Source organism: Malaclemys terrapin, chromosome 4 (assembly GCF_027887155.1).
Source record: "Malaclemys terrapin pileata isolate rMalTer1 chromosome 4, rMalTer1.hap1, whole genome shotgun sequence".
NCBI lineage: Eukaryota > Metazoa > Chordata > Testudines > Emydidae > Malaclemys > Malaclemys terrapin.
In genome coordinates, this window is record NC_071508.1 from 126,346,740 (window position 1) to 126,490,918 (window position 144,179).

General features: G+C 43.7%; 1 protein-coding gene across 1 annotated transcript; it reads left to right on the forward strand.

The window, feature by feature from the left end:
- The first annotated feature begins 18,568 nt into the window (after positions 1-18,568).
- Positions 18,569-81,225, forward strand: C4H14orf132 (chromosome 4 C14orf132 homolog). The gene is made up of 2 exons (XM_054026465.1): positions 18,569-18,902; positions 69,224-81,225. The coding sequence occupies exons 1-2, from the start codon at positions 18,876-18,878 to the stop codon at positions 69,446-69,448; spliced, it is 252 nt and encodes an 83-aa protein (XP_053882440.1). The 5' UTR covers positions 18,569-18,875; the 3' UTR covers positions 69,449-81,225.
- Positions 81,226-144,179: the final 62,954 nt, after the last annotated feature.

Below are 144,179 nucleotides of genomic sequence, written 5' to 3' on the forward strand. Positions count from 1 at the left end.
ATATAACTGACAGGTGAAATACAGATTAAAATACCCACCACAGATTTTCAGAAACATGATAGGAAGCTGCTAGGCAGCTTGCCATAGTGATACATTGTAAAGGCTGACACTGTTAGGTTTTGGTTTGATACTCAGCATTTCAAACAGCAATCTGGGTTTGAGCTGTGTCGTTCTAAGATATAACCACCTGCTCCTCTGCTTAGAAAACAGAAGAATATGGGTGAAATCCTGACTCCAGTGAACTCAATGGCAAAACTACCATTAACTTTAATAGGTCAGGATTTCATTCTTTGACTTCAAAACAGAATTTAAAGTAGCAGTCAGGGGCAGCTCCAGGCACCAGTGCAGCAAGCGCGTGCCTGGGGCGGCAAGCCGCGGGGGGGCGGCCTGCCAGTCGCTGTGAGGGTGGCAGTCAGGTGGCCTTCGGCGGCATGCCTGCGGGAGGTCCTCCGGTCCCGCGGTTTCGGTGGCAATTCGGCAGTGGGTACTCCGAACCCACGGGACCAGCAGATCACCCACAGAAACGCCACCAAATCCGCGTGATCGTGGACCGCCCGCAAGCGTGCCGCTGAAGGCCGCCTGACTGCCATGCTTGGGATAGCAAAAAAACATAGAGCCGCCCCTGGTGGCAGTGTACAGCCCTTTTAAGTGAGGTTACAGTCAGAGTGACTATTGGCTTCAGCCAACACTTGTTGAAGTCGATGGGATTCTCTCCATTTACTTTCACAGACACTGGATCAGGCTCTGTGTAAAAATGCCCTCTCTTTGCTCAACAGATTTGCTTCCTGTGTACATTTCAAGTCCTGTCTGCTTACGTTTCTGACTAACATAATATTAGTGAGACAAGATGGGTGAGGTTAGATCTTTTATTGGTCCAGTTTCTGTTGGTGAGAGAGACGAGCTTTTGAGCTTTCACCAAGCTCTCCTTCAGGTCTGGAGAGATCTGTGCAAGCTCAAAAGCTTGTCTCACTCACCCACCTTGTCTCTCTGCTATCCTGGGACCAACATGACTACAACCGCAGTGCAAACATATTTGACTCTTTTTACTTCTCTTAGAACTAGAGAGCCAATACAGTCCTGGGAGACTGAGCTGGATTCTGTTCCGACTCACAAATCATCATAGGACTTCTTATGCAGAATCTTTATTAGTGATGATAAAAGAGCCAGAAAGAACCCAGCTTGACAGCCAGAACCTATTTTGAGATTGCAGGACAAGTACTTAAAAAAAAAACCCTCTCTTTTACTTGTTAACTGAGGAAATTACATATGGAAATGTAGACACAGTAAAGATGGAAACCCATGATGATACTCTTTTCAGGGTATAACCACATTGTAGGAAATACTTCATGTTTTGGAAACCTTAATGCCGTCTTTTTTGTCCTTCACAGGTGAAATACACCCCTATATTTACTGTTGCAGAGTGTGGCAATGGTGGTGGGAGGGATCTATGTTATCCTATGACCCTAGCATACTGTGCAAGTGATATGGAGGATAGTAACTGTGCAAATCCAGGTCCAGGGCTGAGTGATGGGCCTTATGTATGAGCTACTTACAATCTGATTACATGCTATAATGCTGCTGTAGTCTGAAATGTAATGAGGACATGACCATATACTTACATGTAGTAACAGAAGAGAAAAGGAAAACCCAATGTCCATCAATCCCCAGTTTCTGCCTTCCTCCTGCAATCACCAGAAATTGATCACAAGGGATATGTCATCATAGGCTCTGAAGGAAAGGAAACATTCCCAGCCTACTCTCCACAAATAGGCCTGGACCATTCACCTGAGGAGGGGGATTTCTTTCAAACCTCAGGTCATGTTCATAAGTTAGAGCTGACTAAGAAACTAACATTGAATTATGTGCCCTAGAAAGGAGTGTTTTAAGCTGGTAATTTTATCACAAAAATTACCAAGAATTTACAGTGTTGTGGTATCTGTGTTGGTCCCAGGCTAGTAGAGATACAAGGTGGGTGAGGTAATATATTTTATTGGACCAACTTCTGTTGGTGAGAGAGACAAGCTTTTGAACATACAAAGAGCTCTTGCAAGCTTGTCTCTCTCACCAACAGAAGTGGGTGGCATGGATCAGCGTTCATGTCGCATTCCCAGTCAATACCCAGCCCAGGCTGGGGAAGCTAATGATCCAACCAACGGACCAAATTTGGTGATGAATCCTGGTCACGTGCCACTCGAGGCACGTTGTGCATACACTAAGAAGACGACCAACAGAAATTGGTCCAATAAAAGATATTACCTCACCGACCACGTCTCTTAAAAAAATTATAGTCTAGAGAAACAACAAATAGTCTGCCAAATCTAATCATTATTTCTTTTAATGCCAATTCAAGGATATTACTCCCTCTATTTTAGTCATATAGGTTCTTGGCGTGGCTTAGGGGACACCATGATTAAAAAGTGCCCCAGCCACTAGGCTATTAGCTATTCTCGTGTGTCTCTCTGGTTTCATTAGAAATTCCATCCTGGACCAGAGAAACTTTCCCAGCAAAAGTGTCATCAAAATTTTGGTTTTAATGAATCACCATTTTCCAACAAGCAATTCTGTTGAAAAATTCCTGACCAGCTCGAAGAAACTGTCAATTTTTTCTAAAATCTTAGTTCAGTTCTACAAATATATCCAATGGACACAGTTCATGAGAATTACAGCCATTGTTTACACCTTCAATCCCTTTGCAAAAAGACTGCTGAATGAAATGAAATGGAAATGAAAGGTTCTACACATGCTTCTGCATCTCAAAAGAATTGATGCTTCAGTAAGGACTCACAGGACACCATGCACGAAATTACAAAATCTAAATGGTTATATTTCATGGCATCAGAGGGTCACTACTCTAATGAGCTAGTGCACCATAGCAACAATTGTCAAGAATGGCTAGTTAGTTCAGGTGACTGAATTTTGGGTGCCCAACAAGAAGTATCTTAGAAGGTCCTGAGTTCAGAGGACAGGTGCTGAGCACTTTCTGAAAATCAAGCCCTTTTGAGATGCCTCAGGTTGGGCACCCAAAATCACCAGTCACTTTTTTGAAAATCTTGGCCAAGGCTCTTTGAGGACTAGGTATAATTTTTTCCTATCGAGAACACACATGTTCTTGGATGTATTTTGAGTATGTCTTTCAGTAGGTTATCATCTCCTGTATCCATTCATCAATACAGGCTAGTATGGGGCCGGGGGGGGGGGAGGAATCAAAGCCTATTAATTTTGGCTACATGATACGTCTTCTCTTGTGCCAGCAAATGATGAATGTGCACTAACTGGTTATTGGCTGGGAGAAGGTGGCAGAGTGAGTTGTGAACAACTCTCTAATTGACCATAAAGTAGCAGAGCTGTTGCTGGGGTGACAGGCAAAAGGGGAACAGTTTTCTTTTTTCTTGTGCATGGACTGCTCCCTGTCCCTTAAGAAGCTGCACATCAATATACAGGATACCAGGATTTTCTGACCACTTGTGCTCCCTCTTCAGCCAGAGTGAATACAATAGCAACGGAGTGGCAGCGAAGATAAGACAGAGAGTATGTCTGGTAAGCTCTCTAAAATGACAATCTCACATCCTCTTAGGGTTGAAGCTTCTGTTAAGCCTTGCAAAGTCAACTCAAAAGAAAGAAAAGTGCCCTTTTGTGAAGGGGAAAAGTAAGCAGACGCCTTTCCCTCTTTAGTAGAGATGGGAAGAGCATTAGCAGGGAGCAAAACGGTCTTTTCCTTCTTCTGAAGCCTGCAACTGGAAATGATGTGAAAGGTGCTCATTAAACCAGAAGCTCCTTTCCAGATTCTCTCCTGCCTTCTCTCTGTTCTCTGCTTTAATAAGAATTCTGGAGGATGTGTTGTGAAAATACATTCATTTGTTCTCTTGCTTTTCAGGATTAATTACCTAATGTCAGAGAGGCTGGAGGGGAGAGAGTTCCCAAACAATCTCCTTTCTTCAGTTCATATTTTAGTTGCCACACATCCCCGGGGCTGACACTGCCATTCAGGCTGAAGAGGGGTGCTTAGGGACAGTATAATACTGGGGACAGCAAACAAAGTTTAATGCCTGTTCATTGGATGAGTGACTTTGGGCTCCGAGGAGGTAGACGTGTTGCAGTTTGCTTAAAGTGGAACAAATTATAGAGTCAATGTTGTATATCCCCTCAGGAGGCCCTGCAGTCCTATAATTTCTCTTTGATTGCATTAAAGTGTTTTAATTAAAAAAGTGAATGAATTTGGCCATGCAAAACACTGTTAACTGAGAGGAAGAAAATTGGCTTCTTTGGTAAATGGAGGCCGTTTGATACTTTTTGGACTAAATAGTACTGATGTTTCTTGATGGTAAAAAACAGTGGGAAGTACTAATGTGACTTACCTGGTTCTTCAGGAAACCGAAGTATTTGTTGCATTTACATTTATGTTTCAGCTAGATGTTTTTTTTTCTGTCCTGAAAGCTTGCTGGGGTGCATTCTGTCACAGAGCTCACTGGAAGGTGATACAGTACCACTGTGATGGCTGTGGTATAAAGACCTAGATTGATCCACAGGGCAGGATTTGAGCCACTTCAGGAAATGCTAGACAAATGGGAATGTTTCTTTTTAAAAAAAAATTACAAACACTTTCTATCCTTTTTAGTATTCACTAATGGAGCAGGATATCCTCTACCCTGTGACAGTGCAAGCAGAGGCAGTGCAAGATTTCCCCATGCTGCTCTTCCATTGTAGCTCATCCATGACTAGGAGGGATCACCTTTAGCACAGAGGATCTCGTGTTTTGACACCATATAATGATTTTTCTTTGTGTGCGTATGTCCTTTAGGCAGTAGCTCTGCACCCAAGAGATGATCCAATCAGAGATTCAGGAAGAGAGGACAAATCTTACTGTTGATAGGCACAACTTCTAAAAGGAACTGCCAGACAGCTCTTGCAGCACCGGTAACTGTTAACTCTGTTGATACATCAAATAAAAAGAACATATTGTATAAGACCGTCTGTAATAACACCATCTGATCACTTCTATAAGAACTTTATAGGGGTGAGGAGATGCTATAGTATTCATTCTTTATTTAGAACTTGGGCTCTCTACTGAGATTGCCAACTGGTGGTGAATTTTGTGACCTGAGGGCCTCTTCGGGGGGTGAGATGGATGGAGACCCTCAGACTCCTCTCACATAAAGAGGTGGCGCTCCAAATGTTGCCATTTATTTAAGATATATGTAGCCACCTACAATTATTTGAAGGTTGCAACCATCATTGAGACAGGAATAAAATGGTGTACACAGCAGAGGAATGGGATGAAACGGCGAAAAAGAAAACTTAGGTTCAATGTCAGGAAATAAGTCTGGAAATAAGCCAGACATTTTTAACAGTGAGTAACTACTGGAACAATTTACCAAGGGTTGTGGTGGATTCTCCATCGAAAGCAATTTTTAAATCAAGATTACATGTCTTTCTAAAAGATCTGCTCTAGTACCAGCTCCATGACTCTTGTTTCCCCAACTTTAAAATGGGGATGATGATACTGACCTTCATAAAGCGTTCTGCGACTTACCCATGGACAGTGCTACATAGGCACTACAGTAACACAAATAATAATACACCTCTACCCCGATATAACGCAACCCGATATAACACAAATTCGGATATAACGCGGTAAAGCGGTGCTCTGGGGGTGGGGGGGGGGGGAGGGAGAGGGGTGGCTGTGCACTCCAGCGGATCAAAGCAAGTTCGATATAACGTGGTTTCACCTATAATGTGATAAGATTTTTTGGCTCCCGAGGACAGCGTTATATCGAGGTAGAGGTGTATATGGGCTATGAACTATTATTATTACGCTGGCAATTGGTTTAGAAGTAGTCAGTGGAATACAGCAGGGATGAATTTGGCCCTGTACGTGTTTTCCCATCTCTTTTTACTTTTGTATATATCATGTAATCTAAAGATAGAAGAAGCTGTTTCTTTGATGTAGCTATTTTGTCTTTCAGTGTTAGGAGAAAATGAAATCTCATTATTTTCCTTCTATTTGTATTTTTTTAATGTAGAAGCCTCAGACTCGCCCAATGTACACTCCTTTGAAGTTTCTATGTCACTTTTCTATCAACAGTATCCAATTATAGATCCCAGACAAGTTGCATATTAAGGTGACATTCTTTGCTTGCAGAATATCTTGCCATATCATGCTTCTATGATTTTAAAGTTTTTAATGGGCTTTTGCAAAACACAGTATAGCTTTGTGTCTAATTCTCTTCTCTTTTATTGTGATTCCCTCCTTTATAATATCCATTAGGTTTCTTTTAAGGATGGAAATTCTATTCCAATAAAGCACTGACATATGAAACATGCTGTTCATTGTATGGAAACAGGTCTGCATAAGTTTTGCTCATTGGTAAAGAAAATGGAAGGTTTGGTGATGAACAAATTCAGTTAGCGTCTGAACACCAAAGGCTAGATCATCTCCCATTTTGGAAAATTAACATGCAGGTAATAGGAAACTTGATGAGATTCCCTTTGACTTTCACTAGATAGCTCCCTTGGGGGAGAAAGGAAACAGGATTTACCCCCTATGGAATCACCATTGAGTTTGCTCCTGCCCACAACAAACCTTGTAAAGCTAAACAATTCCATTCCCCACTATTTTTATGTGAATGTGGGACTTAGCGGTTTGAGTCCAATACTAAACCAGAAATTCCTGTGTTCTAATCCTGCTGAGCGAGTTCTGATACAGACTTGTGATAAGGCCTTGGTAAGCTCCATAACCTCTGTTTCAATTTCCTTGGCTGTGAAAACTGGGCTAGTAACACTGACCTACCTTTAAGGACTGAATCGCTAATGTTGGTACAGTGGTTTAATGATATGAATCATTTTGTAAACCCTGAGGGGAATGAACTGTAAAGCACTCCAACATGTTGCATGCTCACTTCATGATCCGTGGAACTGGAGGCAGAGGGCTCATGTGTCCTGAAAGACTATTATTATGTGGATACCAGGGAATGGCAGGTAGTTAGGGACAGAGCAGTCTAAAGGGTGTAAAGTTGCATTTGTTCAACTTAACCTGCAAGCATCTCTCTTTGCAAATGAAAGCTGGCATGCACTGAAAGTTGCCTAGGGCACATTAACGTAGTACTGTTAAAAAGTACTTTTGTTAACATGCACTAGGGAATGTTTCCTGTGCGCCAGCAGGGTCTGCATGAGCCAGTTAGTGCGCAACATGTTGGTGCACTTTAGAATTCACACCCCTCCAGTTCATGTTGCCACAGCACATAGACCAGCCCTAAATATTCCTTTAATATCCATGTAGGGTTATCTGACCAGACACACAGCCTTCTGTGCTCTCCTTCACTGTGTGGTGTGGAAGAGAGGAAATAAAAATGAAAAGGGACAGTATGCTCCCCTGCTCTTTGAGAGCACGTGGAAGCCCCCTAGAGCCTGCCCTGAGGTAGGCACTCACAGTTGTGAGGCACTCCAGACATAAGGTTGCCAGGTGTCCGGTTTTTCGACCGGAAAGCCCGGTCAAAAAGGGCCCCCTCTCGGCTCCGGTCAGTGCTGCTGACTGGGCCATGAAAAGTCCAGTTGGCTGTCCGCAGCGGGACAGGCAGGGTGCCTGCTCAGTTCTGCGCGGCTCCCGGGAAGCTGCTGGCATCTCCCTCTGGCTCCTAGGCGTAGGGGCTGCCATGGGAGCTCTGCACGCTGCCCCTGCCCCGAGTGCTGGCTCTGCAGCTCTCATTGTCCAGGAACCATGGCCAATGGGAGCTGCAGGGCTGGCGCCTGCAGGCAGGGACAGCGTGCAGAGCCACACCTCCACCTAGGAGCCAGAAGGAGATGTCACTGTTTCTGGGAGCCACCTTAGGTAAGCACCACCTGGAGCCCACATCCGAAACCCCCTCCCATGCCCCAACCCCATGTCCCAGCCTTGAGCCCCCTCACACACCCGAACTCCCTCCCAGAGCCCACACCCCCTCACACACCTCAACCACCTGCCCAGCTGAGAGCCCTCTCCTGCACCCTGGACCCCTCATTTCTGGCCCCACTCTGGAGCCTGCACCCCCAGCCCATAGCCCGTACCCCCAGCCCATAGCCCGTACCCCGTCCCACATCCCAACCTCCTGCACAGCCTGAAGTCCTCTCCCATACTCCAAACCCCTTGGTCCCAGCCTGGAGCCTCTTCCTGCATCCCAAACCCCTCATTTCCGGCCCCATGCCAGAGCCCCAGCCAGAGCTCTCACCCCCTCCCACAGCCCAAGCCCCTGCCCCAGCCCGGTGAAAATGAGTGAGCGAGGATGGGGAGAGTGATTGACAGAGGGAAGGGGGATGCAGTGAATGGGGTGGTGGACCTTGAAGAAGGGACTGGGCAGGGGCAATGCCTGGGGATGGGGTGGGGCAGAGGCAGAGGCAGGGCAAGGGTGTTCGGTTTTCTGCAAATAGAAAGCTGGCAACCCTATCCAGACAGCCTGACACTGGTAACCCAAGGAAATATATGTGATATTTGTTTGGGTTTCGTGGGCATTATTGCTTGTAGTACTAAATTCTTAAGGATGCTCAACAGCCCTGCACTGTTAAGAATTCTCAGGCTGTCACTGCTGACATTTATGATATTATTGTTTTCAAGAGGGACTTGAATCCATCCCTCTTCTGGAAGGAATATTTTGCCAGCCCTGATTTGAAGATAGCCCCTAGTATTATAATTCTTAAATGAGTAACTGGCTGAACTTGTGGAAATGTAGGTGTCTTGTAAAATATTGCAAACTGTTTTTTCCCCCCAACTAGTTGCAATTAATTTATTTTACCAGCTAGTTATGTATGGATGAATGGCTGTGAGGGTACGTCTATACAGCAATTGAACACCCACAGGAGGCCAAGGCCAACTGGCTTGGGCTGCAAAATTGCTGTGTAGACGTATGGTCTTGGGCTGGAGGCTGAGCTCTGGTACCCCATGATGGGGGAAGGTCCGAGAGCCCAGGCTCCAGCCTGAGCCCAAATTTCTACACAGCATGTTTTAGCCCTGCAGCACAAGCCCCGCAAGCCTGAGCCAGCTGACCATGGCCTGGCTGTGGTTGGCCTGGGTCTTTATTCCAGTGTAGATGTACCTTGATAAACTTGTGCCCATTAAGTATGCTTGATACTGTAAATTTGAAGCAAGTTATGGATGCTGATGAAACCTACATCAACTCAACGTGACACTCTGTTTCCCCTCTGTTGGTGATTAGGACACACAGAAGTTGACAAACCAGTTACAGTTTTGGTTAACAGAAAGTTTCTTTTAGTTCAGGCAATAGAGGCTCATGGTTTGGATTCTGAGGTAATGGGTTTGATCCCCACTGTTGACTCAGCCAGGAACATGGCCGTGTACTGATAACAAACCAAATAACAGTTGTGGTATGGAAGTTTTTAAAATTTCAAAATATAGGTTTATGTGGTGCCTTTTCAATGATTGGAATGTGAAAATTCAGGATGACATGAGAGCATACTGATTTATGCCACAAGCAAGTTTATTGATGTCAAGAAGGTATATGTTACTGCGAGGAAGCATGAGCCAAATTTTAATGAACTCCTTCATGAATATTGCTCGAGGTAGGGACAGTCCAACCAGATATATACAAGTATCTTTTATTTCCAGCTGGATATTTCGATGTTCACTTTATCTTAGTTGCTTTCTGTTAAGCTGAAATAGGCTAAAAAACTCATTCCCCAGAAGCTTTTGTAAAACACATATAGCTAACCGGAAGTGGTATGTTTGCAAGACATATTTTGAGATGGCAAAAAAACCAATAATTCAGGACATCAATTGTAATGTATCGTAAGCAAGAGTAAAGGAAGTGACTCATACAAAAAAGCCTTATGTATATTGATATCCATCTATAAAAGCGCCAAAGAAGCAATAATGAATCAACCTGATCCTGGGTTGTATTTACAAGGAAGATCAAGTTTTTATGCCGAGAAAAGAGAAAGAGGGGACCTGGGTTCTGTTCTAGCCACTGCCACAGAGAGTTGGCATGTCACTGAGCAAGTCATAACTCTGTCCCCCTGTTTCCTGTAACATGGGTATAAAAAGTCTTATCTCGGTGTCATGAGGCTAAATTTCTTCATATTAGTAAAGCATTCTAAAATCCTTGCTTTGCATTTCTGTAGCACTTCTGATGTATTAATTGGGGAATATAGTGCAAAATACTTACATTTTAAGCCAAAATCTTCAAATTTAGGCATTGAAGGGCTTGTCTCCAGGAACACTTAATTCGTGGCAAGTTGGGGTGTAAATCTTCCCCAACACTAGCCTGCCGCACACTGATTTTCCATGAGGACTCTGCTGCCGTGCATTAAAAGTTCCCTAGTGCACTTAGATCTACTCTGCTTTGAAACAGGAGTAGATAAAAGTGCACTAGGGAATATTTAGTGAGTGGCCATAGGGTCCACATAGACACTTAGTGCATAGCAGGCCAGTGCAAAGTAGACTTACACCCCAACTTGTTACTAACAAATTGTTCATACAGACAAGTCCCAAACTTCTGTTTTGAGCTATAGCATATCTTTTAGAAACATTAAGACGAAGTAGTGTTCGTGGCCTACAAATACCTACAGGAAGAAAAGATTTATGAGAAGAGAGAGTTCTTAGATCTTGCAGAAAAAGGCATGATGAGATCCTGTGGTTGGAAGCTGAAGCAAGACAAATTCCAACTAGAAATAGGGTGAGTTTCGTTGGATAACACTGAGTTTCTGTAACAAGAAAGGCGGTATTTTAAGGCTCCTGGATTTAACTAATATCAAAGGCCTGGACTCTGGAAAAATTAAAAAAATATGGGCTAGATCGTCAGCTAGTGTAAACTGGAATAACTCAGTTGACTTCCATTACTTCAGTGGAGCTCTGCTGACTTACACCAGCAGAGGATCTGGCCTTGTGTTTTCAAGATAATGCCAAGGAAGAGGATAATGCTTCTGGGTGGGTTGTGATGGCAAGATGGAGGAAGACAGCCGACTGACCGAATAAGTCAGCTTCATTATAGTGGATCATTGGCACCACTATATAGGTCTGCCAACTATGCTTGTCCTTTTGGCTCAAACTCTTAAGGGATTTGGGACAAATACCATCCTTGCCAGCAGCTTTTCCCACTGCTATTGGCCATAAGGGCCTTGTTTATTTCTTTTGTAGTATATGGAGATGATATCGGTGGAGTAGCAGGGCTCTGTCAGATGTTTATAACGAGCTCTTTCTGAGCCTTCTATCTAACCAGCTTGTCACTTTTGGTCTTAGAATTATGGAGAGGGTGTGAGGCAATAGCCTTCACTGACACTTTCAGCTGACTGCGTTATACTGAGTCAGCAGCTCCCAGCTTACGGAGGAGTGCCCAGGCTTTGCAACTGGAATGAGCGAAGTCAAGATAAGGGCTAGTAAATGTCTGTAAAAACTTTGAGACCCTCCTATGAAAGGTGCTACAGGGGTGAAGGCTAAGAGGTGACTTACAGTTCAATAAGTCTCTGCACAGGAAGAAGATTTCTGATAGTAGAGCATTCTTTAATCTAGCAGACAAAGCCATAACAAGATCTAATAGCTGGGAAGTGAAGCTAGACAAATTCAGACTGGAAATAAGGCATACATTTTTAACAGTGAGGGTAATTATCCATTAGAATAACTTCCTAGGGATATGGCAGATTCTCTATCACTTGAAGTCTTTAAATCAAGATTGAATGTTTTTCTAAAAGATACAAACTCTTGCTCAACCATAAGTTACCAGCTTGATTCAGGAAGTATTGGGTGAAATTGTATGGCCTGTGTTATGAAGGAGGTCAGTATAGAATATCATAATGGTACCTACTGGACTTATAATGCATTAATTTATAAATGCAAAGTGTTACCAAACAACATTATTCTCCTTACTGATTAAGCATTCAGTTCCCTGAATGGCACCAAAAAGAATGATAAAGGGAAAATATTTCTAAGTGAATTATCCTTTGGTAATTCAGTCCAATCAGGCTCTGTATTAAAAATTCAGAATCCCTCTGCTTAAATTATGATGTATTGTAACAACAGGGGTCTGTCAGAAACGATGCACTCAGTCTCCAGGTAGGGTTCCAAACATCACTTTGAATGATTCCTCCTGAAGAGAACTAACTGTCAGCTGCAGCTGTGAATGAACCAGGCTTGGTACAGTGAAGAGAGTAGGTTAAAACTGAGGTTCAGAAGAGCATAGCATTTGTTTAATTATATCACAAATTCACCAAAACCTCAGATTCACCTTCTCTCCAACATGGAGAAATATTATCTATATAAATATAAAATTTGAGATCAAAGGGAGGCAGAATTGGGAATGCTACAGCACTGCTTTGGTAGTAAAATACAACATTACAATAAATATGACTGTACAGATACAAGCACACTAAAAATCCTTTTCAGTGGCAAGACTCAATTGTCAAGTTTTGTTAAGTCTGCGTTGTGAAGCAAAAACAGAGCTGATGTATGCATTCAGTGCAACAAAGGATTTCCTACTATGCCCCAGGAAATCTAACAAACCAAACTATTCTTTAATTGACTTATGTTCCACTGCACTGAAAAATGTGGTCTTTTTAATGAACATCTCTAAGCAAATTAAGAAGCACATTAGGCAATTGTAGCTTGTTTTTGGAATGCAATAATGTTACACAACTGTATTTGCATGTTAAGCTAGGTGCTTCTATGCTGAATTTGTCAAAGGCACTAATAAATCATAACTCTATTTAAATGTTCTCAATCTACTTCATGAGACCCATGGTTGGCATGCTAGCTACTGGACCTCTATTCACACCTTCCACCATCATTAATAGAAGACAGAAGCAGCCCACAGATTTATTTTACAGCAGAATTTAAAGAATTTGAATGATACTATAGAGTAGTTTAGATGAAAAATTTAGTTTTGCATAAGGAAAAAGTGTTTATAAATTCTCTTCTAGTAAATTAATGAAAGCAGTTCATTTTTCATGGCATAGTGTTTGCAATTAAAACTTTTCTGCATTGTGCTGTTGCAGGAGCCAAGAAGAGAAATTGACAATGAATAGAAGTGAAAATTGACTAGTCTATTTCCATCAGGCAAGCAGAGTGAAATGCAAAAAGTAAACAAACAGCGTAAATCATATAAAAAAAATTATCTGTCAAATTCTTTTACTTAAATCACCTAAGGCCTTGTTAATAAGGGAGTTGAGGACATTTTGTTTTTAAAATGTGGAGCTTATGACTTCCGTTTAGAACAAAACATGACCAAATATCATACCCATTATAAACAAAAACAGTAAATTTACCTCTTTCGAAAAAGAAGGACATCTGAAACAGTAACCTCCATTGTGGTGAAGAAGGAAGCTGGAAGTTATAAAGTTCTCTTAGGCAGTTTTTCCCAGGCAACACTGGCAAATTCTGCCCAGGTATTATTCCCATAAAGCAGACTGCCTAAACAGTGTTGACAGGGAAAGGGCCCCAGTAGACAAAGTTCTAGCTCTGGTCAAGCCATTCAGGAAGTAATTCTCAATGGTAACCTCAATGGTAATTCTCATTGGACTTCACTGCTGCTTATAGCTAGATCCCATACTGGAGTACATCTTGAACCTGCAATAATCCATTACTTTATTATTCCTCTACCATCTGCCACTTCAGTCAAACTTCTAGAGTGCTTAGCAAATAAAAGATATAATTTACCTTCTGTATATCCAATGAATGGATATACTGCAAAGTATAATACTGGCACCATATTCCAATGGCACCAGATGTAATGAGACCCTTCTTCTTCTCAGATAGTAGAAGAGCATGTAAGAAATCAAATGTAAGCAAAGTTCTACATAACCCAAACTGTGGAAGTGAAGAAGAAGAAGAAGAAATGAAGCTAAGCATTTGGGGTTCAGAGTAGGAACAGACTGAGGGTGAGTTGCTGTCTTCTGTGCTAAGCGCCACAATGTTAAAAAATTGTTTATATTAAGTAGTTTTTCTACTAAGTCCAAACTATGCTCTCACCTACAAGGGTGTCATTCCACAAGGCATATGCACCATGGAAGTGAAAATTTTGAAACTTGATTCCAAATGGAAGACCAGTCTAGGGTCTGGGCCATTGGCCCAGTAGACTGTCTCATCAGTACTGCACAAAACCGGACACTGTCACCTTGATTTCCTTTTGCTTGAGTTTGAGCCTTTCTCTGTTGTATGACATTCCTTCATAGGCCTTTGGCCTTTGAACTATTGTAACTGTTGATTAATGTGTTGCGTATTGTGCTATTCCAGCTGTATTCTCCCTGACCTTAAGTTACGTAGGTCTGCAGTGGAATTCAGGAGTTGGACACGTTTCTTGTGACTCAAGACTACAACGAATAAGAGAATATCAGCGGTTTGATGCTCGAGCTAAATCACAAACTTGGCTCTAATATGCTAGTCCTACACCACTGGGGGGGGGGGTGAGGGGGAGCACGGGGACCAAAAAACCCCAACCCCTCAGACCTTAATGAGCAGATTGAACGACTGCCTGTTAACCACCTAAGCATCATTTGATTGTCCAATAAACCTGCAGGAAATTCACTGCACCTTTCCAAAATCAAAACTGGAGAGAAAACCACAGGTTAAGCTATATTCCTTCCTTCCTGCATATTTCTGGCCATCTTTCACAGGATTAATGCAGAGATAGGCCGTATGTCAGTGCCAGAGCCATGCCCCTGCAAAGCTCTTAATACACAGATCAAATAATATCCTCCTTTAGGCCCCAATTCTGAAGAGACTTAAGCACATGCCTAATCTTATGCACTGTGAGTAGCTTATTGACTTCAATTAGATTGCTGAAAGTGCATAAAGGTAAGCAAGTGTGTAAGTAATTGCAGTATCAGGGCCCTTGCTACTTTATTTTCCTACTGAAGTGATACTGCTATAGCTTTTATTGTGGAGGGAGCCAAATGACCCTATTACACTCACAGGGATGGCTATAAATGCATGCAAAGTTCATCTCTAGACAATTAATTATTGCAACTGCTTTGAAATTACCTTATGGCTTGTGATGCATGTGTCAATAACCTTTTAAACCTTTTAAGACTTTGGAGGATTTCCCAAAGTGAGACAATTCCATTATTCATAAAATCTAATTTAAAATCTTAAAATGAGAGAGCCTCATTTAGATTCTGTTGTGGGTTTTGTTTTGTTTTTTCCTTCAGTTAATGGGAATCTTGACATGTAGGAGAATGTTTGGCAGGGACACAAACCAAGTCATTCAAGTAACTGAGAATTGATTTTTTTAATACATCATCATCTTTCCTTTGTCACCCTCTGCAAAACTATACATAATTATATAGAAAAAAATTGTATAAGATGTGTCTACTGATTGCAGGGACGGGAAACATAGTTTAAAACCCTAGTGGATAGGATCAGGGTAAAGCTGATTCTCTAGATACTGCTGCCATTAATATGCTCTTACTTTATTATTTGTATCATACTAGCATCTAGAAGCCATGATCAGGGCCACATTGTGTTAGGCTCTGTACAAACATGAAGCAATAAAAACCCAGCTCCGGCCCCAAATAGCTTAAAATCTTGAAGCTGTTGCAACATGGATGAAACAACCAGATGTGTGGCAGGGGCAGGATGAGGTAACAGCAATACAAATAAGTCTAGCATAGTGAGCAGTAGTTGCAGCTTTCTACCACAGTTGCCAACTTTCATGCGGTAAATAAGCATCCCGACTTTCACAATAAGCCAAAAATCAAGCTAATCTCATTTCAAAACAAGGCCAAAACAAGCCAATCCCTAAGAACCCCAACACTCTATGTGACTAGATCCCCACCAGGCGTACAGTCTGGGACCATAGTGGGCCCGCTGTGCACCCATGACTCTCTCCTCCCCTTGCCCCCACTTGCTGGGAGCTGATCAAAAAAAAAAAAAAAAAAAAAAAGCTAAAAGCTACAAGCCAAACAAGCAACAAGCTACAAGCCAAAAACTACCCAACAAGCAACTCACAAGCCAATTAAGCCAAAAACAAGCCTAATTTCTGCATTTTTTTCGTGGGTTTGGCATGTCTGCTTTCTACCCATCTAATGATGGCCAATGGGCAAGGTTTTTAAGGCATCTCAGCAGAGGTGAGACTTCAGGAGGGATCTAAAAGTGGATAAAATAGCAGCTGTACGGGTGATTTTTTTCCCATGTGTAAGGGACAGCATAAGAAAAGGTGTGAAGATGTTTGAGGATGAAGCTGCCTATTGAGTGGGAAAGGCTGGTAATGCGGGGGGAGTGAGGGCACCAGTAAATGTCATGATGAATAAGAGTGGCTAGGTAAGGTGGGGCTAAGTCATGGAGGGGCTTAAAGATGTGATGTGGTGGAGCAGAGGGAACCAATGCAGTGATGCAAAGGGAGGGTTATGTGGCCAGAGTGAGGAGCCAGGAAGATAACCTCAGCAGCATTTTGGATAGACTTGAGGAAGGCAAGTTTACAGCAGTCAAGTACCTCCGTGAACCGGGAAGGATTGGTACAATGTAATATAAGGCTCTGTGAATGAAATGCAGGCAAACTGGAAACTCTTATTCCTTATTCTGTTAATTGGTCTGGCCCTGTCTTACTGGGAGTTCTACAGAACCCAGCACACACCCCCACACTCAGTACCATCATAATGCATACACACAAGGAGGCTGAATTAAGGTAGCACAGGCAAGTTTAATTTTTGGCACTCAAACCTTAACCTAACTTTTCTTACCCAGCCAGTCCTTACCCATCTGGGCTCACTGTCCAAGCTCCAGTCCTCCACTGTCCTTGCTTCCAAATCACTCCCCGCCCCAATCTCAGTCTCTTTGCCCAGCCAGTCCCAGTTCCCCCCTGAAATGTTTTCCCCAACCCCTCTAGTTCCCACTCATTCTCCCTTCACACTCCTCTTCCAGTCTGTCTCCTCTCTTTCCCCTCCCTACTTACTTACCCCAGTTTCTTCACTAGCCAGTCCCACTTCTCTACCTGCATCCCAGCTCCTTGTCAGTTTTGTCTTTCCTTGTCGTCTTCTCCTTCTCCAGCCAGTCCCAGTCTCCTTCCTCCTCCCAGCTCCTCATCCCAATCTGTGTCCACCTTCAATTGACTGGTGCCCAGTCATCCCCCATTCCCTTGCCAGCTCCCACTCCCAGTCTCCTTGTCTAATTAGCCCTTGCCTCCCCTCCCACCCAGCTCCAAGTTCCAGTCTCTCCACCCAACCAGTTCCAGCCTCTCTTCCACAATTGCCAGTCTCCCCAGACATAGTTTTGTCTGGTATCAGACAGGAGTTTGTGATTTTTTTTTTTTTACGAGGTCATGCCAGTGGGGGTGGGGTAGCATGTTCTTAAAAATGGCGCCCTGTTGCAATGTGACTTCATACACACCAGCATGACCTTGCATGTATGGTGGGGACTCATGCCAGTCTCATAAGTACTGGAATGTCTTATATTAGAGGAATGTGTGAATGGCCTAGTCCTCGTGCCCAGCTCAATCTCGCTGGGTACAGATATAACAGGGATAGTTCTTCTGACTGCCTGTACTTTTGGGCTGAAATATGCTTAATCGCTCTGTGGGGATCAGGCAGGCACAATCTGGAAACTTCTGAGATTTTAGTTGTTAGGCTCCAGAACGTCTCTACCAAGCATGTGCAAATTGTGATTTTTTTTCAAAGGCTTATATCTCAGCCAAATTTGGGTGGATTTTCATGGAGATGAAAATTATCCTTGACACTAAACTATCCACCTGCCCAATTTCAAGTCTCCGCTCCAAAGCAAGGGGGGTATTAGAGCATTTCAGAGGCAAGGTCTCAATTTTTTAATATTTTTTCCCTAGCCTCCTTCTTAGAAACAGCTGGAACATTTGGGCTGAAATTTTCCACTAATATTTCAGCCCGAGGCAGAATCCAGCATGGACATTTTTAGGCCAAATAAGTGTGGCAAAGTTATAAGCAACTGAAAACAGGGTCTTATGATGGGAAGTATCAGGCAACCTTATGGTCTACCAAACCTGCCTCTAATATCATAACTAATTGTATTAGCACTCAAACACTTGCAGAAAAGCAAGCTTGCGCCCTGATAGTTATCACCATTACCCTACAGTACAACACAGGGGAGTGATGGGTAGTTTTTAATCAATGTAACCTTCAGGGGTTGATTGTTCCTGGATAGGGAAAGAGAGGGATGCCACTTCAAGCAAAGTTAAGGTCTTGGTCTCCCCCAAGCCAGAGGCCTTGCCCTTCCTTTCAGGCCTAAAAGTGTTAGGCTTTGCATGCACTAGTAGTCTTCTCTGGGAGTGGTCTTTTTGGGGGGGGGGGGGAAATCCCCTCAGAGGCCAGTACATCCCCTGGCCCCAGGTTTGAAGGCTTGCCTGTGCCTGACACAGTGAGCCTGGTTCCCGCTGCCCTGGCAGGAGTAAGTGGGGTGAAGCCAGTGGCAATGCGCTGGTGGCGCAGCGGGGCCAGGGAAGGCGCAATGCCTGGCCAAGGGCGGCAGTGGATTGGAGCGGGGAAGGCCCGAAGAGCAGGCGCCGCACGCAGCTAATCGCTCTGACAGGCTCAGCCAGGCTTGCGCGGCCCCGCTGCGGCTGGCAGCAGAGCGGGCTTGTCCCCCGGGCAGGCGAGGGAGAGCCCGGGCAGGGCTGCGGGGCTTTGCCCGAGCAGCAGGTGGGGCGCGGGAGGGGTGGGGGGATCACATGACAGCATGGGCTGGCTCGGCGGCTGCTGCGCTGGGAGCTGCCGCTGCCTGAGCCGCTGCCCGCGCAGACCATGAGAGGAGGCTGCGGGGAGCCGGGCTGCTGCCGGGGCGCCGCGATCGCACTGAGCTGGAACTGCTAACGCGCCCGCGGCTGCTGCTGGGGGAGGACCAGCTCCCTCCTCCTCCTCCTCCGCAGCGCCACAGGGACCTGCCGACCCCGGGCAGCAGCAGCAGCCTCTCCAGCAGCAGCACCACGAGCAGCAGCAGCACCATGGACCTTTCCTTCATGGCTGCACAGGTAAGTGGCCAGTCCCGCCAGAGGCACCAGATTTCAGTGCCTGGTTAGCCCCCGCCTCTCCCTTCCCCACAGGATCTGAGTCCCCTTCCTCCCCAGAAACTCCACCCTCTCCCGCCCCCAGGAGCTGCCCGGCCTTAGCCTCCAGTCCGGAGGGCTTGGCAGGTGCGCGGGGTGACACGGGAAGATGCTGCTTTCTCCCCGCTGCTCCTGCCTGAGGCTCCGGGGTGGCCCGTGCCCGGCAGGGGCTGATGTATTGCCATAGCTAGCCAGAGGCTGCGAGAGGGAGCGGGGCACGTGGATCAGAGCGGATGCATTGTGATAACCGATCTTCCCCCACTCCCTGCCCAGCAGGGAGGGTCCTTTTCCTAGTGACTCTGAAGCTCTGTTTAGAACAGAGCGAAAGGCGAGCACGGACCCAAACAGCTGGCAATAGAGGGAGTGTTTTGTGTACAGTCAATCCTGCTCGTTTTCTTTAAAGGGCACTTAATGATCATTTAAATTGTACATTGTCATTATTTGGCAAAGGGGAGAAGGGATTCTCCTTGTGCTCACTGGGGAAAGAAAACCAGCAAGATTTCAATGCCAGCCACCACCCTTTCACATAAATAAAAAATTGTATTGACTTGATTACAGAAACTGTTAATCACAATTAGTTTCATAACAATCATTAAAAAATACCCAGTACAGTCGCTTTATTTTCTCAAAGACCTTCCAGGAAATCAGTAGGCACCATATTAATTAGAGTTCCTATGCACAAATCAGCATACAGCACAACAGCTGTTTACATTGAACAGAGCTGCACTTCTGAAAATGGAGCTGCTGTTCTCTATAAATAGTTTCACAGTTGCCTCTCTACTGCTAGGTTTATATTCTTACAGGGGCACAACAGCAGCAACATTAGAAGCAAAATCTTATTTTTTAGTTGCCTATTGGTACTCAGCTGGCTGCCAGACCATTCGTTTATATTACGTTACGCTTCAAGTTTATGCTGGGTGATTTCATGTTAAATTGGATTATGTTGTATTCAGGGAGGAGGAAACATGAAATATTTCCAGTGCTAATGTCTGCTGGGTGCCTCCAAGGCTGAAATATGGTTGTATAAAATCAATGGTCATCTTCTTATGTAGCCCTGCTTTATATTATATTTATTTTGTTTTCAAATTGGAGTGAGAACAGTATTTTTCCCACCAGAGCCAGAGATTATTTTATCCCCTGAAATATTAAGGGAGTACAGTGGACAATTTGTTTTTCTCTCTTTAAGTGTGCGTTTGTGCATGTCTGTGTGTTTATATATATTATTTTCTGGTCCTGAAAACTGTTTCTGCATATGTCATGTGTATGTGCAAACGTATGACAAGCTGCCAACTAAGTTCTGTGGGGTAGTCCTATAAATATATAATGAAATAAACATTTGCTATGGGGAGAGCGACTCAGTGGTTCCAGATATCAAGGCCAGGAAAAGTCTGTGACCTGTGTGATACAGACATATTTTTTTTTGTATTGTTTTGTTTTGAAGAGAGAAGCTGTAGCTAAGATATGCTATGAAAACACAGGTTTTTATGCCAATAGGGCATCTTCAATAGACTACTTTTAGGAGACTTTAAGGTCATTTTTAGCATTTTTAGGGTTTTGTTGGTTTGTTTGTTTTGGTTTTTACAGAGAGGTGGGTATGATCTGCAAAATTTGGAACTTTGCCAAAGGATTCAGCCCATCTCTCTTTAGAAATATACTAAGGGCCAATTTCTTGTCTCAGTTTACATCAGTGTAATGGCCTGGACACTGCCTACAAGTGCATTTTATGAGTGTAACTGAGAGCAAAATTTGGTCCCAAGTGTGCTGTATTTCATTAATGAGATGGTAGTGTTCTCTTCTATGCAGTCCTCTCCTCTCCACAGCCTACATTTTCTTGGTGTGGGTATTGGGCTATGTCCTCCTGAAGGAGGGCTGACCCCATTGCCCAAAAGTGAAGTAGTCTTTTGTGTTTAGTGGAAATGTCCATAATAAGAATATTCTCTAAACAATGTCATACTGGGGGGGAGGGGGGAGGCAGACGGGTGGTGGTGGGAATCAGTGGTTCATCTAATCTGCTCTCGTTCCTTCAACAGAGTTCCATGCTGGATTATTCAAAGAAAATTGCCATGCATGCCAAGTGTCCCTTTAAGAGAGAATATACTTCTTTAGTTATAGGGTTTTCTATGGTTCCCATTACCATAGTCTCTGGGTGAGTGGACTTAGACAGGGACAAATGATTGTCCCAGTGGATTGTAGGAGGAAAAGGTTAAACAACCTGGAGCGGTATTATCTTTTCAACATGCCCCTCCCCCCCCCCGTGGTCCCGGGAATTGCCATGGCCAAAGGAGTCCCTGGGAGTGCAGCTCCAAAGCCATGCTGCCAGAGGCCAGAGCCAGTGTAGCGGCAGAGGGCCCCTATGGGCCTTCTGTGCTATTCCCAGGAGCCAAATGAATTCCAAGGGATCTGCCCATTGGGGGAAAAGGGGGAACTCCATGAGGAGATCCTTGTGCAGATTTCCCTCCATAAAACTCTGTTGCATAGGAGGTGATGATCTGGGGTCTTATGTGCATACTATGTAAATTCATGTTAAGAGTTGCTATGTTTAGTAGAGATGTCCAACTAGCCTTCACTAGACTTTTACCACAGCACCACTTACTCTGTCTTCTTTCTGAACGAAACAATCCTTTCCTCAAGTGGAATTTCGTACAGACAGACACACATCTCAAATTTTTGTTGCCCTTCTTTTTCTGGCCTCCTTTTCCTGCTGTTTTTGTAATTCAAAGTCAAGACGTATGGTCTGTTTGACATAACGGCATTATCCTAAGGGTTCCAATGCTTAGTGTTGTCATCATGTCGCCTACTGTATTTACGCAACTCTTCATCTTTCAAACTACCCCTTGGCTTTCAATCTGCTCGATGTGGCTGGAGCCATCTGTGTCCATAGCGTCTGTGGTGACATGGTGCACTGAGTTGGCCCTGCTTGACAAGGAAAGTGAGGAGTTGGTGGTTAAAGGAGAGGATGTGTGAGGACAGCAGATGAGATGGGGGCAGGAGGAGATCCAGTAGGATTGTGTTTGCCATTTTACTGCATAAATGCCCGATGCATAAATATTATACCTGATTTTTATGACAAGGTAGGCAGTGCTTATGAGCGAAGAGCATAGTTGGCAAGGGTTAAATCTTAATTGAATTTCCTTGCTCTTGTGAGTTCATCAGGCTATTAATATTTCTGTGAGAGAGGCTTTGTATATTGATCTTTAAGTAGTGCATTCACACAATACATCAGGGATGAGCAACTTTAAGGTAGCAGAGGACCACTAAAACCCTTTGTTTTTAGGCTGCATATTGCATAACTCAGAAATGTTTGCTACATATAGCATGTTGACCATACAAATAACTATGTACTAAGAGTGTAAAAACGGAAGTATTTTTAAATATAAAAGCCCCTTATAGCTCAACCTTTAATTAACTACAAAAAAGTTTAAACAAATCTTTCATGAATCTTTTTTTTCAGTGTGCAGAAGAGCAGGGGATTAGAGGTTGTCCATTAATTATGTAACACATTAAGGGTGGATCCTTAATTTTCATGTTTGTTTCAGTGTTACAAGAGTCAAAGGAAGGTCTCGAAAAATGACTAGAAAAGATGTTATGTCATTTATGGACAGCCCCTTAGTAAAAGAAAATAACAAAAAATAACTATGAAAGATGTTTTTGTCTTTGTTGCTCTTAGTCTGCCTCCACTCTGCTTCCCTATTAGGGTGACCAGATAACAAGTGTGAAAAATCGGGACAGAGGGTGGGAGGTAAAAGGCACCTATGTAAGAGAAAGCCCCAAATATCTGGACTGTCCCTATAAAATTGGGACATCTGGTCACCCTATTCCCCATGGACTCGGGCTCCACCCTGGGAGCAGGAGCCCATGCGCTGGATCAAAAAAGACATTCAAATTTGACCCAGCCCCACCCCTTCATCATGCCAGCAGGGAAGAGAATCTGATATTACCCAACTCTGGTTATTGCCTCCCCATTGAACCCACCCATGACTGAGGGAGGTGTGTGTGGGGGGGGAGGCAAACTGGGGCTGGCCATAGTCAGATTGTCTGTGGCAGATGAGATCCAATGGGAAGGCAGTAACCAAAGTCGGGAGGCATGGGACAGAGCCCCTCCCCTGTGTAAGTGATGGAGAGGTGATTGGGCCAACGAGTGCCATTGTGACCTGGCACATGGGCACCTATGCCTAGTCCTGGGCTGTGCTCTGTTCCCCATCAACACCGGCTCCAGCTTCATCTCATGCCACTCAGCTCTGGGTATTTCCTCCCTACTGGCAGAGGTGTGCCCTGCCCTAGCCCTTTGTTAAGGGAGCCTGGCCAGAATCTGATTAGCTCTCAGTTCCCAAGCAATTAGACAATGGGGGACAGTAAGTGGAGCAGGGTGGTGTGGGGTGGCACTGGAGTCTGCGTTGATTGGTAAATGGAGCCAAACAGAGGCACCAGCAGTTTTATTAAAAGATTGCACCTCTCAGCAACCTGACTCAATCTTAAATTCTGAGGCTGCAACCCTGCTATGGGTGGGACAAATACAATGATCTGGTGTACTGGATACGGCCAGTTGCCCACCTGTACCATATATCATGAGCCAAAGCCTGAATGGGTGAAGCCCTGTGAAACACCATGAAACAATATTATATATCTCAGAGCTTCTTTGAGCTACACACTTTGGTGGCTGGTATAAAATGGGTTAGCTCAAGTGACCTCAGTGGTACTAGGCTGACTTACACTGACATAAGATCTGGCCTCATTTAATTTACACAAAGTCTCTTTCTCTTCATGTCTCAGTGAAGATGTAATGCTGGTAGTGAAGTTCCCTCTTAGACTCCAGTGTATCTACTAAAAATGAGCTGTTGGTCAAAATTCGCAAACTTGTACATCTTTAAAATTAGGCACTTACATTCCCATTTAGGCATCTGTATAAAAGTCGCCTGGTTTTCAGAAGTGCTGAGCACCCAGAACTATTGAAATCAATAGGAGCTTTGAATGCTCAGCACCTCTGAAAATCTGACTACTTTTGTTTAGGTTCCTAAATATGGAGTTAGTTGCTTAACTTTGGATACCCATAGTTAGAAAATCTTGGTTCGAGTGCATTTATTCCTATGTTCTGAAGTACTATACTTGATCACAACAACTAAGTCACAGTTGTCAAAAAAACACAATTTGCGAGGCTGTGTCCGTGCTTTCTTACTGTGTGTGTTCACTTATGGCCCAATCTCGCAGACCTGAACAATCATTACTCTTGCAAACGCTCCCATTGATTTCAGTGGGGTGACTCATGCTAATAAGGTTTTGCATTTTAATACAGACTTTGAAGAGTATAGTTATGTACTACCGAAAAACAGTACACGAGATATGTTGGAATGTAAGTTTTGAGCTATATTGTAGTATATATATTTTACTTTTGTGTGCTGTGTGTTCACCTGGGAGCACATTTGTACTGTAAATAATCTTAGAAATAAAATTGGCTTCTCTTTATTTAACATAGCGATTCAGTCTTTCAAAATAAAGGCCCAATTCTGTGAGGTGCTGAACACCCTCAGTGCCCAATGGGAGCTGAGGGCATGCAGGACTTTGCAGGACTGAGCCCTGAATTCTGACTGCATATCAGAAGGCTGTGCTGGTTAAAAAACTGACCTAGTTTAGGGGGGGGGGGAGTGAAAGCAGCTATACAAATAAAAAACGAATAGAAGAAAGAGGAAATTGATAATAATGACTATAAATCATAAGTTAGAAACTGTAGAAAATCGATAAGGGAAGCAAAAGAACACAAGGAGACCTCTATGGCCAGCAGAGTTAAGAACAATAAGGAGTTTTAAAAATATATTAGGAACAAAAAGAATCATGACAGTGGTATTGGTCCATTACTAAATGGAAATGGTAAAATTATCAATAATAATGTAGAAAAGGCAGAAGTATTCAATAGATATTTCTGTTCTGTATTTGGGGGAAAACAGATGATATAGTCTCACTATATAGTGTTGATAACACTCTTTTCATTCCACTAGTATCTCTGGAGGATATTAAACAGAAGCTACTGAAGTTAAACATTTTTACATCAGTAGGTCCAGATAGCTCGCATCCAAACATTTTTAAAAGAGCTGGTTGAGGAGCTCACAGGACAGTTTAATGTTGATTTTTCAAAAAGTTCTGGAGCACTGGGCAAATTCAAAAAGACTGAAAGAAGGTGACTGTTGTGCCAATTTGGGGTAAATGAGATGACATGGGTAGGCTTGTCAGCCTGACATTGATCCCGGGTAAGATATTGGAGCGGCTGTTCTGGAACTTGATTAATACAAAATTAAAGAAGGATAATGTTGTTAATGGAAATCAACATGGGTTTATAGAAAACAGATCCTGTCACACTAAGTGGATATTTTTTTTAAATGATATTACAAATTTGGGTGATAAAGGTAATAGTGTTAGATTTCTGTAAGTCATTTGACTTGGTACTGCATGACATTTTGATTTAAAAAACTAGAACTATATAAAATGAACATGGTACACATGAAACAGATTAAAAACTGGCTGATAAATCTCAACATGTAGTTGTAAATGGGGAACTGTCATCAAGCAGGTGTGTTTCCAGTGGGATCCTCCAGAAATCAGTTATTGGCCCTAGGTTATTAGAAATTTTATCAATGACCCGGAAGAAAACGTAACTCATCACTGATAAAGTTTGCAGATGAGAGAAATTGCGGGAGAGGTAAACAATGACGAGGACAAGTCACTGATTCAGAGCAATCTGGATTGCTTGGTAAACAACATGTGTTTCAATACAGCTAAATGTACATATATACAGCGAGGAACCAAGAATGTAGGCCATACTTACATGATGAGGGACACTATCCTGGACACTATCCTCTGACAAAGATTGGGAGGGGGGTTCATGGTGGATAATCAGCTGAACATGAGCTCCCGGTGTGATGCTGTGACCCAAACAGCGAATGTAATTCTGGGATGTGTAAACAGGGGACTCTTGAGTAGGGAGTAGAGAGGTTATTTTACTTCTGTATTTGGCACTAGTGCAACCACTGCTGGAAGATTGTGGCCAGTTCTGGTGCCTTCAGTTCAAAAAGGATGTTGATAAATTGTAAAGGGTTCAGACAAGAGCCATGAGAATGATTAAAAGATTAGAAAACGTTCCTTAAAATAATAGACTCAAGGAGCTCAATCTATTTTGCTTAACAAAGAGAAGGTTAAGGGGTGATTTGATTACAGTCTAAGTACCTATATGGAGAACAAATATTTAATAATGGGTGCTTCAGACTAACAGATAAAGATGTAATGCAATCCAATGGCTGGAAGCTAAAGCTAGACAAATTCGGACTGCAAAAAAGGTGTAAATTTTTGATTGTGAGGGAATTAACCCCAACAGTTGTGATTCTCCATCACTGACGATTTTAAAATCAAAGTTAGATATTTTTCTAAAAGGTATTTTCTTGGAATTATTTTAGGGAAGTTCCATCGCCTGTGTCATACAGAAGATCTGACTAGATCACAATGGTCCCTTCTGGCCTTGGGATCTATTAATTATTTTGTCAGTGAACACAACTCAGTACCAGGCAAAGATGTGTTTTCTGTTTCTGTTTCTGTTTTTGTTTTGTTTTTTGTTTTTAAAAACTCTGTAATTAGACAACAACTTAAAGTGATTAAAAAAATGTGGTGAAAAAGAATGGTTATATGGTCTTCAGTGTAATACATATCATTGCTATGGTACATGCCAATTGTATAACTAGTTCCAGTGAGTTATGTTTTAGGATTTACATTTGCAATATTCCCTACCCCCACAATGATTAAAAGAATAGAAAAGATAGGAGTAATTTTTGCTCCATAGTGAAAATGAAAATTGAGGAATCCTGCTTTCCTTTCTTTGTATTTTTATTGCCCTACGTGCTATGTAAACTACTACTATTTTCTGAACCCCATCAATGTCCTTTGCATTGTACCAACAAAAAGAGTACCTGGTAAGGAAAAAACTAAGCCATTTAAGACTCTAGAGAATGTGGTCAAGGTTCTAAATGAGTTCATTGACACAAGTGTAAATTACAAAATTAAATGATCTTTGTGTTCTGCCTGGTTCAAAAGATATTTTTGTACAACTTCTGAGAATCCAAGATCAAGTTAAGGTTAACTCTTAGGGCTGCAATTTGAGTTTGCTCAGATTAAGTACAAATTCTTGACATTGCTAGAGTGACTTTTCTAACCTTGAATTTATGCTAGGGCTAGGTACATCTTATACCTTGTCCTCCATAGACATTAAAGTTCAGCTCAGCAGTGCACTGTGGAGGTTAAAGAAACACATTTAAAATAATATATAGCAGATTCTATTTTAATTGTTCCCCTATTCTGTGTAGGATGTGAGTCATTCCATTGACTTTAATAGGCATGGATCAGGTCCTTTTCACAGGAATGTGTTCTTTATCCCCAGTGCAACTTAGAGAAACTCCAGGGCTCTAAATTGTGCCAGCTTGTTAATATACTCCATGGACTGTTACACTAGCACAGAACAGCCAGATCATAGTGTGATCTTGCCATGATCCCACCTCCCCAGTCAACCCTACCACATCCTCTACCAGAGGGTCCAGGAAGTGATGCCAGTGTAGAGCTATTATAAAGACTGTATGCTATTTGGAGAACCTCCGACAATGAGGTTATTCTGTAGGGGCCTTTTAAAACCTTTATGGCCCCTTTACACTACTAGAGCAGCATAAAGGGGTCCCAGCATAAGGCAGAATCTTGACTACTGATTCTAGATGAGTGTGTTCAAACCTGGATTCAATATCAGCTTAAAGAGTTAGATCTTGCAGACTTGCTTGGTACCTTGAGTAGGTGTGTCTGATATTCAGGAATGCACTGATCACACTTGGGAACTTGTTCTTTGTCTGGCACAAGTTCAGGAAAATGTTCTGATCTTCAAAACAGTATATCATGTGGAAGAAAACAAATTAGAAAAGGAGATTTAAAGATGCATGAGTATCACATGTCAGCTTTTTAGACTTAAAAGCCAAATCCTCTTTGATCCTTAGAATCCAACATTAATAATCCTACCTAAGTGGATGCAGACCTTCCCTTATATGAAAACTTAATCGTTTCAATACAAACTTGCATAAACACAATATAATAAAGCACCATAAATTCCTCTACCAGCTTTTCTGTTTTCCAAAAGTTAAAGTAATTTTCAAAATTCAGGTCCAGATCCAGGTTTCAAATCCTCAAAGTTCAGGGCATCTTTTAAAATCAGGGGTTTTGATATGGCCCACTTGTGAAATTTAGATACAGATCAAATTCCACCCCATTCCCCTTTACCACAGAAGTCAGTCGTGTTCAGATCTAGGACATTTGTTGGAGCCCATTACTATACAAAAGGCTACCTGCTGCTAGGGGCTCTGGTGTGAGCAGTCTTTGGTTTGGCCTGTTTGTGATTTGATCCCATATGCGATTTATTTCTCTCACCAACAGAAGTTGGTCCAAAGAGAGCAATTACCTTACCCATCTTGTCTCATTGGAAATTACTAAAACTTTTAGGGAAGGAAAGGTGGGTGGGTAGGATTGTGTGTGTGTGTGTATGTGTACTTATTGTGGACACCAGGGTTTCACATTCATTAGTTTGTGTTTGTGTGGGGTTTTGCACATGTGCATGGATACACAGTTTAGTGAGAACAGTGCCCCTCTTTGCTGTCAGTTTTATGTGGCAATCAGCTAATAACTGAATTTTATGAAGCATTACAATTATGATTTTATTTCTGAGTCTGTTATGAATCACCGCATCCCCAGTCACTACATTCTGAATTTTTGACAATTAGTGTCTGAGTCTTTTTTAAAATTTCCTGCTAGTGCAAAAATGAAGTGGATAAAAATTTCCCAGTTTTGTTATGGCAGGAGCTCTGTCGGGGTCCCATTGTAAAGAGGAAATTGCAAGAGATGGAAGTGTGGAGAGGAACCAAGATTGAAGAAGCACCACATGCTGGTTGAATATACTGCTCATGCTTATGTGCGTATTTTGCCCTGCCCTTAGATCCCAGTACTGCAGTGTTCTGGGCACTCTTTAATGGGCTGAGCACTGTCAACTCCTTTGAAATCAATGGGAAGTGAATTCTTGGAGTACTCCCTTCATTCTTATATTATTGGGTTCTAAGTGTACATAAACAGAGTTGCAACCTGTATTCTTTAGAAAATTTGGCCCTGAGTTTTATACAAATCCCCTTTTCATGGACATAGACTGAATCTCACAGTGCAGGAATAAAGTGCAAACAGAAAAGCGTGCTAAATTAGACAGACACTTTATGAAGAATGAATAAACTGACAAACTTTACTGGCAAGTAACATTCTTTGTGGGCTAGAAAGTTATCATTAGTTGTTTTAATTATAATAATCATTACCGTTGTTACAAGGATTTTTTATGGACTGTGTGGCAGGGCCTGCTCGCTCCTGTCCCTGCTCAATTCCACAAACAGCTCAGAGACCTTTATGCTAGTAAAACATTTGGTGCAGTTTATTTACAATGCTGGTTCCCATTACCCTTGTATACTATACAGCCTTATACCTAGGGAGCCCCCCGGCTTAATTAGCCTTTTAGTTCTCCTCAGTCCATCAATTAGGCCCAGCTCTTCTTAATGAGGTGTGCTCTGGAGAAAGTACAGCACTTAGAACTGCAGTGACCAGAGTGCTGACTTAGCTGCTGTTGCTCAGTTCTCTGTTGCAGGCTGATACACTTTCTTGAGAATTTTGTATGGCTGCTATAGATATTGGACAAGATTCTGTGGCCTGTGATTGTTCTCTTTGCACCACTTCTCCACCACAGCATCCCTCCTAAGGCCATTCTGCCAGTGGGAGACACTGCCTGGCAGAATCTTTCAGTTGTGCTGGAGATGCAGTTGAGAATTAGGGAGCCAGTTCCGGCTCTTGATGCACCTGCTCCAATTCCTGTGCCAGGCAACACTCAGTATAGAAGAGTTTAGCCCAATGACACCATTTTTTTTTTTTTTTTTAAAGCAAACTATTTCCCCGCCCCATTCAGAAAACCCCCAAACCAACCAAAACTTGGTAGGAGACTTAGAGCTACAAAATGAGAATCCATTCTACTGCTTGTTTGCTTTAAGTTCCAGAGATCCCAGGTTCGATCCTGCCCACTGACGGCACTAGGCATAAGCAGGCTAAGCAATTGCTTAGGGCAATGGTTCTCAACTAGGGGTAACGTACCACTAGGGGTACGCAGAGGTCTTCCAACGGTACATCAACTCATCTAGATAGTTATCTAATTTTAGGCTACATAAAAAGCACTAGCAAAGTCAATAGACTTTGACTCGTTTATACTGATCTATATACTACACACTGAAACGTAAGTACAGTACTTATATTCCAGTTGATTTATTTTATAATTATATGGTAAAAATTAGAAATACTGAAAAATTGCTTAATAATGTGCTGTGCCACTTTTGTGTGTTTATGTCTGATTTTTGTAAGCAAGTAGTTTTTAAGTGAGGTGAAAGTTGCGGGTACGCAAGACAGATCAGACTGCTGAAAGGGGTACAGTAGTCTGGAATGGTTGGGAGCCACTGGCTTAGGGCCTCAGGCAGCTCAAGGGGCCCCCTATTAATTATTATGCATTTTGGGGGGGATCAAAAATATTCCTACTTAGGACCCTGAATGGGCTAGTGCCGGCACTGCTATGATTTCACATAGTCCCTTGACTAGGTGAGTGTTAGACTATAAAAAGAACCTGCTAAATCAGAGGTCCCCAAACTTTGGGGCATGCCCCCTAGGGGGGCACAGAGGAACGTTCACGGAGGGCGTGGCTGGGCACGGGGAGGAAACACCACACAGCTCTGTTCCTGGCCCCGGCCCTGGCTGCCGGCTCCGTGCCTCGAGCTCCGCTCCCGGCCCACGCCCAGGGCCCCGGCTGCCAGCCCCACACCCAGGGCTCTGCTCCCGGCCCCACTTCTAGGGTCCCGGCTGCCAGCCCCAGCTGTCAGCCCCATGCTTGAGGCCCTGGCTGCTGGCCCCGCAGCCGGTGCCCCAGCTGCTGGCCTCTGGCCAAGGCTCTGTCCCTAGCTATGGGCCCAACCTCGGTCCCTTACCCTGGTCTGTGTCCCCCTGTTCCAGAGCTGCGGCCCCACTCCCGGCTCTGGCTCCTGGGGCGGGGGGGGGAGGGGAGAAGGACAGACAGGGTAAGGGGTGGGCGCGAGATAAAATATTTGGGGACCACTGCCCTAAATGGCTTACACGGACCACCCTGTAAAATGGGTGCCTTAAAATAGAAATGGTAAATCAGTCTTGCTCTTAATAAAGTGCTTTCAACAGACGAGTGCTGTCATCTCACTGGAGGTCCACCCAGGGCAGCAGTAAATCAGCAACATTTGTGCCATCCACTAAGGGCCTGATTCTCCTCTCATACTCAGGGCTGAATCAGGACTAATTCCATCGACATCAATGGAGTAACACCTGTGTGAAACCGGTATAAGTGAAAGGAGAATCTGGCCTGCATGTTGTTCATGCCAGAAGCACAAATAGCTTGCATATCTGGGATGTCTGTAATTCCCATTGTAGGGCCAGGGGCCAGATGCACTCAAGGGTGCATTTTGAAGAGTTAAGTGATGCGCAAACCTTGCACTGCCCTCACCTGTGGAAGAGTAAATTTAACCTACAAATGGTTAATGCCCCTTCCCTCCAACCCCAGCACATGGCCTGAAGATGTCTGGTGCTGAATGTTTGGTGAATGTCCTCTCCACAGCTCTGGGAGAAAACCAGGAGCAGAGGAAAACATTCCCCGTTGTGATACCTCTCTGCGTGCAAATGCTCTGACATGAGTTTCTGGGTGGATGATAGCCATAATTTGGTTTATTACTTGCAGCTACTGTACGCCCACACACACACACAGGCTCACACCCACGCGCAGCTCCTTTTATGTACGACTCCCAGCAAGGCAAGTTTGAAACCACAATTATTCCTGCTCCTCGACTGAACCTTTCGTCGCTCCCATTCAGTGTTGAATTCTGCACTTGTATTAGCTGTCAGGCCCTGAACCTGCCAAGAACCAGCTAACTAGAAAAAATTAGTATTCCAGTCACTTCAAGTGAGCTGGAAGCCTGTTAGGAACAGACGTTGGGAGGCAGAGGCAGACCAAGTGCCAGTTCTTTTGTTATATGACAAGCTGAGTCCTCTGTGCTGAATGATCAAATAGTACATTTTTGACCCCAAAACTGGCTTTTTAGCTGCTACTGCTGCTGTTCTGCTTATTTCTGAGAAGTGGTTATAATGTTATAAAAAGGGGAAACATCTCCGAAATGATGTTTAGCTTTTTAAACAATAATACGTACAACATTATTTATCCTCTGCCAAACCCACCAGTCGAGCATCAGTAAGGCACACGCTCCCCTGCTGGGTATCAGGGTTTGGGCTGCAGGAACCTGGAGCTGGCAGGAGCTGGTCGCACGGTAGAAGCAGCATGTTCAGTCCCGCGGGAGGAGGAAGAACCTAAGAGCCACCCCCCTCTGGAGGGCGCTGCAGCATGCGCATGCTTGGAGCAGAGAGGAGTAACGGGAGAATGAGGCAGATCAAAAAGAGTCTCCCCAAATAAAAGAGTTTCCAAGACAGAGCATCTGATGCTGAAGACTCAGAGGGGCTGGTTCTCTGCAGCCGATCTATGGCTCCAACTGAGCGAGATACTTAAGCATGTGCCTAACTTTGAGCTTGTGAGCAACCCCATGGACTTCTCTTGTGATTAAAGTGAGGCACATGCTTAAGTGCCTTGCTGATTTGGGGTCACTGGCTCACAACTCTGGGGCTACATGTGATTGCTGTGATACAACGGACTCTGCTTCAAGTGGATGTAGGATATCTGGACAATCGGACCAGAGGGAGAAAGGTCATTTTCCAGAGCCAGGCTTCCATTATCACACTGTTAACATTTACTAGGCCTGTCCCATAACCTTCCTTTCTACGCCTGTGTCTTCAGACTGTATGAAAATTTTCTTTGAGGAAGGAGTCCCACAGATCTGCCTGGCACTTCTTGGACTTTCCACTCATTTCCTAACTCAGCTTTTGTGCTCTAGTGCAGGGATTCTCAACCTTTTTCTTTCTGAACCTCCCCTCCCCGCCAACATGCTATAAAACAGAGGTAGGCAAACTATGGCCAGCGGGACCATCCTGCCCAGCCCCTGAGCTCCCGGCAAGGGAGGCTAGCCCCCGGCCCCCCCTGCTGTCTCCCCTCCCCCGCAGCCTCACCTCGCTGCACCGCCAGCGCGTGGCTGGCTCCAGCATGGTAAGGGGGCGGGGAGCGGGTGGTCCTGGGGTGCAGTCAGGGGACAGGGAGCAGGGGGCAGTTGGATAGGGTGGAGGTTCTGGGGGGGGGGGCAGTCAGGGGATGAGGAACGGGGGGGTTGGATAGGCGTAGGAGTCCCGGGGGGGCATGTCAGGGGTGGGGGTGTGGATAGGGGTCGGGGCAGTCAGGGAGCAGGGGAGGTTGGATAGGGGCAGGGAGTCCCAGGAGGGGGCGGTCAAGGGAGAAGGAGCAGGAGGGGTTTGGATGGGTCAGGGCTTCTGAGGGGGGCAGTCAGGCGGTGGGAAGTGGGAGGGGGCCAGGCTGTTTGGGGAGGCACAGCCTTCCCTACCCGGCCCTCCATACAGTTTTGAAACCCCGATCTGGCCCTCGGGCCAAAAAGTTTGCCCACCCCTGCTATAAAAGCTCCACAGCTCACCTGTGCCACAATAACTGGTTTTCTGCATATAAAGGCCAGGGCTGGTGTTACGGGATAGCAAGCAGAACAATTGCCTGGGGTCCTATGTCACAGGGGTCCCTGCGAAGCTACATTGCTCAGGCTTCAGCTTTGGCCAGGGTGCCGGGGCTCAGGGCCCTGGGCTTCAGCCCTATGTGGTGGGGCTTTGGCTTTCTGCTCTGGGCCCCAGCAAATCTAATGCTTGGCGGCGCCCATGAAACCTGCTCCCGGACCCCTAGGGGTCCCCGGACCCCTGGTTGAGAACCATTGCTCTAGTGCAGGGGTAGGCAACCTATGGCACGAGTGCCGAAGGCGACACGCGAGCTGATTTTCAGTGGCACTCACAGTGCCCGGGTCCTGGCCACTGGTCCAGGGAGCTCTGCATTTTAATTTAATTTTTAATGAAGCTTCTTAAACATTTTAAAAACCTTATTTATTTTACATACAACAACAGTTTAGTTACATATTATAGACTTATAGAAAGAGACCTTCTATAAACATTAAAATGTATTACTGGCACGCGAAACCTTAAATGAGAGTGAATAAATTAAGACTCGGCACACCACTTCTAAAAGGTTGCCGATCCCTGCTATAGTGCACTCAACAAACTAAAGCCCCGATCTTCAAGTCTTACATTCATAGCCATGTTTGGGTCTTTGTAAGATTTGGGCCAAAAGATGAAATTCGTTCTTGTGGAGAAGGCCACCATAAAACAGGGATTAAGTGGGTGTGCTGGCCCGCTGCTTAAAGGGACCCCAAACTTGCAAATGTCTGCATTATTGCCACTACTACAATTGTCTGTAGCCAGTTCTCTCACGTTTTAGCACAGCCCTTTTGGAAGGACTAACAAGAGCCATTGCTTTGTGGCAGAGCTGCAAAGTTCAGGTTGGCCAAGGCGACCAGTAGCACAGATTAGGAGGGCATCTTTATTGGCCTATGGGACTCAGAGCCAACAGACATGAATTCTTGTCCTGATAGTGACACTGGTTCAGCGTGTGAACTTGAGCAAATAACTTCATCTCCCCATGCCTCAATTTCCCCATCTGTAAAATAGGGTAATAAACACTACCTTGCAAAGCACTTTGAATTAAGTGTGCTATATGTTATTATTTAGGTGGAGGATTTTTATAATATTTGTACATAGTTTGTGAAAAGTGCTGGATTAGCAGCCCAGCAGACTGAACTCCTGTCTTCACTGAATACGCAGAATACAGGCAGCAGCAGCATAAGCTTTCCCATGCTGCTCTGTACCAGTTTGCCTTTGATTTTTATAGGAGAAAAGGTACTTCTGTCTTTGTTCATTCTTCTCTTGGCTTCTCTGCCGAGTCTCCCAACCAGAGTGCCAGTTAGTGTCAATTGTGATATAGAATCTAATGCACCTGGCGTGAAAACAACCACACTCATTTCATAGAGGTCATCAAAATATCAGAGGGTAAAATCTTGTGGTCATTCTTAATCTGGGCTGATTGATCCAGCAACCCAGATCTGAACGGCTCTGAATCCCATTTTCAGTACATGGCGACACCTAATCACTTGGAGAAAAATGTTTAAAATGTAAAAATAAAACAATTGAGGGGAAGGGAGTGAGTTCAGACACCTCCTTTTTTTTTCCTCAAAAAGAAGAACAGGAGTACTTGTGGCACCTTAGAGACTAACAAATTTATTAGAGCATAAGCTTTCGTGGACTACAGCCCACTTCTTCGGATGCATCTATTTAAAATGCATTTATTTAAAAATAAATTTGTTAGTCTCTAAGGTGCCACAAGTACTCCTGTTCTTCTTTTTGCGGATACAGACTAACACGGCTGCTACTCTGAAACCTTTTTTTTTCCTGTTCACCTGTCCTCAAATTTCCTCCCTTGCTTACCAACATTGTGGGTGGACTTTATTAACATAAAAATGCTTGTTATTTGTCATGTCCTAACTTTAATGAGCATCATTTGGTATTACTGGCAACCCCTTCTGTGCTAGTCTTTGCCAAATGTGCTACCTTTTCACAATTCTAGGCCTCGCACCACTTGACCAGGCATGCTGTGAAAATGCACAGATGGCTACGTCAGTGAAATCCTGAACTGATTCATTGTCCAAGTGTGACAGTTGGTTTATTCGCCTGGTGTGTTCTTTGGCACTCAACATGTAGAAGGGATAGAAAGAGCAGAAAATCAGTTTTTTTTCTCCCAGATGCCTTGCCTTCCTGTGTAGCTTTGCAAATCATTATCTATGTAATGTCATAGAGAATGAATAGAACCAGGCCTCCTTTGAAAACTTTCTTTTACAACTGTGCTTTACGCTTTCCACGTGGCCCTCATCTTTACCCAGACATCCCTGATTTAGCATGCAGAGAGGATTTAGAATAGAATACACTTTGTTTTGATAGTATCTTCCTTACTCAGCATGAAGGGGTATGATGTATTCTTAACAAAATTTGAAATGCAAGTATTTTTCAAATGTTGTTAATACATAATTAATCCCATTTCCATAATATTTGCCTGGTGATATCTGTTCCCTGGAATATGCAACAGCCATAAAAAGAGAATTTAGTGATCTGTCAGCAAAAGGTAATATGCTAAAGAAGCTGCCATTGAGGGCCCCAATTCAACAAACCATTTCTGTTCAGCAAAGCAAAGGGTGTCGGGGTGAGGAGAACATGGGAAATGGAAGAAAGGCAGTGGCCAAATTCTGCCATTTGATAGCTGGACCTTTCTGATATCAAGAAAAATAGCTTCAGCTGTGTGTGTGTGTGTGAGAGAGAGAGATCTGTTCCTCTCATAATACATCAGTGCATGCTCTCTGGAATGCTAAGAACTGGATGTGCCTTTTATGATAACATGGCACTGATTACTGTCTGCTTATTGGGTATACAATATAGAATGGTTTGATTTGATTTTGAGTATGTTTGCCATAGTCTGGATGCCAGCTCATTATTTCCAGCAGTGTTGGATTAGGAAACTGCATCTAGGTTATAAAATTTTAATTCAGTGCTAGAGGAGAGGCTATGGATTTATCGAGGTCTCCTGTGAAATTAAATCAGTCCTGTCATGCTGTTTAACCCGTGTTATTTAAGAAATTTAATAAAACAAAAACAATTGAAAATTATATAAATAAAGTATTGTTAATATATTAAGAAACTGTATCAGTGAATAAACAGCAGTCCTGCTTTGTCAGGCCAGACAAGGTGATTTAATTAAATGTTTCTTCCCTCTCTAATTTCCATTTTAACAGCGATACTGTTCTGTATATTGCTCTTGCACAAGAAACGTCATATGAAGGAACCACACTTAAAGCCTAAGTAACTATATTTACTAAACATATATAACATGCGAGGCCTAGCTACAGAGATACACTGCTGCTCTCTCATAGGTCTGGTGGCTTCTAAAACAGAAGATGGTTGGGACCACTGGAGGGCTCACACCCTATTTAAAAGGATATTACCCAATTCCTAAACGCTACAGATGCTTGCCATTTTTAGGCCCTGATTTAACTTCAATTATGTGCTTAAGTCCTGTTGATTTCAAGCCACTTTCCAGAGGAAGGTAAGTATCATTTACAGACAGGGCACCTGAGGCATAGAACAGTGGCATGACTCACTTAAGATGTCAAGGAGTAAATTAGTAGCATAATCAGGCCTGGGGGGAGGAATAGCTCAGTGGTTTGAGCATTGGCCTGCTAAACCCAGGGTTGTAAATTCAATCCTTGAGGAGGCCATTTAGGGATCTGGGGCAAAAATCTGTCTGGGGATTGGTCCTGCTTTGAGCAGCGGGTTAGACTAGATAACCTCCAGAGGTTCCTTCCAATCTATGACTCCCAGTTTGGTGGTCTGTCCAGTGGAACATACTGCCTCCTCCAGGTCAAGTTGAGACTAGTCCTTCATGGGGGCAGGAAGGTTTCTCCTACTTCCTGTGTCATGCACAGCGAGCCAGCTGTGGTGATGTGCACATGTGTCCTATTCCACTGTTCACCCCTCTCCCCCTGCCTGGGTTACATGAGGAACTTATACTACTGCATATCCCCATCCAGTATAACCAGTATTTCAAAGCCAACATTCTGATTCTCTTTGAACTTGATGAAGTCTAATCTCCTTCCCCATCTTAAGCAAGTCTTGCCCTTCCACACTGCATACACCGCAATCGAACTCCTACACAATCAGTTATTAGGGCCCCCTTTCATTCGAAGTGACTTCAATAAGTATCATCGCTGTGCTGTGAAAGCAAAAATAATCTTTTCCGGCCCAATCTTGCAAGCTCTCTGAGGGCAAATCTTTCAGTAAAGCCAGGGCAGGCTGGCAGGATCAGGCTCTACATTTACACATCCCAGGCAAAACTCAGTGATTGTTGATTTACTCAGAGGCAACAAATGCAGGGTTGTGGGAGGAGAACCCACTTTCAGCTTACGTAGGGCTATTTATTGAGGGTTATCCCATATTCAGCTCAGTTATGGTAGCTGCAAGTTCCTTACCTTCTCTCAAAGAAGGAACAAGATGGTGACAAAAGAGATAATACTCCAACTGACTGTCATATTTAGACCTTGTTGTTCCATGTCTGCCAGCGTGCACCTGTTTTTGGCACAGAAAGTTCTAAAACACAGGAGTAAATGGATTCAATATTCACTCAGTAGTATGAAAATATTTTCTAATTATTTTTAAAGTAGACCATTAAAAAACTAAATCACAAGTAATAATGTAATATCCCTGCTAGTTGCTCAGACAATATTGACAACATGCCGTATAAGTTGGTAATTGAATTTCTTCTACTTCCTGTACTAAATTAGTAGGCAGTCTAAGAATTTAATGCCAGATCCTTAGCTGTTTTAAGTTGGCAAAGCTCCATTGATTAAATTTATACCAGTTGAGGATCTGGCCCTTAAAGTAAAGATTTTATTCTCGGATTCAGTGGGTGTGTTATCTCAGGCTTACCAAATCTACTAAAATGAAAAAATATTCAGCACATGGCCAAACAATCTTCACTGTAAAAAGGCTGAGAGGATTCATAGTTGTGTGACTATCAAATCAAATTAAAGATTTCTTTTGTTTGTTTTTTGAAAACAGTGGTGGGGGGAAAACATTTGAAACAATTAACGCTTTCTCCCTTATAACCTAAAAACAAACACTTAGCCTCACACCTTCCAACTCATCCTCCCCAAAAACATGGGCACAAGACCAATTTTATAACAGCTCATTTAGTCACTAGATATTTATTAAAGTCAAACCAAATTGTTGATAGTACATTCTTTTCTAAACAATGCAGTAAGTCCCGATTCAGCAAAGCTGACCTGCTTAAAGTTAAACATGTGTTTATGTACTTTGTTGAATCGATGCCTGGTATAGGGGACTCAGTTAAACAAAATATAAGAATATAGCAGAGTTGGTAAAACTTCACCTCCTCAGGAAACAACCAAAGGATCTGATCCTAGGAGGTGGTGAGCACCTGCAACTCCCATTAAAGTCAATGGGACTTGAGTATACCCAGCACCTCAAGATCAAGACCATTTTCTACAATATCTGTTTTCAACACATTGATAAACTTCATTTAGAATAAGACCTTTCTGAGCTCACTTGAACAAGCTCCTTGCCATAGGATCATCAGCCTAGGAGATGTGTGTTTCATGAAAATCCCACCCAGTTTGCAGGACTTCACTCACGCCACCTCCAATAGAATAGACAGATTCATGAAATGAACAGATGCCCACTAATTACTCCTGCCAAAGATCAGGTTAAAAGGGCCGCCTAGTCCACCCCTCTACATTAGATTGAATTAATTATCCCTGACCTATTCCTGATAGATGGGCATCTGATTATCTCCAGTGAAGGTGATTGTCCATTCTTCCTTGTCTGCTGGCTCAGTACTACAGTATACTGGCTAGTGCCTTAAAGTATTATCATAAATCATTAAAACTAAGCTACAGTTGTTAAAATAAATGAAGAGAATACATGGGATGCAATATATTTGCATTTATAATTGTTTGTTTGTGTACTCAGTAAGCCACAATAGCTCACCTAGTTATTAATGTGAATTAAGAGATACGTGACGCAACTAACTATTCCTTTCCCATCCACAACTCAAGCTAGTGTTAAATTAATTCAGCCCATGTCTTTTAGGGTTGTTAAATGCATTCCCCATTAAAGATGTTAAAAGCATAATCCTATGTAGGATTCTGTTTGCCTGTTCCTGAGCCTTCCCTTTAATAACATTTTGAATTCTACCTCTACTCTTGCAAATAGGGCACTTCCCAGAAGGCATCGGGAGTGACTAAGTGGAGCAATCCTTCAACTGACAAAATCAAGGTTCTTGAATATTTTTCAATTTAAATTTCTCTTGCAGTTTTCTAAATGACAGTAAACCAGACTCGTCTACACGGCCCATATCACTGTAACCAACCCTCCTAGCAATACAGTTCCCCATCCTTTCTTAAATTTGGTATTGCCTGGGAGCATTTACTTAATAACCTGTCTTAAGTTATTCCCTTAGGTCCAAATTTTACTCTGTTACAATGCACAAATATAGTGTAACACCATAAAACCCATTAGAATGACTCCAGATTTACACCATGGTAACCTTTTGTTAATTTTCCAAACTCTCCAGACAGCCAGGTTGATGGGCACAGAGATGGGCCAAAGCGTTAGTAATGGCATATGCATATTTCTATATCACAGACCTGTCTACCGATCTCAATGCGATGCAGTGTGTGTGTTCTTACTATCAGAAAACCTCAGAAGTGATAGGATGTCACCTCATATTGTTACCATTTAGGGGCTAGGCTGTACCAGTCTTAATGCCATTGTGCAGGGGAATAAGTCTCCCCCAAACCTTCCACCACCCCTATAGGCCACCATGTTAGGGCTATGGGGATCAAACACTGAAGCTGTTTACCTGATGCTACGCTAAAGGTACATGTACACTGCATGCTCCATACAGCAACGTGTAGAGTATAGACACAACACCCCTCCCCGCCCAGCATGGGTATGAATAGCAGTGTAGACAGTGAGGCGGCTGCTTAGGTGCAAAAAGACATGCCAGACCCTTAGGGTAGGGTTACCGTATTTCAACAATCAAAAAAGAGGACACGGGGTGCCGCCCTAGCCCCGCCCCTCCCACTTCCCGCCCCCCTCAGAATCTCTCTACCCCCTACCTGTCCCCTGACTGCCCTCTCCTGAGACCCCCCAACCCTAACTGCTCCCAGGACCCCACCCCCTATCTAAGTCTCCCTGCTCCCTGTCCCCTGCCTACCCCAACCGCTCTCTACACCCCCTTCTCCTGACAGCCCCCCAGAACCCCCAACCAATCTAACCCCCCCCCGCTCCCTGTCCCTTGCCTGCCCCAACCGCTCTCTACACCCCCTTCTCCCAACAGCCCCCCCGAACCCTTGACCAATCTAACCCCGTTCCCTGTCCCTTGCCTGTCCCAACCGCTCTCTACACCCCCTTCTCCTGACAGCCCCCCCAGAACCCCCAACCAATCTAACCCCCCCCGTTCCCTGTCCCTTGCCTGCCCCAACCGCTCTCTACACCCCCTTCTCCTGACAGCCCCCCCCCAGAACTCCCGACCAATCTAACCCCCCCCGTTCCCTGTCCCCTGCCTGCCCCAACCGCTCTCTACACCCCCTTCTCCCAACAGCCCCCCTGAACCCCCGACCAATCTAACCCCCCGCTCCCTGTCCCTTGCCTGCCCCAACCGCTCTCTACACCCCCTTCTCCTGACAGCCCCCCCAGAACTCCCGACCAATCTAACCCCCCCCCGTTCCCTGTCCCCTGCCTGCCCCCTCCACCAGGCCGAGGGAGAGCTGCGAGCTCCACGTGCAGCCAAACACTGTGATGCTGCTCTGCCGGGGAGGAGGGAGCGGGGGAGGGGGAGGGACTCTGGCTGCTAGAGGACCAAGTGGCTGCAAGCAGCTTTCAATCAGGCCCAGCCGTCCAATCAGCCGCACCGCACTCTGCATGAGGGGAAGGGGGAAATCCCGGACATTTCTACTTTATTAGAAATCCCCCCGGGACGGCCATTTAAAGCTGAAAAAGCCGGACATGTCCGGGGAAACCCAGATGGATGGTAACCCTACCTTAGGGTATGTACTCAAGTACATACTCTGTGTGGCTTTCTACTCACCAAAGAAGTGCCCCTCTATCTACACTGCTGTTTTTAGCAGTGTAGTGTCCTTCAGCTGTCTCCCAGCTGCCAGAGTCTTTCCCCTCACAGGGACCTGCAGGAGAGGTGTAGGACTCCAGCAGCAGGGAAAGGGTCTGGCAGATCCCCACTACCAGGCCTTTCCCTGCTTCCTCCCCCTGCCAGAGCCTTTCACTGACAAAGCTACAGGCTACAGTGTGGATTTAGCCTGCTTTTCACTGTGGCATGTAGCTACACATACCCTACAGATTGCCACAAGAGGTCTGCAGTGTAGACATAGGCTTAAGGTATGTACCCGATACTGTTCTCTACACACCCAAGCAGTGCCTCCCCCACCGGCACAGCTATTTTAGCAGTGTAGTGTCCCACTGCCAGAGCCCTTCCCCACCACAGGGACCTGCCAGAGCCTTTTCCTGCTCTAGGGATTGACTCCGGCAGTGAGGAAAGGTCCGTCAGATCCCTGCAGCGGGGACAGGCTCTGACGGGGGAGGCTCCAGCAGCTCCTGATCTGCCAGAATTTTTCTCGCTGCCTCCCCTCTGCAAAAGCCTTTCACTGCCATCTCTAGCTACACACCGCAGTGCGGATGCAGCCTGTTTTTTGCTGCAGCATATAGCTACACATGGCCTACATGCTGCCATCACTGGTGTGCAGTGCAGACTTACCTTAAGGAGTAAGCAGGCAGTCAGGGATGGATAGTTGGTGGAGCTTTAGCACTGTCTCCCACCACCTCCACATAGCAGCAAACAAAGCTGCACCCTTTCAAAGGGTGAAATAAGTGCCCCCTCTTCCCAAGAGCAATAGGGGAGCACCACAGGAATTCTGCCTCACTGATGCACAGTGCCCCTTAGGCTGCCCCTGGATTTTCCCAGCTCCATGCCACCCCTAACTGCAGGCTAAGTGCTATAAACACAAACTAGCCTTAGGCTTTTAGTGGGAGCAGCCACAGGCACTACCTGCACAGAGCTAGTTACCCATTCCAAAGAAAAAAGAGTCCAGTGAGACATGTTATAATTGTCACATGCATAAAACATACAGCAGGGTTTGTAAAATATGCAGGGGTCATGAGCAGGTATTCTGAACATGCACGTTGCTGCTAATCACAGCTCCGGTCACACACACTTTGCCTTCAGCGCTCAATTATTTTATTTTTTTTGACATTACTGTTTTCCATCTGAATGTAGTATCCTCTCACAGCTCTGCACCTGAATAATCAGTAACTGCAATGAATCATTTGTACACAGAAATTTAAAAAATAGAAGCTTAATAAAGCAAGTAATCAGCACTCAGCAACTAGCATAGCTAGTTATGAATGCTGGATGTTATATGATGAATTGGAAAATTGAAATTATTAAACAAAGGAACTATTGATCATCCTTTTTATTTTTTCCTCATGGATGTAATAGATCCAAATGTCAGACTGCAACACACCAAACTTTGAATTCTGAACATTTCATGCAAACATCTGTTTGCAATGACACATGACACCTTATTGGGACAGCCACCTGTGTGTGCCTTTTTGCAGGCATGAAAAGAAAGGCCACAGCGCTACATATTTTCCCTTAAAAATTCTCTCCTCATTAATTGATGGATCATTTTAGAAACTGCTTATTAGAACTTGTTGGGAATTTTCCATCTGAATGATTTTTCAATGGAGAAAACAATTTTGACAATAGTGAAATTTTCTGTGGAATTTTTTTTTATTTTTGTCAATTTTCTGTTGGGAAAACTAAATGAAATACATCAGTTTGGGTCGGTTTGATCTGAATCAAAATATTTCAGTTTGTGGAACTGATCTGAAATGCTTCTTTTCCAGTCAGTTCAACACTAAACTGCATCTCCCTATAATGCTGCATTTGCCTTATGGGTGTTGTTAATGCAGATGTCTGATGCCCCCATTTTCTCCTATGGGCCAGACCCCCTTAATTGAAATTAGGAAAAGCTCAATACAGTTGTACATTGAAAGAGAAAGAATGGGGAAGGGGAGTGTTAAAAAGGCTGCGAGTGTGCTAACTATGCTCCTTTTCTGAGCCAGAGCCCGACCGCTGTGCCCCGATTGGGCAGGTGGGCAGGCTCCGCGTCCGCTCCTCCCAGCTTGGCTCTGCAGGCAGCAGGTGAGTCCCGGGAGAGCTGGGGTGGGCTGGAGAACAAGTGACGGAGGGAGGAGGGGAGGGGAGTTATTGGGGGAGGCTCGGGGGTGAGGGGGCATCTGGGGAAGAAGCCAGGCAGGGGATAGGGCAAGGGTGTTCAGTTTTCAGCAATGAGAACGTTGGCAACCCTAGATGGAAATTCTGACTTTCACACAGCAATACTGCTTATGTAGTCTCAAGATTAGGGATCTGTTTCTCTTGCATTTGCTATTACTGTTTTGAACTTTGGCCTCATATTTTTTATTGTCAATAATCTTTCAATTTCTTTTTGTTCCTCTTTCCACTTAATAGAGACTGACTCCTTGCGTCCCAAATTTCTTTTGAATCTATTTGTCCAGACAATGCTGTGTCTGTAAGACCACAGTAGTGAGCATTTTGGAGCTCACATGCCAAAATATTAAAAGTTTAATAGGCAGATATCTATTATTTTTTTCCAAAGTGAGACTTTGCAAACTGAGACTATATAGCAAATTTCTCTGAAAATGACATTTGAAAAGGATACATGCAATGCTCGTATCAGTCAGTTTGAAACTGAGGAGGATTAAAGTGTAATCCATAGATATGTAGTGCTCGAGAGGTCATCTAGTCCAGCTCTCCATGCTGATATACCTAGACCATCCGTGACAGGTGTTTATCTAACCTGTCCTTAAAAACCTCCAAAGATGGGGGATTCCACAACCTCCCTTGGAAGCCTATTCCAGGACTTAATTGTCTGTATAGTTACAAACTTTTTCCTATTATCTGACCTAAATCTCCCTTGCTGTAGATTAAGCTGATTACTTCCTGTACTACCTTCAGTGGACATGGAGAACAATTGATCGCTGTCCTCTTTATAGGAGCCAATGTAAAGGCCAATCAAGGCCCAGTGCTCTGAATGGGCATCCACATTTCTAAGTATGAATGAATATCACATTTCCACACAAACACACCCCACTCCGTACATACATATTTCTAGACACCTTATCTCTCCCCTATAACCCCATCTCATGATTCTGTAACCAAGGCCCCAAATTTTACAGATGATCAAGGCCACGGTTCATTTGAATCCACCTCTGGCTTAGATTGTTTAATTTTCTGAATTTTAACTCAGCGAGAACTGTGGTTTGCAATAGTATTTGATATACAAATGAGAAACTAGCCTTGAATGAAATAAATTCTGCTGTCTGCAAAACTAATCATGATTCTGCATTTTAACAAAAATGGAAAAGTGATTGCAGCTCCATTATTTTGATGATTTCTGTGAATAAAAACAAAAAGTGGTTTATTTGGAGGCAAAAATCTTGCCATTTGAACACAAAGATTTGCAGAGGTGGGAGCATTTCTGATTAACTCATGGTGAAACTTCATGTTTTCAGGGGCGAAAAAGCATTTGCTGATATATATATATATATATGGCTAAATTTCACTTCTTATCAAATCTAGAGGTTAAGACCAAGAGTAAAAAGATCTGGGTTTTTCTATTCCTGAACTCCTGTTTCTGCTGCTATCTTGCAATGTGACCTTGGACAAGTCATTCTATTTTATTTAATTTCTCTGGGCCAAGTTAACCTCTTGTTAAGTGTTAAACTCCATTGATTTCTTTGGGTTTACGTGTAGGCCGAATGTGATCCCTAGGAGCTGAGTTTCTTTTTACAGCTGCAAAATGAGGATAATATTTCCCTACCTTATTCAAATGGAGTTTCTGAGGCTTAATTACAGTGTATGCATCAAAATGAAAACTGGTAAAGTGGTTTCACACAGCTCAACAAAGAGTGTAAAGGACTCTAGAACACTGTAACCATCAGACAAAGAATTCACACTTTAAAAAGTTAATTATTTGTGCTTATAGTCTGTGTGCCTTCCAATTAATTATTCTCTGTCTCCTCACACTGCATTGATCAAAAAGCTAAATCTGAAAGGGCACAGTCCTCTAATGTATTCTGCACACAAATTTGATCACCTGGGCACACAAGCAATTTTGGGCAGAAAAACAGTGCATGGGAGAGGGCGCAAATTTGCTTATCCATAAGTTGAATCCACCTAGTAAAAATCAGATCAATATTTTTATTATTTTTGCACTTTTTGGTGATGCCAGCATTTATTTGAACAGGTCAGTAAATAATGTATGTGGATAAATGTTTGCTATAGACAAGGAAAGGAAACAGATATTATTAGAGCCCTGCACAGATACAAAATTTGTATCTGCATCCGATCTGCAAACACAGTCCACGGATATCCAGAGATTTGCGGGGCTCTATATATTATGCTGTTGGTGGCTATTTTGGTTGATTCTTTTTAATATAGTGTGGATATATTAGAAACCAGGGAACATGCGTGATGAAAATAATGTTAGGGATGATCAGTTCTTGAGCCCAATCTATTGCTGCACAGCACTTATTTGAAATTCAGTAATTTTGCCACTAAGGTCTTGACTTCACTGGGAGTGTTAGCTCAAGGTGTAATTCAAATGCTGCCCATAACCCAGCTCCTAGCCATACAAAACAGTCTCTAGCTCTAAAAACTCTAGCTGGCTTGTCAGGGGCTATGGGTTGAAGCTTGAGTGGGGCTGATGCTCCAGCTAGTAATGCAGTGGGATGCTGCCAGTACAAACACTCAGGACCAGCTCTAGGCACCAGTTATTTTATTTTTTTTGCACTCTCGAAGGTGTTTTTTTATTTTTATTTTTTGCTTGGGGTGGCAAAAAACCTAGAGCCAGCCCTGCAAACACTCTGTGCTGCTCCAGTATTGTTTTGCAGTATGGCCAATGGTACTCAAGCTAGGCTAACACAAGAAGAGATAACTTGAACTACTCTGCATTGAAGACGTACCCTAAGACTTTGGGCTTCTATCATTGTCATCTTCTGGTGATTATTCCCCTCTATTCGGCACTGGTGAGGCCACATCTGGAGTATTGCGTCCAGTTTTGGTCCCCCCACTACAGAAGGGATGTGGACAAATTGGAGAGAATCCAGCAGAGGGCAACGAAAATGATTAGGAGCCTGGGGCACATGACTTACGAGGAGATGCTGAGGAAATTGGGGTTATTTAGTCTGCAGAAGAGAAGAGTGATGGGGGGTGATTTGATAGCAACCTTCAACTACCTGAAGGGGTTTCCAAAGAGGATGGAGCTAGGTTGTTCTCAGTGGTAGCAGTTGAGAACAAGAAGAAATGGTGTCAGGTTGCAGTGGGGGAGGCCTAGGTTGGATATTAGGAAACACTATTTCACTAGGAGGGGGGTGAAGCACTAGAATGGGTTACCTAGGGAGGTGGTGGAATCTCCATCCTTAGAGGTTTTTAAGGCCCGGCTTGACAAAGCCCTGGCTGGGATGATTTAGTTGGTGTTGGTCCTGCTTTGAGCAAGGGGTTGGACTAGATGACCTCCTGAGGTCTCTTCCAACCCTAATATTCTATGATTCTCCTCCTGCTTCTCTAGTTGCTCCATCAGTGTGTCCTTTGGAGAATCCTCATCATCCCCCACCCCACACTTTCTGTGTGGGTTCCACAGGGCTTTTTCCCTCTACATCTCATCGTTGGTTAATCTCATCTGCAAACACAAATTCAACTACCATCTCTATATGCTGACAACTCACAGATCTACCTCCCTACTCCAGACTAGATCCTGTCCAAACTAAAATCTCAGTCTTTCATTCTAACATCTTCTCCTGGATGTCTAGTCATCAGCTCAAGCTCAACATAGCTAAAATAGAGTTCTTAATCTTTCTTTCCAAACCTTCCCTTCCACCTCCTTTCTCAGGTCACTGTGGACAACATCATCATCCTACCATTTGCTCAGGCCTCTAACCTGGGCATCATTTTCTACTTGGATCTCTCTCTAGATCCTCACATCCAGGCTATGTGTAAATCATGAAGATTTTGTCTGCGTAACCTTTTCTCTGGCTTTGACAAATGCAGTCTTGCTCTGCTCGTATCTATTCTGAATGCTGCTGCAGAAATCATTTTCCTAGCTCCTCACTTGGATTATATCACCCCCCTCTTCACATCCCTCCAGTGGCCTCCCCTTTTCTATCACAACAAACATAAACTGCTTGTCTTCACTTTCAAAGCCCTTCACAGCCTATCTATCCTCTCTCATTCAGTATGGACATGGTGACTTCCTCCTCCGATTGTCCAGTAATGCCAGCCTCCATTGTCCACTGTTAAATCTTCAAACAAACACCTTCGTGCAGGGGCAGCTCCAGGCACCAGCACAGCAAGCGTGTGCCTGGGGCGGGAAGCCGCGGGGGGGCGGCCTGCCTGTCGCTGTGAGAGTGGCAGATAGGCTGCCGAATCTGCGTGACCAGCGGACCACCCGCAGCCACACTGCCGTGCTTGGGGCGGCAAAAACCATAGAGTCGCCCCTGCCTTCGTGTTGTCTCCCATGCTGCATCTCATGCTTGGGAGGAGCTCCCCGTAAACATCCACAAAGCTACCTCATTTTCCTCCTTCAAATCGCTCTTTAAAACTCACCTCTGTCCTGAGGCCTACAAAAAACTTGACAGTTCGGCTGTTGGTGTTCCAAGACCACTGCCTGTCATGTTGACCAATATTGTCTCGTTGTTTCCTCCCTTGTCTTTCTGTCTCCATCTGTTCTCTCTTGCCTTGTACTTAGATTGTTAACTCTTTGGGGGCAGGAACTGCATGTGTATGGTACCTAGCACAATGGGTTCCTGGTCCTTGACTGACTCCTAAGTGCTATGGTAATACAAATAATAGTTAATAATAATAATAAATAATAAAAAAATTCAATTTGTAGCCCATTGAACTGGAAAGGATTCAGCTTATTAAATATAATCTTCATGAAATTTTATCCCTTTGGCAGAAATGCTGAAAGCTAGTGAGTAGTATGTTCCCATGCATATAACCAAATACTTCTGAAAGCTGTTCACCTCCTGTGGATCTTCTCAGAATGACCTCAAATGTCCAGTGCTCCGTAGCTGCTTACTCGTAGTCCTGCTACATGTTGTATGGACTGACCATATTTTACTGGACAAGTTGGATCACAATGTGTTTTTTCATATATCCCAAGCACATTTGGTTTGATGATAAACTCTCAGGTCTTGCTCAGGAAAGGAAATGGTTTGTTCAAACTATTAGCTGTTGGGGCAAAGCTAAAGAGACAAACAACATGCAATAGAAAAAGATCAGTTACACTAATCGAGCTCTACACTACTTACACTAATGACTAATTGTCATTCCTGTTTCCTCATGCTCATCCCTTTCCTCCTACTCTGGGTTAGCCGAGTACAACCCTCAAAGGAGTTAACCAGACTGGCAAATCCAGTTACCTCTTTAGTTTTAATCACCTTGTCTCAACAACAATGCCAGGGAATTATCCAGTCAATAAAGTTGCATTTAGAAGAGTAATTCTTTTGCAGATTTATTTATTTGTGTGAGATTTCTTTCCCCTGAAACAGTCTGAGTTTCAGTGATTCTTCATCCAACTTGCTGGCAGCACAAAGAACAATCATTGCCAGACTCTTATGAATGCTCACATCATTGCATCCTTCGTGGAGCAGTGAGAAAATGCTAGCTTTTCACTTATCAGTCCTGAGTTATCCACTGGCACCACATACATATATCACTATATCAACCAAGCACACATCAATTACCACATTAGTGCCTGCCTTTTTTCAGTTTTGTTTAGCTAGCCATGCTGCAAAAACACAATACATTTGTAATGACTGTGTATTGAAGGTAAAGATGGCTTCATGCCAAAGGATTTGAATCTGCTTTTGGATCCGGATTTCAAACACCACCAAAATATAGAGTGTTCTGATCTAGGTTTCTGGATTGGCTCATGACAAAGATGGGACTAGGGTTGCCAGGTGTTCAGTTTTTGACTGGAAAGTCTGGTTGAAAAGGGAACCTGGCAGCATCCGTTCAGCAGTGCTGACCAAACAGTAAAAGTCCGGTTACCGGAGTAACCACGATCAGACTCCCTGCCAAGAGACAGGAAGAGCAGCAGCTGCTGCTGGAGCGTGGAGGAGTTGCTCTCTGCTCAGCTGCTGAGGGATAGAAGTAGCAGGCTGGCTCCTTGACACAGCTCCAGCCTCTCTGGCAGAGAGGTAGGTACCAGTGCTGCCACCGCCTGAGAGGGGGATCCTGTCTGTCCCCGCTCCACTGTGCTCCTGCTCCGGCCCCTCACTCAGGGTACCAACCCCGCCAGCCTTGCTGTGCTCCTGCCTCGACCCCTCCAGGGACCAACCCCCTCCTCCACCCCACTGTCCCCTGACTGGCCAGCCAGACAGGCGCCATGTCAGCCCAGCTCTGCAGGAGGCAAGTGAGTCCCTGGACAGCAGGGAGTGAGTGACGGTGGGAGGTGGGAAGAAGAGTGAGTGGGGGCAGGGCCTGGGGGAAGGGGTGGGACAGAGGTGTCTGGTTTTCAGCAGTTAGAAAGCTGGCCACCTTAGATGTGGCACATTTGCAAAGTTCAGATTCAGAATATCCCTCACTCTCACAGATCTTGGGAGACAGACCAGTCCTCACTTACAGACAGCCCCCTAACCTGAAGCAAATACTCACCAGCAACCACACAACAAAAACACTAACCCAGGAACCTATCTTTGCAACAAAGCCTGATGCCAACTCTAGCCACATATCTATTCAAGTGACGCCATCACTGGACCTAATCACATCAGCCACGCCATCAGGGGCTCGTTCACCTGCACATCTACCAATGTGATATATGCCATCATGTGCCAGCAGTGCCCCTCTGCCATGTACATTGGTGAAACCGGACAGTCTCTATGCAAAAGAATAAATGGACACAAATCTGACAACAGGAATCATAACACTCAAAAACCAGTAGGAGAACACTTCAACCTCTCTGGCCACTCAGTAACAGACCTGAAGGTGGCACTTTTGCAACAGAAAGACTTCAAAAACAGACTCCAACCAGAAACTGCTGAGTTTGAATTGATTTGCAAATTAGATACCATTAACTCTGGCTTGAATAGAGACTGGGAATGGCTGAGTCATTACACTACTTGAATCTATTTCCTTATGATAACTATCCTTACACCTCTTGTCAACTGTCTGTAATTGACCATCTGGATTATCACTACAAAAGTTTTTTTCCTGCTGATAATAGGTCATCTTAATTGATTAGCCTCTTAGAGCTGGTATGGCATCTTCTCTGTATGTATATATATATATACTCTTATTATATGTTCCATTCTATGCATCCGATGAAGTGGGCTGTAGCCCACAAAAGCTTTTGCTCAAATAAATTTGTTAGTCTCTAAGGTGCCACAAGTACTCCTGTTCTTTTTACGGATACAGACTAACACGGCTGCCACTCTGAAACTTGTCACTATTAGTTATATAGCACCCAAAAAAGTGCCAGGGGCTGTATATTAAGACAGGTCACTGTCCTAAAGAGCTTGCAATCTAAAACATAAAGGACAGACAAGGGACTAGGGGGCAAGGAACATTGAATCTTCAGGATGTATTTCAAACATCCTTGAAATTTGAGGGATGTTTGAAACTCAGTGTTTTGATTTACTCCAGTTTGAAATGATCTCATGAAGGATATTAAGGAAGTTCTCCGTTTTGGCTACATCGACAAGCTAGTTGGCAAGTGCTGTCTCTGGAAGAATGAGTTCTTTTTATCTTCTCTCTGCTATAGTTTATTTTTGTATAACAGAGACATCTCAACAGTCATTTAATAGCGAGTGCTAAAAGATTCACTCTTTCATCTCACATGCTAACTAGAGGTTGTCAAATTTTTTCAGACAAAACATATTTCCATCAGAAAATGCTGTGTTGTCTAAAGAAACATGTCAATTACAACAACATTTTCTTTTAAAAAAATGAAAAATCAGAACATTTGGCCTGATCAAAACTCTTTTTTCCATTTTGTAATATTTTCAGCGTTTAAAAATCCATTATCAGAAAAAAAAATTCAAATTTTTGTTTCAAAAAGGCTTTTTGACGTGAATTTTCATTATTTTTTCTTAAAATATGAAATCAGAATGAAACATTTAGATTTGATCAAAACAGAATGCTCTGATCAACCCAAAATGTTTTACAGAAAGGAAATTCTGGTTCCTGCACAGCTCTGTTACTAACATTGTGCATTTTCAAAGATTTTAAAGCAGTTGGATACATTTTAATTATGTTGAGCTCAATAACTTAAATGCATCTATTTCCTGATAGGCACAAAAGATGTGGAACCTAGAGCACTGTTGGAAATCAGGCTTTCTAATGTTCATCTATTCTTCTGCTCTATCAAAGAATAAAACATCTTTGTAGGTAAGCATTGCCATGACATTGCAAGGAGCACCAAAAAGTTAGAGATGAGGCATGATCCTTCCTATTGGAAAACATATTCTGGATACCTTGGTATCTGACTAGATTTTTCAGGATGCTCAACTTCTCCATGGGATAGTCATAGACTTTGTCCTACCTAAGCACTGGGAGGATATGCACAGCTGACCAACAGCTGGGTGGAACTATGGGTGGAACTATGAATGGAATATGCCTCCTTAATATGGCACTCCTAGTGACAGATCCAGACCAGAGCTGTATCAAGGATAGGAGTTGTGGCTCAAGGTACCATTTGGTTTGGTTTGATTTTATAGCTCTATCCTGGTCCCTACAGCTGCAAGTGGGAGAGAGGGGAAGCAGGCTAAATAAAGGTGAGTTCAGGGTATGGAGCAAGGAGTTCATTTCCACAATCCTTTGCCAGCTGTTCCATCAGCCTTGAATACAGGCTATGTGTTCAGAGCCCGTCTGACCCCCTTCTTTTCTGAACTGAGCCAGCTGCCCTCTGGATTAGTCAGCAAGACCACACTAACCAATAGGCTCATGAAGCCCAGGACTAGGGTACAGCAATTGTAGGACCACCATTCTGGAGAGGTGGCAAGATATGTAAACAGGGGAGTGGTAGCAGTGAAGAGAACTAGACAACTAAGTGGAATCTGAGGCTGTCTGGCATGACTTAAGCAGCTATAGCTGTTCCAGTCTTGGGGAGGAGCTGCAGGTGCATGCTGGCCATGCAGCTGGAGGAGAACCATGCCAGCGAGGGGGTGATATATGAACAAGAGAATCTGTGAGAAGAAGAGGAAATGGACTGCTGCCATCAGCTGTCTGAACTGGCATCTCAGAATGAATATAGGTTGTGTTTATGCAAACATAGATATGTATTGGGTTAATCTGTCTCTGTTGGGCAGGCGCATACAGACCCAGTATATGTAGCAATAATGGATTTCCAATCTCCTTACTGGTGCAGTGCCAGGATTTTAATATTAATTATTAATAATTAATAAATTAATATTGTAACAACTAGGGATCAACGGAGTTTGAGATCCCATTGATTAGGCACTGTTCAGACACAGAGTAATAGACTGTACCTGTCCCAAAGAGCTTACAAACTAAATAGACAAGACAGATAAAGGGTAAGGGAAGGGATATAATATACAAGTAGAGGAAGTAGAGTGAGTCTGCAAACACCATGTGAGTATCACAATTTAAAAATATTATTTGGCTGTGATTTAGTTAGGAGGGGATTAGCTAGACGGAAAGACAAGAGAAGGGAGAGCGGTGAGGGGGCAGGGCAGGGGAGAAATAGTAGGGTGAGAAAGTAGAAGGGTGTGCAGGTTGGTAGAGTGAGGCTTGGGTGTAGAGAATGTGAGGGAGGGAGTTGGAGCAAACAGCCAGTCAGCACTGGGGAGAAAGTGTCCAGCCAAAACAGTATAAAGCACTCTGATTACATCATCAGTGTCCACCGGTCCCTCTGTGTCTGTATCCATTCCTTTGGTCCCTGGGATTGGCAGCTCCTCCCTGGAATTTCTTCCCCTAATTTATCCCTGTGAAATTATATTGCTACATTGCTTAACAGCTGATCTTAAACCCATCCTTTCCATATGAAGATATACAACACTGATATACAACAGAGTGTCAGCTCCGCTATGGTTGAGGCTGAGCGTCGCTTTCTCCTCTGGTATGCTCCTCCCCAAGCTATTGGACCCAACCTTCATTCATTAATCTACACACAAGAACTACATTTAATGTTATGAAGCTACTGGCTCACTGAGAATGGTGCTCTATAAACTAATGAGAATAACGATAACAATAAAAATAGTTATAGCGAGACTAATAATTACTAATAACCACATCTTTTATTAGAGTTGGACTGAACAACAGCAACCTACTATCTGGAGGATTGTCGGAGATCTGCGGTCCAAGATAGTCAAAAGTGACTAGTAATAGCAGGTATCTCTTTTGGGAGGTGTCCAGTTTGAGACACGCTAAAGCGGCTTCACATTCAGAGGGCGGTTACTCAGCTCTTTCTGAAAATCAAGCAGCACTAAGGGGTTTCAAATCAACTACCCACAAACCTGAGGTTCCTAACATCACTAGTTAACTTTTAGCAATTTTGCCCCTATGTATCTATAATTCCAAATTACATCATAGTATTGATGGCCCTGATTGGCCAGCCATTTCTGGAATTATCCCATAACAGGAAGAGGAATGATATAAAAACATGGCTTCCCTTACTGCTGTCAGCACTTGATTTGCCAGTGGGCAAATGATGGGAGGTAAATGAGGAATATGTGAATGGAAGACCTTGGCTGGTGCGTTATTTTGATCCTGATGCATCAGTCGTATTTATATATTTCTACCCTGATAGTACCTTGGGTCCAATCATGAATGGGGTTCCATTGTACTGGGCAGTGCACAAACATGGAGTAAGAGACCATCCCTGTCTTGCAGGGCTTACAGTCTATATCAGTGGTTTTCAACCTTTTCGTTTGCAGGATCCCTAAAAATTTTCAAATGGAGATGCGGAGCCCTTTGGAAATCTCAGACTTAGTCTGCGGACCCCAGGTTAAAAACCACTGTTCTACAGTAACAACAACCTTTCATGGACCCCTTAAACATAATCTGTGGAACCCCGGGGATCTGCAGACCACAGGTTAAAAACTACAAACTAAATAGAAAAGACTGGCCCAGATAGAAGTAAGGGATATAATAGAGAAGCAAAATTTGCTTATTTTCACAATGTTCCTCCTGCAGGTGTGAAACAAATCAAGACATGAGAATTGTGTTGCTCTCAGGTCTTGTTTTTTCTGTGTTTTGTAAGTAATGTCATACTCAAAATCCATTTCACTTGATCCTGTGCTGTAAAGGTTCCAATAAATACATAGATTCGATTTTTTTTTGGCACTGTTCCTTTTTTGAAACATGTCAGTTCAGTTCTAAGACAGATAGGATACAGAGACGCTCCTTTGGTAATGAATCATCCTCTTATCTGCTTTCTAGAAACTTTCTGTCTTCGGAGCAGGGGAGTTTTCACATTGTCAAAAATTTCCAACGTGCACAATTCTGTTTTTTTATTTCAAAATGACTTTTAGTTACTTTATAGTAAAACCAAATTTTAAAGAATGTAAAAGCTCACAACTGAAATGTTGCGAAATTATTAAAGCAAAACATTTTGAGTGCTGAGCTAATTTCTTTTGCCTTTTTGATTTGTGAAAATTTTCAAGATTTCAACTTTTTACCGGAAATGTTTTAAAAATCTCGAGAATTTTCATGGGACAGGAAAACCACTTCCCGCTCTGATCCACCTGTGACAGCAGTGCTCTGTAATTACAGATCTTGTTAGCATTTCCAGCGTGAACTCCTATTTTCATGTGTTCTTAACTAAGCTGGTAAACCATACATGTGTATTGTATTCCCTTGGTATGGAATAAACATGTATTTCCTGCCTCGATCTTTCCAGGCACGTTGCAGGAAGTTGGTGGTATGCCAAAGTCCAGGGCTTGTTCTAGGGTTTGTACAGTCCGCTGGGCCTGATCCAAAGTCCACTGAAGTCAATGAGTCTTTCCACTGACTTCAGTGGACTTTGGATCAGGCCCAATGTGAAGTATGCAGGGCCCCAACTGGTCATCCCTAACCTTCATATACCCATGATGTCCCTCTTCCTCTGCAGCTGCCTCCTGCCTGTCTGTGACACTCTAGGCTGTGGCAATTTCCCTTTTCCCTCAACTAGTTTGTGAAGTTCCGACAACACTCCTTGTTGACCCAAGAAGCCTAGAGAAGGACCTACAGCACAACTTTTCAAGCAGGGATCAGAGTAGGGCAGTGTTCTCCAGAGAAGCTAATGCAGACACTGCAAATGCTGGTGATTACACTGTCCGCCTCTTTGAATTATTGTAACTGCATCACAGTCTAGTTCTCTTACCTCCACAATAGTACCCCAACTATCTCTGTTGGACTCACCAGGGTGTTGGCTTAAGTACATTTGTTTGCTGTGACTTATCAGCATTTGCCTACCAGCGGGTAAACCCCGTAACCTTTGAAACCAGAGACATAATTGTGTACGACAGTCATTAGTGGATAAAACAGAAATCTGTCTGAGAGCATCTGTTTTAAGAGATTCCAACATTATTAAAGTTTAACCATACTATGTTTGGAAGTTAAATTACCATGCTAATTAGACAGTACAACTATTTCACAAGCCATAGGTCATTTTTCTTTAGGGTCACATGCACATTTCATGTGGACTTCCTGAGTAGTTGAGAGTTTGGCCTACTATTTCATGCAATCATGCATCTACAGCCTGCAGTGTGATCTGCAAGCACATTTCATATCATGTGTGGGCCAAATAGGGACTAAGTAACCCAGGATACTTGGAGCTCACAGGTTGTTGCTATTGCAGAATAAGTGGACTCCACTTGCTTGGATCTCTTCTTTCTCTGAGCTGCCAATCCAGTTAAACAACCACAGATTACATCACAGCTTCAGCTTGTTCGGAATGGCTGCCATTCCTAGAAACATTTCCAGATGATGTACTTCCTGAAACAATAGTGTGAGTGGGGGAAAAGTGAGGGGGCCTGAGTCTCCTCTCACTTACACATCTGTAAATCAGGTGTAAAGCTATTGAAGTCAATGTTGTTATACCAGTGAAAAATCAGTGAGAGAGGAGAATTGGAGCTTCTGTATCCAATGACTTGAAATCTCATAGATAGATCAGGTATCTGGAGTGGATACCTGCCAGCAACTAGTGTCTCCCACTCTTCTATGCCACGCATTAATACAGGTGTTGGAATAAAGCATCACTAGTAATCGTGACATGCAGTTGATACTGATCTTAGATAAAGTAATTTTTTTATTTCTTTTAATGTGGGTAACAAGAAAAAGGTAAAAAATGGGCTGATGCTGCAGAACGTTTCCAAGTGTAACTAATCACCATTTAAAACAGAAATGAAAAAACAAGGGATGGATCAGGGTTCTGAAATATTCTGATATTCATCTGATTGAAATATCCACTGTTAATAGAACCAGAAGTGATTCTTTAAGCCACTTCAAAGCAGATATGTCTTCATGTATGTTGGTTCAATGCCCAGGACGATAAAGACCCAATTTTGATTGAGGTTTCTGAGAACTACAGTAATGCAAACAATTGTGTTATTATTTATATTACACAAGTGACTAGACTCCCCAGTTGAGATTGGAGCCTCATTGTTCTAGGTGCTGTATTAAAAACATAATAAGAAGCAGTTCCTGCCGTGAAGAGCTAAAATGTAAATAAGGACTTGATATAAAAGTGGAGAGCAAAGAGAAGCAAAGGAACGTGAAGTGACTTATTCAAGTCATAGAGCAGGTCAGTGGCAGAGCCAGAAGTAAAAGCCAAGTTTCATGAGTAACCATGCCAATGCCCTATCCACTGGACCATAGTGCCTCTCATCCCTCAGCCCTGACCAGAACTGACCACCTCCAGGAGAGAAAGGATAGGTCAGGCTTCATGTCTTTCCAGTCCTTGGTGTCTCTGCTGAGAATGTAAATAAAAGCTTGATCCAAAATCCATTGAATGTAATAGGAGCCTTTCCATTTACTTCAGTGTCGTTTGGATCATGGCTAAGTGACGTGGGCTTTTGAATTGGGCTGAGATCACCAAATTCATTTTTCATAGGCCACAAAACAGCCTTCAAATGATCAGAGTTTTCATTTTCTACTGACTTGGCTCAGATTCATATCAGCAACCTGTATACAGTCTGTGATACCTGCTTGCCAGGCTCTCGTCCTGGCTCAAGCACATCAGTACACGTTAGCTCCTAACAGCAATGGCCAGCCCTGACAATGCCATTAGAGTACTTCCTGACTAGCAGTTCACTGAATTGCCATCCCAGTTGTTCAGTGCCACCAATACAGAATGCAAAAGGTGCACTCAAGCTGCTTCAATGATTGCACTTTCCAGGTACACATTCTGTATATGTATCAAAGCCCTATTCTCACTAACCATACCCTTCATTTGACAGAACCATGCCTGCTTATGAAGGAATGTCATGGTACACAAGGAATAACCAATCTTGGTTAGTCAAGTGTCAGAGTTCAAATCACTCCTAACTATTAGGGATTAGGAAGAGACCTTAATGGGGGGTAGATTATCCCATATCTGCCAACTACAGGGTTTCTTATTTTTGTACCATCCTATGAAATTTCTGGTATCGGCCACCATCAGATATAGGATTTAGATTAGATGGACCTTGAGTTGGATCCTCTTTTTCTATATTCCAATATTATATTTTATCTGAAAAAAAGCAACACAGCCCAGCGCACAATGCCTTGTGGGAGGACATTTCATTTCAGACACATGGAAATGTATTTAATGCAGTTAGCAATACCATCTACATTGTATTAGTGGAATGTTTCAATAGATGCTGTGCAAAAACTAAGAGGAGGTTTATCTGTCAGATGAAAAAGTCCACGTGCATGCAGCTCATAATGCCACACCTTATATTTTAAAAAATCCTTCTCTTAAAAATAAATCAGGTAATGATGCCAAATGGAATCCTCTACCAAGTAAAAGCCCCAATGTTTCATGGCCACCTCTCTTGGCTTTGGATGTGGTACTGGTGTAAAACACTGGTGGAGAGGGGGTCAACTGTCTCATTCTCTTGATTATAATTAAATAGTATAAAACTAGCAATTACAGAGTGTTTTTCATGAACAGATCTCAAAGTACTTGACAAGGGTAGATAAGTATCATTAATCTTTTTTTTAAGGAATGGGAAACTAAGGCACAGACATATCATGTTAATTGTCCAAAGCCACATAGCAAATTACTGGCAGAGCCAGGAATAGAACACAGGTCTTTCTGATGCGACATCAACTGCCTCCTGAAATCACTGAAGACGATTTTTTCAATTAGCTAGTGGATTTAATATAATGATATTATATCAGGGGTGAGCAACGTTCGGCACGCTGCTCGCCAGGATAAGCACTCTAGTGGGCCGGGCCAGTTTATTTACCTGCTGACGCGGCAAGTTCGGCCGATCACGGCCCCCACTCGCCGCGGTTAGCCGTCCCGGGCCAATGGGGGCAGCGGGAAGCGGCGTGGGCTGAGGGATGTGCTGGCTGCGGCTTCCCCCCGCCCCCATTGGCCCAGGACGGCGAACCGCGGCGAGTGGGGTTCACGATCGGCCGAACCTGCCGCATCAGCAGGTAAATAAACTGGCCCGGCCGCTAGGGTGCTTACCCTGGCAAGCCGCGTGCCGAACGTTGCCGACCCCTGTATTATATTATGTGCCTTTGGGGCCTGATCCAATGCTTGTTGACGTTAATGGGATTCTTACCATTGATTTCAATGGGCCTTGGATCAAAGCTTTGTATTTTTTCACCCCTGTCTGTTGTTATCTGCCTAACAGGATGTTTAGTCTATTGCTGTATCACTAGATAGGGTATGAGGGTGTTTGGCTCTCATTAGCAGAGATGGAAGTGCAAGTGTATATCTCAACACAGGTTGAGTTCAAAACTAATTATTATTAAATGACTAGAACTCATTACCGATTGGCTTGGTGAGTTCATAAAAAATAAAAATCTGTCCACGCCAAATGGCTACATTTGATACCGATTTAGGTAGTTTTGGTGCTTCTGACAAAGGCTGGAAGATTTCAGAGGGCAAGTGTTGGAGGGGCTAAATCTAGAGGGACCCATTATGTGAGAGTAAATCTTAGTGGGTCTAAAACATGAAGAATTTTTTTAAAAACCCACCACGTAGCCTATGTTGACCATTGTGTGAACCAGCTCGTACTGGGAATAATAATATCTTGTAGGCTAGATCAGACTCAGTTGCATTTCCCATAAAACATTAACCAGCTGAGCCTTAGCTATGCCACACTAACAAGCTAATACAGCTTAGCTCTACTTCATCAAAGAAACATATAGCTATTCCACGCAGATTGAAGATCCATCAAACTATCTGCCTGATGCATTTTATATAGTGTTGGTTGTAGTACAAAGGCAGGCTAGGATACATTTGCCTACTGAGGGGAGTAATTGCTATCACGGCAGCACTACTGTAGGTAATGATACAAAATAGCTGCCTCATTGTCAGCAACTCTGAGACAGCCATAAGGGTTATATCCTCAAATATACCTAGGGTGACCAGATGTCCCGATTTTATAAGGACAGTCCCAATTTTGGGGTCTTTTTCTTATATAGGCTCCTATTATCCCCCACCCCTGTCCCGATTTTTCATACTTGCAGTACCCTCATCATGGTGTAACCCTACTGATAACATCATTATATTAAATCATTCTAAATATTAGTTCCTTCATGGAAAACACATGCAGGAATGGAAGAAAATATCTGGCTTTCAAAGGGAAATGCTTCAAAGGGAAAAAAGCCTCAGCTTTTTCCTTAATGGATATTTTCCTTAAAACCACATGTTTTCAGACCCGCTGCAAGAACTGAGGAGTAAGAATACTGCTAATGATGTATTGGTTTTCATAAGAATTGTAACTCATTTTTGTTCAGCATTTTCTTTCCCTATTTATTTTCTTCCTTTCTCTTCATCTTTATGTTGCATTAGCTATTTCAGAATCAAAGAGAGACATGATGTAGGAGATGAGGAAATGTGATGTGTATTCTATAGTCTTTTACTTAAGCTCTTTTTTTATTTGAACGCATTCTCTCTCTTTCCCAGGACCCAAATCAAGATCTAGAAATATATTTGGCCCAATCACCTTTGTAAACATAAAAATACATCTAGGGGGGAGATAAAGGTGTTCTGAAACAAAGTAGCATTACTTCTCCCAGCCCACCCCCTTTATTCATGAAGACAGGCAGGTCACAGTAGATATGGCTAGCAGCAGGGCACCTTGACCCAATAAAGGAGATGTCATTTACAGCAGCTTTCAGGAAAACCAGAGGATGTCAGTGTGAGTACAGACCTGCTGAGGGGAAAAAAAAAAATTAATGGAGATATCCCATCTCCTAGAACTGAAAGGGACCTTGAAAGGTCATCAAGTCCAGCCCCCTGCCTTCACTAACAGGACCAAGTACTGATTTTGCCCCAGAGCCCTAAGTGGCCCCCTCAAGGATTGAACTCACAACACTGGGTTTAGCAGGCCAATGCTCAAACCACTGAGCTATCCCTCCCCCCAAAGCTACCCAAGTCTCTCAACGCAACCCACTTGGGCGTCCCGACCCATGGACTTCAGAAGGAGTCAGAGCAGGCACAGCGAGGATGCCAGTCTGCCATGGTAGAATGACATGGGCAAGATCCTCAGCTGCTGTAAATCAATGCATCTTCAATTATCTCAATGGAGCTACACTAAATTACAACAGCTGAGCATCTTGTCCGTATTTCCTGCTTTCCATTCTTAAGACCTACTAGGTGAATCTGTCTATCTTAGGTAGTTAGAGGGCCCCATCACTGTAGTATCTGAGCACCTCACAGTCTTTGAGTTCTCCTCATAACACCCCTGTGGTGCACAGTGCTGTTATCCTTATTTTACAAATGGGGAACAGAGGCACAGAAAGACTAAATGACTTGCCCAAAGGTGCATAGGAAGTCTATGGCTGAGCTGGGACTTGAACGCAGCTCTTTCAAATCCCAGTCTAAAGGCCTCACCACTGGACTGTCTTTCCTCTCTCACTGCTGTATGACAAGGAGATACCAGACTCAGAGGAAAGCAATTTTAGCAGTGTTTTGTGCTAAGGGAGATGCGAATGTAATCAGAAGGCAACTATTAGAGACTAAATGCCTTCCAATCTGTGATGAAGAGTGAACCTATAAATAGAGAGACTCAATGTTATAAAATATGTCTGTACCAGCTGCTGAAAGTCAGCACTTCATAATGGGTCACTGCAAGTCCTTCAGAAAGTCGGCTGAGCTTTTTCACCATGTGCTACTCTCAGATGTTGAAAACTATTCATTTGCATTGTGTCTGGTATTGCAGGGTTCCGACTTGACATTACTTGCAATGCTGTGCGTGTCCACACTGTCCATGTACTCTGAATGGTACTTACACAGAAGTGGCAGCACCATGTGTCTTAAGGTTCTTATAGCTTCTCGGATTCAAATAATAAATAATCTAAGTCTAGTACAATGATTTTGTTTAAGAGGCAAGCCCTTCAAATGAAGTGTTCTACTGATAGCATTACAAATGTTCACACACAACATCTCTCTCTGTTTGTGTAGTACAGGGGTTCTCAAATTTCATTGCACCGCGACGCCCTTCTGACAACAAAAATTACTACACGACTCCCGGAGGGAGGACTGAAGCCTGAGCCCACTCAAGCCCCGCTGCCCCGGGCCAGAGGGGGACCAAAGTCGAAGCCCACAGGCTTCAGCCCCAGGTAGGGGCGGGGGCCTTTAACCTGAGCTCACGGCTCAGGCTTGGGGCTCAGGCTTCGGCCCCAGGCCCCAGCAAGTCTAATGCCAGCCCTGGCGACCCCATTAAAAGAAGGTCGCAACCCACTTTGGGATCCCGACCTGTGTTCCCTGGAAGCTGTGCGCTTGGGCAGCCGCCCAGGAGAGATTCAAGTGCTGTGCATTTGAATAGCAGAGCCACGCACATCCAGATGGCAGTGTGTGTTCAGGTGCCTCTCTCCCCCTCGCTGCTTTGCAGCCACCTTGCTTCTGCAGCTGCTCCCAGGACCCTCCTGCTGGCTCTGCAGAGCAGGGCTGGGGTGGAGGAAAGGATGGTGCTGATGTCAGGGTGTCTCCCTTCCCCTCCCCCAGCCCCTGTACCCCATCTCCACAGAGCAGGGTAGAGGGAATAGGTCTCAGGACTCGCAGCAGCTCTGAGGTCTGAACAAGCCTTTGGGTGAGTGAGTGCCTTAAAGAGACAGTGCAGGGTCTCTCACACACACACACACACACACACACACACACACACTTTCTGTCTCTCCCCCTCTCCCCTGCCCATCTCCGCAGAGCAGGAGAGGGAGGGGACATGGTTCAGGAGGAGGAGAGCTTTCAGTGAGTGCCGTAAAGAGACAGTGGACAGGCGTCTCTCAGAAACTTCCCCAGCAGCCATCATACACACAGTCTCTGTGTCACACACACAGTGTGTGTGTCACACACATGCACATGATCTCTCTCTCTCACAGACACACACACAGTCTGTGTAACACACCTCACAGCACTGTTGTTGTTGTTACTTCTTGGTACTTCCTGCAATACACATATATTCTCTGTGATTTTATTCTTTCAAAGTGTGTTATTTTAATTTTTTGACTGGTCTATGCATTTCATAATTTTTATTTCTCTCTTACACTTATATTTAATTCTTTGAGTAGTGAGTTCTAAAATGCCTAACTTGTCCTGGCTGGAGAAATTATCTCTATTGGTCACTTTTAAAAAATATATATTGTATCTAGTTTTTTTTTGTTTCTACTGGTGGCACACATCTGCACATTAACTTGGTGCACATAACAAAATTTATTCCACACATGGGTGAAAAAAATTAAAGAGAACATTGGTCCCAACCCACATTTTGAGAACCACTGATGTAGTATAAATATTACACTGGTTATTTTCCATTAAAAATGATATATGCTTTACATTCCGCTTGAAACCTTTAGAGCAGGCCACACTGAAGGAGGGTCTGCCTTTTACAGCTTTGAGTGCTATTGATAACAGTTTACATGTATCAAACACATTTCATCCCAGAAGGTCCCCCACATGCTTTACAAATGATGGGCCAACTTCTGCAAAGCAGAGTTGAGTAGAGGTCCTGTCATGGGGGAAAGTGGCTATGCTCTGTTATCCTCCACATTAAGCTGCTTCTCTTGAGCTCAGCTGTACATGACGAAGAGGGGTGTGGCTAGGTGTGCTGGTGAGAAGTTAAATCCACATAGATAGGAAGTGAGGGGGAAGAGTTACCTTGTTCCCTTTGCAGGTAAGTGGGACTTGAGGCAATGCAATTTAATGCTGCTAGAAGCAATAACCCTCTGTGGCAAAGTAGTGGGAGTATGTGCACAGTGAAGGGCAAGGGCACCATATGACAATGCTGCAGAGCAGAAATAGGGGCTAGGAGACTCCCAGAGACAGATCCCTGCCACATGGAAGGCCAGAGATCCACCAGTCCACCCCTGCATCTCAGCTTCTTCACCTCTTGATGGTCACTCCCCATGGCAAGACTACTGCAAGCCTCACCTCTCACAAGAGGTGATATGGTTGAACAGCAACAGGACATGTAAGCCTGCCCTGCCCTTGTAGGTCTTTTATGGTGTGGTGAAGGAGAAAATTTGATCCTCAGTCTATAAACTGTTGGTACCGTATATAGGAATCACTAGCCCACTACTCAAGTACACTGCACCCACCTTCCCAGTGAAACATGGCAACTGATTAATAATGCCCTGCTCCATAAGCATCTGGGGCCATGACTTCACTCCTCCCACTCTTCACTGGCCCACGATGCTGTTCAACCACCCAGAAGAGAGCCTGTTAAACCACACATGCCCCTGTATTCTTTGGAGCAAAGGAAACCAAATCGTTTTTAGAAGAGAATTGATTTTACACAGGCTGTTCCCACAAAAACGGTGGGATCCCTGAGAAGTTATTAGCCTCTTCTTTCCCTGGGATGTGCAGAGCTTAGAGCTGTGTTTGGTCCAAATTCTTAGTGCAGGCTCTAATGCTCTGGTCCTTTCTCGTTAAAAACTGTTTTCTGAAAGATTGTCTCTCAAGTGCCTTGAATAAAGTAGGTTTTTAAAATGTAATCCCAACCTGAGACTGCACTCTCCCCATTTCAAGGCCTGTTTGATACTTATAGCATCATTTACTAATGCTCCCCTAGGGATATTTTGAGAAATCTGTCTGTATAAGCTCAGGCTTGAGTAAAGATTAATATGAGAATAACAGGATTGTTCAAAGCTTTGACTTCACTCCACATTTCATCTTTTGAAGATGGATAATGCACTAATCATCCCCACCTCTAATAACTTAGAAATAAATGATCATTTACTGTTGAAAACCAAAAGGTGGAAGGTGCATCAGACATGCTACTGAAACTTGATCCATCTCCCATTGATGTTAATAGGTGCTTTCCATTGAGGTTAAAGAGGACTAGATCAGGCCCTGGAGAGCCTGTTGAACAACAAGCACCAGTTCCCCCTGCAAACAATGTGTGGTGTTTGTGGTAAACATAATTTCCCCTTTCCCCCATAAGTAAAGGTTCATTTGTTGACCAACGATTTTTTTCCAAGGGCTTTTTCAAACATTCTAGCCTAAACCCAAGAAGCTATGATTATTGTGACAGGTTTTAGAGTTGTAGCCGTGTTAGTCTGTATCAGCAAAAACAACGAGGAGTACTTGTGGCACTTTAGAGACTAACAAATTTATTTGGGCATAAGCTTTCATGGGCTAAAACCCACTTCATCAGATGCAAGTGGAGTGGAAAATACAGTAGGAAGATATATATACATAGTACGTGAAAAGATGAGCGTTGTCTTACCAATGCTAACGAGACAATTCAATTAAAGTGAGCTATTATCAACAGGAGGAAAAATCACTTTTGTAGTGATAATCAGGGTGGCCCATTTCAAACAGTTGACAAGAAGGTGTGAGTAACAGTAGGGGAAAATTAGCATGGGGAAATTAGTTTTTAGCTTTTGTAGTGACCCATCCACTCCCAGTCTTTATTCAGGCCTAATTTGATGGTGTCCAGTTTGCAGATTAATTCCAGTTCTGCAGTTTCTCGTTGGAATCTGTTTTTGAAGTTTTGTTGTTGAAGAATTGCCACTTTTAAGTCTGTTATTGAGTGTCCAGGGAGGTTGAAGTGTTCTCTGACTGGTTTTTGAATTATGCTCTGGAAACGTTTAGGAAAGCAAAAAATGATCTTGCCCCCTCATTCTTAAACGGTTTAAAAGAAAATCAGACTGTGGAGTGATAATATAATAAGGCATTTGTAAATGTCTGCTTCTTGATTTGGAATTTTGTGAATCATTTATTTTAGGATCAGAGGCTGACTGGTGATCGGTTTTAGGTACCGTTTTTGTAATAAAAATATTTTCTGTCCCTGGAATACTCAGTTCATTACAGATTTTTTTGCAAAGTGCCTTTTACTAAGTTTCCTTGCTGTAGTCCATTCTCCTTAGGTGAAAGAGTTGTATTTTATGTGGCCAGTCTTACAATGTGCTGAGGACCCTCGACTCCTAATGACTCCATCAGGAGCTGCGGGTAGTGGGAAAGGCTCAGCACCTTGCAGGATCAACCTGTTTGATGCTAATGGTAATAATCTTTTAAGAAATAGGATCAGTACAGTGAGATAACTATCCATTCTTGTTTCCTTCACAGAATCTATTCTTTCCTTTTCATTCCTATAAAGGAAGAAAAGGACCACCTGTCATCAGGGCCGGCTCCAGGCACCAGCTGAGCAAGCAGGTGCTTGGGGCGGCCAAGGGGAAGGGGCGGCACGTCGGGCTCTTCGGCGGCAATTCAGCAGAGGGTCCCTGTCCCTTTCGGAGTCACCCTGACATTAGCATCCCTATCCCCCGCCCTCTGCACAGCAAGCAGGAGGCTTCCGGGAGCAGCTCCAAGGCAGAGGGCAGGAGCAGCGCACGGCAGTGGGAGGAGGGACAGCTGAACTGCCGGCAATTGCTAGCCTGCTGGGCAGCTGCCGCACAGGGAACTTAGGGGAGCTGATGGGGGGCTGCCGGTCTACCCTGGTTCCAAGCCCCCACCACTAGTTCCAAGGGGCTGCTCTTTCTGCAAGCAGTGGACAAAGCAGGCAGCTGCCAAACGACGTTATAAGGGAGCATTGCACAACTTTAAACGAGCATGTTCTCTAATTGATCAGCAAGGTAACAACGAAACAACATTAATCAGGGCAACTTTAAGTGAGGAGTTACTGTACTCACCTGCTTAAAGTTAAGCATGGGCATACTTTTTTTACAGGATCAGGGCCTTAATGATCAAAGTATTACAAGATTTCCACCATTCTTAAATTGTGGGTCCCATCTGATACCATTTGATGGGACCCATAACCAGGCTGAGTTAAAGCTCTGGCTTCTTTACAATGAAGCAAAAACCAGCTAAAGATTAATAGTGTTTTTATTGATGTGGTTTGATTCAGCTGTCTTCCCAAGTAAATCAAAAGCACTGTATTTTCCCAGGCTTGCCTCCGAGTCATGTTTATTAGGTCAGAATGGATACAAAGTTCTGGAATAGATCTTTTTACTGCCACATGCAATAAACTGTTAATAGAGAAATGTATGTAAATATTACTTCTTGGTGTCTGATCCACAGGGCACAGCATGTTTTGATGCTGTGTGATCAGTCAACCCTCCCACAGAAAAACCACTGGAGGGATTTGGGGGTGGGGAATCTCAGTGAGACTCGCCTCATGATACTTTCCCCAAAGAGTGTTAAGAGAGAGTGTCAGTGACAAGTTTGCCTCATGCACCAGCCCACCCCACCCTGTGAAATGAGCAGGGGATACTGATGGCAGAACCTGGGGATATGCAAGAGACCTATCCATGCAAAGGCCTCATACCTCTGCACCTGCTCTGAGGCCCTTTGTGCCCCCTCTAGCTTCCTGGCAACGTGGCTGCGCAGGAAGGCTGTGATGTAGATTGCTCTGGAAGCACCTATGAAAGTAGGTCCAAACCTTTCCCCCTGCTCAAGGGTATCTGGCAAGAGCCTCCTGCTCACTGCATCTCTTCTGACTGCAGCCTCTACCACAGCTTCCTCTCATTGTCTCTCCCTGAGTGTCTCCCCTCTCTCTACCACTTCCTGCTGCTCTTAGAGTGGAATCACCCTATCCCAGCTCAGAAGTACCTACTTAGTCACAAGGGCTGGCTGGCCCTTAAAGGAGGCTTGTTCGGGCAGGGAAGGGTGGTTCTTCAGCTGCTCCCGTCGTATAGCCCTCCCATTTTGGACGATTGTCCAAAGAGAGGAGCAAAGTCAAGTAGCCAAAGAAAGGAGCTGAGCAGCTACTTTACAATATAAGATTATCCTGCTTGAGAGAAGTAAAAATGCAGGCATGGTTTTAAAAGTGCCTGATTCCCCAATCACAGACTGAATTTAAAGTCCAGCCACTTCCACTCAGAAATTATGTTGTTGGGAGTCATATAAGTACCCAGACGTACAGAAAGAAAACTGTCTTTCTCAGATCCATGTATAATATCACAGGTCCCCTGAAATGAAGTTAATAGTGCTGATGGAAATGTTATGATGTGCACATTTAAAATCTGCCTATACTATCAAAAAGTGCAAAGATCCCATGAAGATGATGCAAGGCATGGAGAAATTGAATGCAGGGCCATGAATGTAGGGCTGGGGCAGGAGGTTGGGGTGCGGGAGGAAGTGTGGGGTATGGGAGGGTGTGCCATGTGCAGGAAGGGGCTATGGGCAAGGGGTTGGGATGCAGGGGGGGCCTGGGGTGCAGGGTCCAGCCCAGCGCTGCTTACCCGGAGCAGCTCCAGGGTGGCAGTGGCATGAAGTGAGGCTAAGGCAGGCTCCCTGCCTGCGCTGGCACCACGTTGCTCCCATAAGCGGCCGGCACCACGTCACTGCAGCCCCTGGGGGAAGGGAACGGCAGAGGGCTCCGCGTGCTGCCCTCGCCTATGAGTACCTCCTCCAAAGCTCCCATTGGCTGTGGTTCCCCGTTCCCGGCCAATGGGAGCTGCAGGGGGCAGTGTCTACAGGCAAGGGCAGCATGCGGAGCCCTCTGCCCCACCTTCCCCTCCAGGGACCGCAGGGACATGGTGCCGGCTGCTTCTGGGAGCAGCGCGGGGGCAGGGATTGCAGGGAGCCTGCCTTAGCCCCGTGGCGCCATGGGGCTGGTAATCCCGCAGGGTGGATCCAAAGCCCTGATGGGCTGGATCCAGCCTGCAGGCCGTAGTTTGCCCACCCCTAGTCTAATTATTAAGGCAAGGAATGTGCCTGGCAAAGGACGGTCTTCCATATATGATCATTGCATCCCAACATCGTGCATGTGAGAGCTTTGCAGTTTTGCCAGAATGAGTGGTAGTTACTGCTTTGTATGAAAAGATAAATAACATATTAAGACCCCAAAAAAAGTTGACCCTGGACTTTAATCTAATGTTGTCAAATTCTTCTTCACAGATTCCTGTTATGGGAGGAGCTTTCATGGACTCACCCAATGAGGACTTTGGTACAGAATACTCCTTGTTTAATTCATCGGCCAATGTCCATGCAGCTGCTTCAATGCAGAACCAGCCAGAAGAGACATCCCGCTCCTCAAACGATGCCATATTGTTATGGATTGCGATCATAGCAACAATTGGAAACATTGTGGTTGTGGGAGTGGTGTACGCCTTCACATTCTAAGAAGACAGGAGACTGGAATACTGCAGGAGTGGATGGCTACAAGCGTGTTTGTTGTGCGTGTTTGTGTATATATACATGTATAGCTATATAAATATATCTAGGTAGACACATTTTGTTCATTAAAAGCTGCCACAGTACTGGAAATGAAGTGCAAGTTATTAAACTTGAACTTCAGTAGCAAAGTTTGGATGCATTGGCAAATTTTGTGGAGGCAAAAGCTTTAATCAAGAACAGCCAATACATGTCATATATAAATTTGATGTGAAAGGCCAATGCCGATATGCAAAATACAAAATGAAAGTGGGATTTATGTAGAAAATGCTTATTTCCTATTGGTTGGATTTTCTAGTAGCTCTTCTGTTTTTCTTTTGTTCCTTTTGTTAAGTTTTTAATCTGCTTTTGGGATTGGTATTTCTGTCACAACATTATATGAAAAATGCTCTGTATCTTATGCTCCATGGAAATCTAGTTATCTAGATATGCAGATGCATTGGATGGTCAGCATTGGCTCAATTGTAAGTAGCGGATTTTCAGGATTCTTGTGTAACTAAAATGCACATGATCAGTTGGTAATGTGTAAAGTGTAGATATTATTAATCTTAAAGCAGTGGCATGTGGGTGGATGCATGGCTGGTTTAACTAGGACTCCCCTTCTAAAGACAGTGAGCAGAGATGATAATCTGAGTGTTAGTACTGAATCTGCTTGATATTTCCAGAACCTGTACTCCAGAGGATGTGGAGTGAGTTTTAAATGGGAGGGGCAAAAGCTCCAATTTCCATCAGACTATTGACAGCCAGAAATGATAATGATTATAGTTCATTGGATTGACCCCTTCTAGAAAATGAAGTCTGTGGCTCTTTTTGGTTCATTATGCTGAAATCCAAATTTCCCACAAAAGCCATGTGGTCAAATAAGCTTTATTTATGAATGAAAGAAATGACTTAAAGTGCAGTAATTCTGCAGCCTAATTAACTGCCAATGATTCATCTATGGGGATAAATGAATCACAAGGTTTACCAGGTAGCCCTACTGTGCACATACATAACCTCCCATGGTGAATTGGGTACATGAATTACATACAGTGGTGGGATATACGGAGCATTGGAGGGAAGTAGCTTAAGGGAAGTTGCTGATAGACCTTGACAAATGTTTACATTTAGGCACTAATATGTTTCTGTGGCCTGCTAACGAGGGGGGAAATGTAAAATCATTTGTGGTAGCAATTTTATACAAATATTTGTATTCAGTGTTCTATTATTGGGTAATGTCTTTGTTGTATTAATCTTGTGAACAATGATTTTTAAGGGCTGTATCCATCCAAAATAATCTGTAGCCTTCCTTGCCAAAGGAAGGATATATATCCATCTTCAGCCAAAGCTCATCTGAGCTGTAAAAGTCTGCCCCATTTCTCCTTCTCTTTTAAAAAAGGTGATGGATGTGAGCATAGAGAAATGGCAGCAGATAAATACTTTACACAAAACCTCTGTGTATTGGATAGTTCTCCCTCTACTCTTGTCCCCTACATCTATTACCCTGATTCCAGAAGGCCCTGTCTGCAGGCAAGGTGGCTATTTTTGACACTTCTCTGTCACTCAGCTCAAGGCTGGAATAAGAGCTGGCAAACGGATGGAGAGGTTTTGCTTTGATTTTTCTCTCTAAACCAATTTTCCTGCAGGGTTAGTGGATAGTCACACAATCCAGAGCAATATGTCCTAAATGAGCATTTCAGCTTTTGCATTTATTTATTGTTAGTCAAGTGCTGGCCTGTAAAGCTGCCCCGGTTCTTTTGCAGCTGGCTCACTGTCAGTCAACTGCAAAGATCCTTGATCCATGAAATCACAGGAGAGGATTCCCAAGGCCCTTTTCTAGGAGCCATACCGTACTCTGTATGGCTACCACTTCAGGAGGGAAGTGCAGTACCATTCCACACCACTGAACCTCTGAAACCAGACTCCTGGTTAAACTGTATGGATGATCAGTCACGGAGTATCTGTGACAGGCACCTGTGAAGCTGGTATTTTAGATGATTGGCATCCTACTATGTCTACTCTCTCCTTTATAGACAGAGGATTTAGCATCTATTAATGCTCATGTAAGAGAATAAGCCATTAAGTGCCAAATCCTGTAGCCCAAGTAAAGCCCTGAATGCAGTGAAATTAGTGTGGCAGGGTGCAGAAGGGCCTCTACAGTAGACTCAAAGAGGAGGCATTTGGGGGTAGGATGAGTTATGTCAGCAGTGCATTTGTAGTCCCCTCTCCCCGCCCCCATGTACATGTGTATGTAGTGGAAGAGCACAGCCCTCCATGGAGCAGCCTGGTGAAGGAGACTTCAACCTCTCACCCCATCACCAATAGCAATTGTCAAATGAAGTCCTTAGTGCAAGGCCCGTCTAATCAGGCTTTGGGCAGGGGAAAAGATTTGGTCCTAAGTGTGTGTGTGCCTCCTCGGCTTTCCGTTTTAAGATGCTCATGTATGGTAGAATAGTTTAATGTCATGCCCTCAGCTATTTCAGGTGTGTCACTAGCATCATAATTCCATCAATTAGTTATTAATAGGATTTTTCGGTGCCTCAAAAAGGCTTTGTAGTGATGCTACCTCATGCAGTAAAACTATTTTTGCATGGTTAATAGTAAAGCATTTTCATGCTAATTAAAACCAGTTAGACAACGTTGTATTTATCTAATGGGAATCTTTTGCTGCTCAGTGAATTTGCCAGTAGACTGCTTTGCTTCAACTTTTTAGGATTTTAATCTAAATGCAATTAGCAAAGTTTATCTTTAATCTCCCAAAGTATTGGACCAAATTGAAAAGGTACAGTCAACCATGAAAAAAATACTTAAGAATGAGTTGTTTTAAAATGAGAGATACTGCCATGTTGTCTTGTGCAAAGAAGTGCCCTACTTTCATATGAAGTCAACAGGAATTTCAGGAAAGATTGGAACGAACCAGTTCTCCCCCTCTCCTCTCTCTCTCTATATTTTTCATCATCAGAGTTGACTTGCCAGGAGGGGCCTGATGTAACTTAATGTAACTGATTTAAGAGGGGACATTTAAAGTAGGGTATCTAAGGAAAATATTCGCTCTTGCCACATCTCACACTTGAAAAGATTGTAAATGTGTGGTTAGCACTGTGAATTCAGGAGATTTCCACAAAATAAAGGCAGGTGCGATGGGAACTTTATGATTAAAAATAGCCTTCTCCAGGGATATATATGGACTATTGAATGAAAAGTCTGGGCAGTGTGTTGTCAAGCATATTAGGCTTGCACTGAGGTGGAATCTCATCAAACTAGGTGGATATGCAGCTCCAGAACCAGATATTAGCTGTCTAGGTATTTGTAACAGGATCTCAATGTGGTAGCTGAATCTAAGATCCAGATATGGATTGGAACTTCAGCGCTTGGCCCTCTTTCTGTATTGGGCCAAACCAGAAGGCGGAATCCAAATACCTCCACGTATTGGGGAATTTCCGATTTGGATCCAATTCTGCATCCAAACATTACAAAATGGACCCAACTTCCAATCCTAACTGGTGAAAGCAGCAGTTCTGGGAGAATAAGTAGGGCCACGGCAGATGCTTCTGCCTCAGGAACTCTGTTAGGATCCTTGTACTTTTGACTGCATTTTAGTGCTCTTCTTAAGCAGGTGTATGCTATGCCCTGACCTGCTCCAGCTAGCACTTACTGCTGACTGCACCATGGCCACTAGCCACCTGTGGACTGTGTAGCCCCCTCTTCCAACAGCCCTCACTCTCTTTGGGATGTGGTATGAGCTTCGGCATGTCAATCAGGAATTTCTGCCTGTGCATTTGTGCATGCTGGGGAGCTATTCTACGTGGCTATTTGGCAGGGGAGGAGGAGCCCCTCTGCACTTCTCCCTTGGCCCCCTTGCACACCAAAGCAGGAGTCAGCTCAAAGATTAGTTCAGGTCAGTATTAAAATAGAGGCACATAACACAAGCAAATGACAATGAGATACTCAGTGATATGCAGAGTGTGTTCATAGTTGCATTAGGCCTTTGTAGTGGAGAAGGCAGAATACCTTCTAAATCTAGCATAAGACCCCTAGCTGTATAAATGCCACACCTTGCAAATGCATGTAGTAACAATATCTGTCCTGTTCAAGGTTGTTAATGTACCTCAAGCTGATGTGCTGTGGGGAGCAAGGAGATGGGCTGGGTGATCTTCCGTAACTTCTAGAGCACTGTCTCTCAACCTTTCCAGACAACTGTACCCCTTTGTGGAGTCTGATTTGTCTTGAGTACCCACAAGTTGCACCTCACTTAAAAACGACTTGCTTACAAAATCAGAGATAAAAATACAAAAGTGTCAGAGCACACTATTACTGAAAAATGGCTTCCTTTCTTATTTTTACCATATAATTATAAAATAAATCAATTGGAATATAAATATTGTACTTACATTTCAGTATATAGTATATAGAGCAGTATAAAGAAGTCATTGTCTGAAATTGTAGTTTGTACTGACTTTGCTAGTGCTTTTTATGTAGTCTGTTGTAAAACTAGGCAAATATCTAGATGAGGTGATATTCCCTGTAGAAGACCTCTATGTACCCTGGTTGAGAATCACTGTTCTAGGGCTCTATGCTCATGTATCTCACTATTTTAAGAATGATTTGACCATGAGCAGCCACCATCCCAACTGAGCAGCCCTGTTGGCATTTTAGCAAAGAGACAAAGGATTGAACAGGTATGGAGACTGCTGGTTCCTCCAGGTCAGGAAGGAGGCATGTTAGTAGGGAGAGGTGAGCGGGGAAGCTTACCGAGCTGCCCCTGCTGTCCTTGTTCTCTTTGGCCTCCATCACTATTAATCCAGTACATGCCCCCAGCACTAACATTCCTTTACCACAAAATGAGAGAGGCGGAAAACATGCCTGTTTCCCAGCAAATGTGGTTTGAAATCAATCATTTCCCTTTGTTAACAACAACTAACAACAAGCAAAATGGAGGAAAGAGATGGCTCGTGTGTTTCAAGCAATATAGATCACCATTTAACAGCGCTCTTGTCAGACGCTGAGCCCCCTCAACTCTTCCCGACTTCAGTGAGAGCTGGGGGCACTCAGCATCTTGCAGGAGTGCTCAGCACCATTCAAGAATGAGATGAGAGAGGATGCAAGCTAGACAAACATCTGCTTCAGATACACCCATATCGAGCCAACTGGAAGCTTTACTACGGTGGGTGAGTCCAATCCAAATACAGCCACAGTCTTTGTTCAGTGAGCCATTATATATTTTCTCTATTATTGAAAGCCTCCTGTTTAATATCCTGCCATTATTCAATTCTTAATATCCTCTTTGCATTTTCCTGCAGGGAGCTAGTAACTATTAATTTAACACAGCTCTGCTTTTCACACCATGTCCCTGCAAAGTATAATTTTACTGAGTTTTCTGTGGTTAATCACAGAAGTAGATCTGGAAAATGACATTTTGTTAAAAAAATATGATTTTTGTTAATAAAAAGAATTGGCCAAAATCAAAACCGCAGTTGGAAACACTTCTGAGCTTTGGAGTTTCGATATCTGGAACTGACTTTCATCTCACTAATGCTAGGGAAGATGAAGGGCATCCCGTGTTTCACCTAATGGTATAAAGTCCCATGCAGAATTCAGAGCTCCGTTAACTAGCATTCTGTTCCTATGCTCCCAATTCAGTTACTCTGATCTCTGTTCACACAAGAGCTGGACATCCCATGGGGACATAGTGTACAGCAGCTCCTCCCTATTTCTGTTGTTGAGACTCCTGAGGGAAGCATTTGTATTTACCCTGCTAGCACTAGCAACTGTGGCCAGGGATCAAGACTAGTGTGAAATATCGGGACAGGGGGTGGGAGGGTAATAGGAACCCATATAAAAAAAAGCCCCAAATATCGGGACTGTCCCTATAAAATTGGGACATCTGGTCACCCTAATCAAGACTGAGCTATGTGTACCTTGATTTGTCACCACAAGAAAAGCATAGGAGAATTTATGCAGGGCGTGGAAGATGAGGGGTTGTCCCACCTTAGCTCCAGCCTTGGGCATGTCCTACACAGGTTGGAGCTTCCTGGGGCCTGCTTTAAACTATGCCAGCTTTCATGGTCCCCTAGCTGGGCATTGCTGGAGTACATTGAGCTCCTCATGCCCACCTCTCTCATCCCACTCTGCCTCTGACATAGCCCCTGCACCAAAGGCTGCAGGATAAGGTGGTGTAGGAGGCAACCACGCTGATTCTGTGTTGACTGAGGATTCCCACACACATCAGGAATCCCCAGCAGATAGTCTCTGCTCTCTTTGCGCTGCCTGAAAGTCACAAAGCGGGTAGAGTGAGGCCAAGAATCTACCCTTCCATATCAAGAGTGATACGTGCCTTCACAGAATGAAGTGGGTGACATTTTTATGTGGTCCTAGCCTATTCCAGAGTATTCAGACTGATTCAATATGGTTTGGCCTGTGACAACAGGTAGGTTATTTTAAGGGTGTCAATTATCCTAGTCAATTTTGTGATGGGTTGTGTGTGCCTGTCATGTCTGCATTGGCTAAAAGAAGCCAAAACAAACCTGACAGGCTTACACAATAGATAAGTGATTTGACTAGCACAATTGAACCTGCAGGCTATGGTTTTTTAGGCCTATCTATTACATCAGAGCTACTTGTTGCTGAATATTCAGTGGAAGGGAAGAAAACATTTACTTCTGAATGGCTTGGCGTTTAGGCCCCTTTAAACTGATGTTTTTTTCCTCTTTTGTTAATTCTTTTTCTCCTGATCTTGCTACTGCAGTCAGTCATTTTGGGAACTATCATAACACTTAGCCAGGAAGACTCCCCTAAATTATAAAACTGCTTGTGACAGAAAAGCCTTTGAGCACACTAGGTCTCTGTAGCATACTGCAGGGTCCAGCCCCCAAGACAGGTTCACCTTGAGGTTCATGGACATGTTCAAGATGTTACCAAGGCAACTAGCCCTTTAGCATGAGCACAACCTTGTTATCTCATCATCTGAAAGTCTTAACAAAGTTGGAAAATCCCCAAAGGCCCCCTTTGTTAGATCTGTTCTGTACTTCCTATGCCAGGCGGTGTGGCTGGCGGGGTAGGGGATGGAGGCCTTCAGGTACAGAAACAGCAAAAGAGGCCTCCCAATTTTGGAGAAATGTTTGAGGGACGATTTATTATGTAAAGCCCTATGTTGTATATAAAGAGATATAGACAACAATAGAAAACTATATAACAGACAGATCTCTCATCCATAAATAGTTAATGAGGAAGCATTATTTGCATAATGCTAACACCCCCAGCTGTTCTATAGAACTTTACAGTGGTAGCTCTCAAAGTGCTTTATAAGGGAGGTCAGGATCCTTATTCTCATTTTACAGAGGAGGTAACTGAATCTCTGAGAGCTGAAGCAATTTGCCCAACATCATCCAGCAGGCCAGTGGAAAAGCCTGGGCTAGAACTGAGGTCTCACAATTCCCTGTCTAGGACACAATCCTTTAGGCCATACTGTCTCCCTTGACTGTTTTATTTCAAATGCACCTTCCTCTAAAGTAACTGGCTACAACAAATCAAACACAACATGACACAATTCCTTTATTTTGTTATCTTCCCCCATTGGCACTTTTTAAAATCTCCCTTAGGGGCACGTGAGTTAATTCCCAATCAACCCATCAAGGAACCAGATTAGGAACCAGAAATAGTCTTCATCCCTTCTCTCAATTTTGCAGACATTCCAAATACTGCTAGAGAAAGTCCAGGAGAGCAAGTGCATCTTCCCTTCCCATAGGTAAGTGTTAGTTACCAAGGGCCATACAAAACTACCCAATATTTCTGCAAGCCAGGCAATACTTTGGGGGGCCTCTGAGTCATGGCCCCACTATGTTGCGATTCCCTCTGAGACCTCTTTCCACTCAGCTTCCCAAGAACTTAGTTCAACTCCAAACTTTGTCATTCAGGTATCTCTATGTGGCACAGCAATACTGTGCTGAGTTGATCAAACTCAAACACCAGGGGTGGATGCAGGGTACATCACTGATCTAAAGTTACAGAGAAACCCTCTCCCTTTACATACATTTACACTTCTCATTGCATTTACTGTACATTGCATCATGCATTTTTATATTGGCTTGGTTATTGTGTCGGAACCATCCCTGGACAGCATGCTCTGTTCATGCCTTGTCCATGCTCAACCTTCTCTTTACCGCATCTTCACATTCCTGACTTATCTTGTTCATAGTAAATGATTCCTTGGGTATTCCCCTTGTTATCTGAGCTAGTCAGACATTCTCTCTTAGCCTACTGACACATTTATTTATCTTAGTTACTACAAATATTCCATCTTTAGTCTGCTGATCAATTTCCCTCTCTAATCCTGTCTTCCAAAAAATGAGGCTTCCCCCATATTTAATTACTTATGTCAAGCCAGGCTTACATTCCTACACCTTCTCATTTATAGCATCTATGCTCATCAATATTTGTGCAGCTTAAACATGCCTGCTGCCTGAGTCAATAGACGCTCAGCCTTTATCAGCAAGCTGGCACCCACAAGTGCAAGCTCCTACCTAGCCAGCTTTTAGTAAACAGCCTCCTTTTAACCTCAAAACCCAGTCCTCATGTAATTCTACAGCTGGAACTAGGGTATTATGATTACTAATAGAAAACGGAGTGGGAGGAGGAGAAAAGGAGGCTGATGGTGTAGCACTAAGAGCCGCATCCCAGAAAGTGGAAAAATCGTATGAATACCGACATTGTTGTTGTTATTATTTGTTTGTTTCTGGTAGCATTAACAATGTGTTAGGCACTGTACATACACACAAAAAAGACACAGCCACTAATTCAAAGAGCTTCCCATCAAGAAATTCAGTTTAAAGGGTTCTGAGGATAAAATTCGTGATGAAGTAAGAGTTTGTCTAAGAATAATGCATGGCTGTGTTGATGTCAATGGCTAAACTCCCATTGGCTTCCATGGGGCTAGAATTTTACCCAATGTGAAATCATACTCCTCAGTGTATCTGTGGTCAGAGCAGGTGTTTGGAGCTCACATGTCAGGGTATTTGTGGCCCATCTTATCTCCAATAAGTACCAGAACTCTAGCAGCCAGGATTAAATGTTTTTGGATGTTGAATACTGATCAATATAATATTGTTGAATATTGACCAATATCATACTGGATTTAAATATTCTAGCATGCACTGGAAATGCAGGTTTTCACAGCTAATGTAATGTTGGACTTATACAGTAATTTGCTACAGTTTATAGCAATTTTTTCTTGATATGGAGAGAATCCTTTCTGTTAAAGGTTGGGGTAATATTGTGTATCGAAAAACTGATCCAATCTTGCTTCTATGGAGTAGGAGAATCCAGATCCCCAAGAATATGGAGACTTTCTCCCAAAGTTTAATACCCTGTCATCTTGACTTTTTTTCCAGGTGTCTGGCAAAGTGATATTTTAAAAAACATATGGGAAAGCTACTGAATAGACTGTTCATGCTTTATTGTGTTTCATTGTGCTGTAATCAGCACGGGTAGCACAAATAGATCAGACAGATTCTATGGGACCCTTTTCCATAATAGAGACAAAGTTGCAGGACTGACCTTACACCAGTATACGGCATTACGATAAAACCATCATCATGGATTTAAACTGCACCGTGCACTCATATCCAATAAAACAATCATGTCAGTCTCTTTGGGTGACTTTTCAATACACACACTTTTTGTGATGATGTGAAATCAGACACATCTTTGTATGTCATCATTTGGTATGTGGACCTGTCCCTAAATATTCCCTATGGTTCCATTTTACAGTGTGTTTAATTTTGCCTCTTCCAGAAATAATGATGGGCCAGTTTTGATACAGGTATTGCTATCTAGGAACTCTTTTCCTCTTGGCTGTTCTTCATGTTGACATGGGGGCAGGATTGAGGCCAGAAAAGGCTAATGTATCATTCAGTTAAAGAAAAATAACCTGAATCGAAATACTTCTGGAGTCCTAGTATTATAATTTATTTTCTGTATTAATGTGCCTCAGAGCCGTAATCATGAACCAACCCCTCGTTGTGCTAGAAGTTCTGCAAACACAGAACAAAAAGATGATTCCTGACCTTAGCGGCTCCTAAGCCACAGATATTTAAAACCCGGGGATCTCTTTTGCTCTCAGGTGTTCATTGAAGCAGATGTATGAACATTCCTAAAGGCCACCCACCTGCTTCAACATGTGGGGGAACATAATGGGCCCAGAAGCGAAGAGGGACAGCCCCAGCAACAAGGGAGGGAGACACTCACAGAGGGACAGATGGTAGCTCCTCCCTCACCTTGGAGTCTCTGGGGCCCTTTGTGGGAGTCAGGCATTGATTGGGCCATTCAGAGATTTAACCTGGAGCCTGGTCCATGTGGAACCTCTTTTGGTTCCATTCCAGCAGATGATATGTGATCATTCCTAAATCAACTTCTGAGCAAAGACCATGGATGTGGGAACTTGCTTGGAACTTTTCTGATAGAACTGAAAAAAAGTTTAATAGCGAGGCAGTGAAAAACCCCTAAAACACCTTCAAACACAAACTGATCCTGCTGCCACTGGAATCAGACAGCTAAACTATATGCGTAATTTTACTCCCACGAGTAGTCTCTTCGATGTCAATGGGCTTACTCATATGAATTAAATTAAACTGCAGGATCAAAGCCTAAAATTCATACTGGGTTATTAGGCTCCTCCCTTCACAAGAATGCCTACAGCCCCAGTGCTGCAAGCGGGTCCATGCAGACAGAACCTTGCCCTCTTGTGGAGCCCCCATTGGCTTGACTAAGGTTCCTTGCTGATAAAATGGGTCTGCCTATGCAGAACAGCTTGCAGGACTGGGGACTTAAATCTCTTTTATATCTCTAAAATCTTTGTTATTTAAAAAGAAATCAGATCAATGTATTTTTTAAATGAATGGGTAATAGAAAATCTGAGAATTTTGATAGATGGGGCAGAGGGGTGTATAATATAGCAAATTTGTAACTTGCCTTCTCCTTCCATTTCGCTGCTTGCTTGAAGAGCATCTGAACTTAATCAAGTGAAGACTTGCTTCAATTCTGAAGTTGACAAGCCCTTAATTGGGTGCAAAATCTCAAAAGAGTTTGTAGGTGATGTAAATAAGTCAAAGAGGTAGCTTTGTTACCTAACTTGCAATGTATTTATTTTTTTCAAATTTGGTTAGCTTTTCATTTCAATTACCACTTGCAGAATTTTTGCAAAAATTCAAACTAATTCCATTGATGCTGTCCAAACTTCACCCAAACTCTCACTGTTTTAGGAAGCTAACCCTTCCTTTTAATCTTATTTAAGTCACCGGCTTTCACAAGAGTCCTTCGGTATTTAGTACCATTTTTATTAAGTATCTTTGACAATATAACGCTCATGTTCTTTCTCTCTGATACTTCTTTCTCTGCTTGGTTTGCTTTGAAGGGGCTTCACTGTACTGTTTTATATTGTATGGGTTGGTTTACAGAAACTTTATTCTTGTAATGAATTGTTCTTGAAATGTGGATTTATCTGTACAGATAAAAAGTTTGAAAACTGTTGTGTGTCTAATTGGATTTTTCATAATTTATTGTAATCCTTACTGGTATAGTAAACAGAAAAATGTTCCTTTAAGCTTCTGCTACATTCATTTTCTAATTATTTAACTGGCTTCACTATGTATTTACTTATTACTTGTTTACTCTTTTTACTATGATGAGAATAACAAAATTTGTTAATGTAAGATTAAATTTGTGCTTTTTCTTGATAAAGTTCTTGAAATTGACCACAACAGGATGATTTTTATTTCATTCTCTCGGTTAACTTGAAAGGGATTGGATTATATTTAAAGTTGAGTCTATCAGTGTATTAATAATCACCTATAATTTACAGATTCCATTATTTGTTAATCTCTGAGAATTTATTAAAAATAAAAATAACATAATTTAAAATAAATGCACCACTCATCTGTTACACACAATACCAAGAAGAAAGGCTGTAGATCAATACAGATAACAGATTAGGGTGACCAGACATCCCGATATTAGCAGGTCCATCCTGATATTAGGGGCTTTGTCTTATATAGGCAACTATACTCTCCTCCCCCCCCCCCCCCCAAAAAAAAAAAAAGTGTCCCAATTTTTCACACTTACTATCTGGTCAACCTATATGGCAGGGCAGGGGTAAACCCCTTGAATGCCCTGCTAAAAGGCTGGCTAAGCCCTGCTTTTTGGTAAGGAGGCCAAGTGCAGGGCGCCCAGCAGAGGGCCCAGCTGCAGGCCCTAATGAGGGCTGACTCACAGCAATGACTTGAGTTGAATGCCAGCAGCTGGGCTGAGTAAAGGAGGGCTATAAAAGCCCTGAGAAAAGCTCACTCAGGAGGCTAGCCTGCGGGGAGATAGGAGGGCTCTGTCTCCCCACCCCAGGAAAGGAGCCTCATGGGCCAGCAGACCCTGGGGTGGGTCTAAATGTGGATAACTGTTGAGGGAACAAGGTGGGGTTGCACTGTTGTACTGTAAATAAAGACACAAGGGTGAAGCACTGAAGAAGGTGCGAGGACTATTTTTTTAACCAGCCAACACAGGGCATAGGCTCGAGAGGGCAGAGACCTGTGCGGACCTTGTGACACCCTATAACAGGTATACACACTTATATCTCCACCCTACAACTCAGCTCGATGATCCCTCTCTCCAGCTGTCTGGAAGGTTGGTTAGCCTTAACCACCAACCCTATGTTCACTGTAATAGGAATGCTGCTTGCAACCCTTAAAATCCATTCTGCTCCTCCTGCAATGCTGTTACCACTTCTCAAGGTCTTTTGCCTCACTATAGGTATTGCCAGCGTGATGCATCTTGAGTCTCTGATCCCAGGAGTGAGATAAAGGGCTTTGAGCTATGTCAGTAGCACAGTTAAAGCAGCATGTCCTGCTCTTGGTGCTACAGAATGGGACAGGGGTAGCTCTCTGACTTCCCGATGATACTTGATGGAGGAGCAGACCTATTGGCTGGCCTCTAAGGGTAGGTCTACACTGCAGACACCTGCGGCTAGTGCGTGCCAGCTGACTCAGGTTCGCGGGGCTCAGGCTGGAGGGTTGATTAATTACAGTATAGATTACAATCATTACTGAGTGGTACCCGCGAGAACAGAAAAGACCACCTGGTTGGCCTCCAAGAAGATGGGAAGATGACATCATAAAACGTTTTGGATGAACATGGAGAAGAAAGGCAAGAATGCGAGAAGAATGGCGGACGTGTTGTGATCGGCGCAGTCTTAACAACAGCTGAAGACAGATCAATCCAAGTGATAGATGTTTGGGATTGGGCTAGGATTTTGAGCTCCTGGACTCTCCCACCTCACACAGTCCTAGACCCCAGGCTCCAGCCCGAGATTGAACGTCTATGCTGCAGTTAAAGAGCCCCGCAACCTGAGCCCTGTGAGCTCAAGTCAGCTGGCACGAGCCAGCTGCAGGTTTTTAATTGCAGGGTAGACATTCTCTGAAGAGGCAAGATGAAGTGGAAAGTGGCCCAGACATCTTCTCTTAAGGGGAGTTACTGACAGTGCAGGTAGAAGGCTGATTTCATGGTCCTCCAACAGATGGCTAAGAGGAAGTCCAACTCTGTTGAGAGGAGGGCAGAAAGGAGTGCTATGAAACTCGCCTTACATGGTTTCAAATAAATATTTGTCTTAATTTTGTTGGGGTTGGGTGAATCTGCAACCCAAAGCTCACAAATCTGCATGGATGGTAAATTTGGCTAAAACTCATAAAAACCCAGATCAGCTGATACTTATCAGGTACAGTGAGTATGAATCTCTAACACTGGAGTGAATTATGTCATTCAATGGACTAGAGTCACTACATTTCAGCAGGCAATGCCTAATCATAGTTCATTTACCTGTTGCCATTGTGGAAATCTGGTTGCATATTTGAATTTTTACAAATGTGTGGAAAATTTGAAATAAAACAAATAAACAAAGGTATGTATTGTGTGAAGGCTAATTACAGGTAGCAGTGAGAATTCTCCTCAGTAGTCAAGGAGGAAAATAGCAATCCATTTACAGTGAAAGGTCTGTCAGGTCTGAGTAGCATACACCAGTTTAGTTTGATAGTGTCAGTATTATAAATATTCTTGAGCTCCACTACCACTTCCTTTTCAGTTCAGGAGTATGAATGCCTTCTGTGATCTAATTATCAAAGGCATTAAGTAGTCTCCATGTTAAGAGGAGGGATAGCTCAGTGGTTTGAGCATTGGCCTCCTAAACCCAGGGTTGTAAGCTCAATCCTTGAGGGGACCATTTACGGTTCTGGGGCAAAAATCTGTTTGTGGATTGGGCCTGCTTTGAGCAGTGGGTTGGACTAGATGACCCTCTGAGGTCCCAGCCAACCCTGTATTCTATGATAATGGGAAAGATTCTGATTTCCTGTTAACTTTAAGGAGTTTTGGGTGAGCTTCTTCATTCTTTTTTCCCCTCTAAATTCTCAACTCTAAAGTTTTGTGTCACAGTGCTAGTTAGAGCTGGCCAGAGCCAAGATTTCCCACCCATGGGATATGCCAACATTTTGATTTTTTTTTATTCTCAATTGGAACAATAATAAATAAACAAACAAATAAATAAATAATCAATTTTTTTGAACTTTACCACATAACAAAATTTTGAAATTTCATTTGGGAAAAACTGAAATGACATTTCATTTTGACCTTTTCAAAAATTGCTTTGATAAGGTTGAAATAACTTAGATAAGGTAGAAACATTTAGTTTTGACTTTCTCGATTTGACTACTATATTATGTCACGTCGTCATTATATTATACATATGTATATATATTATATACATTATATTATGACATGACATAACAATTGAAATGATTTGACTTTTGTATTATAAATTGTAATATAACAAATCAAAAATATAATAAAGTCAAAGTGAAATATTTCAATAAGGTTAAAATGAATCATTTTGATAGATTTTTCATTGAAAATTCCAATGCATTCGATATGTTCCCATGAAATGTTTGGATTTAATCAAATCATCATTTTCCAGCAGAAAAACATTGTGTCAGAATAATTTTGACCAACTTTAGTACTAGTGTTTGATATGAATCCCTTCCCCCAGGTGCTAAATTGAATTATATTGCACTTATATATATCAGTGGCTTACTTTTTCAACCAATTTCTCTGTAATCACTCCTGTGTGCTATTTAGTTCTAAGGAAAGTAGCCTTCTCAGGAACCAGCTGTGCCAAAGAGCAATTGTATAAGGGTCCTCCTCCAAACCTTGTCTTAGCAGCTGTTTCCCAAAACATTCTACAAACATAACTAAACTAAAAATCATAATGTCTTCGGCTTGAGAAAATTACATGTTTTGTTCATTGAGAAAGTGATACATTTTCCATGAGTCAATGCAGAGAAATTACCAGGGGCTTCTTCACATCTGTTCAGTGAAAATCTTCTGCTGCAATGCACCAATTTTTAATTGGAAAGGAAGCACTGAAGAAAATACATTTTAAACTAAATAAGGAAGCACCACTTTATATACAATTTTTAGCGAGGTAAAATGAGCATAAAAAAATACAATGCTCCTCTTAGATCCTTTGCAAGTTCCCGTTCTATCACAGTGCAAGAAGGAAGAAAGTCATCATGTTAAGTCTCTATTATTTAGCATGATTCTTTGGTGCAAGTTCACTCAAATATTCTCCTCCTTTATTTGCACTGCAGGTCTCTCTCTCTCTCTGCCTATTCTGTACACATCCCACATGCAGAATTGCAGAGTAACAATAGAAACACCCCAGAGAAAAGATCCACCCTGAGAATTGGAGAGGAGAATTTTGCCTGGAGGCTCTGTTCTGACTCTTAATCCTTATGGGCCACTTTGTGCCCTTGGTACCCTGAAGCTTGCTGGAGGGGGCAGCTCCACAACCATAATTCCCAGGAGGATTTCTAGCTGACTGAGGCATGGTGCCAAAAAAGAGTGACTCTGGCAAGATTGCCAGACCAATGTTTGTATTGAACATAATATCTTGTCACTGAAAACATCTTTATCCTTCTGCTGAGCCACAGTCACATCTCATCAACTGCATTCAGTTCACACATATATTTTGTAAAGATTATATCAGCGGTTCTCAAACGGCGGGTTGGGACCCCATTTTAATGGGAATGCCAGGGCTGGTGTTAGACTCGCTGGGGTCCAGGGCTGAAGCTCGAGCCCCACCACCCAGGGCCGAAGCCTGAGACCCACCGCCCGGGGTCACAGTTGAAGCTTGAGCCCCACCCAGGGCAGTGGGGCTCGGGCTTTGGTTTCCATCCCCCCTCCTCGGGTCATGTAGTAATTTTTGTTGTCAGAAGGGGGTAGCAGTGCAATGAAGTTTGAGAACCGCTGGATTACATTGAAATGCTGCCAGAATTAGTGTCTAAGTCCCCATCCTATTCTAAACACAGCACACAAACATTGGCTTAGTGGCCAGAACTCTCTTCCCCAGCCTTCCGTTTTCCTCCCTTCTTAGTTTAAGAACAATAAACCTCAGCCTAAACTTCCCCCTGAGCTAGGCTATTCCTAGAGTTCTCCCAGTGGCAATCCCTCTACAGGACCGCCCAGAGGATTCAGGGGGCCTGGGGTCTTCGGCGGCGGGTCTTGGGGCGGAAGAACCCTCCCACCGCGGGTCTTCAGGGCACTTCAGCTGCGGGTCCCGGAGCGGAAGGACCCCCCACCGCTGAATTGCCGCCGAAGACCCGGAGCGGAAGAAGCTCCGGGGGCCTGGGCCTCGCGAGAGTTTTCCAGGGCCCCTGGAGCGAGTTAAAGACCCTGCTCCAGGGACCCCGAAAAACTCTCGTGGGGGTCCCTATGGGGCCCGGGGAAAATTGCCCCACTTCCCCCCCTCCCCCCCCGGGCCACCCTGCCCCTCTGTCCCAACTCTAGTTCCTTCTGCCTTACAGATAGACTCTCTAGGGGACTGATTTACTATCTTACTACATTTTTACGCCAGTGTGGATTTAACAATGGTGTGTGGGTAGAAAGGAGTCGTTTTAAATTGTTGGACACCAAGTCATTTTATTTTAAAATTAATGAAAATATTTAGTCCAGCAAAACAAGAAATGGTAGGCCTGCTCTCCTGAATTGTTTCTTTTACTACCAACTCAGGGGTGAAACTCCCACTATTTTGGAAAATAAGAATGGCCATGGCCAGACCAACAGTCCATCTAGTCTAGTATCCTGGCTAGTGCCAGATGCTTTCAAGGAACTGAACAGAAGAAGACAATATCGAGTGATCCATCCTCTGTTGTCCAGTCCAAATTTCTGGCAGTTGGGGGTTTAGGGCCACTCAGAGCACAGGGTTGCTTCCCTGACTGTCCTTGCTAATAGCCATTGATGGACCTATCCTCCATGAATTTATCTAATTCTATTTTTTGAACCCAGTTATACTTTTGGCCTTCACAACATCCCATGGCAAAATGTGCTCCCGGTTGACTTTGCATTGTGGGAAGAAGTACTTCCTATTGTTTGTTTTAAACCTGCTGCCTTTTAATTTCATTGAGTGATCCCTTGTTCTTGTATTATGTGAAGGGGTAAATAACACTTTTTCTCCACACTATTCATGATTGTATAGACCTCTGCCATATCCCCCCTTTAGCTGTCTCTTTTTTAAGCTGAGCAGTCCAAGTCTTTTCAATCTTTCTTCCAATGGAAGTTGTTCCATATCCCTAATCATTTTTGTTGCACTTCTCTGCACTTTTCCCAATTCTAATATATCTTTTTTGAGATGGAGCAACCAGAACTGCACACAGAGTTCCAGTTGTGGGCACACAATAGATTTATACAGTGGTATTATGATACTTTGTTTTATTATCTATCCTTTTCCTAATGGCCTGTACCATTGCTAGCTTTTTTGACTGACACTGCACACTGAGTGGATGCTTATAGAGAACTATCCACAAGGACTTCAAGAGCTCTTTTTGGAGTGGTAACAGCTAATTTAGACCCCATTGTTTTGTCTGTATAGTTGGAATTATGTTTTCCAATGTGCATTACTTAGCACTTATCAACATTAAATTTCCTCTGCCATTTTGTTGCCCAGTTACCCTGGTTTGTGAGATCCTTTTGGAAATCTTTGCCGTCAGCTTTGGACTAAAGCAGGGGTGGGCAAACTTTTTGGCCTGAGGGCCACATCTGGGTATGGAAATTGTATGGCGGGCCATGAATGTTCACAAAATTGGGGGTTGGGGTCAGGGCTGGCTCCAGGCACCAGGCTGGCAAGCAGGTGCTTGGGGTGGCCGCTCCGGAGAGGGGTGGCAGGTCCAGCTATTCGGCAGCAATTTGGCGGACAGTCCCTCACTCCCGCTTGGAGTGAAGGACCTCCCACCGAATTGTCGCCGCAGATCACGATCGCGGCTTTTTTTTTTTTTTTTTTTTTGGCTGCTTGGGGCGGCCAAAACCCTGGAGCCGGCCCTGGTTGGGGTGCAGGAGGGGGTGAGGGCTCCAGCTGGGGGGTGCAGGCTCTGGGGTGGGGCTAGGGATGAGGGGTTTGGGGTGCAGGAGGTTGCCATAAGAACCTGACATGAACCAGCGACCTAGCGAAGGAAAACCTGTAGACTGCTCAGGGGGCCCAAGCCCAAACCTACAACCAAGGGGCCCAAACACGGACCTTTGAACCCGGGACCGGGTCCTTGTGTTGCTCCCCTTTGAGAAGTTCAAGCTGCTAGCCCGGTGGCAAGGCCCCTACAAAATCATCCGCCAAGTTGGCCCCGTTACTTATGAGGTCTGCCAACCGGAGCAATGGAAGAAGCCCCAGGTCTATCATGTAAACCTCTTGAAGGCCTGGTGTGGGCAGGAGGGTCTGCTAATAACCCCACCCCTGAGCAGCAAAAACAAGCAAGATGTCTGTTGGAGGCCTTCCCCTGGACATTCACAGCGATACCAGGACAGATCCTGCTGGCCCAGCATGTCATCTGGACCCCCCTGGGAGAGGCAGTTTTGGAAAAACCCTGACCCCTCCCACACCGCCTGCAGGATGTGATGGAGTAAGAAGTGCACGCGATGCTGGAGCTAGGGGTCATAGAATGGTCACAAAGAGAGTGGCGCAGCTGCATTGTGCTTATCCCTGTGCTTATCCAGATGGGACCCGTCGATTCTGTATTGATTTCTGGAGAGTTAATACCATTTCTAAGTTTGACGCATACCCAATACCCTGGGTAGATGAACTACTCGACTGTTTAGGGGAAGCATGCTATGTTACCACCCTAGACTTGACGAAGGGGTACTGGCAGATCCCGCTGGACCCAAGCTTGAAGGAGAAGATGGCCTTTGCTACTCACAGCAGCTCTACCAGTTTACCCACATGCCTTTCGGACTCATGGGGTCCCCGCGACCTTCCAGCAGCTGATGGAGCGCCTACTCCAGTCACACCTGGAGTACGCCGCCGCCTACCTGGATGATGTCATGATCTACCACCATCACTGGGAGGAGCACCTGAACTAGGTGGTGGCTGTTCTATGAACTCCCTGAGCCATGGGACTGACGGCCAATCCCAAGAAGTGCCGAATCAGCTACCAGGAGACCACCTACTTGGGGTACATCCTGGGACGGGGGAAGGTGCATTCAGCCCATTCAAGAACACACTGCCCTGACCATAAAGAAACAAGTGAGACAATTGCTGGGGTTGGTGGGCTACTACTGCCGCTTCATCCCCACCTTCGCCTCGATTGCCACCCTCCGACAGAACCCCTAACAAAGAACCAACTGCAAGATGACACCTGGTCCCCCGAGTGTGCCAAAGTGTTCAAAACTCTAAAGGACCATCTCTGCCATGAACCAGTGCTTTATAGCCCCGATTTCTATCATAGGTTTGTGGTCCAGACTGATGCCTCGGCAGTGGGACTCAGGGCTGTCCTCTCTCAGACCCTCAAAGGAGAGGAACACCTTGTCCTTTAGATTAGTTGGAAGCTCTTCCCCTGAGAATGCAACTATTCAACCTTCAAGAAGGAGGCCCTGGCAATTAAATGGGCAGTGGAGGCCCTTCGGTATTACCTCCTGGGGGACTCCTTCATTGTGGTCAAGGATCATGCCCCCTCAAGTGGCTCCAGACCATGAAACACACTAACGGGAGGCTAATGAGGTGGTACCTCACACTTCAACTGTTTGCATTTACCATACAAAATAGGGCAGGTAAGGAGAATGCAAATGTGGATGGTCTCTTCTGGTTGGGGGACGGGGACCATACAAGCCCTGGAGAGTGGGGGTTGGACTTGAGGTGGGTGGGTGTAGCGAGGGGGCATGGTCTCCCTCCCTGATGGACAGGGAGAGAACCATGACTGTCCCCTTGTGGGAAGAACTGGGATACTCACGGCTACCTCGCCAGAAGCAGAGGTGAGGCAGGAACTGGAAATATAAAAGGCTGGCCCTCCAGCTCAGTTGGGCCAGAGCTGCCGAAGGAGCAGGACGTCTCCCCCTGCTGCTGGAGCCGGACCTGATGGAGCCCACTACACTGCCAGAGACCCAGAAGGACTGCTGGAGTTGCCAGACACTGGGGACACCGAGGAGCTGTTGGGGCTGCCACTAGCCGTCTACCCCAGCAAGGTGAATGACAACCATGGAACCCAGGTACCCCCTGACTGGGAGTAGGGTGACCAGATAGCAAATGTGAAAAATTGAGACGGGGGTGGGGGGGTAATAGAAGCCCATATAAAAAAAAAGCCCCAAATATCAGGATTGTCCCTATAAAATTGGGACATCTGGTCACCCTAACTGGGAGAGTAGGAAGGAGCTCAAAAGAGCCGAATAGGGTTTGGCTGTGTTGCAAACTGCAAGTCGACCAGCGTGTTGTGGCCAGATTGCCCCGCTGACCCAGTGGCAGACCACACTGCCACTGTTTAGGCCCTGGAGTGGGACACAGTGGAGTGGGTGGGCCTGCATCCCCCTATTCTCCGCCACCCTACCCCTGGGAGTGGCAGCCTCCCCATCTTTAGGCCAGGAGGCCTGCATTGGTCTGGCGCCCGCCCGAGATAGGACGCTAGATGGTTTGGCTGGCTCTCTTGCCAAGAACTAATCCCCCGTAGATTGCTGTGTTGCGCTACCTGACTGTAGGCCAGAACCATTACTTGATGCTGTCCTACCCTGATTGAGGGCCCCGGGCAGACAGATGCCCTACTGCTCTTCCTGACTGCATGCCAGAGCCATTAACTGATTACGCTCCCGCCCTGATTGAGGGTGCCAGGCCTATAGACTTACTGCTACACTGCCCGTCTGCTGGCAAGAAGCATTAACTGTGTGCTGTCCCACTCTGGCTGAGAGCCAAGGCTCACAGACCCAATTGCTGCCCGGCCTGGACTGCAGGTGTGGACCTACTAACTGTTGGCTAATTCCCCCCATGAACGGAGTCACTATAGGAGCATTGTAGTGAGAAGGTGGGGTCTCCCTCCCTGATGGATGGGGAGAGAATCATAGAAGATTAGGGTTGGAAGAGATCTCAGGAGGTCATCTAGTCCAATCCCCTGCTCAAAGCAAGACCAACACCAACTAAATCATCCAAGCCAGGGCTTTGTCAAGCCGGGCCTTAAAAACCTCTAAGGATGGAGATTCCACCACCTCTCTAGGCAACCCATTCTAGTACTTCACCACCCTCCTAGTGAAATAGTGTTTCCTAATATCCAACCTAGACCTCCCGCACTGCAATTTGAGATCATTGCTTCTTGTTCTGTCATCTGCCCCCACTGAGAACAGCCGAGCTCCATCCTCTTTGGAACCCCCCCTTCAGGTAGTTGAAGGCTGCTATCAAATCCCCCCTCATTCTTCTCTCCTGCAGACTAAATAATCCCAGTTCCCTCAGCCTCTCCTCATAAATCATGTGCCCCAGCCCCCTAATCATTTTCATTGCCCTTCGCTGGACTCTCTCCAATTTGTCCACAGCAACCACCTTACAGTTCTCAAAAAAGTATTTTTTAAATTCAATAATTCTTAGAGTGTCTTTAGCTTATTAGTTATTAAATAAGTTGTTGATTCTTCATAACAATTTTTGGAAAGATTAATCTTGTTTTCCTGAGCTGACTGAGGGAGTCAATTGAGCACTGGCAATAATTAATGTTCAGTTAATATAAATAATCTATTCTTAAATAGCTTCTTACATTAGTAATTTGATTAGCAAGGTCATTAGATTCCATGCTGGTACATAATTTTTTAACCATTTACATAGCAATCATATTAGGAAATCATATTAGGAGCTTTGCATTTAGTTAAGATATTTGCAAGTATGCAAAGGGGTTTGCCATTTCAACATTTAAGAAATAGACAAAAGGTTTAAAATATTTCCTACTGCACATATTTTTTCTGGAGTTTTAAAGACGCAAGCAGAGGTTTTTCTATAAAAGAAAAGGGGGCAGAGGGGAATGGTATAGTCCACTTTACCACCTAGATTTATTGCTCTGATAAGACTTTCCTGTTTCCTACCTTCCTTTTTAAAGTATACTGCATAAAGAACATCCTCACATTTTTTCCAACTTGATCAGGTCTTTATGTAAGACATGACTGTTTTGTGTGCTCTGTATTCCTAACATTAGGATTACATTTGTACCAAACCTATATCTTATGTAAGAGGGAGGTGTCCTAGATAAGACATTTTTTTGGTTTGTCTGTTGACCCAAGCTCCTTAGAATTACAACCTTCTTGTTATAGCAATTAAATATTTTGTACAAAACATCCATTTTAATAACCAATACATCTTTTAAACATAGCACAAAAGAAAACAGTATAAAGTTAAAGCAAGGTAAAGTTTAAAATGCAGTTTTCCTGAGTTTCTGTAACACTGTTGGGGTAATAAACATGGTTTTATGGCTAAGGAGGGTTTATCTTCCTGGCATTTGCTTTTCTCTATGGTGACAGATGCAGAAGCCTCCTGGAATTTCTTTGATTAGCTTGAACATTTTTCTTATAATCACATGGAAGAAGTTAATAGATTTTGGAAGAAAATGATAGTGTCTATAAACCATTTGATGGTGTTGTTTGAATGCAATATATTGGAGGCTGCCAGAAGATGGTACTGTGGTTTTTCTATGTTTAAGAGCAAACTCTCAAGGAGGATGGGAGGGTCAAAGTAAGGAAACTGCTGAAAGCAGGAATAGCTACCACGTCTCTGTGTAAATGTGCATGTAATTCTAGTAAGACCTGGGAACAGCACTTTGCGCTGTTAGATTGGCCAAACCACGTGAAACTTGCTTGGTTTAATGATGAACTTGAAACTCAGAAAAGGTTTGTCCAATGAACATGAGCTGATCAATCAACATATTTTACACCAAAACCCTGGCAATTTTATGTTTTTTAAAAAAAGCCCACAAAACCAGGTGAAGGTTAGCAGCATTGACTGGGTTGTGTGTTGAGTTTGGGGCTCATTTGAACCCAGGAACTCCAAGTGAAATACAGGGGCTGCAAACACACAAGGACCAAAGAAAATGTGCACATGAACTCACTGTGATTTTTGCACAGCTGGCTTGCTTGCATCATGGAGTGAATAGCCCCAAAGCTGACACTCTCCCGGTGCCATTCCTACTATATGTATTCCCTTGCAGCTTGAGCCAACCTGCCTACTTTCCATTCCTGAAAACATCCCTGTTTATAAAACAGCAGTTCTGTTAGACAGGCCAAAGAATAGTGCGCAGATGTTCAGTTGACAAAGGAATGTTTAATTCTCATTGCAACATAATGACTTTGCATGGGGTAACTAATACAAAGCAGACAGCAAGAGGGTATCTGAGCCCTTCCTAAGCAAACATTATTTCTCACTTCTCATGCAGAGAAAGGACTTATCAGTAAACAACATTACAGCCCTGGCTGAACATAGGCATTGTATTATACCAAACCAATTCCCAATCAAAGGCTGGAGATGGAGTAACCTGCACTGCAAATGAGCTGAAGCAATAACTTCCCCAGTAATTTCAAGTGAATTGTGTAAACAGCGGATGGCTCACTTAATTAGAGCAATCTGGGAAGTGGACTGCAAGAGGCTGGCTTAGTTTTCATACTATTTTCTGCCATGTTCATCAACTGGATTCTTCTGTCAAGTGACATTATCTTAATTTTCCTTTGATCTAAATTAACTCTGACTGAATTTTCCTATTTTTGCATCTTCTTAATTTGTTATTCCTTAATCATATCAAAACGTCCAATTGAGTCAAAATGACATTTTTTTTTATTGACAGTAACTTTTCAGAGATCTACATTTTTATGTAGATACCACTTCTAATGATACCACTTCTCTAGCTAGAGAAGCAGCTTTTTAGTTACTCATGGTCTTTTTCCATGCACACTGTTTATAGAGCTGGTTAAAACTCAGGAATTTTTATTTGGGAGAAATTTTGAGTTTTCAGAATTTAGTTTAGTTCTGAATTAGAACAAAACCCAAATGTTTTGAAATGTTTCGCAAACCAGAAATCTAAACAAAAAAATTGTTTCAAAACCATGGACATATGGTGATTCAGAAACATCCTGGCCTGGACTGGAACTACTGGCTGAAATTCACGTTCTCGATATTAGCTGTGCTTTTACAAGACATTTAATTTCAACAAGCCATCAATTTTTCCATGAAACTGTTTCGTCAGAAAATTTCCAACCAGTGCTAATTATTTATAACTATTGTGATGGTGTTTTTAAAAGCTCATCATTAATACTGTACTTAGGCCCAAATTTAACAAACATTGAATCGGCAACAAATGCATGGTGGAGGAGCTCACAACACGATGGCAATATATAAGTTTTCACTGGTCACTTGAGGAGAAATTCACTGCTGTGAGAGGGCCAGTACAAGTAATGGCCATCATTTAAGTCCCCTTAACTGCTCATATCAGTATTTAACTTGGACTTCAGTGATTCAGAGGTCATATGAGTTTCACCATTGAGTTGTAATCCTGCTTCTATCGAAGTAAATTGGAAGAGTCCTATTGACTTGAACAGAGAAGGATCCTTGTTTAGCAAATGTCTCAAACTTCTGAACCCTAGTGCGCTTCATGTCCCATTCTTCTCTTGCTCCAGGAAGTCAATCCAGTTAGTGCCTATATTTTAAGGGTTATCCTTCCTTCTACTTTGGGTATTTTTCCCTTGCCTCCTATAAAATCTGCCTTCAACTATTGTTGTTGTTTTGGATACTGTTAATACCTTCCACTCATCAGACCATTTCTCATATTTGAAAAGTATATTGGCTTATAGTTGCAAAGACTTCTATCTATTATGAATGATACAAATTGTCTTCCTTATGAATAATTCTTTGAGGGATGCGTCATAATACTGAAGGCTTTTCTTTCTCTTTTCCCTCCAGTCTGTGGTTTAGTGATCACCCTTGATATTACAGAAATCAAATATTCTCCTTTGTCTAGATCATCAATTATGACTCCTCCATAATGTAATTTTTTAGCCTTGAGATATCATTAGAATTCAGTGCGGTGGGGAGAGGTCTCCAATGGAATGCTTCATTATGTACTATCAACTAATCGTTAGAGCATATCATCATTGAATTATGTTTCTGTTTTCTTTCTAAGTTATAAAAGCAAAATGATCTACATCCCATCTACCTTTTGGTCTGAATCACACTGTACCTCAGCACCCCACCACAAAACTAAAATGAAAATTGAATCAGAAACACACTCTTCATGCTTCTCTAAGCAGGCTGGGGGAGGTATTCAGCACAGATATACTTTTGGACATAGTGTACCCAGGGGTGAAAGTAACTTAAGGGCCAGAGCAAGGTGGGGGGCCCCCCTCAGGCAGAAGGGGCGGGGCCTTGGGTGGAAGGGGCTGGGCCTTTAAATCCCCGGGCCCTTAACATCGCCACCAGAGCCTGAGGGCTCCCGGCCATCACCGCTACCCCGGGGCTCTGGCTGTGATAACGGTAGCTGGGAGCCCCAGGGCCTTTAAATTGCCACCAGAGCCCCAGGGCTCCTGGCCACTGCTGCTACCCCAGGGGGCAGCTTCCCCAGGCCAGAAATTTAAAAGGGCCCTGGGCTCCTGGCAGTGACCAGAGCCCCTGGCCCTTTAAATTGCCACCAGAGGCCTGCTTCTGGGAGCTCTGGGCCCTTTAAAATGCTGTCAGAGCCCTGGGGCTCCCAGCCACTGCCGCCACTGCTACCCCAGGGCTCTGGCAGCGGGGCTCTGGCGGCGATTTAAACAGCCGATTTAAACAGGGGCTCCAGTTGTTGCCGGGAACCCAGGACCCTTTTGTATTGTCGGCCTGGGGAAGCTGCCCCCTGCTGGTACGGTTGGCTGTGTCGGTCTCTTGCCGTACGGTCAGGGCCGGCTTTAGGCCGATTCAGCCGATTTGGCTGAATTGGGCCCTCCGCTAAAAGGGCCCCGCGCCACAGCTCTCCACCCCGCCCCCAGCTCACTTCCCCCTCCTCCCGCGCCCCTGCTTCCCGCGAATCAGAGGTTCGCGGGAAGTCTGAAAAGAAGCAGGGGCGGGCAGGCAGCACCTGGTAAGCTGAGTCAGGGGTGTGGGAGCGGGATGTGAGAAGCGCTCCGGGGAGGCGCGGCCCAGTCCGGCCCCGGCCGAGCACCTCCGGCCCCAGCAGCTCCGGCCCCGGGGCACCGGCTCCATTCTGGCCGAGCGCGCCATCCCGGCCCCCACGGCTCGGCTCAGGGCCGTCCCGGCCCCCGCAGCTCGGCTCGGCTCCGGCCCAGGCCCCGCAGCTCGGCTTGGCTCCGGCCCAGCTCCCTCGGCTTGGGCCCAGCCCCCGCAACTCAGCTTGGGCCCGGCCTGGCCCGGCCCAGCCCCCGCGGCTCAGCTCGGGCCCGGCCCCCGCGGCTTGGCTTGGCTCGGGCCCGGCCCCCCGGCTCGGCCCCCCGGCTGAGCGGCTCCGAGCCAGACCCAAGCCCCACGACCCCGGCTGGAGCTCCGGCCGGAGCGCAGCCCGATTCCTGGGGGTGGGGCTTGCGGCAAGCCACGCCCCCATGAATCGGGCCCCGCTCTTGCTAAAGCCGGCCCTGCGTATGGTACCAGCTTACTTTCACCTCTGAGTGTACCTTTTAAAAATTCCTTCCTTCCCCACACTGTGAAAGTCTCTTCCTTATGGAATTATCCTTTAAAATTTAAATGAGAAAGCATTCATGGCTAAATTTGGTGGCCTGCATTATCCATCAGATCGGACTAGATGATCATAATACAGTAGTTCCTTCTGGACTTAAATTCTATGTATAACCTTTTAGTGATTTTTTTGAATGATCTGATAAAATGTAATGGAAAATTCTCTCTCTTCTATGGAATAGTTTAAAAATATATAGAAAGTTTATCATATTCTACTAAATGCTATTGATTTTCAGAGTTAATTTCTATAGCACCCCAGTAAATTTCTGTAAGCCATAGTGTTTTCACCCCTACTTCAAGGTCTTAAATTGGGCATAAGTGGTGCAGGCCTTCAGCACAGCATTGCATTTCACTCTTAGTTCCTTTCTTTATTAAAGATAAAGAGAATTGTTGATCATACACATTATTTTCTTACATGAGTATTAAAGGAGAGGGTGACAAATAGGAGATTTCTTAGTTTGAGTTTAAAAAAAATACATGAATTGAACCTTGTTTGTCCGTAAACAGCAAAGCGTACTGAGTCCAGGCAACACATGTAGTTGAGCTAACCCATGGACTTTGAGATCTATTCTGAAAACTACTATGTAAGAGCAAGGTATTATCATTATCATTTATTATTTCCATACACAGAGAACAAAAAATATACTCCCCCCTCTCATTTTGGAGCAAGGAGAACAAGAGCAAGAAATAACAAAAGTTCAGCGTGCATGGGAGAGCCCAGTGTGTGTCTGCTCTGCCGAGCATGGTGGAGCAACCTGGAGACAGGCCGAGTTCTTAAATATTTAATAAATGCAGTGGCCATGGAAACAAAGGCAGCAAAGTTTTATGTACACCGCGTCTTAAAGAAAACCTTCATTTTTAAAATAAGGACATTTTCCTCCTAACTGAAGTTGAACTAACAACAACAGTGAGTGGGGCTGCTTGTCAGCAAATGTCTAGTGAACAAGCTTTAGGACTTTAGCGCCATGTATTTGATTCATGGCCTGCTTCTGCTTTTCCGGTAGTTTTACCACAGGGTAGCTTCATTGGGCCTGATTCTCACAATCATTGTGCAAAGTGGATCTAACATGCTAAAATATCGCTCAGGTAGCATTTCATACCAGCATTGTACAGAGTGTTAAATGACGACATATGGTGCAAAGGGAATCAGCTCCATTGACTTCATTGGAGTTACTCCTGAGCTACACCACTCTGAGTTCAGAATTAGTCCCTCGGTCTCACACACAGCCCTGAAAGTGCTCATTAGGTTTTCAGTGCCATTCAAGCCTCGGGGGAAAAAAACAAAACAATAAGTCAGTCACCAGGATTATCAAACTGCTGCAAGCAAAAAGCCACTGCAGCTTGAAACCCTTTATATAGTTACCAAGATTCCCGTCATTGTTTGTATTTGCAGAATTATGACCAGGCTTTTCCTTCTCACACTCATAGTATGGAGAAGCAAACCTGCATGGTAGCTGCTGCAGATGCTTTTCTTTATTATAAACTCTGCAGGCATGTAGGAAGGAGATGGCAGGTGAAGTTGCTGCCCCTCCCCTCCGGGGGAAAAAAGTGAGAGGGCAACTACTGGTAACTTGCTCTAGCTCTACATGAATTTTTAAAGTAGGAAAGCTCTCACTGAGGAGTGAGCTCTTTAAGAATCAAGCACTGAACCCCAAATCTCCCTGGGTGAAATCCTGCTGTCACTGCTTTCTGCCACAGCTTTCTCAGCTTCCCATGAGTGATATCCTGTCCCACTAAATCATGTACTGGCAATAAAATACATTTCCTCCTCTTTGTTGTCTGCTTTACTGTCTAAGTTGGGACATCCAAAATTTGACCTAGTTTATTATTTCCCCAGGTGTCTCTGCAAAAGCCACGCAGTGCTTTATGTACACCTCTTTGACGAACAAAAGCTTTAGTGATATTCTTTGTAGTAGGCACGGGGGGGGGGGGCGGGGGGGGAGGAATATACAGCACTCCTTGCCTAAGTTTAGAAATGGTTGAGGGCAGGCATCAAAAGCCAAGTGAGGCTGAGTTATCATAGACCCTTCCCTGTTTGTGAGCAGAAGAGATATGCCCAGCTTCTTTGTAATCCAAAACAATGTGAAACCTCTCTGAATTGGTGGTTCGTTACTCCTGGAACTCAGCGCTGGTTCTTTCAGATTCACAAACCATTCTAGCAAACTGGGGCCTGGTTTCATAGATTCTAGGACTGGAAGGGACCTCGAGAGGTCATCGAGTCCAGTCCCCTGCCCACATGGCAGGACCAAATACTGTCTAGACCATCCCTGATAGACATTTATGTGACGTTTCATGTGACTCTGGGCTGATTTATGGTTTTGCGTCTCTGCAGATTGTGCATCTCTGCTGCTCTTGCAGGTTTTAATGGTTTTAGAGCCTGAGCCAAAACCTAAGTGATGGCAACAGAGATTTCCAGTTGACTTCAAGGGACTTGGGACGAAGCCTTTGTTTGAAAACTGGTGAAACTCTTGAGTCAAAACCTCAAAGGAGATTGATGGCATGATCCCCAATGAATCACAATAGCCAGTTTCTGCCCAGCTCTAGTGAGCAGCCCTGCCATAGCACAAGTGTGTGTGTGTGTGTCTGTATGCACACATATCTTTGTGCATGTGCAGAGTGGGAGAAAAAGACATTTGCGGGAACCACAGATTTGAGTTTCAAGTGTTTAACAAATTAAAAGAAATTCTTTTAATTAAGAAAAATACTTTTAAAGTCTCTCAGTTTGACAAGCCAAATTGCCACTGTTATGATTAGCATTCCAGAGCAGCCCTATGGCATAACTGGCCTCTCATTACATGGCTCAGAGTTATGAGCACTCACATTCTGCCTCTTTCCTCTAAACTTTCTATCCCCTATGGATTAATGTAAAGGCTTCGCCTCAGGCCTTTGCTCTCCCATGTAACATCCTAACCTTATCAGATTTTCTCATGCATATGCTTATTCTCACAGCCTTTCTTCATGTTTTCAGCTGTGGGAATTCCTGCCACCTGCAGTAACTGTAATTCAAATGACACGCTGTGATTATCAAACTATTGTTTTTCTCGCATTATCACTACATAACCCTCAAGCGAACGCAGCCCAACACACTGATGTGTTTTACTTCAGTGGGAGGCTGAAAATAGCATAACTTCTTGCTAAAGCAATCAAAAATGTGTCCCCGATGCAGCATCTTGACACAGGACAGCATTTCTGCCTCAGTCTAATCCTTGAGCATCCTAAAGAAGAATCTTTGCTCAGACCCACTGCATTGAATAAATGCCTCCAGTTTCTTAGCAAACCGTTTCTCACTTCCCTTCCTTTTCTATCTGGGTTTTCCCTTTAATGAGAGAGAGAGCTAAGCTGTGATGTTTCCAAACTTTCCAAAACTGAGGAAAGATTCAGATTACATGATCTGGCTCAGAACCATCATTCATCTTAATTTTCACCCAGTGAAGCATACACTGGCATTTTAGATAAGAGTGGGAAATGGTTTTCTTGTGGTTACAAGCCCTATTCCCATTTCTGGATCTTTAATTTCCTCATGGGGAAAGACCCATACCAAAACTCCAGCTCTGAGGTGTCTGAATTTTCCAAATGATCCCTATGTTTAGAATGGGTGTGACCTGAAAGCCCTAATCTTAATACACCTCTACCTCGATATAATGCAACCCAATATAACATGAATTCAGATATAACATGGTAAAGCAGCGCTCTTGGGGGGCAGGGCTGTGCACTCCAGGGGATCAGAGCAAGTTCGATATAACGCGGTTTCACCTATTACGCGGTAAGATTTTTTGGCTCCTGAGGACAGCGTTATATAGGGGTAGAGGTGTATATACACCCAGGTCTGAGACATTTAAAAGCAGATTGAAATGTACCTTGAACCCATCCCGGTTTGTATGTAGCCCTTTCACTTTTGCCAGAGAGATTTTTCTCTTCTTGGTCTCTTACTTTAGGGGATGAGTCACTGCAAATTTACATTTCTTATTCCTTAAAAATGCTGCAGTATGTTGGCATGTTACAGCAGATTGTTATGTAGGACATCTTAAAATTAGAGCTGTGTCAGTCATTACATACCCACAATCCTGTTCTACCCACTGGCAGCCACTTTTAATACTAAAAGTCACTTTGTCCATTAGTTATTTGCCATAGGATGAGAATTATCCTGCACAATGTCAGCAACAAAAATCTTTTGGGATAGTTTGGTTTTTAAAATATATATTATAAAAGTTTTCCCTGGAAAAATTTGCTGACAGGAGCAAATGTTTAAACGGGTCTTGACTGGGATGCTGAGCCTGTGCCCAGGACTTGTTTCCACTGGAACAATTAGCTCAGTTTAGTACTTTTGCGTTACGTCACTCATGTTAGCCTAGCTTGAGCAACCACATGAAATACCCCCTGAGCTATAAAGAGTGACTGGAATAACAGCTGATGAGTTGTTGTAACTCGAGTTCCCACATCCCCACTGGATCACTAGGTCAAGCTTCAGGAGCTCTTGAACTTCACCCCACAGCCTGGACAGGTCGGCTAGCTCAAGATTAAAGCACCACTTAACTCAAGCTAGAGATCTGCATGTGTGGACAAGAGTCGGGTTAGGCTCAACACGAGAGTTATAGTGTGAGCTAACAATGCTGTGAAGACAAGCTCACATGCAACCATCAGAAGCAGACAGCTACACCCACACAGACGAGTTAGAAATTGCTGTGTAGGGGCCTTAGTTTCTTCCTAATCGGTTTAGTTTTGGGTAGAATTCACCCTGTGCAAAGGGCCAGCACTATGTTATATCTGCCAATTACTCCCCCCCGCCCTTTTTTTTCCTATTAGCATAATACAGCAATGCTTGTGCTGTAAAGAGTCTGAATATTTTTCGTTATTCGTTTATCTTTTAAGCATGGGAATATTTTTCTTAGACTTCATAAGAACTGTTAGAATTTTAAAATGATAAAAATCTATAAAATGTTTCCATTCCTTTAAAATGTTGGTCTTTAAAAAAAATAAACACATGTATAATAATAAGCATTTCAGCAGCTGACTCTGATTGTGGAGTCCAGTCCATTTGTAACCACAGGTGTAAGGAAGCATCTTGAATAGTTTCTTTAGATTTACTCAAAGAGGGCCCAATTCTGTTGCCCATACACTGAGCAGTACTTCACTCATTGAAAGCAATGGGACTATTTGTACAGTACGATACTACCATATGCAAACCATGGTCCTGGCCCTAGACAGACAGTGCTTGGCCAGGTTTACATTCTGGTCCCAATGCACGAGCCCATTGTTGCTTTCATTCTCTATCACCTCTCCTTTCCAGCTGCAGCCTGATATCCATCCCACTTCCTCATTCTTCCCCTCTTCCTGTATCCTGAACATAAGAAGGATCATTTCTTTCTAGCAAGAAGTGAGCCTCCTGCTCCTTGCCTGCCTTGCTTCCCCTGCTAACTGGCCTCTTCCACATGTAGCCACTGTCCACCACGCCAGGAATTCCCAATGCTGACCAGCTGAATTCCCTGTTTGAGACAAGGGGTGGGATCCAGCAATGGGAATAGGGGCAAGCCTCTCCTCCAGAACAGGGAATCACCATCAGATCTGCTCACTCACACTTGCTCTGTCCAGGAATCCAACAAGGCCCTTTCCCCTGGCAAACTCAGTCAAGCCCACTCCCCTGGCCTCAAATCTAGAAAAGTGGCTATCCCTGATGTGTAGAAGACTCAAGGACTGGCCAGCGACCTAAGAGTTAAATGCCTTAATAAGCTGAGGGGCGTTCTGCCAACACAGGCAGAACCAAGGACTATTCACAGCCTGTTACCTGTTTAGTCTTTGGAAGGAGATATTGACAAGATACAGATAACACCATATGGAGATGAGTGAAACCACAATATGATTACTCTCCTTAGAGTGGAGTGAGATAACCAGAAGATGCAGTTTTTAGGATCTCAGTGTGGTAGCCAAAGATTTCAGCTTGCCTTATTTGAACCATACTGTTTGCCTTCTGCTGAGTGTTTAAACGATGGATGGAATATTTACTTAATAAAAAGCCAAAGGAAAGAACAAACGGAAGCATCTGACGCATTCGAATCTATTTTTCTATTTCCACTTGGCTACAAAGTTCCTGAAATGTGTGACTGCCCTGCAGGGAATGTGTCATTTTTAATGTGGGTGTTCCAAGTTATTTCCCCTGTGTAAAGGAAGAAATGATTATTAACATTAATGATGATAAGATGAAAAGAATCAGACTCCTGTTATTGAGGAAGAAAATCTCCAACTGCCAGATCTGATAAGGTGTTATTCTATAAATGTCTGACCGTGGCACAACTGTAATGGAAGTAGATGCTGATCGTAAAGAGCTCAGTTAGGTGGGAATGTCTGAGAAAAAGATTATGCAATAGCCAACAAAAGCTTCAGTCAACAAAGCCGCATGCAACTGCGGGGAATGAACTAAAAATAAATCATGCTCACAATGCAAGAAATTCTCAACAAGAGAGATGGTAAGGAAGGGGAAATGTAACAATTTCCCACACACTTGGATTCCCTGAATTAAACACCTCAGATGATCCCAACTTTGTACAATGGCAATGCCATTATCTAGTCCCCATCTGCACTATGGAAATGGCTCTTTGCTGGCATCTGTTGACATCAATGGGTCCACCTTCAGCTAGTGTTGAGCATAGGTAGGGCCCTTCATTTTCAGTTTTTATTTTATTTAATTTTTGCTGGGAATTTATCAGTATTTATTACCACAACAAAAACAGGTGAAAATCAGTGCAAAAAAATATTAATAATTTTTCTAGGTAAATATCAGGGTTTATTTTGGTGGATGGAAAGGGAGGGGGAAAGTATTCAGTAGACTAATGCTTTGAATTCTGTTCATCAGTGTGGTTTGCTGCAGAACTAAAACAGAAATCAAAACACAATTCCACCTCTGAGTTTAAGAACATAATATATCTCTAATCCCCAAATAAAACTTTTAATTTGAACAAACAGTTCACAGTTGTAGTTTTAGGACTATTAGCCTATAAATATTTACATTTAATACTTGGGTCACGCCATTTGCAGCACATACACTCAACTTCATCCTTTTCTCCTGTTTTTGTTTTTCTAAAACTTTCTAAAACTTTCTTGTGTTCTGAAATGTATTCTGATATAGATTTTCGTTTTCTTCCCATTTTAATGTGTCAAATCTTTAAACCATTATCTGCTAACAGCTTGAAACGTGTGTGTGGTAGGCATGAGATTCATCAGTATGTTCAGATGCGCACGCACTTCAGAGCTCACGTGCATGCCTGTTTGTTTATTGTGCATATCTTCTAGACTAATACATAGCCTTACTTCAATAGGCAGCTTTGCATATACACACAGTGTATTATCAGAATACATATATCTCATGCAATCTATTGTATTTTCCTAATAAAACAAATAATTTTTATATATTTGGATGATACAAAAGTAGGGCAAAAATCAGAACAAAATGAATAATACTTTTTGTAAAACATGGGAATTTTTCAGTAAAAATTGGTTTAAACTGAAAACAAAGGGGCTTAAGTGTAGGTTAGTAGGCAATTGCATCTAGTAGCTAGATCATTAGACTGGGAGCTAGGAGGCCTGGCTTCTGATCCTGCTGAGTGATTATGGACAAGTCACTTCACCTCTGTTTTCCCTCCCAATGTTATTCTGTCTTGTCTATTTACAGACTAAGCACTTCAGAGCAGAGACTGTTTCGCATTATGTGTTTGTGCAGAGCTTATCACAATGGGCCCTCGTTCAGAGCTGGGACCTAAGGCATTGATGGAAACATAAACAATAGTAATAACAGACAAAACAAAACCATTTCCAGCACCATCACAGGCAGTGTGACTGGGGCCATGGGTTCTCTGGCTTTTTCTGTAGTAGTGCTTGGATAAGTCTATGCTGTTTTAAACAAGGCCAGCTGCTAACAGTTCACAAGGGATGGTATGCTGGCTGGAGATCATAGGCGCGGACTCCATGGGTGCTCCAGGGCTGGAGCACCCACCAGCAGCCCCTCTATCAGTTTCCCCACCAATGCCTCCCGCCCGCTGGTGGCCCTGTGGATCAGCACCTCCCCCTCTCTCCCCACTGTTTTACAGCATGCTCGAGGCTGGGAGGGAGAGGGAGAAGCGAGGACGCAGCACGCTCGGGGGAGGGGGAAGAACTGGGTGGGAAGAGGCAGGGACGGGGTGGAACTGGGAAGGAAGAGGCGGGGTGGAGCAGGGGTGGGAAGAGGCAGGGTGGGGATGGTGCCTTAGGGGCACCCTCCCGGCACTTTGGAAAGCTGGCACTTGTGCTGAAGGTTTTAGGACACAGCATGATCCAGCCACAGCCTCTGTGCCAGGGATGGATAGAGGAAGGAGCTGGTTACTTCATCTCTGCACCAGCTAAGAACTTCGCCACGCCAGGGGAATTCTTAGCTGGGAAGATCCAGCAGCCTTTCAGCCTCTAAGTCATGTCTGAAAGGAGCAAAGGGATCGGAATGCACAAGAGAATCTGGCTCAATGATTCATCTAAAGCGTCAGTCATGTTCTCACAACAATGATGAACAGAGTTTTGTCCCATATACACTTGCAGTTATACTATTTTTGACAGCATGCTAGAAACATGGCCACAGCAGTTCAGTGTGGAATGAAACACCCTGTTCCCACTTAGTTATGCATTTACATCACTTGCTGGAATTTTTCCCACCCCTCTAAACTAGCTATAAACAAAGCCATTGTGTTTATCTCGTTGATTTATAAACATTGTGTAACCCTTCTGCCAGGCCAAGTTGATAGCAGCAAGGGCCGGGTTCAGTACATAGGGGTCCCTTCCCAACAGCGTGACACAGAACCAGCTCGAGCCCCCACCCAGTGACCTGGGAAAATCTTACACAAACCCCTAGGCGCCTCGAAGAGGCAATATTTCCCCTCTCGCAAGCACAGAGCCTCGGTGTAGCAGAAAATGTTTAATAACATGAGGTAAATGACATAGCATTAAATTGGGAAAACACCACAACTAGAGTTCATAGACCAAACCATGAGCGAAGACCCACCCCAGCAAATTGGGCCGTGTCCTCTCCCGTTGGTTCTTGAAACCAGCGACCCAAGAATCACCAAAGTCCCAAAAGTCCACCGATCCCAAAGTCTCTTGGGTCCAGCAACCCAAGAATCACAAAAGTCCCAAAAGTCCGACAACCCTCCAAAGTCTCTGTCCCTGATCAGTGCAGCCCCAGAGTTCAAAGGGGGCGGGGGGTGAGCAGGATGTTAAGGGGCACCTTACGTGATCCGAGGCCAACCGGCTGCTTCTCCGTGGGGTTCCACCGCAGCCTTCACCACGAACTGCTCCACTCCACCAGCAGTCCCACTCCTGCCGTCCCACAAACTGCTCTGGCAGCTGCTCCGCTCCGCTCCGCTCACCGACCTGTGAGCCGGGCCGCTCCGCTCCGCTCACCGACCTGTGAGCCGCTCCGCTCCGCTCACCGACCTGTGAGCCGGGCCGCTCCGCTCCGCTCACCGACCTGTGAGCCGCGCCGCTCCGCTCCGCTCCAGCCGTCCCTTGGGCCGCTCCCACAAGGCTCTGCTCTGCTAGCTGCTCCTCCAGCCGCTCCGCTCCGCTCCGCTCGCCCCCCCGCTAAGCTAAGTTAGCTTAGCAATATAGCTTCAGGCTCCCCCACTAGTTAACACAGCCTCAGTGATCTCAACTCTTAAATAGCTTTAGCTCTTTTGTGATTTCAGCTAGTAGTAGGGGAGCCCCAGTGCTGGTGCACTATTGGCCCAAAGTGAACTCAGCTCAGCAGTCTGTAACTAGACTCCTAAGGGAACCAAAGTTAGCTCTGACATTCAACAGTGGAGAGAGGAGGAGGAATTGGTGTTTCAGGCCCACAAAAGGGACCCACACCACCAGGTACCAATACCTGCCCCCAACCTCTCTCAATTCACTGGGTTTTGTAACCCATGCCCCTTGACAAGCAAATGCTACTTAGGTAATGGTGAATGACTCACTCAGTCCTTCTGTCATACAACAGTTCCACTGGCCTTGATTCACAGAATCAGGGTAACAAAACTTTATTCTTCCTGCCCCAATAACAGAGAAACTGGGGATCCCACACCAGCCAAAGTAACCACTTTGAGTTGCTGTTGTTTCATGCCAGGCGAGTGGGTGTGCCTATGCAAACAAGATCAGCCCCTGGAGTTCTTTTCCACACTCGCCATAATTCACCACCAGATGTCAGGGTAGAGCTCATCCTGACTCTGCTTACAATTGTTTATACGCAGATGGATGGTGGGGGATGAGAGCTTGCTGGTCCATCTGGAGCTCTTCCTATTGCTTCACAGGGTGATTAAATATGCCCTCTGTCCTATGTTACTGTTACTCGGCCATCCCACCTGTCAAGATGTTTTTAAAAAATAGAAATAGATTCTTTTGAAATCTAGATGAATGGAGAAAATCCATCAGGCTGGTGGCCAATGCTTTCAACATTGTTTTAAAATGGCAGTTCCAGAAGAGGCGAGGAAGACGAAAGAGCCAGTGTTGTCTGTGCTGAATGCACACACAGAGGCTACATAACTGGAAAATGGTGTCCATCACCCTGAAAGTGTACAGGATTTTCAAAAGAATTCAACTCCTGTTTAGGCACCTAAATGTCAGATTTGGAAAGCTTCCTACGGCTCCCAGGGTGATATTTAGAGCCAGACTTTCAAAAAGCTCAGCACCCAAAATGCTGATCTGTTTGAAAATCTGGCAGTGACAGAAGCGAATGCCACATAATAGTAAAAGCCTCAGTCAAGCCTTTTCTTATCAAGGGAGTTATTTGCAGTTTGGTCTCGCTCTGCTATGATGTACATTATTTATTTAAATGGTAAAAGTCCATATATGATCTAGTACATTAAAAGATAAAGCAAAAAAAAATGTTTCCAAGTTATACATCTGCCCATATGCACCTTAAGGAGAGGATTCTGCCATCATTCATGCACGTGAGTAACTTACTCATAGTAGTCCCATTGGCTTTAAGCTATAAGTGCTTTGATATCCTGCGAGTAGATAAGGTCACATTTTTATTGGCCCAGCTTCTGTTGGTGAGCGAGACAAGCTTTGTGTAAGTTCTGTGTAAACTCTAAAACATGCCGCTCTCACCAACAGAAGTTGGTTCAATAAAAGATATGACCTCACCCACCATGTCTCTCTAATATCCTGGGACTGACCTGGCTACAACAACATTCAAATCCTGTGACAGATTTCTGACAAGCATTTTGCCTAATGGTCAACAGCTGGTTTTCATAGTATGGGGATATGCTTAAATCGGGGATGAAAATGAACTCTGGTCTAGAGAATTAACAGTCCTTTTATTTTTGTAAAGTGCTCTGGGATTTAGGTATTAGATAAACACAATTCTCTTTTATTTTTTTCTATTTCACTTTGCATCTCCAGAACAGAGAAACAAAGTCTGTGTCAAGTTCTTGCTCTTTATTTGAAAAACTTTAGCCAAGGACCATGCCATTAAGTGCCATGTGGGCAGAAGAGAGGAATAGCAGAGTGTTATCTCCTACTAACTCACTGATTGACCTTCTGTAAGTCACTGCTCACTTTGACGAGTTTCAGTTTACTCGTCTACAAACTGGAGATAATACTTGCCTACCTCACAGGTGTGGTATAAAGATTGAATACTTGAGGTATGTAGAGCACTTTGACAACCTCAGATGAAAGCTATTATATAATTTGTGGCAAAGCTCCAACCTTGTCTCAGTGGGTCCCATGCTTCCAGGTGGATTATGCTAGCCTCAGAGACTCACTGTGACCTTCCACATAGCCCTTCTTTCTGTAGGGCCAAGGGTCATAGCCTACTGAGCCATTTTCATCATAAGCCAGCAAGGGAGGTGTGAAAAAGCTACACTCCCTCACACAGTCTCTTTTGCTTCACAGTCTCTGTGATTAATTGGGTGAGGGGGGGAACCCAGGCCCACCTTCTACTTTGGGGTCCAGCCCAGGGACCCTAATAGCAGCAACTCTTGGCATCTGACTTTGAAATAGGATGGGTACAATTCCCTGGACCCCTTCCCCACAGCAGCCCCCCCACCCCATCTACTCCACCTTTACCTCAGGGCCTCCTCCCCTGTGGCAGATAGGGTTTGTGCTGCCTATTTTCTCCAACAGCACAGCTTCCTCCTACCACTCCTGACACACACACCCACCTGACTAACTGGGAGGCTTTTAACTAGTTTCAGCGAGGCCCTGATTGGCTTCAGGTGTCCCAATCAACCTACCTGTCTTCACTGCTTTCTGGAAGGATCTTAATTGGCCCCAGGTGTCTTAATTGACCTGGAGCAACTGCCATTTACTTACCCTGGTAACAGGGATTTGTTTAGCCTGGGGCTAATATATCTGTCTCCCACAACTTTCCTACAGCCATCTGGCCTTGCCCATCAACAAATTGTTACGAAAAAAAAGATTTGGGGGCCAACTTGAGTTGGTTGCTTTATGCTGCTATAGCAAAACAAAGCATCCAGAAAGCTGGAGTAGCTGGTCTCCTGGGTACTCTTCAATAACAGCTCCTGCACCGACCACCATCCCTCCCAGGCCAGGTGCAGGGGATGGATCTGGGAAAAGTTCAGCATGGCTGTGGCATCTCTATGAGTTGGCAACCCTCCACTACTAGATCAGCCCATTGGGGCAATGGGAGCTTGGTGTGAGTGAGAGCAGCCCTGACTCTAAGAACAGAGCTACACTTAAAAAGCCACAGCAGTGCAGTTGTGCCACGGCAGCTCTTCAGTAAAAGCGCTACTACACCAATGGGAGATGCTCTTAGTTAATCCACCTCCGTGAGAGGCAGTAGCTATGTTGACAGGAGAAGCTGCCCCATCAACATGGTGCCATCTACAGTAGGGGTTAGGTTGTATAGCTATGTTGCTCAGTGATGTGGCTTTTTCACCCCTTCTTCTCCCCCACCCCACATGGCATAGTTCTACCAATGAAAGTTTGTAATGTAGCCTAAGTAAGCCAGGCGCCACAGCAGGATGTGCAGCACAACATATAACTTGGAATTTCTATTCTGAACGCAAAAATATCAAGACACAATGAACATTTTTTTCCAAGGGATGAAAAATAGAACATGACATTTATTCCACAGACTGAGCTGTCAGACTAAGTCCACATGAGGTTTGCTCAGACTTCTATGGGAAATATAATATACATCCATAAATGATATGTATCCATAAATGACTTTATTGTCTAATTCTCATGAGAGGTAATGCCTACTAATGCTGGACCCAGCCTGATCCTGCTTAGCTTATGAGATCTGATCAGAGCCCAGCAGGGTGTGGCATGGTTGTATACCACATGTCCACCAAGACAGAATTCTGACCCTGGTTATGTGGAATAAGACTTTTATTTAAATCAGTGGAAGGTAGTCATGCACATCTAAGGGCAGAATTGGTCAGTCTCACTGCTCTGTTTTAAACTCTTGTCTTTCATTTGTAAACAAAGATTCTGCATATAATAGTAATATCCTGGGAAACCAAGTTTGAAAGCTGACTAAAGTACTGGTATTTTTATTAAATGTTTTTGTAATGCTTTGCGGGATACTAAAATCTTTAGATAAGAAAACCCTCCTATGAAGGATTCCAGAACATGCTTTAAAAATGGGAATACATTAAGGAGAATAATCTCAGCTGTGATAAATACTTCAAGGGGAATCTTTGAGTTACAAGAAGTTGGTCAACACAGAACCTGCTACTTATTAGTGTACTATCTTCCAGATTGTCTTTGTCACTATTTATGAGCATGTAGTTGGCCCTCTAACTAGTGGAGGTCAGCTGGGAGAGACTTTGTGGCTCCAAGTTGTAGGGCTGTGAGATCTGTGACTTGCCACTGAAGAATTGGAAAATCCTTGTAATCAGGATCAGTTATACATAAAGTCTGAACAGACAAGCTCATTTTGCCTAATTCTAAAGCCACTCAAATATCAGACTGCAACGTTACTGAGTTCATGTTTCACTTTGGAGGAAAAAAAGGAGTGCAGAGATGGGCCAGAGTAAAACATACTGTGAAACAAATTGGATGAATAATGGAGTAGAGCGAAATAGCAAATACCGAGACATGAGAAATGGGTGGAGAAGGAACAGAGATGTTTAGAGGAAGAAATTCTGCTAAAGAAAGAAATTCTGTGAGCACCCATCAGTGCAAGCTTAGCTTTCTTGTGGGGTCAGTAGGAAGGGATTTTTTAATTTTTAAGGCCAGGTCTATGTGCAAGACGTCCCCGGGGTGCAACCTGGAACTGGGGTACTCTCACCAGCTTGGCTCCCTTACTCATTGTGAGGCTGTGGCAAGCTGCAGACCGCTCCCAGTCCTCATAGACTCATAGACTTTAAGGTCAGAAGGGACCATTATGATCTTCTAGTCTGACCTTCTGTACAACGCAGGCCACAGAATCTCACCCACGCACTCCTGTAACAAACCCCTGACCTACGTCTGAGCTATTGAAGTCCTCGACTTGTGGTTTAAAGACTTCAAGGTGCAGAGAATCCTCCAGCAAATGACCCGTGACCCACACTGCAGAGGAAGGTGAAAAAACCCCCAGGGCCTCTGCCAATTTGCCTTGGAGGAAAATTCCTTCCTGACCCCAAATATGGCAATCAGCTAAACCCTGAGCATGTGGGAAAGACTCACCAGCCAGACACCCAGGAAAGTATTCTCTGTAGTAACTCAGATCCCACCCCATCTAACATCCCATCACAGGCCATTGGGCATATTTACCACTAATAGTCAAAGATCAATTAATTGCCAAAATTAGGCTATCCCATCATACCATCCCTTCCATAAACTTATCAAGCTTAGTCTTGAAGCCAGATATGTCTTTTGCCTCCACTGCTCCCCTTGGAAGGCTATTCCAGAACTTCACTCCTCTGGTGGTTAGAAACCTTTGTCTAATTTCAGGTCTAAACTTCCTGATGGCCAGTTTATATCCATTTGTTCTTGTGTCCACAGTGGTACTGAGCTTAAATAATTCCTCTCCCTCCCTGGTATTTATCCCTCTGATATATTTATAGAGAGTAATCATATCTCCCCTCAGCCTTCTTTTGGTTAGGCTAAACAAGCCAAGCTCTTTGAGTCTCCTTTCATAAGACAGTTTTCCCATTCCTCGAATCATCCTAGTAGCCCTTCTCTGTACCTGTTCCAGGTTGAATTCATCCTTCTTAAACATGGGATACCAGAACTGCACACAATATTCTAGATGAGGTCTCACCAGTACCTTGTATAACAGTACTAACACCTCCTTATCTCTACTGGAAATATCTCTCCTGATGCATCCCAAGACTGCGTTAGCTTTTTTCACAGCCATATGACATTGGCGGCTCATAGTCATCCTGTTATCAACCAATACTCTGAGGTCCTTCTCCTCCTCTGTTACTTCCAAGTGATGCGTTCCCAGTTTATAACCAAAATTCTTGTTATGAATCCCTAAATGCATGACCTTGCACTTTTCACTATTAAATTTCATCCTATTACTATTACTCCAGTTTACAAGGTCATCCAGATCTTCCTGTAGGATATCCCGGTCCCTCTCTGTATTGGCAATACCTCCCAGCTTCATGTCATCTGCAAACTTTATAAGCACATTCCCACTTTTTGTGCCAAGGGCAGTAATAAAAAGATTAAATAAGATTGATCCCCAAACTGATCCCTGAGGAACTCCACTAGTAACCTCCTTCCAGTCTGACAGTTCACCTTTCAGTATGACCCATTGTAGTCTCCCCTTTAACCAGTTCCTTATCCACCTTTCATTTTTCATATTGATCCCCATCTTTTCCAATTTAGCTAATAATTCCCCATGTGGAAGCATATCAAATGCCTTACTGAAATTGAGGTAAATTAGATCCACTGTGTTTCCTTTGTCTAAAAAATCTGTTACCTTCTCAAAGAAGGAGATTAGGTTGGTTTGGCACAATCTACCTTTTGTAAAACCATGTTGTATTTTGTCCCAATTACCATTGACCTCAATGTCCTTAACTACTTTCTCCTTCAAATTTTTTTCCAAGACCTTGCATACTACAGATGTCAAACTAACAGGCCTGTAGTTACCCGGATCACTTTTTTCCCCTTTCTTAAAAATAGGAACTACGTTAGCAATTCTCCAGTCATACAGTACAACCCCTGAGTTTACAGATTCATTAAAAATTCTTGCTAATGGGCTTGCAATTTCATGTGCCAGTTCCTTTAATATTCTTGGATGAAGATTATCTGGGCCCCCCAATTTAGTCCCATTAAGCTGTTTGAGTTTGGCTTCTACCTCGGATGTGGTAATATCTACCTCCATATCCCCATTCCCATTTGTCATCCTACCATTATCTCTCAGCTCTTCATTAGTCTCATTAAAGACTGAGGCAAAGTATTTGTTTAGATATTGAGCCATGCCTAAATTATCCTTAACCTCCACTCCATTCTCAGTGTTTAGTGGTCCCACTTCTTCTTTCTTTGTTTTCTTCTTATTTATATGGCTATTGTGACAGACCCAGACCAGTGGGGTACAGGAGTCTGGTAGAGGGCAAATATACTGGTCACTGGATGAGTAGTTTTCTGTTCCCTGAGTGACCAGAGCAGGGGCTGCACTAGAGTAATCAGGAACCTGCTAGAACCAGTTAAGGCAGGCAGGCTAATTAGGACACCTGGAGCAAATTAAGAAGAAGCTGTTAGAATCAATTAAGGCAGGCTAATCAGGGCACCTGGGTTTTAAAAGGAGCTCACTTCAGTTTGTGGTGTGAGTGTGAGGAGCTGGGAGCAAGAGGCACAAGGAGCTGAGAGTGAGAGGGTGTGCTGCTGGAGGACTGAGGAGCACAAATGTTATCAGACACCAGGAGGAAGGTCCTGTGGTGAGACTAAGGAAGGTGTTTGGAGGAGGCCATGGGGAAGTATTAGAGGGAGTTGTAGCTGTCATGCAGCTGTTACAGAAGGCACTATAGACAGCTGCAGTCCACAGGGCCCTGGGCTGGAACCCGGAGTAGAGGGTGGGCCTGGGTTCCCCCCAAACCTCCCAATTGACCTGGACTGTGGGCTCTTCCAGAGGGGAAGGTCTCTGGGCTGTTCCCCAACCCACATGGTGAATCTCTGAGGCAAGAAAATCCGCCAATAAGCGCAGGACCCACCAAGATAGAGGAGGAACTTTGTCACACTATAGAACCTTTTACTATTTGTTTTAATTCCCTTTGCAAGGTCCAACTCTACACAAGCATTTACACAGGCAGGGACACACCCAGCAGCAGTTACTTGAATGCCTTTGCCAGTCACTCAACAATAAAGAGGCTTCAGCCTCCAGCCTAGGACCCCAGAGATGAACCATCTTGCCCCGGTCAAAACCCTGACCAGTGTAAGTTTATTTTCCAGTCCACCCTTCAAACAACACACTGTTTTAGGTAAAAAATATAAAACACATGTATTAACTACAGAAAAATAGATTCTAAGTGATTATAAGTAATAGCAAACAGATCAAAGTAAAAAGCAACAGAGAGTCCTGTGGCACCTTTAAGACTAACAGATGTATTGGAGCATAAGCTTTCGTGGGTGAATGCCCACTTTGTTGCATCCGACAGGACTCTCTGTTGCTTTTTACAGATCCAGACTAACACGGCTACCCCTCTGATACCATCAAAGTAGATGACCATAAGAAATAAAACAAAAACGCAATCTAGGTTCTGCAAACTGGATGGGATTTGAATCAAGAAGTGTCTCATCCTATTAGCTAGTACAAGCAGGGCCGGCTTTAGGCCGATTCCCCTGAATTGGGCCCCGCCCCTAAGAGGGCCCCGCGCAGATCGGGCAGTGTCCCTGCCTGAAGCAAAGCTCCGTGGCTCTCCCGGAAGCAGCAGCTGTTGCTGCTAAGCAACGAGAGATGCTGGCGGGGGGGGGGGAGCTGAGGCAGAGGCAGCAGGGGCTGTTGCAGGTCAGGAGGGGGGAGGGGAGGAGAAGGCACATGTGCTTTGCAGCCTTCCCCTCCCCTCCCCCCGCACTCACCTGGAGGAGACACCGAGGGGCTTCTGTCCGGTGGGAGACAGGAATCTCTGCAGTGGACCTCACTCACCTTAGCAGCTGCTGGGGCTTCGGTGGTGAGTGTTTGACCCTGTGATTCCCCCTAGGTGTGTAATATTGGGTTGGTTTTGTGGTTTTCGGTGGTGTTGCTGTTTGAGGGTGAGTTTGTGCCTGCCTGTGTCTGTTTCAAAACTAAACTTGGGATCATGTAACCCAGGAAGAAAGCCCCGAGCCGGTACTTAGTGCTGTGAATTCCAGGTGAGAGAGAGAGGGAGGTTTGGAGGAGGAAATCAAATACATCAAGGGGGGAGAAAGCGAAAGGTCTGCAACATGGCAGGCTGAGACTTTTCTCTCTCCCTTCTCCCCCGAGAGAGGGGAAACCGAGGCACGGAGTGATCTGATTCCCCTCCCCAAATTATTTTGCAAAGGAGCGGGATGGGGGCTCCTATCCAAACCAGTTCCCTTTCCATCAACTCTGCTTCCCCTGCTGCAAGACCACTGTAGGGACTGAATATTTCCATTAAACTCTGGCTCCTTCATTTGCCCTGCAACAATAAAATAGACTGGCTTTGTGGGGGAGGAATATCCCCCCGCCCAAAGCTGTGTGGACATTAAGTTTTTTTGGGGGGGGGCACGATAATATTCCGGATCGATCAAACACCCAGCTCAGCTTTCTAGCCATCCAGCAGCTCTAGGGCAGGGAAGGAAGGTGCTCTTGGTGCAGAGTGGTCACAAAACAGGGGTGAATTTAGCGAGGGGGGGGGTCCGGTTGAAATCCCATCCGATGCAGCCACACAGAATCGCTGGCGGCACTGGGAGAGGCCAGGAGTGGAAGCAGGTGGCCCGGGGGTGGGGGGACATTTGCCCTCAGTCCTGGGCTCTGGGATGGACTTAGGGTGACCAGACAGCAAATGTGAAAAATCGGGAGGGGGGGTGGGAGGTAATAGGAACCTATATAAGAAAAAGACCCCAAAATCGGGACTGTCCCTATAAAATCGGGACATCTGGTCACCCTAGATGGACTAGACTGGGTGGGTGGTGGGTTCAGTCTAGTCTTCCAGTCTGTTGCTCTCGCTGGGGTTTGTGGTTTTCATCTGGCTCCACCGAAAAGGCCCTGAAGGTTTTTCGCCTTCCTCCGCAGCATGGGGCAGGGATCGCTAGCTGGAGGATTCTCTGCTAATTGAAGTCTCTAAACCACAGGATTTGGGGACTTCAACAGCAGAGTCAAGGGTTGGGACGGCTTTGTGGCCTGCATCATGCGGGAGGTCAGACTAGTTGATCATAATGGTCCCTTCTGACCTTAAAGTCTATGAGTCTATGAAAAGATCAAACAAGCCCAGTAGAAAAGGGGGTGAGAGGCAGGAAGGGGCTTGTAAGGGGTTAAAGTGATCCATCAATGAAAGAGTAAAACCAGAGTTTGACTGGGTTTCCCCCCAGCCACCACTCCTGCAAACACTGGGCAAGGGGCAGCCCCATCCCCCACCGAGGCTATGGTGAGGGGCAGCAGGGGAGGAAGGAAGCCACATGTGATGGCTGTCCCCTCCCCCCCAGCACCCACCACCCCCTCTCCAACCCCCAAACTCTGTCCCAGAGCCTGCACCCACCCCTCCGCACTCCCTCCCAGAGCCTGCACCCCTCCACCCATCCTGCACCCCACACCGTGCCCCAGCCCGGAGCCTGCACCCAAACTCTGTCCCACTCAGCCCTGGGCAAAGCTCTCCTTGGCTGGCTCCCAGCCCCTCTCCAAGGGTTGCAGCTGTCTGGAAGTGCCTGCCTTCCACACCTTCCTCATTCACACCTCATTCATTCAACAGGTCAATTGATTACAAAGTGGGGGAAGAACTTATTCTACTTCTAGCAAAAAGACATTTTTCTTTTACCTTAATTATACTACTTTAGGGGCCAGCTATAACATTACCAAGGTTCAATACAAAGTCATATAAAAGTTATACAAAAATGCATAATGCAGAGATTTATCTTCAACTGCACTGATTGACTGCTGTGTGCAGTAATATAGTGACCCCTGGGTCTTTGAATGAGGCTTTATACTTGGGGGGGGCGAGCTGCGAGCGGGTGGGCAAAGAGGCAAGCAGTGAGCCAGCAGAGGTTCTAGGGGCGGGCATGGGGGTTTCTGGCAGGGGAGGGAGAAGGTGAAAGGAGGCAAGTGGTGGGTGGGCGACTGACTAGGAGGGACACAGCAAGCCAGTGGGGGGCTAGGGGGTGAAGAGGGGTGTGATGGTGGGGCTGAGCGGGCAGGGGTCGGGTCCTATTTTACTGCTGTGATCTGGTCACCCTATGTCACCCCCCACCCCCAAACCTTCCTTTTCTTCCTTTTTGGCCCACAGCTGTTTTGGCGGGGCGGCGCTGGGGAAGCAGAGTTTGTTTCCGTGGGCCGGGAGGCGCTGGGTGGTGGGGGGAGGAGGGCACAATTTTATATTAATAAGGAAATATTTTATAAATTTTAATAAAATAAACATTTTTGAAGAAAATCAGTTGTACAACTATCAAAACATGAATTATTTTCCTAATATGACAGTGAAAATCAGCTAATTAATATATAATTTTGTTATTATTTATATAGTCATGGAAAGTAAATAATACATGGAAGAAATGAAAGGGTTCTTTTTAAGTGGCTTTTTTTTTAGTCATCCTTGCTGGGGCCCCGTCGAAACTGTTCGAATTGGGCCCCGCACTTCCTAAAGCCGGCCCTGAGTACAAGCAGGTCGCAGCTTTTGTATACACAGGCTGGAATTCTCCTGTCCTGCCTGGGACCCCATTCCAAAGTTCAGTCTTTGTTCCTAAAGTGTTTCCAGCCGTTAAATCGTGGGAGGAGTGTGGCCAAGTGATGATGTAACTTCCCTCTTCTATATCTTCTTCCAGCTTACTGGAAAGATCTTTTGCTTTGACATGAGTCAAACAGTCTCCATTGGGTATGTGCTATTTCTGATTTGTAGCAAGCAAAACAGGAGCCCTTTAGAAGACAAGGGAATAACTAACTTGATTTTAAATATTAAAATACTATTCACAGTTCAGTAAAAATGCAAGTTATTATAACTCAGAGCCATTAGTCTGGAGCTGCCAAATAGCATAAGGAGCCTTGAAACAAAAATACTTTTTCACTGCAACTTGTTTTAGGAGTAAAAGCAAAACCCATGTAATGATACAATTTACTTCTTTGTTATTTAGTAATGGTTAATACACATTACGACTATAACAGGGTTAAAAAAAGAACTAGATAAATTCATGGGGGATAGGTCCATCAATGGCTATTAGCCAGGATGGACAGGGATGATATCCCTAGCCTCTGTTTGCCAGAAATTGGGAATGAGCCACATGGGATGGATCCAGGCCCGCCGACGGGTGGCGGCAAAGAGGGCAATCACCTGGGCAGGCTTCAGAGGTGATGCTGGGGGTGGGCAGGAAGGGTCAGCCACTCACCCTCCCCAGATGCCTGCTCGGGGCACTCGACACAATTATTGGACACAATTATTTTTTCTGTCTCCAGTGGAGGAGGAATTACTAGTGCAGAGATTCACAGATACAGAAGTAAAGGGGAGACTTCTGTTATTGCACTGTGTAGAAATAAATATCAGATTGAAAGAAATAAAAATATTAGAAAGCTTCTCCTTACTCAGCTTGAAAGCATTGAATTTTCATAATCTCTTCTGCCATAATTCCAATTTGAGATGGGCTAGCTGAGTTCAGATAAATAAGAAGCAACATAAACCCAAAGCCTAATTCAAGCCACACTGTTCTAGAGGTCTGACAATGCTCTGCTACTACTACTATTATTATGGTAGTGCTTAGTACCCCAAACAGGAATTAGAGCCCATTGTACTAGGCAATGTTCAAGCAAACATCATATAGATAGTCCCTATCTCTAGAAATCTTACAAGCTAGGATTTAGACAATATGCAACAGGTGAATAAACAGACACATGGGAGGTAGGGATTGAATGACCAGGTTAAAGGTAGGTGGCATTACATAGGTTGTCAGTCTTGGTGGTCTCCAATCTAACCAATGTCAGCTGTATCTTCTATTTTAAATTCTTGTCACTTTTTCTATTGCATTTCCTGGTTCTGTGTGGAACCCAGAATAGGAAATAAAAAATTGCCAGGTGAAAAGCTACTCTTGTGAGATCTCCAGCTCAAATTTGCATACTCAGGAGGTTTAGATTAGAGCTGGGGCCCAAACTAACACCATGCATATGAACCCCATGGAATTTGGGGAAAGTTCAAATTCAGAATCCAGCTTCACAGCCCTGGCCTATCTCTGGCTTATATAAGGTTTCAGTCAGATAAGCATCTGGATTTCAGGATGTTTCTATAGTGTGAACCTCTGAACCCTCTGAGGTTTCATCTATCACTGTCATCTGGCTACTAGCTTCCAGTCAGTGGAAGGAAGCACAACATATGCCCTGCCTTCTCACACAAGGCTTTTTGAAGCTACTGGAGTTTCCTCAAGCAGATAATTAGTCGTTTTAATTAATGAATGTGTAGAGAATTTGTTTACCCAAGTTGATTTGCCTAGGACATTTCAAGCTTTGACAGAGGTGCTAAAATAGCAGCCCACTGCATATACCACCCAAAACTTTCCCCATTTCAACATTCACAGTTTGGTAATGAGACTCTTCTGGCTCATAAACTTTTTGTTGTGTGGGGACAGTTGTCTGTATTCTCCTGAGCAAAACTGAAAACATCCTCATTAAATTTGATGAGCATTTGTTTAGTTTTTACCAGAGTGCTCAAGTTTTTTCCCTATTAAAGACTGAAAAGTGCTTATTTCCAGTGCCTTAATATCACCCACTCACAGTGTGATGGCCCATATTAAATAATGCTTTAAAAACAGCAACTCCTGTCACCATTCTTTTTTGTAGCAAATGTGGTAATGTGAAGACACTGCCATTGTCTAACATGAGACAAAAAAGGCTAAGGGACTTGAGGGTAAGTCATAGACCAAATAGCTGTTACAATGTTTAATAAAGAGAGTTCTTTATAGACCTTTAATGCAGAGTGACACACATAGTTTGGTATTGTGGGCCAGAAATACAGAAGAAGAGGCAGTATCTGAAAAATTGTCTAATATCATGCAGTTACTGACATCTAATATACTATTTGACCTATTGCCAACGTATCTGTTATGAACCAGATATCCTTAGGCTCTTCCCAAGTCATGCATAAGATTTTCTGTCTCCCTGTATTTCACTCTCTCTCTCTCTCTCTCAAAACAAAAACAAAACAATTCAAGCATTACACAGAATCTTGCCTCATTATTACAGTGTGGTGCTAATCCATCTGTAATTCAGGTTGCAGCTTTCTTCTTGTTGTAAGCCTGATTCTCAGCTCCTCTCCAACCTCCCAAAACTAGTCGCCTGAAATTTCACATTTGATTTGCATTTCATATATGGATAGCTATTTTTTCCCCAAAGTTCAGTGGAAATCAAGAATTTTACAGACATGACTGAAATTGTCACCTTCTTTCTTTTTCCAGCCAATTTTGGACAAACAGAAACATTGAGAGGTCAAACCCGCTCGGAAACCAAAGGCTAGAAGGCAAATGCCCTTCAAAAAAACCTTAACTTTACTCCTAAAAATCTTTTTCAGACGTCTGAAGTGATGGTTCTTCAGATTTTACACTTGAGGTCAATTGAATATAGCATCATAATGTAGATGCTTACTACCTCAATGGAAGGGATTTTTCCATTGATGTCGTTAAGCCATGTTTCTGAATGATGGTACCTCGGTCAATGGAAGAATCCTTCTGTCAACTTAATGGTGTCTACACTGAGGCGTAGGTTGAGCTAACTTTGGGATTCGGGGCACAACATTGTTCACAGCCCTCAGTGCTGTAGCTTGGTCAATCTAATTTTTAAGTGTAGACCAAGCCCAAGATCACACAGGAAGTCTGTGGTAGAGCAGGGAACGGAACTTGTCTTTCCCAAGTTCCAGGCTAGCATCTTGGGCCAGCCTTCCTCCCTCTGAAACTTCTCATGCTACATCCTGCCCAGACATACAACTTTGCACAATATGTGCAAGCTACTTAGGTACAAATGTTTGTGTCTCTGAACTTTATTTAAACTCTCTAATTGTTTTTCTCCCTTTCCCTGTATTTCACAGATTCCTTTATTTAAAAACACGAGAATGATCTCTCCCTCGTTGAGTGAAAAGCATCCCTATGCAGAGGGCACAGCAAGACCAACGCCTCACTTAAGCCTTGTGCTAATTCTTTGCACAGTGGGGAATTTCAGCCTTTGCCTCCATGAGGAGAATGACTCCCACTGGATTCTTTTTCAAGACTGATTCCTTAATGGTGGAGTTATTTAGCTATGTAGTCAAGTACAGAGAAAAAGATGCATCCCTCGCTGGAGCATTTTCATGCATATTACTTCCATGTGCGTAAATATTAATAAACATTACAAAAATGATGCATCTGACTCCCATGTGTACATGTTGGCCGGGGGAAGACTTTTGAGAGTTGGCGGGAGGGGAAATGCTTGAAGTTGACAGCACTGCTCACCAGACTGTATTTAAACTTGAAAGCATTCACTCTTGGTTTTTATAACATTTTTAAAGGCTTACGGGTTCACAGAAAATATATAAAGGTTTACAGTAACATTTCAAAAACCAGATAGGCCAGCAGTGCTGCCTGCTCTGTAACCCCTGTCCACCACCCTCCTCGGAGCCCCATGCTCCTGGTCTGCTTGGAGCATGGGGCTAGCAGATGACTAGCATACAAGGAATAGCAGATGACTGGCATACAAGGGATATACCAAAGTGTGCTTTGGGGGAATGTGAAGGTGTGGCAGGGGAAGGTGATGGTGAGGATTCTTCATCAGATGATGGTTCTTGTGCAGGCTTGGATCCAGGTGCAGGCTTGGGTCCAGGTTCAGGTGTGGGGTCTGGTGGCAGTTGTGCAGATGGTGGTGATGATTGCTGTCTGGCCACAGGAGGGGGTGTCCCATCTTTGGGTGGGGAAGCATCACATGCCAACATGCTGCATGTGAACAACAGTCAATATAATGTGCACCTTTCCTTTCCGAGGTGTGCACCTTCACCAGACACCCCACAGTGGAATCATGTTGTGCAATGCATGTGAGTGACCTGCTCTCCTGGGACAGGGAGGGGGAACATGGATTGGGGGATGGGGGTCGTGCAGTGGGTGAAGGGAAATGGAATCTTGCTCTGTGGCTGTGTCCCCCTGCCCGTGCAGTTGTGCACTTGCTCACTAAGTACCTTACCCAGCCAGCTGGCTACTGTGGTTAAGCACCCATAAAGTGCATGCATGCAGTCATCGATGCCTTCCATTAGCCTCATGGAGCCATCCTACTGCTCCTACTTGCAGCATGGCTGGCGACTCATCCACATGGTGTTCAGCTCCCCAGTCCCCTTCACAGCCAGGACTGAAAGGGTGGCCCTGCCACCCTCATATGCTCAGTGAGCTGTGGCACCCAGGCTTCTCCCCCACATGGCCCCCGCTCTCATCCAGCAATTCCCTGCAAACCTGTTCCTGAAGAAGTCCCCACTTCTTCTGAATGTCCTCCAGTTCCCATCCGTGACCTCCCAGGGAATTAACCTGATTCAGTAGCTGCCCCACAAGCCTGTCGCTATCAGCCAGGCCCAATTCCTGAGCCTGGGCACCATCATCAGCATGGGCAGCCATGAAGGTGTTAAAGGCTTCAATTTCATCCTCAGTGAAGTTAAGACCTGTGCTGCCCAGGACCCCCACTAGGGGTGCCTCGCGGCTGCTCTCTCCCTCTGGGACCGAGGACTTTCCTGGCTGGTGCTTGTGCACAGGCCAATTGGGGCTCAAGGTCTGTCTTGTATCAGCTGTTCAAACTTGGCACCGTCCAGTGACCTGTGCTTCTGTGTGCAGCCGAAACATGCTCCTCTCTTAGTGCACAGCAACTGTGTAAGTGCCCAAGCCCAGCCCCTTGGATGGGACAAAGCATCTCCATCTGATGTAGTCGCTGCACCTAAGTAGTCGCTGCACCCCACCACAGGCAGGCGGCACAGCCTGGCCAGGAGCACCCTGCTGCATTGCACGGCAACCAGCAGTTGGCCTTGAGCTCAACTGTATGCAAGGTGCTCTGGCAGGGTGGAGCAGGGAGGATTACCCAAACCTGGGAATTTCTAAACAAGGGATTGCTCTTTGTGGAGGGCTGGGATGTGGGGAGGCCCCACTCCCAGACATGGGAGGTATGTGTGTCCCCACATCCTTGCTTGATTCTTCCTCCTGCTGGAGCAGGGGGAGTCCCTCGCCGGACTGGGTGGGAGCGGTTAGGCTGTGCCTGTCCTGGGGAGGTTGTTGCTGCTGTGTTCAGCTGTGAGCCTCCTGTTTTTCCCCCCAGGTCTGTCCATGTCAGTAGTGAGTATTCTGATGTTGGGTGTCCTGTTGTGGTGTTCTGTGGGAGCTACACACCGTGGGGTGGTGTTTGGGGAGCACAGGATGGGATGGCTGGGTGCCTGATGGAATTTTGTTTTAGAGAGAAGGGATGGTCTGGGCTGACTTCCTTGTCTGCCCAATGCTTCTGTGTGATGAATGTGTGTGTTTCAAGGTAGGAATGAGTTTATGATTTATCGGATGTTTTTCCAGTGGCCACCCAACACAGTAGTATAAATTTGGATCACCCTGTCCTCTAGGGAGGTGAGTAGGCCCAGTGGAAGGGCATCCCTGTTTCAGCTGCTGGGATCCATGACCTCTATGACATAGTGCATCCCTGCAGCCTGTCATAAAGCCACTGAAGTCAATGGAAGTTGTGCCACATATCTGATAGCAGAACTTGAACTACAATGTCTGGTAGCAAAACAGATTATGTGATATTAAGTTTAAGGTCTGATGAAACAAAGGTGGGAAGCAGCAAAACCTCTGAAAGTTGGGTTAGGTTATGCTCCTTCAACACTGCTGTAAAAAACAGTCAATTTAACTGAATGGGAGTTTGGCCCCCTATGACACTGCATCCCATATTCTTCACAGAGATAGTATTATAATACGATTATGGCATAACTATGATGTATTTTATACAAGATAGGTGATGTAAGATATAATTGGAAATGTTATAATTTACTGAATATGATTATCCTATTTGTTTGCATGTATCATTTTTGTATTTGAAGTTAGGAATATTGCCCATACAGCTGTATTACAAATATGTTTACACCTCGGGAATGCCCACTAGGCAGAATGCAATCAGATGGTTGGTTGGGAAGGGCCATTAGAGAAAACAGTAGGCCTTAGAAGAAGTTTATCTCCCACCGGGGAGCCTTCCTGACGATGCTACAAACAGCCTCTGAGTCATGGCTGCTATGACACTAGAGGGGGCATGTGACCAAATTTCCTGGTACTGGACTGCATCTTGGAATACCAGTGTTTTTACGCTGAAAGGCATGGAAACCAAGCTTTGAGACTAACGGTTCTCGCCATATACAAAAGCTATTTAAGGCAGGGGAGTGACCTCATCAAGGGTCTTCACTGATTCCCTGCCCAAAGGAGACTCTTGGAAACACCTGAGGAACAAGGACTGAACTGGGGGGAAGTGCTGGACCCAGGCTAGAGGCGTTTCTAGCCTGTGAAAAGAATACCTGGGGTTTTAAGCTGAAAGCAAGTGCAGCTTGCCCTTTAAGAGCCTGCAGCCAGCTTAAATCATCATTTAGGGTGAGAATTTGCTACTCAAATTCAATCTCTTTAGGCTTAATATACTAGATTGCATTTTTGTTTATTTGCTAGGTAATCTGCTTTGATATATTTGCTATCCCTTATAATCGCATAAAATCTATCTTTTGTAGTTAATAAATTTGTTTTTGCTTTATCACAAACCAGTATGTGGGAGTTATAACTTGGGGCAAAAAGCTGTTGTATATTTTCTCTCCACATTGAGGGAGGATGCGAATTTCATGAGCTTACGCTGTACTGTTCCAAGCAGCTTACATGCCAGAGGCTGTGCGTGAACAACCCAGAAATGGGGGTTCTCACAGCAGAGCAGGATAAGTCTGGCTCCCAGATTCAAGGTTTGGAGTGGCTTTGCAGATCACCGGTCCAGATACCACCAGGGGAACGTCACAGCCATCACACCCCCTATAACTGTAAGACTTTGGCTGCATGTAACTAACTATGGGCCCACTTGCAGCTTTGCCTCAAGAGTTACAATCTACCGCAAGGCTTCTCTCTTACTCTGAGGGTGAAGTTCTCTGTGACCAGTCTATACTTCTTGAAGCATATTTCCTCTAATGTGTCATCCAGCCAGTGCATTGTGAGGGCGAGGGGATCCAAGGGTCTGCCCACTTTCATGGGGGTGGGAAGTAGCAGCCCTGCAAAAGCCGCTCTCCTCCTTGTATGGTTATGTGAGATAGCCAAAAGCTGGCCCTATGCCTCCACAGTAAAATGGGGATAATGACCCTTATCTACTTCACAGGGATGTAGTGAGGTTAACTACAAAAATGTCTGCAAAGCACTCTGAGAACCTGACAGGTTCCATACAAGTGCAAAATATTACTGGCTAGTGTTCATCATTACTCCTTCTGAACTCTGAATCTTTGTCTACACTTGGAGCTAGGGGTGTGATTCCCAGCTCAAGTAGACCTAATTGCACTAGCTCTCATGAAGGTAGTGCACTAAAAATAATAGCGTAGCTGTGGTAGCATGGGCAATGGTGAATGGCGGCACAGGCTAGACACCCCGAGTATATGACCCCAGGGTCCAGGCGGGTTTGTACTTAGGGAGGTGAGTCCATGCCACTGCAGCTACACGACTATTTTTAGCACATTAGGTCAAAGAGAGCTAGCATGAGTATGTCTTTCAAGCTGGGAATCACGCCCCGAGCTTGTAGTGTAGACAAAGCGTGAGTTTGCAAGTCATGTTAATTCCTCTTGTACAACTTCAGCAAATCCCCTTCTAAAATCATTCCTGCCTGCTAGTTTCTTGTTTGACCTTCTGTTTCTGTGATACATTTTTGATTTTTCTGCTTCATCACCAGTAATTTGTTTAGCAGGACATTTGAATAGAACCAAGCCATTTGTTGCAGGGGTCATCTGTTTCTGCCCTGGATGCTTATTTCACACTTGCTGTAGTCAACATTTTCTATTTGTGGCATTATACTGATGTCCACTGACACTTGGAGCAGTGTCACTCATGCAAGACAGTGGCTGCCGTTGAGGAACAAGGAGCAAAAGCAGATGAGCTAGTCACAAAACAAAGATCATTCTACAGTCCCTAGTACTAACAAATTAATAATTAAATAAAAATAAAAAACAGAGGATGAGATAACAGAAAATATTATCCTGGAGCAGATCTGTCCCTAAACAGAATGAGCCAAATTCACTGGTCCAATGTGTTTCAGAGTTTTCCCCAATTAGCAGCTCTTTAAAGAAACATTTTGGAGGTTTCTGTCTCCAGAGCTCCTAGATAGCTTATAGGAAAAGTTTCCTCTCCTCTTTTACAACATGCATGGGAATGCCCAAAGATAATAGTATTCTGGAGGAAAATAATTAATAGAATTTTCAAAATAATAAAGCTAGGCTACCCATAGTGGCTCTATTAAATTGCAGTCCAAGAAGTTATTGGGGAAGGACCCAATGATAACACAGGCCTAGATCCTCAAAGATATTTAGGCACCTAACGCCTCTTGATTTAAATGGGAGGTAGGTGTCTAAGTACCTTTGAGGATATGGGGCACAGTTGCTACTAGCAGCCAGCTGTGTGATAGCTCATTTTTAGAAAAGGACAGATCTTCCCAATATTAGTGGCATAGAGAAATAAAGCATGAGGAATCCTTTCAATGAGAAAAATGGCAGGCAGCCTTATATCGGGATCAAATCGATTTTATAACGTAGGGTTATCATTTTGGGAGTCTGAACAAAATTAATACATACCCTGTTTCCCCGAAAATAAGACAGTGTCTTATATTAATTTTTGCTCCCAAAGATGCGCTAGGTCTTATTTTCAGGGGATGTCTTATTTTTCAGAAATGAAAAATGCCTTATTATCGGTGGATGCCTTATTATCGGGGAGGTCTTATTATCGGGGGGATGCCTTATATTACAACGAGAGGCAAAACTGTAAGTAGGCCTTATTTTCGGAGGATGTCTTATTTTCGGGGAAACAGGGTAGATAATGGTAAGAGGCTAAGCAAACACAGATGAGGCTTTTAAAGGTAACAGAGGATATGAATAGGATTTGTTAATACTTGTATGGAAAGTCCAGGTATGTTACTAATGATCCAATGAAAAGTTTTTTAAAAAAGCACAAGACCATTGAATATCAAAACAGGAGGAAAGTAATTTGGGGCTCACACAAAGAGAGGCAAGAAGCATCTTGGGTAAATCTCCTTCCCTTCCCTGCCAAGAGAGAACATTGAAACTGCACTTGTTTTTTGTATAGGACTTTTTCTCCTTCATGGATGATTACAGTGTTTCCTGGTTAAATATTGTCTGGCAACCCACACTCTGAATTTGCACTTAACCTGTGGGAGGATTTTGTGTATAGATACTGAATGTTTGAAAAGTGCTCTCATTCTCTCTACAGCAATCTTAGTCACTTGGTCTTGGACTGCATAAAATGATCATTTCAAACATATTGAGAAATGGAGAAATTTCCAGTGTTTAGAAATAACTTAATGCTTTTGCCAAAACAAAGACCAAAATGACAAATGGTATTGCAGAGAAGTCCAAGGGTGTTCTGGGCCAATATCTGATTCACTAGAGAGAGAGTGGCTAGTCATCGATTGCAGATCTTAATCTAATAACTTCCTCACAGTTCAAGGGTGTTCAGCTTGAGAGTTTCTTGGGTTCAGATCCATAGTGTGGTCAGCAGTCCATTTCATGATTGGTTAGTCCAGACTATGACTTAAGGGAAGATGCCAAGTGACATGGTGGCAGACTCTCGCTTTGAATGTGGAGCGAAGGGATTGGAGGCGAGGTTGGAATTATTATTATTTATGCACAATATTATCATGACACTAATTTAACCATAAATTCCTTTATTAAATCCAAAGGCCAAATGGTATGTTTATAATTGCTCTAAACATGTCTAAAAAGCCTAAATAAGAAGCGGTGTATTACATCCAGACAGTAACAAAACATTTATATGCATTCAATCAAGAGATACTTACAAATGGGCTAACCACAGGGGTGCTTAGATCCACATTGACTGCCTCCAACCTCATCAGGCAGGTATTAGCAATGAATCTTTTAAGAGCTTACTTTTTTATACCCATTCACAAACAAGCGATGTCATTGCCAATTACTGACATCAGTTAAAAAACAACTGGAGACAGTTCACCCTTATTTCCAGTCTTAATCCAGATAAGATTTACAACCTCCTTTCTCCCCCGCCTTCTTGCTGACCCACAGATTTTCGTTTGCACCTGGGTTCACACAGGCCTTAATTTTTGAGCTAACACTGGTAGGTGTGGTGGAAAGGTCCAACCATCTGCAGTCATGCCCATCAGTCAGAGGCCTTCTTTTTAGGGTATGTCTTCACTAATCGATTTATCCGGGATCGATATATCATGTCTCGTTAAGACGCGATATATTGATCCCTGAACGCGCTCACCGTTGACTCCAGAACTCCACCAGGGTGAGCGGCGGTAGTGCAGTTGACGGGGGAGCCGCGGCCGTCGATCCCGCGCCTTGTGGACCCCAGGTAATTCAATCTTAGAACTTCGACTTCAGCTACGCTATTTGCGTAGCTGAAGTTGCATATCTTAGCTCGATTCCCCCCCCCGCCCCAGTGTAGACCAGCCCTTAGAAACTTCCCTTTATTCCCTTTGTTATTCTTTGATCATACTTCCCACATACTTCATTCCTTCTGGCCCTATAACTCATTGCTTTCAAAGCCTTTCTTTACAACCCATATCTCTTTAACCAAATTTACGCTAATTTTAATTCTCTAATTTTATATTTATTCTACAGGGGAAATCGGGTTGGCACTCTGCATGGAGAGTAAGGGGAGCTATTGCAGCTAGGGGGGCAGCTGACTCCAGGCTAGGAAGAGGGGTCCCAGCAATTTGCATCTTTCTTGCTGGAGGTAGCCGCTCTGCACCCTGGCCCATTGCCCCTGCTTCCCTCCTGCTGCCCAGCCCAATCCCATGGTGGCTGCTCTAGTCCCTCTGGATCCCGCTCTTGCCTCTGACGCTTGTCCATGCACGCAGTTTACAGGGAACATTGGTTCCAGAATGTGGAGTGGGACTATATGCAGGGGTGGAAACACACATCAGCCTCCACAATATTTCCATTGTGGGGGTTCTAGATTCCACCACCCCTGCAGAACAGTGACATCAGGCAGCCTAGATTGCATTTAGTTACTCTGGGACCTAGAGAGTAAAATTGGTAGAAACTTGGAATTTCGGTTTTGTGAGAACATTTGACATTTTGACATTTGTTTTTGTGCCAAATCCGAATAAAATTCAGATCTTTTTGAAATTTCCCATGAAACAGAAATTCCAAAAAATTCTCAAGATCCTAGAAAAATGATTCCAGACTAACACAAGGATATTGGAAACAACAGCTCCCCTTACTCCTCTCATTACTGCCCTGAGTGCTTCTCTTATTCTCTAGATCAAAGTGTCTCTTCTATATGTTGTAATGAAAAGTTTGATACTTTGTCAAAGTGTTAGACTGTTTCATTCCAACACAAACAGGAGACTTGGCTCTAGAAAAGTTAAGATGTTTCAATCAGGACTAAGTAGCAGCTGCCTCTAATAATTTTAAAAATTATAATAAAAATATAATAATTAAACAATTATATTGTTTTATTATGACATGAGTAGTATCGGTGCATATTGTGCACTGTAACTTTGACATGTCATGAATAATATAAACATAAAAATATAAAATAAAAAAGCATAAAATAAAACTAAGAATGCTGAAATGAGAATTTTCTGAAACAAAAACATTTTGAAATTATTTTTCATGGGAAGTTTCAGAGTAGCAGCTGTGTTAGTCTGTATCTGCAAAAAGAACAGGAATACTGTTGCAAAATTGCCACCCTCAGGTCTGTTATTGAGTGACCAGACAGGTTAAAATGTTCTCCTACTGGTTTTTGAATTAAACAGAAAAGCTTCAAAAACAGACTCCAACGAGAAACTGCTGAACTTGAATTGATATGCAAACCAGATACAATCAACTTAGGCTTGAATAGAGACTGGGAATGGCTGAGCCATTACAAACATTGAATCTATCTCCCCTTGTAAGTATTCTCACACTTCTTATCAAACTGTCTGTACTGGGCTATTTGATTATCACTTCAAAAGTTTTTTCTCTTACTTAATTGGCCTCTCAGAGTTGGTAAGAGAACTCCCACCTTTTCATGCTCTCTGTATGTGTATATATATCTCCTCAATATATGTTCCATTCTATGCATCCGAAGAAGTGGGCTGTTGCCCATGAAAGCTTATGCTCAAATAAATTTGTTAGTCTCTAAGGTGCCACAAGTACTCCTGTTCTTTTCATGGGAAGTTTCCCCAAATCTGATATTATTTCGCAAAAGTTTCCAGATTCATCAAAACAGCTTTTTCCAATGAAAAACTGTTTACATTAAAATGTTATGACCAGCTCTGCTAGAGATCCAGGTAATGCTGCTGGGTCCTGTTGGGTTTGTGTCCCACAGCATCAACAAAGAATCCCCTCCATATCCATTGTAAAAAAAGTTCTGTGTCTTCTCTACCATGCGCGACACTACATGGCACATCACACACACACACACACACACATATATATATACAAACATAAACAGAATGCAATGTAGTAAAAAGAGGAAACAGTTCTTTATCCATCTACAGAACCCACATCAATCCTGGGTAGACAAATAGACAATATCGTATCACTGGTGAGATTGTGTATTCCTGCTCACTGAAGTTGTAGCATCTCCTTTGCTTACAAACTAAATATAAATCAATAGCCAAGATTTTCAAAAATAGGTGCCTAAAATTAGTCTCCTAAATTCATCTTTTGGCAACAAATGAAATAGCCTGATTTTCAAAAGTGCTAGGAACCCAATGGGTTCCACTGACTTCATCAACTACTGCAGCTTTGCACCTCTCTGACCTTCCTGACACTTCAAAACCCTGCTGCTCAGCGTACACTGTAACCATGTCTGTCCTTCTCTTTGAATATCTCTCCTGGGTCATTCTTCTGCACTGCATCAATTACTAGCTCCTGGTCTGCACCTTTAAGGCCTTCATAGCCTAGCTCTTCCCCACTTATCCACGCTTTGATCAGCCTCCATCATCCCTTTGTTCCCCTTGCTCCCAAGATCTGCTAATACCATCGTCTGTTTCTCAGCTTCTCACACAAGCACCTTTGCATTTAATCTCAACCCACTGTACACAAACCACCCTTCCCAAACTAGTCAGTACCCTATTTTACAAATCCCTCCCCAAGGCCCATTTCTTCTGAGATCCCTATCAAAAATGGCTGGCTAGGTGACCAGTAGAAACTTCTGGTATTTATCTTATTTCATTGGCCTATGTAAATACATGTTCTTACTACTTTTTCCCACATCCTTTCTTCCTGGTTTCTCCTAATTGTTTGTTACAGTCACTTGTTGAGTCTTGTGAACTCTTCCTGCCAGGAGCCATCTTCTACTCAGCCTTTATACAATATCCAGGGTCGGCTCCAGGTACAAGCGAAGGAAGCAGGTGCCTGGGGCGGCCAATCAAAAGGGGCAGCACGTCCATCTGTTGTTGGGCGGCACATCCAGGTCATCGTCGTCGGCACTTTGGCAGCAGCTCAATCGGTCCGAGGCAGTCTTCTGCGACAATTCAGCTGCGGGTCCTTCACTCCCTGTCTTCCTCGGTGACACTTCGGCGGTAGCTTAATCATTTTCTTTTCTTTTCTTTTTTTTCTTGCCGCTTGGGGCGGCAAAAAAGCTGGAGCCAGTGCTGACAACATCTAGTCAGAATGAGGCCCCAATCCTGACTGGGGCTTATAGGCACTACCTTAAGGAAAACACTATTCAAAATAGTTATATTAAAGCAGTTGAATGTTTGGTGCTAAAGATAGAGTTGGCACAGCAAGTGGATACAGATTGAGGGCCAGAGGTCACCTTCCTACCAGAGAGAGGTACATGTAAGTTATTGCTATTTCGCATTCTGTCCTTCTTAAACAAAGGGATCTGGGAACATGAAAAGCCATTATAGAGAATAAGTGAAAGAGAATAAAAGTTAAAAATATTAAGCATAGTTTTAGGCTTCTTGGGTGAGACGCACAGTCCTGAATGGAACATGTAAAACCATACATATAGTTTGCTTCTGAATATCTGAAGTAGCCTGTATGCTTTCATGGCTCTTGCAGTATAGGGTGTCTCTCCCAAGAAGCCTAAAATATATTTAATGATTTTTAACCTTTATTCATTTCCATTTATTCTTCATTATGGCCTAGCTTGTTCCCAGTGGTTAGCCACAAGAAATAACTATGTATGGTGCATACCTCTTTCTCTGGGCCACCTCCCAAAATTGTAGCAACCACTGCACTTTCATGGAAGTCTCCTCCATCAAAGGAACAGCGCAATGCAGGATAAATTCATAGGTACTGTGTAAAGAGGCTTTTTTTGCATGTGTGTGTATGAGGAAGCTGGGAGAGGCTGAATCCACCTACCCAGAACACAGGCATTAGTCAGTACCCTGAGACTGCTACTCCAATCTCTGAGCTAGAATAAGAGCTGTGTCCCCTGTGAGCCCCTTGCAGATATTTATGATTGGATTATCACTGGAACCATTTAATTTAACTGATCAGTATAGTACAGTTAGCCCATGTCACTGAACCATGCACAAGACAAGGCTCTATCATGCAAATATAATAAAAGAACATACTCCCACTTTAAATAAACAATCACATTTATATCACATTATATCTAGTCACCAGTAATAATATGCCCTGGTATAACTTCCTCAATGCTGGAATATGGGAAGGTGAATAGATCAGATATGGCAAAGTTTATTTATTTCTTGTTGAATGTCATTGAGATTGTTTATTGAATATGGAAGCAAGTCCCTGTGCTGGTTTTAGAATCTGTATTCTACATCTTCAATTAAAAAACAAAAAACAACTATCTTTGGGCGCCTTCTTTTAGGCAGCTTCACTTCTTTTCAGAGGTTTAGTGCAATTTTAATCCACACCACCTTCTGATTGGTGAGTTGTTTGAAGGGCGAAAGAGATAACCCAGACAGTGGCTTTTAAATCATTTTACACTGAAGAGAGAGCTGTGTATTTACTTTTGCCCATGTCATCCCTCTCTCTCTCAAAACTTTCTCTCAAAAGGAATACAATATTTTTGAATCTACCTGCTCAGCACCCAGTGCATGCACGTTAAGTGTAAAGTGATTCAGGAATTGCTGTTGATTGTCTTGCACATGCAAATAGCCCTGTGGACTTCAGTGTGACTATTCACATGAATTAAGTCAGCAGGATGGGCCCAGGGACTGACTAATGCTGGCTAAATTTCCAAAGGTTCTGAGGAATTCCAGGGGTTCTAATTCTCATCCAAACACATCTGACTCTGTTTCTTTTTAGAGTAGAAACAGCTGGGGTGAAATAGAATAAATGGTTTCCTGGAAACTATTTTCTAAAATTAAATTGTATATTTTTACTAAAACTGGTTGGGAATTTCCCATTGGAATGATTATCCGATGGAAAAATATAGTTTTTGAAAAATCAAAATTTTCTACAAGAATGTATAATTTTGCTGAAAATTTTCAAAATTCTGTCAGGAAAATAGAAATTAAGTATTTCATTTCAGGCCAGCTTGACTTAATCAGAATATTTCATTTTATTGAACTGACCCAAAACATTACATTTTGACTCAATACAATAAAATATTAAATTTAATTTGTCCATCGGCCAATTGCCTTATAAGAGTTGTAGTTTGGGTCCCCGTTTTCTCCTATAGGACAAGCTCCCTGGAGGACTCCTGGAATAAAATGTGGATTTCCCTCTGATCAAGCTGCATGCTGTGCCTCAAAGGGGAGGGAGTTTGAATGACTCTGGCTACATCATGGGAGAGGTAGTCCAGCCAAGGAGCCTGGGAAGGGAAGAATGGGGTCATCAGGCTCCCAAACGACAAGTTCCATGAGGCAATGTGCCACAATGGAAAAATGGAGTAAACTATTGAACTGACTCAAAACGAAGCATTTCTGGTCAGTTCAATACACCAAAATGAAACATTTTGCTTTTGGGAACAGTGACTGACTGTACCCCGAGAGTCACCCATTGCACACTGTTGTAATAATCTTTGTGCAAAGTATTCCTTGTGAGGTGTCATTTGAAAACTCATACTTTGCTGGTCATTATTGTCCTAGTAAAATATGCACGTGGCAACATGGTACGTAAAGTTGTAAGATCCCACTGTATGGTGTGACTAACACACGTTCCAAGTCTACGGAGTAGCCAAACCAGTTCCGCAGAGACAAAGGGCAAGCTGACACCTCAGCCAGGTGTAAAGAAGGCCAATGGGTCATTACTTGCTAAATGGCCATTCTTTGGCAGGAAAGGGGGCCTGGGTGAAAAATCTACATTTTAGCAAAGAAACAGCATGGAGCTCCTGTCTACACAAGACTGCATGTGGCCATGCTCCTAGCTGGAAATGCTTCTCACAGAGGGGAAGAGGACTATCAAAAGGAAGGGGAGACAGAGGAAGGAGCATTTGACTGGGGGAGGGGTTCTGACCTAAGAGTTTGTCCAGTATTCTGCTAAAGCATGTGGTGAGAACCTTGCTTTGAACTTAACATAGTTTAAGTTAGGCACTAGTTGTATTTTATCTTTATTTTACTTGTAATCATTTCTGACTTTTATGCCTCATTACTTGTACTCACTTAAAATCTGTAGTTAATAAATTGGTTTTATTGTTTTATCTAATCCAGTGTGTTTGAAATGAAGTGTCTTGGAAACTCCATTTGGGGTATAAGACATGTGCTTATCATTTCTATTAATTATATGATGGACCGTATATACGTTTGTATTGTCCAGGAGAGGGCTGGGCAGTACTGGATATACATTTTGGGGGGGAAATCTAAGACTGGGAGTGTGCTGGGGTCACCCTGCAGCACAACCAAGGCTGGTAGGAGCCAAGGTGTGGCTGGCTGGCTGTAGCATACACACAGACATAGCAGGGAGTGACTTACATGCTGGAGGCTAATTGTGAGCAGTCCAGGACTGGAGGCTTCAGCAGCAAAGCAGGGTAAAGGACACCCCAGGTTAGAGGGCAGGGAGACACAGCTACTCATTAGTCTAGATTGTACCCTGGTATGTCACAAGAATGTTCAAATGTTTCGTTTTGATCAAATAAAAAAAATTGAATTTCTACTCCACAAAAATGTCAACTTTTTGTCCTGATTTCGAACAAAAAGAATGTTAAAATGTCAGAATTTCCTGTAGGATGGAAATTGTGAATTTCTCTTAGCTCTAATTTTCACTACTATAACTATTTGCTTAATTGTTTTAAGTGGCACTTGGAAAAAAATGGCATGTATTTCAGCAAATTTTAAATTTTAAGCAACTAAGGACTCCAAATATTTTAGACAACACTAAAGCACTTGTGAAATTACTCAATTAATCTCTCATTTCTGCCAGAGTTTCATTTATTTCATTGTAGAGCCATTTGCCTCTTGGTCACTGGTTTGAATATATTAGTGAGAGTGGGAATGATGGGCAGGGAAAATGGGTTATCCCTTACTATTCATCCCTTAGGTCTTCAGCTTCTATTTAGTCAGCACCTAGTGGCTGAATTCTTGGGAACATTGTATCTATTTGACTCCATCTCTGCCAATATAAAGGAATCACAAAGCAACCGTAAAGGCACTCCAGGGTATTTCCCTTGACATAGGATGAGTCTCCAACAGGTACAGAGTGTCATAGCTGCTGCCAGCTCTGTTGCAGTTGAGCCCCTGGATGTGTGCCAGAAGAGGGAAGGGACGGATGGTGTGAGTGGGATTCTTCTATATTCCTGCTATTCCTGGCTGATGGAACACATATAGGGTTCATTGCAGCGAGAGTGCAAGTTAGGGCAGCCTTCGGACTCTTTAAAACAAACAAAAGGAAGCATTTCTTCACACAACGCACAGTCAACCTGTGGAAGTCTTTGCCAGAGAATGTTGTGAAGGCCAAGACTAGCACAGGGTTCAAAAAAGAATTAGATAAATCCATGGAGGATAGATCCATCAATGGCTATTAGCCAGGATGGGCAGGGATGGTGTCCCCAGCCTCTGTTTGCCAGAAGCTGGGATGGGTAACAGGGGTGGATCACTTGATGATTACCTGTTCTGTTCGTTCCCTCTGGGGGCACCTGGCATTGGCCACTGTCGGAAGACAGGATACTGGGTTAGATGGACCTTTGGTCTGACCCAGTATGGCCTTTCTTATGCCCTTGCCTATAATGGGAACCAAAACAGCCCCCTGACAAATCCCAGGATGGCACAGGTGCAAGAGAACCTTTACCCCTGTACCTTAATGCTTGTGCTGAATTGACCCTGGATCTGTGGAGGAGACACTTTATTTTAATGCCTCAGAGGACAGGCTTATTAACCGCACTCTTCAACTCTTTAATTCTCACCATCTGTGAGCTGGAGACCTACAGGAAACAGAGTAACCTTTCTAATGCCACAACCTCAGTTTTTCATTAACTGGGTCTAAGGTTAAAAATGTTCCTTCCTGTCTGTGGTGAAGCTCATCCAAAACATCCTCAACCACAGATTAAACCTCCATCTGTTTTATTCCAGAACACTGATTTAATCTTGTTGACAACAGTTATCTTCTCTGTGTCATTGAACTTCTCCATTCACAGAGCAAGGCTGGGAGGGATGCAAAAGTTTAGAGGTGACTGAATCCTCCTCTATAGATTCATTCTCCCCGCCAATATCTCTCCTCAGATGTGACTTTTGCAAAAGCTAAGTGTCACAAAACCATACAAGACACCAGAGACTAGAAAGTTTTAAAGACTCATGGCTCTTTGTTCCAGAAGTTGCTTGAGGATTAATAAAACTTGTTGTCAACCCTACCAACATCCTCAGAGGCTTTCAGCCCTTCTCAAAAATAAATGCTCCAGACAGCTTAATTCATTCCAACCACTTTAAGATTCCAGCTTCAATGACCTCCACATCAACAGAAGATAAGGAAACTAAAAGCCTTGCTGAAGAAAATCTTGTCATCAAAAATAGATTAAAATAATGGGGTCACAGGCTGGTACTATTACTATGCAGCAACTTCATGCAAAGTTTTCTGCCTCTGTAAATGGCAACTTTAAAAACTCAGCAGTTCTACAACAGCACTTTTGAGAGGTAGTGTAATGGCCAAACACCATTGTGCTCGTTCAACTGTGCTGCTAAGACTGGATCCTCACTGAACACATTCCTCTCTTGTTTACTTGTCTAGGTAAAGAATAAGGGCCAGATGTACAGTTGTTGTTGTAAACTGGCATAACTTGATTGACTTCAGTGGAACTATAGTGATCAACGATAGGTCAGGAGTTGGTCCTCGGGTTGGAAAACCCGGCTTTAGAAAAACAATTTCCAGTTTTATAATCTATCCTGTTCTGGTGCTACTGACTAAAGATTTCCAGTCAAAGTTCTCTTTTCTTCCCATTATTTTATACTCTCCATTGTCTTTTGAATGGGAAGTTTCTCATTTTTACAGGTTTTCCCCAGCGAACCGTGCTACTTCAAGCTAAACGTTGTCATGAAAGGCAAAGCCCCAAAATGAAAACCAACATCATTTGAAATTTGCTTGAGACAAATCTAAAGTGTATGTTGTTGCACATGGTAAAGAGGACACTTCTGTGAAGAACTGGAACATTTGACCAATGCTATTTTTTGAGTCCTATGAAATGTAAAAACTCTGTCAAATATCCTGGTAACTTCTTTCACAATAAACAAAAATCGCTCTCCTTCCTCCTCCTGTATGAGAATGTAAATATCCTTTTCCTTATCCTTCTTTTCAGAGTAAATTACTTAAAATAGTACAAGGTGAACCTGAAAGTACAGAACACATGGGAAATAATATAAATTCTGGAAGAGAGCAATAGCTTAGCATAATGGAATGAAATGTACTGAGAAGTGACCTTACCAGCATTGTTTTTAGGGAATATTAGCACTCTCCTAAGAGGTGTGGTAGCTAATCTGTTAAGGGGATTTTCTACAATCCTGAACAGTGTGGGTTTGAGTTTTGCCTGGTCTCGCACTGGAAGGCCACCTCCAGTGCACCCAGCTACAAATGGTTACCTGATTCATCGGGTTAGGGCTGTCAAAGGTGGTTGAATGCGATGCTGGCCATATAGCTCCCTTGTGCACCTTGGCTATGACACTGTTATACCTTAACCAGGTCAGCCCAATGAGCCATTGACTTGGGGGAACTTTGAATGCCACAAATAGCTGTGAGATTTTGTGATCGCTTCCCTAATCCCCAGCACAATCACTCTTCTAGCTGGAGATGGGAACAAATACACTGACATACACACCTATTGTGGGAACAGCAGAGCATACCTGAATTGCAGTGATTCAGCCTATTTCCTGAATAGTTCTGTCACATCTGGGTGCTTTAGATAGAGAGATAAATGAGTTCAGACTGAAGCTAGTAATAAAACTTTATAGCAACTTTCCTCCAAGGCTCAGAAAAGTGCTTTGCAAAAGGTGAGTACTAATTACCCCCTTCTACTGACAGGGTCATTTAAGCACGTTTCTAATTCTCCACTGCCTTGCAACTTGCGTAATCACTGGTGCCTGTTTGAAGTGAGCATAAAATGCTACCATTCTGGTCTACAGTCTGGTCTATGCTACAGACCTATGTCGCTCTGGGGTGTGAAAAATCCACAGCTCTGAGGGAAGTAATTATATAGATATAACCCCCATGTAGACAGGGCTATGTCGGTGGGTGAGTTTCTCCAGTCGACATAACTACCACCTCTCAGAGAGGTAGATTAACTAAGCTGATGGGAGAGCTCTCTCCCGTCGGCTTAGAGCGTCTTCATTAAAGCACTACAGCAACAGCTGCCGTGATGCAGCATTTTAAGTGTAGACCTGCCCTCAGAGTGTATCATGCTCACTATACATACATGTAAATGTCTAGCCAAGGTGCAAGGCAGTGGAGAATCAGGCCCAAGGTGTTTAAGTATCCTACCCAAGGTCATGTAGGAAGTCAATGGCAGAGTCAGGGATAGAACTCAGGTCTCCTGCCTCTCAGTTCCCTGTTCTCACTACTAGACAACACTGCCATCATGCAACAGCTTCATATGCTAGAATCTGAAGGGTCAGTTCAACAAACTAGTACAGAAAGTGATTCACATTTTCCTTTATACTGGATAGTTTTCTTTATTGTCAATGCTGGCCTGCTACTGAATTTCCTTAACGCATCTGCTCTCAGTTCCCTGGGCCCTTTGGTCATGGTAGAACTACAGTACAATGACCAGTTTGGAAATAAAGACTACCACTAATGGGAATTCTGCAAATACAATAAAATAAATAAAATTCCTTTTGCATCAAGATGAGCATGTACCATGAGGACAATAGAACAACTACAAGTACACTGCGTCCTGGAACTCGTTAAATGTAAGGAAGCATAACGAGCCAGCTTTCTGTTTAAGTACAATCATCTCAAACCTTTACTTGAACGAATCTGGAATTAAAGGCAGCAATCAAGAACAAATAATACAAAGTAATTTCCCATCCAAAAGAGAGAAAGAGTTACTCCTTTGAGTAAAAGAGAACAGTAATAGTCACATTCTTAGAGCATTTTTCAATTAGCCATCATCCAAAGAGAGAGACGTAGCAGAATATTACAAATGCCGCCAATAAAAAATGAGTTTGCAGTTAGAGCTGGGCAAAATTTTTCTACAAAACATTTTTTTCAGCAAAAATGCAGGTTTGTCAACACCGAAAGGTTTCACAAATTTGTATCAGTCTCGCCAAATTGTTTCAGTTGGAAAACAAAATCCTTTTTAAAAATGCTTCATTTTGACATTTTTGAAATGAAACATTTTGATTTTTTGATTCAAACCAACATCTCATTTCAAAATTTCCTTTAATTTTATATGAAAACCAAAAATAATCAAAACATTTTCAATGGTTGCAATCAAAAAGAAACATTTCCGTTTTGTCAAAATGAAACGTTTCATTCAACCCAGTGTTTATTTTTCAGCACTGCGAGCAAACTAAAAAATCCATTATTTGCATATCTCTCATGGCACTATTCTTTGTACAGGGGGAGGGATAGCTCAGTGGTTTGAGCATTGGCCTGCTAAACTCAGGGTTGTGAGTTCAATCCTTGAGGGGGCCACTTAGGGTTGTGGGGCAAAATCAGTACTTGGTCCTGCTAGTGAAGGCAGGGGGCTGGACTCAATGACCTTTCAAGGTCCCTTCCAGTTCTAGGAGATGGCATATCTCCATTAATAATTTTTCCTATGTGTGTTAAAGGCCACACTTCAAAAAAAAAAAAAAAAAAAAAGATGGCCTCTAATTTGCTACCTCCATGTTGGAAATCATGAGTAAACAGCTGAGCCCTATGAAATTTTCACTTTTCTTCAAAGCTCAAGATAACAGCTGATGTACATTCTATTCCTCCCAGGACTGCTGTGCTATATTTTAAAAGATTTTGTCATCACCCTCTGTGATATGTCTCCCAAGTGAAATTCATCTGCAAATCTTTTAATACTAGTTTTACCAGCAGAGTGATTTGTATAAATAATAGAACAACCAGAGTCTTGAAACCGAGCAGCTATAAAACAAAAAAACAAATTCAATTTATACTTTTATCTTGTTTTCTATTCTCCAGAGAATTTTTAATCTGCATTGTCCTTTTTTTATGTTCTTCCCCTGGGCTGTGTACCCTATGCAAATACTCTCCGAAGAACATATTGTCCAGTGCTTTTGCGAAGTCAAAATAGATTGATGCCTCTTTTATTTACAAGGAGCATGGGCTTTCTTTCTTTTTTGTTTTTTTAAGGAAACAATGCAATTCTATTAGTACAAATGCATAAACATTTGTTTAAATTTTGAAATCATTAGAAATCTATTTTATGCATATTTTAAAGTGGAAGCTAATGGAAGTTAAATACATTCCCCGCATCAATTTGGAATGATGTTCACATTTTCAGAACTTAAGTTTGTATCACACATCTCAACTTAAAGAACAGGAGTACTTGTGGCACCTTAGAGACTAACAAATTTATTAGAGCATAAGCTTTCGTGGACTACAGCCCACTTCTTCGGATGCGTGGACTACAGCCCACTTCTTCGGATGCATATCCGAAGAAGTGGGCTGTAGTCCACGAAAGCTTATGCTCTAATAAATTTGTTAGTCTCTAAGGTGCCACAAGTACTCCTGTTCTTTTTGCGGATACAGACTAACACGGCTGCTACTCTGAAAAAAAACATCTCAACTTGAGTCCAAATGACAACTAAATCCTTACAAAAACCTTCTCTTCCTGAAATCATGTTGCAAGTCATTCAGCCAAGCTGAAATTTTCCAGGAGATCTTCCAGTGATCCTTTAAAAGAGTTTCTGAAACTCTTCCATGCGATTGATATTGACAAGGACAAACTGGTTGTTTTACAGGCCAGCATTCTAAGCTGCAAACGCATGCCACAGCCAACATGCTGCCTTCCCTCACCACAGACTGGCACACTCCCATTTCCTCCCCCATGCAGGCATATACCCATCTTAACTGCTGGCTCTTCATGCAGATGGATGATGTTCAGTGGAACTGAGTTGTAGTACTAGGACTTGGGGTCACTTCTCGAGCTAGCAGTCACTTTCATTGGCTAGGAATTAAAGTGGGGAGTGGGAAAGGGATAATGGTAATCAGAATAGTGTGCGTTTTTTTATGATCTGATATCTCATGAATCTCCCTGGCTAGAATAAATTTCCATACACCACTGCAAATCTGGGATTCTTAGATTTGCAAATGGTGTGTGGCATTATTTTATACCTTGGATCAATCTGTCACTGAATACTGAAGCAACAGAGAGTCCTGTGGCACCTTTAAGACTAACAGGACTCTCTGTTGCTTTTTACAGATCCAGACTAACACGGCTACCCATCTAATACTGAATACTGAAATGAATTTATACCTCTGGGGAAAGCCTTTTCAATGTTTCTAGACTCAAACTGAAGTTGCTTGGTCAAAGTCAGGTATTATATTCCATCAATGGCCCATAGGCATCCAAGTACTTTACTGGCTGTACTATTATCTTCCCTGTGTGGGTCTCACTATTAGCCCTTCTTTCCTCCAGGTTTCCCAGGTGTGCTGCATTTAGGATGTGTTACCGCTGGCAACACAATGGCAGGATCAGAAAACCCAACTGGCTGATGCTTCACTGTAGTTCTAGCCTAATGCAAAAAAATCCCGAGTAGGATTACTTATCAGTCAAGAACCAGTGTTCTGGGCCTTAGACTTCAGACATACTGTTTCTTGAAGCTAAAGATTTGAATGAATAGTTGATCTATAAATGAATGAAGTATGCAGAAAATCCTAAAAGGGTTAATATTTACTAACTGATACTAATACACTCAAGCTCTGCTACACTGTATTCCTTCCATTAGAGGGGATATCACAGGATGTCCGTGTATGAGGAGGGCTTGCCTGTCAGATCATCTTTAGTCCAAAACCTGTCTTTGAAACAATATGGGCCAACTCTGGTTGTCCTTATTCCTTGCTCAGTCAAAACTCCATTTGCCATTGATATTAATGTGAGCTTGGATTTAGTAAGGACACTAGGATCTGGCCCTTTATTATCTACTATCCTAACACTGGCTAAACCCACAGGAATCTCTCAAAAAGACTCAGTTTCCATTCAGTTAATATTCTTAGACAAAGTATAAAAGCCTAAAGAATGTTATAGGTGTACAGCACACACTGGGGTCAAATATTTGCTGGTGACCTTTTTTAATTGACTATATTACTAGCTAACAAGATACTGGGTTTTTAGGAGGTGCGGGGAAAGGGATGTTATTCATCCTTCCAAATAATGCACTAATCATCTCATAGACCACCCTGTTCTTTGAGAGAATATAGTTTTTTGGACCCCAACTCACCTCACCCTTGGCTTCTGAATATATGCGTCACCCACTCTGCTGTGATGCTATCTGGTAGTAGGGGTCTTTATCCCTGGCTAGTGGCTGGTCCGCCCCTGAGGTTAATGAGTCAGCTATCGCTGCCAGCTCCTAAGCCTGTTCTTTTAGCTTAAGCGAGAGGCTTGTATTTTTAGTGTGTGAGATCCCAGGTCCAGTCCCCACCGATGACCCATAGTGAGCAGTTATTACATTTTTTCCCTGGTTTACCGTCACTGTTTCTTTACTCTGGTATTTGGTTAGTTCTCTTCTCTAGTTAATAGGTTCCCAAATATTCTACTGCCAGCCTTTGAATTTGCCAGATGTATGAATTTTAATGTGGTGCCTATGTGTGTGGCACTCATAAAAATTTGTGCTCCTGAGGAGTCGACATTCTTTCTGCTAATGGCTATTTTATGTTGTCCACTGCTATTTTTTTAGATGCTTGAGTGCTTTACTTATCTATGCCATGCCACAGGGGTATTTTAGCATATACAGTAGACTGTCAAAGTTGTGCTCAAAGACATTCATTGATGTACTTTTAGTGGTTTGCCTCATAGTTGTCATGTAAGCTGGTCAGCTCAAAACATATTACAACATGAGCAGTTAAAACCAAGGAAGTTAACTTCTTTGAAACCAAAAAAACAATGTCTAGTGGGCAACCTGGGTCTACAGGGCTAAATCAACTGGCAAAATATGCAGATTTTTGCCTTTATATGTGAAAGGGATTCAGGGCCACATTTTGCTCTCAGTATAAACCCAGAGTAACTCACTAAAGGAGCTCAGAGGAGAATATGACCCACAGAAACATTTTATTTCTTCTGCCTCTTCAGAGAAGTCACTGGTTAAAATATGTCAGTGATTCAGTGCTGATTTCTTCTGATTTGTTTAGTATCCTTCCCCAAGAATAGCTCATCTCAATGAAGCTTCTCATTTGACGGCAGGAAGATGACTTGGGTAAAAGGAGGTTAAAGGCCTGATTGTTTAATCCTTACTCATGTTGCAGGGCACTTCCTCACACAAGCAGTCCCAGTGACTTAATTTGGGACTACCCCCATGAATAAGTAAGTCTCCCACCGTCAGCCCCTAAATGATTTCCCAACATCATACACTGAGCCAGGCCCAGGCTGGATTCATAGCTTCCTAGATTTTAAGGCCAGAAAAGATCTTTAATTCATCTAGTCTGACTTCCTGTCTATTGCAGGCCATAGAATATCATTCAGTTTCTCCTGTATTCAGCCCTATAGTTTATGTTTGGCTAAAGCACATCTTCCAAAAAGGCATCCAGTCTTGATCTGAAGACATCAAGAGATGGAGAATCCACCACTTCTCCTGGTAGTTTGTTCCATTGGCTAATCACCCTCATTGTTAAAAATCTGTGCCTTATTTCTAATTTGAATTTGTCTGGCTTTAATTTCCAGCCATTGGTTGTTCTTTTGCCTTTCTCCATTAGATTAAAGGGCCTTTTAGTACCTGGTATTTTCTCCATTAGATGCTTATACATCACAGTAAAGTTACCTTTTGATTTTGGATTAGAACACAGGATTTCTCAGCTACTGGTCCTTTTCCAACAGGTTGACTGTGCATTGTGTGAAAAAATAGTTCCTTTTGTTTGTTTTAAACTTGCTGCCTATTAATTTCATTTGGTGACCCTTAGTTCTTGTGTTATAAGAAGGATTAAATAACACTTCGGC

Excerpts from the sequence above, each read along its gene's own strand:
- C4H14orf132 (XM_054026465.1), top strand. The coding sequence starts at position 18,876 with ATGGACCTTTCCTTCATGGCTGCACAG. Across the intron at positions 18,903-69,223 it reads TTTCCTTCATGGCTGCACAG|ATTCCTGTTATGGGAGGAGC; the intron begins GTAAGTGGCCAG and ends TCTTCTTCACAG.